Genomic DNA, 144179 nt, shown 5'->3' with positions numbered 1-144179 from the left:
CATTAACCAGTCTGCTCCAGACATAAAAAGAAATTACAGAAACAGGAAAGAAAAGGACAGATGACATTGCAAGATTTAGTCCAGGTAGCTGAGAGAGTGTACAATAACAGGGACAGTTCTGAGTAAAAGCAGTTGAAGTCAGGAAAGACTTTGAACTGGGATCTGGCAAGGGTCCTATTGGCCAAGAATGTTTCGTACCCCAGAGAAAGAAAGCACCAACTTCAGCGGATAGCCCAAGGCAAAGGACCTGAAGGACAATGCAAACCACCACTGGGTAAAAACCAGTGCACAAAATGCAAGGAGGAAGGTCATTGGGTCAGATATTGCCACAAAAAGAGACCCAGGACCCAGACTAACATCCTGGCTCTGGAGGATCAGCATTTGTGTTGAAGGTAAGTCAGAATGTAGCTAAGTTTATTGGGGCAGATTGGAAATTGCATTGTGCATATAGGCCCCAAAGTTCAGGACAGGTAGAGAGGATGAACAGAACATTAAAAGAGACATTAATGAAATTGACCTTGGAGACTGGCACTGACTGGGTGATGTTCCTCCCCTTTGCCCTTTACAGAGTTAGGAATTCCCCTTACCAGCTAGATTTAACTCCCTTTGAGATTATATATAGGATGCCAGCCCCTATAGTGCCCAGCCTTAAGACTGATGATACTGCTGAAGTAGATTAAAACAGATATTGATTATCTCCATGCCTGGTACCTGGTTGGAGTATGAGTCTCTGGAAAGACCCCTGTGTTCAAATTTTCTGGTTCTGTTGCTCTCCTTGTGGGGTTTCTGTCCTCTCCAGATCTTACTAATTCTCACTTCTTACATAAGATTCCATGCACTCTGCCCAACAGTTGGCCATAAGTCTCAGTGTCTGCTTTGATAGTCTTCAGGGCAGAGTATTTCAGAGGCCCTTTGTGGCAGGTTCCTAGGTTGTTTACTGTTTTCTTCTTTTGGGAGATAACCTAGAACCCCTGCACAGATGTAGCTCATGACAGTTTAGTGTCCAAGTGGGTTCCATAGTAATGGGAAGAGGGATTGCCTCTGACATAATCTGATTGGCCTGCTCTTTGAACATATCTCCCTGAGGGGGGGAGCAGTCTTACCAGGCCACAGAAGACAGACTACAATGCAGCCACTCCTGATGAGATCTGATAGACTAAGATCAGAAGGAACGAGAGGAGGACCTCCCCTATCAGTGCACTTGGGGAGGAGCATGTGTGAAGAAAGGGGAGGGAGGGTAGGACTGGGAGGGGAGGTGGGATGGGTTTATGGGGGGATACAAAGTGAATAAAGTGTAATTAATAAAATAAAATAAAATTTTAAAAATGCCCCCCTTAAAAAAAAAACAGAATTTGTGCAATATTTAAGGCTTCTGCGCAAGCAGACAGCTCTTAAATTGTCAACAGCAGCTTCTCAGGGAAGAAAGCTGCAAGCCTCTATGGTCATAAAATAGTATTCAACAGGGAGCAAGATGTTCCTCCATTTAAATTACAGCTAAAGGGAGGAAAAATTAGTTTTATAGTTTTGTCTGTTTGTTTTAAATAGATAAGTTTACTATGTTCTATATATATTTTGATATCTGATTATTGTTTATTAAATGTATTAAGACTTTACATAATTTTGGTCCTGTATTAAAAACCAAGTTTTTAAAAATAATAATGTTTAAAATTACATTTATATAAAATATTAAAACTGCACCTCCATGTGTTTGTATACAAGAACTTTTCTTACTGGCAGCCAACATCAAAATAATATACTTGGTATTGATTTTAAAAGTACTGAATAGTTTGCATTGATAAAATCTGGTTTTGACTTTTAAAATTATGGTTATATTTTGTGACTTCTTTTATAAAAGGGTACCTTATACTGATATTGCAAAAATGAGTTTTAAAAATTATGTTTAAGGTTATGAAATATTTTAAAGTTTTTCAGGTATTTTAGACAATGACCGTGGGTATTCTAACAGAGAACTTCAAACAATTACTCAGTCCTTTGGGGGAAGACAAAAGACTTTGGCATTTATTTTGTTAGTTTTACCAAATGAAACCAAGACATACAATTTGAGCCGATTAAGAAAATTGCAGTTTTTATAATGTATTATGTCAAAATGATAAAATAATAAAAAAGTTCTGATGAAAATTGTATATGGTCTGAAAATCAAGAAATATGTTGGTTAAATCAAAAGGACAAAATTGAGAAAAGTCTAACCTGAAGATATACAAAATGTTAGAGAAGATATAAACTGTATTTGCTTTGTGTATTTTTTTGTTGTTGTTTTGTTTTTGTTTTTACACCTGCAAGCATGATTTGAGAAAAAACTGTAAGATATGTTGCTCTTCATTTCAAAGGCTGGTGATTCTTCAATGAAATTGTTTTCTTATGCTCTTTCACCCAGGTTTATACAATGTAATATTCAAATCATTGTTAATTAGTATAAAAATGTATGCCTGTGTGCCAGTTCCTGTATAAATGATTTAATGCTGTTTCTTCCTGGCTTATAGGTTTGATATGGCCAGAATTGTCCATCCCTGCTAAGGTTGCCAGTTGTGTTTAGTTCTCGATTTAGGGCTAAATGAAACTTGTGTCCTTTGTGCTTTTTTGCTGCTCAGTCTTAATGCAGTATGATGGGATGAGCAAGATTTGCTGCCCCTTCTATATATTGTATCTGATCAAAAGTTTTGCTTTGATTCTAGTTCAGAAATATTTTTGAAGTTATGCTATAAGAATCAATTTTATCTAGTCTTTTGTTTATGTTTTTGAAGTTAAGCTTAAGATGGGTAATTATAAAGTTTGCCTATAGAGATTTACTTGAGATGAATATGGCTCTAAAACATTTATTTAAAGAATATGCCAGAATTAGAGATTATGACATTCTATTTCATAGCATGCAATCTAAAACTGATAATTAATAGAGAGATGAAGAAGAATTCAGATATCCCTGCCCACAAGCTTGTCAGAGATCTGATGAATATGGCATTTTTACATTTGTAAGATTATTCTGAGAGAGATTTCTAAAATCCTGGCAGTAGCTTCCCCAAGGTCTCCAAGAAGATTTGGACACACTGGGACTCTGTATTATGGTATGCTAACCACTGGGCCAGACTGCCACAACTGGCCCACTGCTAGGGCCCAGCCTAAACTGTGGACAAAAAACTGTGGACTCCTGGAGAATCAATGTTTCACATTGCTAAGGGCGAGGTGAGGCCATTCTATCGTCTCTAATTTTCTGGGCCTGGTTGATGGACTGCCCTGCTTATGATGCCATGAGATGACAGGACCCAGGGATAGCTGCCTAGAGTGATGGACTGACTAGGTGTCACTGTCATTTGGATTGGTACATGGATTGGTACATATTTATCCTTCTCAGGTCTCTGATTACATTGATGGCTAAGCTAAGCTAATGGTAGTCTTTGCAGCTAAAGACCAGATAGTTAGATCCAGTGTTAGTTTATTGGTTAATTTATTACTTAGTTAAAATTACCAGGTACTAGGTTTTCTATTTAAAAAAGGGTTGCCATGTCTACAGGCTCCATCTTAATTATTTATGTCTTATGATGAATGGCTGGATAGAAAGATAATGGAGTTTATGTAGGGTTTGAGGATATAGGAGTTTAGGTTTTGAGAATCTAGAGAATGTTGTTTGGTCTGGAAAAATGTTTCAGGGTTGATAAATTCAAGAAACATTGGAGGGTATAAGTAAGTGTTTTAAGGTATATGAATGTGGAGTGTAATGATTTGAGGCATATTAAAAATGGGAGATATTTCAGATTTATTTCCTCTCTCACCTATTGTTGTGCCTATGTTGTTATAAGGTTTCAGAAGTCCAGAGTTTTGGCATTGACCAATAGAGTTCTGATAAGTTGATGAAACACTGATTGCTTATTACCCAGTCACTAGCTTGAGATTTTAATTACCTTTTGGTCATCTTCTGGAGGTAGATTGAGAAGTATATTTCATCATGCTGAACACGTCTATACAATGTGTATATCTGAGCTTTTACAATGATATTTTTAATATCTGCCATTTCTGAGGTAGACTTTAATATAGGATTTAAGAATATTTTAAATCTTTTTCTTCTAGTTGCTTTATTAAGGAAAGTCCAAGCATTCAGAGTTTAATACTAAAGCCATTAATGTATTTTTGCCTAACTTTCCAATGTAACATGAAGATGGGGACTAAAAGTAAATCCTAAGAAAATTGACAAAAATAGACAAGCTCTTTGATGGCTGATTACCAACAACAGGGCCCACAGTTCAAATGTTAGAGTTTCAGGCCATGGACAACTTAACTTGTTTATAAAGGTCACAAAACAAACAGCTAAGAAAAATTGATACTCATTCCATTGGATGCAGTTTTACCTGTTACACACAAAATGTTTCAGGAAATCAAAAGGTCATGAGACCTGAATCTGACATAGCTCAAAAGACCCCAGATGAGTTTTTTCCTGGTCTTGGGATTCCTCATTTTTCCCATTTATTACACAAATTTTAACTTCTGTTTCTAGTTTGAATTTGTCTCAGCAGATTTTCACCTGGTTGGGACTGTTAGCTGAGATCCGAACTTGCTGGAAGCTGACCTGATTGCTCACTACCTCCTTGGATGGATCACCTAACCAGACATTTCTGAGGACTGCCCCACTGTGCAGCCTTTGGCTGGCATTTCAGTCTTTTTAGCCCCTGATACCAAGAGTGCTATTGTCATCATTAAAGCAGTTTCAGAAGAAGAGACCACAGGCTCAAAATCCCAACAACAGGCTGAAATGCTAGGTCAAAGGGGGCTCCTTGACATTAGTTATTATCTTGGGGACCAGTTTAGCTGGAGCAGAAATTAGTGTTGCAATACTAGATGTAGAAAGCCAGAATTATAACAGCTCAAAAGCAGAATATTTTGCTTTTGGTCATTTTTGGATTATGCTTACTTAATAAATTGTTAGGATATATTAGGCAAAGACTAGGGACTATACAGTTGATGATAATTGGAACCCAGTACTGCCAGCTTAGAGATGACCTTGAACTCTAAGAGCCCAAGATTGGCCTCTTCTGGTACCTGGCAAAGGAAAAATAAAGAGTTTAAGTTAGGCTATGTATAGTTAGCCTGAGTATTACTCCATTTAATATTAAGAGCCATCTTATCTGGAAGCTGAATTCAGGTACCAGGAAATATCACAAAATGTGCACCTGGCAGAAAACAAAGTTAACTCTCCTAGCAACAGCTTTCAGGAAATATCACAGAATAAATACTTCATAGAAAATAGAGACAATCTCCCTGGCAAAAATCAATGAGAATTGGGTGAGAATCATGTGGGAAAATTCTCCCCATGTTTCACATATAGATTAAAAGAATAGCCATTGTGATCATAAGTCTTAGGCAATTGTGCCTAAGAGAAGCATATGCCATAGGCAATTGTGATTCAGAGAAGGTCACTTCAGCCCTCTAACTTTTACCTAACCCTGTAAGTCAAGGCATGTACCCCCCATTTGCTGTCATAAAAACATGTGCTACCCTGTTTGTGCTCATGGAAACCCCCTGATCACAGACTTTCCCTTTAAAAACCCTACTCACTCAGGGCTCAAGGTCCCACTTCTCTACTGCTGCATCAGTGAGACTTGCTTCCCGAGTCTGAGTGTTCTCTTAATAAAGCTCTCTTGCTATTGCATTGTTTCGTCTCTGAGGGTCCCATTAACTTGGCATTACAATAGTGCTGGACCTGAGAGGAGGCTGAGAGCTTTTTCAAATTAAATTCTGTTGCTTTTGGGGAAGGTTATAATATAGTCCAGGCTGGCCTTACTTCACTGTAGCCAAGGCTGGCAGGCCTGAAGATTGTTCAAAGGCTGAACACAGGCTGTGATGAAACCTGGATCTCAAAGATGTGAGGGGCCACCTGGGAATGAGGAAAAACTGTGATTATTTGAATTGAAGCCAGGTGCAGAGAGCTCTTGAAGGGCGGGGTGAATTGTTCTGAGAAACAACCACCTGTAAACTATCTACAACCAGCTGTAAACTATAGAGCAGAGTGATCTGATTTTCAGGTATAAAAACCCTGTGCTTTGCATGTTCAGGGTCGTCTCCTATCTTTGAAGGGCGACCCTACCTCAATAGCAATAAAACCTCTTGCTTTGGCATCGAGCTGTGGTCTGTGAGAGTTCCTGGGAAGGGCGCCATCCTGAGATCCTGAGCAGTGAGACTCTAGGTCTTACAGGTGGACTTCTCTGCTTGCTCTGAGGACCTGAGATTAAAATCAGGACTATGGGGATTGGGAAAGGAGGAGGGAAGGACCCACATGGGGGGATACAAAATAAATAAAGTGTAATGAATAAAGAGTTTTTAAAAAGATGGGGACTAAGAGAAAACCCTCATTGTTCAAGAAAATCTGTCATGTTTTAAAATTTGAAAAATCATATTTTGACAATTTTGTTTTCATTTTTAAAATTGTATTTTACTTTAGTAGTTTTATTTATTTTTATTTTGTGTGCATGAATGCACCCCTGGTGCCTGCAGGACCAGAAACCATGAGATCCCCTTGAACTGGAGTTACTAACAGTTGTGAGCCTTCATGTAGAGGCTGGGAATTGAACTTTGGTCCTCTGCAAGGACAGCCAGTGTTCTTAACTCCTGAACCATCTCTCCATCCCCATTTTTCACTTTATTATTTCATGGAAAACATACTTCACTGCTTGGTTAGGGTAACTGAACACATTTTTATTATGGTAAAGCACTCACAACACAACTGTTTCCCATCTTTAGCATACTGCTTGGAGTTGATTACATTTTTACAATCTGCCTCCACCCAGCAAGATGCCCATGGCCTTCCCTCCTGAGGTGAGGATGGGACTCTGCTTTTGTTTCCACTCCTGAACGATTCCAAGCTCTTCCTCCTCCCAGTAGTCTACACAGAATTCACTCTGCCTAGACTCTCATTGCAGTCAGCACAGTGGCTTCATGCCAATCTGTGTGGGACCATGTGCAGAATCTCCTTCTCTTTTAAAGCTGGAGTAACAGTCCAGTGCAGAGAGGCTGAACTCTGTTTTTCTATCATCATGACTGCGTTTTATACATAGATGCTATGTCTGTCTTTGTCTCTGTCTCTCTGTGTCTCTGTCTTTGTCTTTGTTTTTGTGTCTCTGTCTCTGTCTCTGTCTCTGTCTCTGTCTCTGTCTCTCTCTCTCTGTCTCTCTCTCTGTGTGTGTGTGTGTGTTAAGGGATAAGAATATTTCTGGTTACTTGATAATTATATTAAGAAGTGTTTACAAACCTTGTTTGGCAAAACAGAGATAGCTGAGGGATTTGAATAAACGAAGACTATCATAAGCTGTCGCGTATTATAAATTGCTGTGGATAATCCAGACCCTAACAAGACAGTCACTTTATGTCTTCACAAAAGACACACTGGGAAGTACAAAAGACTTATATATCTGGCATGTGGTTTGTCTTTTATGTGTAGCATCCACACATCTCATAAGAAATAGGTTTAACAACAACAAAAAGACAACTCTATAATTTCATTTAACCTGAGGCTCATGTAAACTACATTACAATTCATAGCTCTAATGCCAGAATACTGGCTTATCTTAAGGAATCTTACCTATACCTGAGTAATATGATGTTTACCATCCTTCCATACATGGATCTAAAAATGTTAGTTATGTGCTTTTCATACTGAGAACCAAAAAAGGGCTGGCTGTGGCATAGCCATGGGCTGTGAGAATATGGAAACAAAACAAAATCAGATCATCATCTATACTTCTTAGGTAGGAGATGAAGCTGTCCAAGTTGTACATCACCATAAAGAAACTCATGAGGCACAGGATGGTCCGTGTGGTTCTTTGTTCTGCAGATGGTCTGAGGGAAAGGATGGCACTGTGGAGAAGCTGGGACTGTTTCTTATGTCTGCATAGGAAAGTCACCATGTACCCACTGTCGAGGGTCATAAGACCTACAAAGATGACATCCCTGGAGGTCAACAATATAAAAAATGTGTGATGGACAAAGTAGCTCATGGGCACAACACAGCAAGATTGACTGAGGTATGTAAAACCAGGTGAGGTCAGATTAGGCATCGCAGTTATGTATGTTATAAGGGGACTGCTAATGGATGAATAAAAGATACTCAGGAAAAGAAGGCAACCTAGCATGTGGTGTGGAGATTTACATTTGAATTTTGCTAGACGGAAACTGCTGGGACTGAGGGTGATGGCCTGGAGGATGCTGAGCAGGCTAGTGGCAAAACGAGAGAGGCTCCTAAAAGACCTGTACAAGAACATAACAAATTTGCATGTGGAATCACTCCTTCTCCTCCCTGGCATAAAAATGTCTGTAGCTACTAAACTCACGACTAGCAGCATAAGTATGTGGATTAGGGCCAAGAGACTGATGGGCAGATCAGTGATTCTAGGCCTCTGTCCACGAATGAACTTGAAGACCTGGAAGAGAAGAAGGAAGCTGTTGCCTGAGAGCCCAATCCCAGCTCCAGCATAAATGGTGTTTCTTACCTTGGTGTTACCTGACAGTTTGTTGATTTTGTTCATTTTAAGGCTGAAAGAAGCAGGTAGGAACAGTGAGGGGAGAAAAGCAAGAAGATTCCTTATCACCAATCTAGCCTTGCTCATCAGCTGCAGACAATGGCAGCTCCACTCTCCTTAGAAAGATGTTTATTTCACAGCTCTGCCTTATACCACTTAACATTGCCCTCATCTCAAAGTGCCCAGAAGCGATACCCACTCTCTCCATTGTTCTGACACTTATGTGCCCCCATCCAGATAGAAGCTTTCTATCACATTACAATTGTCATGTGTCATGAAAATATTTCTTTTCCTACTGTTTCCTATTTGAGGTTTCCTGAGGCAACAGCAATGTCTTAATTGTCTTTCATCTGCATCATGTTGATTGCCAAACACAGAGCAGCTCTGCAAGTTTTGGTGAAGTTCAATGAGGATTGCAAGAAAGTAGAAATAAGGTCCTCAGATGAAGCTGTGCCCTTGTCTTAAACAGGCCCAGAGTCATTTTATTCCAGTCTCTTTATTCTGCTCATTTACTACAGACCTAGTGCTCTTCATGTGGTTCTGCAGGGAGCATTAGGAGTGGAAACTCTGAATCCAGACTCCTTCACATCGTACCCACTACTGTCATATCCTGTGTGTAACCCTGAGCAGTCTGGAGCTGAGCTACAGCTTTAGAACATATGACATCTGTGTGCCTGTGTCAGGGAGATGTGTAAGAAGATGAAGTTTGCATACCAAGCATGGCGGTGTTCCCTGCCCAGGGCGAACTCTTTGAAAGTGTAGGCTGCTGGCTTTATTCTCATGAAGGTTCCTTATGTTTGTGACTTGGGATAGTTAATATAGTTTTAAAAACAACTGTTTGGTTTCTCCCAGCCCCAAACAGAGAAGAGTAAGTATGAACACAATAGACAACCGAAGCCATCCTTTCCAGAGCACCCTGGTAGCATTTTAGACCTTCTCTGTGAATCTCACATTGTAACTGCATCTGAAATATGTGCTGATGTCACAGCAGAACAAAAGCCTCCATGAGAAGTGTTCAGTTACCAGAAGCTGCCAGGAATGTGGTCTAAGTTTTGTCTCTTTCCACATTTGAAAGCAAAACAATTAATAAGAATTATAGTTACAATAGATTGAGGGCCATTCCCAATATAAGGTTTTAATGAAAGAAGAATTATCCAACCCATCCTAAATGATGGGCTGCACAGGTGTGTAGGATTTCATACCTCCTTGAGGAAGCAGTGATGCTTCTCAGGCTCAGGTGGCCAAAGCCTCAGATGTCCACCAGAAGATTTGATGAAGGGTCTTCTCGAAAATTCTTTCTCAAGCAATGCAATTATTTAGTTTATTTCAAGTATCATAATCCTAAGTTATGCAATAATATAAAAATGAAGTCATATAGTAAAGAAATAATTATGATTTGAATATCATGGGTGTAAGATGGTTTTATTTTATCTGTAATGTGAGATATGAGGGGAAAGCAAAAGTGCCTGAGTTACCAAACCTGATGCACCAGGTGAGTAAGTGCTCAGAGCAGGAGAAATGAGGGAGCCTCTGTGTTCAGAAGTGCTGGCCTCCAGTCATGATGAGTTACATTCTAGAATGGAAGAACCATTTCCAAAGAGTGGTCCTCTGACCCCGAGATGTGTGCTGTGACATACACACCCTACCCCATTCCACAAAATACATAAGATGAAAAGTAAATTTAAAAAATCAGAGCTAAGGTAGATGGCCAGTTAAAGACTGTAAACATGGAGTGCTTGGTGTGGAGAGAACCTGCTGCTTTGACAGAGGACCCAGGTACAGATCTCACCTCTCCCATGGCAGCTTTAACCATCTGTAACTCTAGGTCCAGGGGTTCCAAAAACTGCTGAGGTCCACAGGCAGCAGGCATGCATGCAATACAAATATATAGACACAGCAAAATCAAACAAAACAAACACCCAAAAAGTGTAACACACAAAACAAAATAACCTAAAAAATTTAAATTGAGATTTTCTAAAATAGAATGGTAAAGTATCATTAGGAAAGGTTAAACTTCTAAAGATTAATATGCTGAGTTCTATATACCAGTAGAGTTTTAAATACATTTTTCTGAGTGATTCCCATTGCATTACCATGATGTTTATATAATAGATCGGTTTGATTACCCAATGTCAATTTCAGCAGACATCAGAAACAAAACAGAATAGGCAAGAAGAGGAGGCGAAAAAGGAGAAGCAAACTTTCAGGAGTTTTGGGAAATGCCCTAAGAGGAAAACTATTCTTGTTGCCTGTGGAGAAGACAGTTCCCTGTGCTCTCAAGGTTCTCACTTTTGTTCCTCTCAAGCTCTTGGGGTTTGGATCCTGGCTCTTAGGCAACAGCAGGGGAAACTGCCATGTATCCACTGTGTATAAAATATCTAGCATTCCAGCGCCTCCTCAAGGATGTCCTCTCAGAGGACGTGTTTTACTGTGTAGTGCACCAGGAGCCAAGAGCATTTGCGTGAAATTCCTGAAACTGAGTCAGGCGATGTTCTCTACTAGATAGTGATATTCAAGGAGATTTCCTTCCAAACACACTGGAATTACTTTTAATTACTTAAAATACAGAGTGACTTACATCATAAATAGTTTTGTTTCAGTTAAGAATATAACAAAAATAAAATAATTTTAATGAAGATATGAAATTAAAAACATCAATTTTTATAATAGGTACACAAATTAAATCACTAAAATATTCTACATATAAGGATAATTCATGTAGTTCTTCACTGTGAGTTGCTTAATTAAAACAAAATGTAAATATGAAACAATGATGTTTCCAAAGAAAAAATTAACTAATTTTAGGAGTTGCAGGAAATATCCTAAGAGGAAAAGTATTCTTGTTGTCCGTGCAGAGCACAGTCCACTGTGATGAGGGGCTGTCAGAGCTCAGTGTCTCCTCTGCACATGCTGAAAACTTCCCACAGCCCAGTAGCCCAGTGCTCCTCCTCCCACAGACTGTCTGGGTCCCTACCACCTTCTGATTCTGCCCTTGAGTGCAGAGCACTTACCCAGATGGACATAGCAGGGGAGGACTGTGCACCTGAGGAGATCCTGCACAGCTTAGGCTGAGGGAGAATTTAATGCATCTCTACAGCCTGCAATTTTACTGCTTTTGGAAGGTGACAGGTTCCAGCTGGGGAGCATGGAAATGTGGCATCCCAGGGGGGATCTTCCCTGCCTGTTGATCTCACTCACTTTGTCCTGGATAACAGCCATCTGGGGAGAGCTGAGCATACACTTTGAGTCCCCTGCCAGACCTGAGAAAGGGATCAGAAATTTTATGACAACCCTAACTTGTTGCTGTTATTTTAATTGTATGGTCTAACAATGTTTATTATTACCCCTATAATTATCATGGCAGTGCACCTAACCTGCTATCATAATCAATAAAAGACACAGACACCTGATAGATTTTATAACAGTCCTATTTCACCCAGGACAGGGCAGATATTAACCCTCTAAACTACCTTCACCTCCCAGCCCCAGCCCAGGCTACCTCCCATCCATAATCTATAATGACTTGCTCATACTTTTTTTTTTTTAATTTTATTTTTCTTATTGGTTACATTTTATTAACTCAGTGTCCCAGCTGTATCCCGCTCCCTCATTCCCTCCCCAGCCCCACACTTTCTCCCTGGTCTCCTCCCTGCCCCTTTCCAAGTCCACTGATAGGGGAGGACCTCCTCCCCCTTCATTTGACCCTGTTTTATCGGCTATTTTCAGGGCTGGCTGCAAAGTCCTCCTCTGGGGCCTAACAGGACTGCTCCTTCCCTGGGGGTGTGGGGAGGTCAAAGAGCCTGCCCTTGAGATCCTGTTTGGAATAGTCCTTGTTACCCTTACTTTGGAAAACTACTTGGTTACTGAACCACAATGGGCCACATCAGAGCAGAAGTTGTAGGTTATATCCATAGATGGTCCTTAGTTGAGAGTCAGTCTCAGAAAAGACCCTGTGCCTGGATATATTTGGTCCTTGTAGAGCTCCTATCCTTTCCATATCATACTAACTCCCCTTCTTTCATATGATTCCCAGCACTCTGCCGAGGGTTTGGTTGTGAGTCTTAGTGTCTGCTTTGAAACACTGCTAGGTAGAGTCTTTCAGATGTCTTTTGCGGTAAACCCCTGTTATCTGTTCAATGCACATCCCATTTGTCTTTCTAAATGAGGATTGATCCTCTTCACCCATGTCCACTTTCTTGATTATCTTCTTTAGGTGTGTAGTTTTCCTTATGTTTATCATATCTTGTAGGTCTATATAAGCGAGTATATGCCATGTTTGTCTTTCTCCTTCTGGGATACTTCACTCAGAATGATCTTTTCTAGATCCCACCATTTGCCTGCAAATTTCATGATTTCCTCCTTTTGATTGCTGAGTAGTATTCCATTGTGTAAAAATACCACAATTTCTGTATCCATTCCTCCATTGATGGACATCTGGGTTGTTTCCCGATTCTGGCTATTAAAAACAAAGCTGCTACAAACATGGTTGAGCAAATGTCCTTATTGTGTACTTGAGCCTCTTTTGGATATATGCCTAGGAGTGGTACGGCTGGATCTTGAGGAAGTGCTATTCCTATTTGTCTGAGAAAACACCAGATGGATTTCTAGAGTGGTTGTACCAGGTTACATTCCCACCAGCAGTGGAGGAGGGTTTCCCTTTCTCTACGACTTTTCCAGCATGTGTTGTCACTTGAGTTTTTGATCTTGGCCATTCTCATGGGTGTAAGGTGAAATCTCAGGTTCGTTTCGATTTGCATTTCCCTAATGGATAATGAGGTTAAGCATTTCTTTAAGTGTTTCTCTGCCATTTGATGTTCCTCTTTCGAGAATTCTCTGTTTAGCTCCGTTCCCCACTTTTTAATTGGATTACTTGTTTTATTGCTTTTCTGCTTCTTTAGTTCTTTATATATACTGGATATTAGCCCTCTGTCAGATAAAGGGTTGGTGAAGATTCTTTCCCAATCTGTGGGCAGTCATTTTGTTTTGATGACAGTGTCTTTTGTTTTACAGAAGCTTTTCAGTTTCATGAGGTCCCATTTATTGATTGTTGCTCTTAGAGCCTGTGCTGTTGGTGTTCTGTTCAGGAAGTTTTCTCCTGTACCAATGAGTTCTAGGCTGTCCCCCACTTTTTCCCCAACTGATTTAGAGTATCTGGTTTTATGTTGAGGTCCTTGATCCACTTCAACTTTAATTTTGTGCAGGGTGATAAATATGGATCTATTTTCATTTTTCTGCATGTAGACATCCAGTTGGTCTAGCACCATTTGTTGAAGATGCTGTCTTTTCTCCATTGAATGGATTTGGCTTCTTTGTCAAATATCGAGTATTTATAGGTGTGTGGGTTTATTTCTGGGTCTTCTATGCAGTTCCATGGATCCTCCTTTCTGTTTCTATGCCAATACTATGCAGTTTTTATTACTGTTGCCCTGTAGTACAGCTTTTGATTGGGGATGGAGATACCTCCAGATGATCGGTTGTTGTACAGGATCATTTTGGAGATTCTGGGTTTTTTGTTTCTCCATATGAAGCTGAGAATCTTTTTTTTTTCAAGGTCTGTAAAGAATTGAGTTGGTATTTTGATGGGAATTGCATTGAATCTGTAGATTGCTTTTGGCAGGATGGTCATTTTCACAATGCTAATCCTACCAATCCATGAGAACGGGAGATCTTTCCATCTTCTGATATCTTCTTCGATTTCTTTCTTCAGAGACTTAAAGTTTTTCTCAAACAGGTCTTTCACTTGCTTGGTTAGAGTCACACCTAGATACTTTATGTTTTGCAGGTTTGGGTTTTACTGGAGCAGGAGCAGCATCTTACTTGGTTCTCCCCCACAACATCTTGATGGCCAGGTAATTTATAGACAGTGTTTTACTATTTTGGGTGGAGTCTGAATGAGGAGGATGTGTGAAAGAAAAAACAGACCTCCCAATAAAAGCGGTCCCATGGTTTGGGTATGCACTTATTCTATTCAGGGCTATCTTTACTCTATTGAAAATCCTAATTTCTTAGAAAATTTCTACAGAAAATATTGGGGGTTGTAATCTATGATCCAGATGTTTCTGATTCTATTCATGATTTGCTGTTTCCTCCAAGTGTGTCCTTGAATACTCTGAGGCGGGGTTCCAGTCACCTCCTCTTGAACACGTGGACAGCAGTGTACTTTTGTCACAGAGACGCTGGGTGAGCAAGAGCATGATGTTTACACACCAAACATGGGAGAGTTCCAGCACATGATCGTCTGTGTGGTTGTGGGGGCAGCTGGTTTTCTCATACAGTGCCTTATATTTGTGCTCTGGGAGAGTTCAGGCAGCTCATAATGACTGCTCAGCACTGTCGATTCCTGAAACAGAGTAGATAAAAGACAAATAAATCAGAAAACAGTAGCACATTGGTACATAGTCCTTTTAGAGAACTCTGGTGGACTATTCAGTTTTTGATCGCTGCTCTGTATCTGCATCTTGCTTGGTTCTGCTCTCAGTCCAGAGCTGCTCCAAGCAAATGGCAAAGTGGGCAAATGTCAGCAGAGACATATGCCATGTCTTTCTCCTTCAGCATGTGAATTCAGGGAGTAAATAGAACTACAGTTATAGCAGACTTGGAGCTGTCCATATTACAGAATTAATTAAAGAAAAATGGTCCAACTCAGTCTTGAAAGGCAGACTCCATAGGAGTCAACATTCCCTCTCTCCATAATGGAGCTGTACTCACCAGGTACCTGATATGCTGGCTCCAGGTTTATATTAATAAATGTGGTGTACATGCTGTTGAATTATTGTAGTTTCTTTGATTTAGACACAGACTAAATAAACCACCATGAGCAAAACCAAATGGGGTTGGGAAGCCTTTATTTCATCTTACAGCTGATAATCCCTTGTGCAGGGAAGCTGGGGAGGGACTTGAGGCAGGAACCTGGGGCAAGAACTGAGGCACGTGTCACAAAAAGACGCTGCTTACTAGCTTGGGTCTCATTGTTTTCTCAGTCTGTGTTCTTAAGTATCCAAAACCCTGAGCCCAGAGTCCACAGGCACAGTTATGTGGGCCCTCTCACACTGATCATCAATCCAGGAAATGCATCACACACTTGCCCATAGGCCAACCTAGTGGGGTCATTATCTCAACTGTGGTTCCCTTCCCAAATGAGTCTAGTGTGTTGATTCAACAAACAAAAGACAAAAACAGCTGCCACAGTTGACCCCCTATCTACCTGACAATAAATACATCTCTGTTACACTATAACTTTGTCTCTCAATTTTGCCGTTCCCAAGATATTAAACTAATGTCAACATTGCAATATAAAACTTCAATGTTTTTTTATTTTTATTTTTAAACTTCAATCTCTTAAGTCACTTTCCACATTCAAAGACTCTACAAAATACAACTCTCTAAAACCTCTAGTTTCTCTAACATTTTCAAAGTCTCTCTTAAAAACCCACAGTCTCGCTAGAACTCCAAACTTCCTGAAGTCTCCAAAATCCCTTTAAAAGTTCAAAGTCAAGAGACTTTGTGGGATCCTGTAAAATAACAATAAATAAGTATTTTCTTATTTAAAAGGAAAGAACCAGGGCACAGTCACAATCAAGTTCAACAAAGTCTAACAGCATAACTCTCAGTGCAAGGCTTCTGTGACTCACCAGTGATCTTCTGTGCTCCTCCACACTGCTGGCAAAGCCTTCCACACAGCTATCTCCTAGGTTCAAACTGGCCTCGCCCACAGCAGGTGCTGCTGGCATGTGATACTGACATCTCCAAATGGCTTGGCTCTGCACAGCAAAGGGGCCAAGGCTTCATCAGTGTCCTCTTGGCTCTCTTCAAGGACTCTAACACAGTTGTATGGAGCCAAGTCACAGCTTCACTCCATGATCCCTCCATGTTTCAGAACCAGTACCACCTGAGAAACTCTTTGTTTATTTGTTTGTTTGTTTGTTTGTTTGACACAAGGTTTGTCTGTGTATCCTTGGCTGTCCTGAACTCCCTCCATAGACCAAGTTGGCCTTCAGCACCTCAGAGACTTCTGAGCTACCAAGTTAGGCTACTAGCATGTGATGCAGCCTCAACAGTATTTAGACCACAGTGTCTGTGTGCTGAAGCTGGGAAAATACTTCAGAGGGTTTTAATTGTTTCACCAAGTCAAAGGTTTCATTTTAGTGGTTCTTTATTTTAATTAAACTTTTATATTTTTATATTACTTACAGTTTATTTAGTTTGTATCCCAGCTGTAGCCCCCTCCCTCTTTTCCTCCCAATCCCACCCTCCCTCACCTCCTCCCTGCCCTTCTGTAAGTCCACTGACAGGGGAAGTCTTCCCTCCTTTCCATCAGACCCTAGCTTATCAGATTTCTTTAGGATTGGCTGAAATGTTCTTCTCTGTGGCCTAGCAATGCTGGTCCTCCCTCAGGGGAGGAAGGAAGGTCAAAGAACCAGCCATTGAAGTCATGCCAGTGACAATCCATGTTCCCCTTACTATGGTATTCACTTGATAATGAGCTGCCATGGGCTACATCCAAGCAGGGGCTCTAGGTTATATCCATGCATGGTCTTTAGTTGGAGAAACAGTCTCAGAATAGACCTCTGTCCCCAGGACAGGAGCCTACCACAGAGTGTCTCTGAAAGACTATGCCTAGCAGTGTATCAAAGCAGATGCTGGGACTCATAACCAAACCTTGGGCAGAGTGCAGGGAATCATATGAAAGAAGGGGCAGTTAGTATGACTGGAGAGGAGAGCAGCTCGAAAAGGACCAAACAGTTTTGTGTTTCTTAACTCAAAATATGAGTGACCCTCATATAATCTTTAAGGGACTCTCAGACTTCCCTATGGAACTGCATAAAGCAAGCTTCCATCATCTGTTCTGCTCTCAGCATTACATTCTAATGTCAGGCCATATAATCCTGTGGAGTATCAGCACTCTATGTATTTTACAGCCCAACGTTTCAAAACTTTTCCACATTTATCCAAAAAGCTAAGGCCAGGTCTGTCATAGTCATACCTCACCACATAGTACCACTTTCTGTCTTCTCAGGGTTTCTGTTGCTGTGGGGAGAGGAGGGATTATTTCACCACACAGCCTGTAGTTCCCCAGCCAGGGAAGCTAGGAGAGAACTCAAGACAGGGACCTGGAGGCAGGAACTGATGGAGAGGCCATGGAGTAGTGTTGCTCACCAGCTTGCTCCTTAGAGCTTCCTCAACATGCTTTTTGTAGCACCTGGGACCAGCAGGTAGGGACGGCACTGTTCACAGTGAGCATGGCCATCCGTATGAAATCAACATCCATCAAGACTTGTACCAGGTGCTTGCCCACAGGCCGGTCTGCTGAGGATGTTTCCTCAACTGTGGTTCTCTCTTCTGAAATAATTCCAGCTTGTTTCAAGCTGCCATAAAACTTTCCAGCACAGACACCATTCATGCAGCTGATGGAATTTGGTAAACAAATTCCTGTGTTATAGTAAAAACTTATACTGACAGTCACGTGTGTAGGGTGAAATTGTTTTATACTTCTGTAAACCATGTGACATTGTCACCACATCTGGAAAATCCTACTGGCATGTGACAACCATGGGACATTGTCATGGAAGATACTAAAGACAGGCAAAGGGGATAAAATTTCACAAGTACGGGTTACCATGTCAGGAGTTAGACCTGAAGCAGATGGTTGGCGAAAACACTGAATAAAGCAGATTTTCTGAAATAAATTTTCTGTAGCAACATTAGAAAAGGTTAATCTTTTATAAGATTATGGACCATGTACTCCAGATAGCAGTAGAGTGTTGAGTAAATGAGTGGTGCTCAATTATTCTTTATAAAGCTCAGGGGTTAGTTTTCCAAATCCCAGTCACAAGACGCAGAACACAGTAGGTTGGGGGCAGTTCTGTTTACCATTGAGCAGATAAAATGGCAGTTGTATCTACTTTGAACAACTCAGACATTAGAGTTGTGCTGTGACAGCTCAGGAAAACAATGGAGAGACTGATGGGGCTCCATTGTTTCCAAGGTTTATTTACAACTTTTTAGAATTACAAACTACATTTACAAATGTCATCGGAAGCACACACTCTGAATGTCATTTTATGGTCTCTGCACTGAGAGGCAGGTGCATATTCTATACTTATTTCATGGAAGGAAAACACACCTGTAGATTTTAACTAATAGTTTGCATTGCATGTGTATCAGCACTGTCTAACTAAAAGGCAAAAGAGTTCTAAAATGCTTTTTCTCATGTCATTTCTGGAAATGCACATTTTTTTTCTTTAATTCCACTGAGCTAACAAGAAAAGAAAAAAGAAAAAGAAACTTGGTCTTTATGAGCACATCACACTATCAGACTGCTCAGGCAGTGAGCTGTCAGCTCTGCAGAGTGAGGCACAAGCTGTGCTGTTTTCACCATCTCTTCAGAAACCACAGCCCTACAAATCTAAAGCTCTTAGGAGAGTCATGCAGCTACAGAGAATGTGCATCCTCATTGATATTCCTAACATCACGGCTTCAGGGATTCCAGCTTTGAAACCACTTATATCCTGGACATGGAATACCATAGTAGCTAAAGAGAAAACATACAAGCTTGCCAGGAGTGACCTACATGTCTCTAGTCATCCAAATAGCTAAAGATGACATGCACTGACAGATATATCTAAATCTTATACAATAAGGACCAGTAAAGCATGCAGATTCCAGGCAGATTATAATTTCTATAGAAAACCTTCTGGTGAGTTTTTCTCTCTTCAGGAACAAGCCACAGAGAATCCTCTAGCCTGTCTCCACCCAGCTGACCCTTATCAGCTCATCTGTCTAGCTGAGTATGGTTTTGAAAACCAGGAGATTGGACCCACACTCTCAGACCTGCAGAATGCGTTAAGGGCCACTTCACAGGACACACACTCTCTGATATGCAAAATGGGTTAAGGGCCACCTCATCCAGCCAAGAGGAGAAGACAGGAGGGAGTAAGCTGTCACAGGACTGGTATAGCCTGTTGTAACATGTAGTATGATTGCACTTTATACAATGCAGTACATGGAACCAGAAAAAAATCACTCATTTGTGAAATAGGTCCTAGTAGAAGAGGCTATTGGAGAATAGGAAGGGAAGGCTTTTGTGCAGATTAGGAAATAAAACATGCACAGAGCAAGAAATGACCAAGCAGAACCTGAGAACTCCTCAGTTAAAGCCAATTGTGAAGGCTACAGCTGCTCGGGGGTAGGGGGAGGAATTGAACTCCCTGTACTGCAGGAATTCAAGAAGCCATGACTTTAGCCTGTGTCAGCCCACAGTTACCCAAATCATGGACAACCCAAAATCCATAGCATCAGCACATAGAGGGGGTTGGTGGAGACACTGTCCCTGCTCAATGAAAATGGCTGGAGGTTACTCAGTCAGGTTGACTAGCTTTGGCACAATCCTAACTTTAAAACTAGAAAGAAACTAGGAAGAAATGGCTGGTACTTCGGGTAAGGCAAAACCATCAGTGAGCATATGCCAGTGCTGATTCCAGAGATGCCAGAAATAAATGAACTGTGGTAATGTTATAGGCAAATCATGAAGAACCTTTGGGCTAAGGAATCCTGACTGTTTCTGAAAGCCTGGGTGAGAATTGTGTTTTTGAACTTTGAAACCTTTATACAGCATCTCTGAGCTCAGAGTATCAGTGAGGATGTCTTACAGGTTTTCCAAATCAGCCTCCAGAAAGAGCAAGATTGGATGTACCTGAGGGGCAGCATGGCACAGACTCCAGCCAGAAACACTGGACCCTGCACAGTGCTGAAGCACAACCTGCTCCCCCAGCACCCAAGGAGCCTCAGGAGAGGCTTGGCTTTGCTACTAAGAGCTGTGACCTCCCTCCCAGTGTGCTCATTGCCTCAGTGACAGGAGAGGGAGGTCAGTTCCTGTACATCTCTTCACATAGGTTCATGTAAAGATGAGGTTTGGGATAAGCCTGGAAACGAAATAAAGACAGCAGGACAGGGTGAGGGGGTTAAGTGCTCAAAGGTTCCTCAAAGAAAAAAGATTCAGGTTTTTCTCTCATAAAAAATTGCACAGAGTACATGGGGGAGAACATAGAGAAAAGACAAAACATGCAACCAGCTCTTCCCAGAATTCCTGATCTCAGTGAGGCAGGGAAGGGAATCTGCCACTGTCACTGTGCATTGATAGTTAGTGTCCTGGAAACCTCATCATCATAGCCATTTAATGACACTTCCTATCAGGCCAACAGAGGCCAAGAGCCGACAGCACTACTTTGTGATCTCTGAAATTGAGCTGAGAAGAATAGAGGCCATGAGCAAACACTAGAAGATACATTGCATTCCTGTGGGGAGCTCCCTCTGTGGAATGAGAGTTTGAATCTATAGCCTCTATTACTTACACAGAATTTGGAAGTTTTTATACCTCACAACACAGAAGATGTTACATGAAAACAGTTGTGTGCACACCAAAGTTACAGATGCACAACTCAGGAAAGTAAGCTCTCCAGACCTTTCACTTCCCTGATAATTTATCCTAGGAATAGGTAAATCAGTAAAATAAATGTAACTAAATAGCATATCCAGGTACACAGTGTGAGTTATTTAGTTCACAGAAATGAACATGAATTCTATAGTAATTTTAAAGTCTATAAATTAAGGAAATGAGTATGTTAAGAAGAAAACGTTCTTGTTACCCCTTGCAGAACACAGTCCCTTGTGGTGTTGGTCTGTCAGAGCTCAGCATCTCCTCTGTAGCTGCTGAAAACCCCTCTTTAGCCTTCTCCTCCCACAGCCTGCCTGGGTTCCTACCACCTTCTGAATTTGCTCTTGGGTGCAGAGCACTTACCCAGATTGACATGGCAGGGGAGGACTGTGCGCTTGAGGAGATCCTGTAAATCTTAGGTGAAGGGAGAATTTAAGGCCTCTCTGTGACATGTTATTTCTGTGTCTGTAGAAGGTGACATGTTCCTGATGAGGTCAGGGAGACCTGGCATCGCAGTGGAACATCTTCTCTGCCTGGTGATCTTACTCCCTGTGTCCTGATAACAGCCTCCTGGGGAGGGCTGAGAACAAACTTTATCTGAGCTGCCTTGCCACACCTGCTGGAGTGATCAGAAAGTTTGCACCAAATGGACAACCATGTCTTTTCTCACGTTGAACTTTTGATATAATTCTAATTAATTTAGCTCCCTGTGATGCCTCTGTTCTGAGATTCAGGAACTCCTATGAATTTCCTACCCACCCAAGGTTCTTCCTTCTACAGGGTGTGACCTTTCCCCAGGTCAGTCTTCCCTTGGAGCAGCTTTTTTATTAACTATTTTCTCCAGCATTTCCAAACTTGTAGTTGCAGGATTTTAGCTGTGAGTGAAATCTGAAGGTGAATTGTGAAAGAAATCAGATGCAATGCAGAGCACTCAAGGCAGAGCTGGTGAGCCAGGGTGACCACAGGCAGATGGGACACAGCTGAGGCTCAGGACAAGCTGGGCTCTGCTCCATGAGCAGCCTGAATGTTCAGGTTCATCCTTGCTGACAGAGGCAGGAACAGGGTCTGCAACTATATGCAATTGTGTTTCAGAACCAAAACAGTTCTATGAAACACATTATGAGCCCTGGTATAAAACATGACACTGTGAGCTGTAGATGAAGCCCTTAGACATCCAGCCCAGGTCATTATTTTTGCCCAGCAAGTGCTCTTTCCCACTGGTCATCTCCTCACCCACAAATGTGGAGTTTTTAAAAAACAGACAACCCTTCACTCTCAAGGCAGATGCTGGAGCCCTGAGGTAGGACTGGCAGTCTTCTGAGGCTTTGATACAGAGTGTGTTGTGACCTGAAGCCCCTGCAGAAAGTCTCTACAACACAGCATGTTAATAGTGAATCAAGGTTCTGATGCCAATTAGCCTCATCTTAGGGATTCTCACCATCATTAATAATCAAATAGTCACTGTTCTCTCACACATGGACCTTTAGACGATGATTATATCCTTTTCACTGCTGATGAACACGAAGAGACAAACAGTGGTGTAACTAAGGCTCACAAGAATCTGACACGGTAGAATATTGGATCATTTTTGAACGTATGTCTTGAGCAGAAGATAAAGCCATCTAAGATGGACATCAGCATGAAGAAGCTCATGAGCAGCAGGATGGTCCAGGTGGCCCTTTCTTTGGGGATGCTTTTGGAGAAAGGCTGGTGCTGTGAAGATGCCAGGCCTGCTCTCTGTGCCTGCACAAGAGAGCCACCACAGACCTGCCTGAGAGGGCCATGACACCAAAAAGAATGCTTCCCAGAAGATGAACAGTGTTGATATTATGTACTTCCTGGGGAAACTGAGGCATACAAAAGAGCAGTATTCAGTAATATAGAGTAGGTGGTGTGAGGTCACATTAATGGTAACAACCATGGAGACAGATGATAAGGTTGCTAGAAATGGACGAATAGAATGAAGACAGGGCAAACAACCACTATAAGTTGTAACATGTGGCCAAGCAGTTTGTCACCTTCAGTGTCTAGGATTGAGGGGGATGGCCTGCAGATCAGTCAGGAGGCAAGAGGTACAAATGGAGAGACCCCCTTAGAAATCTATTTAAGAAGAAAAGCAATTTACATATGATGTCATCCCGTCCTCTGAAACATTAAAATATCTGCCTATGAAGTTTACAACCAGCAGCAGCAGAAGGTGGATTAGGTCACGTAAGCCAATGGACAGGTCAGTGAGGTTGGGCTTGTGTCCACTATTTAATGTGAGGACGTGGAGGAGGGGAAGGGTACTGTTACATGAGCTCCTGATGCTTATGTCAGAGAAGAAGGGGTTTCTGAGGTTATTGTTAGTGGACAGTTTGCTGTTCTGATACATCTTATGAGGTCGAGAAGCATAGAGCAAACCTTGCAGGAAAACCAAAAGATTCTGTTCATGCCAGACACAGCCTTGGCCATAGATTCAACCATGCCTCACCTCAGGAAATCCTATCAGCTCAGCCCAATTCATCATTTTCCACTTAAAACCTCAACTTCAGTTCACCCCAGCCCCAGAAGGCCTCATATAAATTAACAACTGCTGTGCATCACAGAACACACTCCCTTTCTCGCTGCCTCCTGTGCAAGCATCTCTGGGAACTGTCCCTGCCTTCATCTGCTGTTCTCTTGCTGTCAGGTACACAAACAGCTAGTTTTGGTGGATTTGAAGGAGGACGATTACATTAAATTAGAAATCAAAAGACAGTATGTTTGTGGGTTTGACAAGGACAGGGCCATTTATTTCAGTTCTCTCTTCATTCTTTCACTCTACTAGCAAATATTCTTAATGAATTTCTCTTACAAAAGTTGAGATTTGTGAACTCCAAAAACAGACTTCTTCAAATTTCACCCACAACCTGACACCTTCATAGAGTGTGACTTGAGCACTCTGAGGCTGAAGTCGACTCCTGTGGACTACGTGGATGGCCTTGTGCCTGTATCTGGGACCCACCAGGAGTGACATGAGATGAAGTGTAAACACCAAACATGGAAGTGTGCCCAGCCCACGGTGGTCTCTGTGATGTGCAGCTGCCACTCTCCTCATGAGGGATGTGTGCCTGTGGCCTGGGAGAGTTAAGGCAGCTCCGTTAATGACTGCTCAGCTCTGTCCCTGTCTGAAACAAAGAAACAGACACGGGGAAAGAAAGCAAACGATGTAACCTCTGTGCAATCCTCTGCTGCGCTCCCATGGGCTTCTGTCTCTTTGAATCCTGACACACGTCTGTTCACCTCGACCATGTTTCAATACCAGAAGTCGAGGTGAACAGACACATGTGGTCAAATATTAGCAAAGCAGATTCTAACATTTCCTCTCCTTTCGCATGAGAATTCACAGTGGGTTGTGTGAATGCAAATAGAAGTGCAGTTACATGAGCTTCCAAGCCATTCCATTATATGGTTTCAATGGAAGGGAAAGTATCCAAGCCAACATGAATGGTATATGCCCTAGGATTCTGATGTCATCTCTCCATCAAGTTATTTCTCCAGACTCCAAGGTCCTGAGTCTAAACTTTACACCAGGAAGTTTGTCAAATGGTCTGCTGGCAGAATGTCTCTGAGGGAACACATGCATTAACTTTCACTGTAGGATCACACATACGGAGGAGGTGAAGTAACCAACAACAGTGCTTGTGGTGGTGGGCACTGGTCAGTATGTTTAAGAGACAGAGACAGGAGGACCCCAGCTTTGAATCTAGACAAGATATACCCATAAGGGCTTTCAAATGGGTACGTGGGTAGAAAACTTGATCTTGAGTCAATTCTCACAACCTATGTAAAGGGAGAGAGAGAGCCAACTCTACAAATCTGCCCTCTGGCACACATAAGGACATTGAAATTTTCATATTTTACAGTGAAATGTATTAAAATATTAAAAGAGTTATTTAAAAATCAAGGCTGTAAGGTGAGACTATTTTATAGTTATTTAGACCATGTGACTAACATCAGGTATTAAGGGGAAAAAATATTAAAAGTCATAAACTCAAGGTTCCATCTAAGAACTCAGGAAGAAAAGCCATCGATGTAATTCAGCATATAAACAAACAGAAAGAAAAAAATCATATGGTCATCTCATTAGATGCTGAAAAAGGCTTTGACAAAATCCAACACCCCTTAATGTTTAAAGTCTTGGAGAGGTCAGGGATACAGGGCACATAGCTAAACACAAAAGCAATATACAGCCAGCCTATAGCCAACATCAAAATAAGGGGAGAGAAACTTAAAATGATTCCACTAAAATCACCACCAAACAAACCAGGAGTCAGAGATCATAGCAGGGAGAGCTTTGTTCAAGCTTGGGAAAACAGGATAAAGAACATTACTTCACTTTCCCTAAGGAGAAGGTTTCAGTGGGTTTGTGGAGTAATAGATATTTCAGCACTTGCCATCATGCCTGGTCCCATCCTTTCCTTCCAAACCAGCTTTGAATCTCCCATCATGTGTCCTTGTTAGCACACTAACTCTAAGGAAGGGGAGAGTAAGTACCACAATTCTATCTGCTTAGAATATGAAAGAACCTCATGAAAGGATAAATGCAGACTAGACAAAATGGAGGACAACAGAGGTAGCAGGGATTCAGGCCAATAAAGAGAGGTATTTACAGGTGCTAAAGATGTCTGTTCTTATCTGAGTATTATTTTATTCTTTCGAGGATTCTTTTAAAGTTGCTATGACATGATTTTGAGTCAAAGTAGTGGGATATGAGAGGTGCATCTGATTCTATCAAAGGACTTGCGTTTCTGAACTGCTAGTAACCTGTCATCTCCATAGTTTACAAACTACCTAGACAAAAGTTATCCAAGGAACAGGAACATACTATGATCCCCTTCCTTAAGTATAAGTGTAGATGGGCATGCCAGCATCATGAACCAAAAGGAGCCTTCTGTTCCACAGGCTTTGGGAAAGTATGAAGCCTACCTCCACATACAGTCAAACAATGGGCTCTTTGCTGTGCATCCCTGAACAGCGATATCCTCCATGATGGACTGCAGACATTACTCACTTTTGCCACTGTGAATGCCTCATGTTGTTCTGTGATAAATTATTGCTGTCAGCTCCACTATGCTCTGTGGGAAGTCTTTCAAATAAAATCATCAAGTTCGTGGAGCCCTAGGAAAACCTCCGTGAGACCCTCGCTCCACAATATCCTAAAAGGATAAAAGGAAGCAAAACTAAACAATGATGTTCTCCCACCACTGCATGCAGAGTTCCATCTGGCTTTCAGTTTTGACACTGTGCACTGAAAGGAGCTGCATTTTTATATTTACAGTGTGGTTCTCACTACGAAGGATGTTTTATGGAAATACTTCTTTAAATGGCTAATGTTTCAAGTCTTTTCTGACTGCATTATTGTCTGTTGCAAGCAAGCTTAGACCCACCATCATTTTTCAAGTTGCTCCATGTACTGGTTTGCTTCCCTGTAGTGATGAAACACTGTGAGCAAAACCAACTCGTAGAGATAAGAGTTTGCTTCAATTTACAGGCTATAGGACATTAGCGAGGGAAGCTAGGGCAGGAGCTCAAGCAGGAACTTAAACAGAAACCACAGAGGAAGACTGCCCATCTGCTTTCTACCCCTGGCTTTCTTAGCTACCTTTTGATGCAGGGTATTTTATTCCATTGTGAGTCCTAAGGTGTGAACTGTAAATACCTGTATCTAATTGTGTTGTGGCTCAGTATTTGAGCCAAAAGCTTTCTGTGTATTATAAACAAGTTCTTGTGGTATGGCTCAAAACTAGAACACAGCTTTAATCCAAGACCTTTCTGTAAACTGGATTAAAGTTAACCCTAGGTCAAGAGTCAAAGCAACCAACCAGCTGACAGGGATTCAACTGACAGGAGGGACATTGAGAAGGAAGGTACGTAAGACAACATGGAGAAGGAGAACACTTTTTCCTTCTGAGACATGAGCTGAATAGGAAGAGCTTTTTCCTCTGGGACTTGAACTGAGAACAAAGGGCTTTATCCTTCTGGGATATTGTTGAAATAAAGTGAGCTGCTTCTCTGAGCTACCAGGTTTTCACCCCAGCATCTTGCTCCTGACTCTTTATTGGTAAACTCAAATGATTGGAATTTTGTTTTGTTTTTAAAATGACAACTTCTCTTATTGAGACTCACTCAGGTCAATGTATCAAGTTGACTACTGAAGATAACTAGGAGATTTTATTTGGTCCCTTCAAAGCATGTTGCAAGGTCCTTTCACATGGTATATGGAAGTGGGCTGCACTGCTACTGAATTTTTATCAAGGTGACACAAGCTAGGGTCATGTGGGAAGAAAGAACCTCAATCCTACATCAGACTGTCTTATGGGCAAATCTGCAGGATATTTTCTTAACTCATGATGGATGTGGTAAGTTACACTCAGTGTGGAAGGTGCCATCCTTGGGCAGGTGGTATGAGAGAGCAAGCAAGCAGGAGCAAGGGCAGTAAGCAGGCAGTGTTCTTCTGTAGCCTCTACCTCAGTTCCTGCCTCAAGGTTCCTGCCCTGAGTTTCTGCCCTGATTTTCTGTAGGTACAAGGTTACTGTGTTATTCAAATGCTGCCTTCTGTACCCCTCACATCTGGCTGAAATCCTTGTTCTGAGAATCACCTGTCTCGAGGTTATATAAACTGTGCTCCTCAATAGTCCCAGGTATGCCCATGAGGCTGCTGACAGCAAACTGATGAGCAGGGGAGAGAATAGGGCTCAACTGCCTGCCAGCCAGGGGAGGAGGACTTAGAGGAGGAAGTAGGGGATTTAGCCAAGGGAGAAATCTAAGAGACACCATGAGAAGCAGCTAGGCAGGAAAGCTACAAAGTGCAAGTATCTCTGGGATACGTGCTGGGAGGAAACCAGATTAGCTTAGAGAGTTAAGAATAGAGTAATAACTGCTCAGTATTTTGTTGTGAAGCTTGTTATTAAACAAATATGAGTCTCAATTGTTTTGTGGTAGTTAAGAGAGAAACTAAAAGCAAAGTTATATAAAATAACTATAAAAAAATTTCCTTGGTGATGGCCTGTAATGTGGGAAGTATATGCTGAAATAAACCATTTTCTCCCCAAGATATTTCTGTTCATGGTTTTATCACACTAGAAAGCAAAGAAGGACACCTGTGACTGCCACAGTTGTCAAGATACAGGTGTAGTAGGATTCTGTCATTCTTATTGTCCCTGTCCTCTGTCCATTTCTGTTCTGGAGATATGAGTAAGATGTGATGAGGTATTAGAAATATAATATAAGATAAACATACTAAAAGCTGTACTCCTAAAGAAGCTAAACAAGAAAGAGGACCATGGGTGAGATGCTCAATCCTCACTCAGAAAGTCAAACAAGAGAGAAATCAGAAGAGGGAGAAAACCGGGAACAGGATAGGAGCGTACCACAGGAGGCCTCTGAAAGACTCTACCCTGCAGGATATCAAAGCAGATGCTGAGACTCATAGCCAAACTTTTGGCAGAGTGCAGGGAACCTATGAAAGAAGGGGAAGATAAAAAGCCTGGGAGTGTAAAGAGCTCCACAAGGAGAGCAACAGAACCAAACAATCTGGGCCCAGGATTCTTTTCTGAGACTGATACTCGAAACAAGGACCATGCATGGAGATAACCTAGACCCCCTGCACAGATGAAGTCCAGGGCAGATCAGTCTCCACGTGGGTTTCCTGGTAATGGGAACAGGGACTGTCTCTGGCATGATTTCAGTGGCTGTTTCATTGACCATCCCTCCTGTCTGAGAGGGGATCACCCTTACCAGGCTCAGAAGAAGACCATGCAGACAGTCCTGATGAGACATGAAATGCTAGGTTCAGAGGGAAGGGGAGGAGGAACTCCCCTATCAGTGAGCTTGGGGAGGGGCATGGGTGGAGATGAAGAAGGGAGGGTGGGATTGGAATGGAATGAGGGAAGGGGTTTCAGCTGGGATACAATGTGAGCAAACTGTGATCAATAAAAAATAAATTAGGAAAAAGAATTGATGAAGTCACACAGACCCACCCAGCACCAATGCCACAGCAAAGTGGGCTTGAAGGAGATTTGGATGCCTTACTTGAGGGATTACAACCACTTTCCATCTCTGGAACTACAACCACTGCCCTATTCTGCAGGGAGAAGCCATGGTTTTCCTAAGCTGTGCTATGTGGCTAAACACCACTTACGCTGTGAGCTGACTTCATGTACTTGACTGTGCTGGGGCTCATGTTGGGGGGGGAGGGCTACTCTGTCACTCACACTTGTCAGGCACCAGTATACCAGGTTAATTCAGAGAGTGTTTCGGTTGTCTAAATGCTCTTCCAGAATGTCTGGCTCCTTTGACTAGGGACCTTCATAAATTTAATTTGGGCCTGCTACTGCAGGAGTTAAGATGGGGACCTTTCCTAGCTTGGTCCAGGGAATGTACAGTTGGTGTCAGAGAGAGCCTTGTTGGCAAAGAGGAAGACAAGACAAATTGCAGGACAGGGACTGTACAGGCTTTTTCCCCCAGTGGATCCGCTATCAGGTTTGCACAGCACTGGCATCAACATGCTATAGGAGGGGACTCTTACATTCTAGACCCTAGAGAATTCCAGGAAGGAGAAGAGAAGCATTTCACACAGGTGAGAAAATCTGAAATGCTGGGACTTGGAGGCAGGAGGAATATCCTTAACTAAGTCTATCCTGCAGGGAACTTCATACCACAAGGTTCAGCTGGGCACTCACTTGGGCCTCTGTTACCTGCAGCGTCCTGATTACCCCACTAGTCTCTCCTCATCTCAAATCTATCTACTTAATTTCTCTTCCTCTTCTGCTTTGTAAGGTGGCGACATCTCAGGAGTAAGGAGGAACCAAGAGTTAGATGCACAAGGATGGGAAATGAAGGAGTGAGCAAACCAAGGGTCCAGGGCCAGAACTCAGGAGGGGACTGAGTACAAACTACAGAAAGCAGGTAAGAAAACTCTGCCACCTTCCCCTGGGAGAGGTAATGCAACAGCTCAGGCTAGGGTTTGGGTTCTCTGGGGCAACCCAAAGATGTCATGGCTTTATTGTTCCACTCAGGGTTTCTGACCAATGGCAGCAGCAGGGATCCTGAATGTGACCAACCCAGGTGAGCCGCAAGGCATTGTGGGAGGCAGGCACCCCAATCAGGGTAAATTCCTCTGCAGCCTGTAGTAGGTGGGGGAAGCTGTCACAGCCTCACTTGTGTCCTTGGCCTTAGTCAATGGCCTTATGACAGGAAGGTGATTCTGGTTCTAGAGAGAAGGCCAGATGAGGAGAGACCACATACAACCTACAGGGAGATCCCAGGAGCAGAGGAAAAAGCTCACACTGAAAGGGGTACCTCTTTGGAGAGGTATTAGTTGGGTTAGTTAGTTAGTTAATTAGTTAGTTAATTAGTTAGTTAGTTGTTTTAGAATGAAAGTGTTTATTTTGGTAGTTTGAGGGTGCAGCCCATCATGAGGGGAATGACATTATAGCAGGAACATGAAGCTGCTGGTAAAATTTCCAGATTCAAGGAACAAAGATGAACTGTGGTGCTCAGCTGCTTCTTTTTAACCCAGCCTAGGAACCAAGCCCAGGGTTATCCACAGTCAGTGAGTCTTCCCACCAAAAGTACACTAGTCAAGAGACTTTGTCACAGACATGCCCAGAACATGCTGAGTGAGGGTCCTGTGGATTCTGGGTCCCATAAAGCTGACAGTATTCACCATCATTCCCATGACCAATACAGGGCTGCTGGGCTGTGTCAACAATGCCAAGCTCTGTCATGTTCCTTCTCTTACTGTTGTCATTCTGAACAGCATTTGTGGATCTAGAGACAAGGCACAGGAGAGGCAGGGATGTCCAGGGATCTTGAACTGCAGCATTGATATCTATAGGAAGGACGTTCTCCCTGGGTGCCTTCTGAGGAGGCAAGAGCCTGAACAGGGCTCAGAAGAGTACTCAGCGGGCTCTGGTGCCACTATCCTACAAGCCTCCGAGCTCTAAGGAGGAAATTAGTGAGACAGGTTGCTGGTCTTCAGGGTTTAGATCCTTTTCCAAGCCTAAGCACAAGAAAAGACAGCAGTGAGGAAAGTCAGTGCCTTGTGATGTTCAGTTGGGGGCTGGGAGGAACTTAGGGGGAGGAACTGAAACTGAGAGATTTTCTTGGCCCTGGAGGAATAATCCTTCATGTGGGCAGTGTGGTCTGCTATCGTACTCACGAGGTCACCATGGACCAGAATCCTTTGTTTTCATTTCAAAATCTTACTGATTCAGCTCTGCCAAGGAAGGGGAAGGGGAGTTGTGTAAACCAAATGTTGGCTTTCAGGGAGCTCTCAAGAATAAGAGCTATCTTTTTCTTGTAGAGAATGAGGGAAAATGTAAGTTTTATGCTGAGTCAGAAGCCAGAGAGCAGCAGTAACTGGTGTTGACTCCTTCCACCTTTGTCTACAGTGACAACATCCACACTCACCGACAGACATCTTTCTGAGGTGTCCACCATGGGCCAGGCAAAAGAGCTTTTCTGCAGGCTGTCTTCTGGTGAGAATACAAGAAGTCTACTCCTGGATTTCTTAGGAAGCACTTATGAAGTATTAAACACCTACTGTCTACTACTTGCTCAATTCCCCAACACCCTGAGAAGTAAACACTTCCCTCCCAGTTTGACAAACCAGTAACAAAGGCTCTCTGAGGCCAACAATCTTCTCAGTTCCATCAGGGGGTAACAGGTCCAGGCTTAACATCCATCCTGACCTACTCTGGACCTCTGGCCATTAACAAGTTCTCTGGACTAGTGGCTATATCCTAGTTTCTATGAGATCACAATGCCTGAGACCTGCTTCCCAGGATGTTATAGTTAATAGACAGAGATAGAGGCCCTCAAAAAGAAAGAGATCTCGAAAAGAGAAGCCATGGGATCATGTCAATAAGTACATAAAAGGCCTTTGTGAAAGTCTAACAAGTTTTTGTTAGACAGTGATAGATGAACATATTTCCATCTAATAATGTCTCTATTTGACATCTTTATAGTCAGTGTTATCTTAAATTGGGGAAACTCCAGATCTTACTATTTCCCACTTCTTTGATAAGATTCCATGCATTTTGCACAAAGTTTGGCCATAAGTCTCAACATCTGCTTTGATAGTCTTCAGGGCAGAGGCTTTTAGAGGCCCTCTGTGGGAGGCTCCTATTTTGTTTCCTGTTTTCTTCTTCTTCTGATGTCCATCCTCTTTACCTTTCTGGGTGGGGACTGAGCATTTTATTCAGAATCCTCCTCTAGATTACTTTCTTTAGGTGTACAGGTTTTAGTAGGTTTATCCTATATTATATGTCTATATGAGTGAGTATATACCGTATGTGTCTTTCTGCTTCTGGGATAGATCACTCAGGATGATCCTTTCCAGGTCCCACCATTTACCTGCAAATTTCATGATTTCCTTGTTTTTCATTGCTGAGTAATACTCCATTGTATAGATGTACCACAATTTCTGTATCCATTCTTCAGTTGAGGGGCATTTGGAGGTGCACAAGGAGAGCAACAGAACCAAAAATTTTGAGCACAGGGGTCTTTCCTGAGACTCATACTCCAACCAAGTACCATGCATGAAGATAACCTAGATCCCCTACACAGATGTAGCCCATGGCAGTTTAGTGTCCAAGTGGGTTCCATAGTATGGGAAGAGGGACTGCTTTGACACAATCTAATTGGACTGCTCTTTAATTACTTTGTTTATTTTATTTTATTTTTCTTTATTAATTACACTTTACTCAATTTGTATTCCCCCCGTGGTTCTCTCTTTCTCCTCCCATCCCAATCCCTCCCTTCCTCCAGGGAGACAAAGGCCACCTCCTCTGCCACATCAGCCCTGGAAGTCTTTCAGGAACCTGGATGGCAACTGGATGGCAAATGGCCTGTTCCAGAGAGTAGGACAGAAGCCAGCACACTCGGAGAAGAGGTGTGGGCTTTTCCCACCCAGCTGAGCTCTGTTGTATGCACATTAACATGTTCATGGAGCCACTGTGGCAGCATTTGGACTCCCCCCTTGGCATGAGTTGGGTATCTGATAATGGGTGCCGTTCCTTTCCTCTGAGGGTTCCACTCCCACTGGCTACCTTGTGTGGAATCTTAAACAGTAGATGTTATAGTCTTTGGGAAGTTTTTAAGCCTATATGGCTCATTTCTTATTAATTTACTTACTTACTCATGATGTGGTAATGGGACATAACCCAGAGCCTAGCACTTGGCACACAAGTACTCTACCACTGTGCAACAACCCCAGGCAGTCTTTGGGTTTTTTGTTTTGTTTTGTTTTGTTTTGTTTTGTTTTGTTTTGTTTTTTTAATATCTGCTTAGTTCCTTACGTCTCCAGTACTCTCTGGAAATAGCACAGGAATTGAGAGTAGAAGATTACTTTGGACTCATTTGGTCTGAGGGAAAATTAGCAAGAGTGGATTGACGACATTGTGACCTGATCCATCATGCAGACGTGGCAAGGAAACTTGGAGAAAAGTCTGTGCTCTCCTCGCCCCAGACAGCTGCTGATCAAGACAGTAGAGTCAGCTCCAAGGGGAAGATGCTCCCCTGGGAGGCCAGATCTCCATGCTCTCCAGCAGGAACTTGTCAGTGACAGCAGCTACAACTACAGGCTGCAGAGGTGCATTAAAAACCCCTTCACCAAAGCTGCACAGGATCTCCTCTGCACAGAGTCCATCTGGGTAATTGCTCTGCACCCAAGTGCACAGTCAGGAGGTGGCCTGGACCCAGGCAGGCTGTGGGAGGAGGAGCACTGGGAGGCAGGGAGGTTTTCAGCACCTGTGGAGGAGACCTGAGCTCTGACATGTTTTCTTCCCAGGATGTTCCAATGCTTAAGGTCCTAAAATTATAACCTTTATAGGATGTCAGGTAATTTTAACTCCTATTTACTTTGCTGAAGTAAATTACCAATTTTACTTTATGGACATTAAGTTGTTTGGTATAACATCTAGAGGTTTTCAGAATTGCTCATTTGTGCGCATCTTGTGAGGAGGTGAGGTTTTAATTTCGAATGCAGACAAATGCACTTAATTTTACTTCTGTTGCATATGTGCTATAAAAGAATCATTTTTGTTACCCTGGCTTCTGTAGTGTGACTACTTAGAGGCACTGAAAGCCTTAGGAAAAGAAATGGGCTATATGTTCAAACCTTGTCTAACAGCCACCTCCTCACTGACTTTTACCTACTAGAATTTCTTAAGAATCTTCGCATTCCTTGTTTAATTTTATGTCATCCCTTCACCTTGCTCTGCTTGTTGGAATAGTCACCTGAGGTGCTGTGATGATGATTTAGCCAGGACAATGATTGTCAACTATACAGTGAAGATGGTCCTAATGGAGATGATACCTGTGTCCATTAATCTTTTCTGTGTTCCAGTCTCTGTATAAACATTCCTTTTTCAGAATAGAAATGCCCAACTATCTCTTAGTTGCAGGAAACCTTTGAAGAATTGAGCCCCACCCTGTCCTGTTGCCTCTACTTGGTTTTCCCCAAACCTCATCTTTTGAAGAACCTATGTGAAGAGATGGACAGGAACTGACCTACTTCCCTTGTCCTTGAGACAATGAGAACACTGGAAGGAAGGTCACAGTTGCTCAGGAAGAGTCACTGGGTGGTGGGGGAAGCAGGTTGGGCTGTGGTAGGAACCAGTGTCAACAGCTGGAGTCTGTAGAGCACTCCTCTAAGTCTTCTTATTTCTTTATGTTTAAAGAGTATTTTCTTTCCACTGACTTCTACAGAGAGATTTTTAACAGTAGTTATTACGAATATTTTAACTGCGGGTGTGACCCTAAGCTGAACCTCACAATCCTATCCATGGACAAATGCAGTGGACATTTCTTAGCTGTCTTCGGAGCTAGCTGCTGGTCCTTAATTGAACCCTCCCAGATGTTGGCTCATAGCATCCCGGACTGCAGCCCATCCATGGTATCTCTGCATGCAGCGTCTACACCTGGCTGGTGGCTGTCTTGCCTTCACTGTGGTGCCAGCCATGTCTCCCCAGTGTCCCTAATTTTCCAAGCAGAACAGCACAATAGGAAGGACAGGTTCTCCATTTAACTGCAGTCCAATCCCAACCACAAACAGTACAGACACACCCCTCAGGCCTTTTGCCCAGTTTTGCTTCACCTTAGGTGGTGATGGTGTGACATGCTGCTGTCAGGCATCATGATCACGGCAAACCAAAGTCCTTTGTGGGCATGAGTCTGGACATGACGTGTAAGTGTGGGGCAACCACACTGTGCACCATCTTCTCAGTCAGAAACAGATATGTTTGAACCCGTGCTGCAGAGGAGAAGACAGATATCCTGCCCTCAAACTTCTCCCTGGATTCTGTCCACCAGAAAGGTCATAAGTGACCAAACTTGGAGCAGGGTCTGTTAGGGCTTTCTGCTCTCTGCTTCTGTCCTGACCACTGCATCAAGTCCACTGTCTATGAAATGTGTCCCTAGTTTGGGGCTGTGGGAGGTTCTATGTCTCACAGGATGGTGAAGGACTTAGCTTTTCATGGGATGCCACTCTGTGGAACTGAAGAGACTGCTCTTAGATCCCTGCATGATGGGACTTTTAGCAACACTTTGCTCTGAGGTCCAGCCTTCGCTGCTGGCTCTCACCAATGAAAGTGCAGATTTCTACTTGCTGCTTCTTTCTCTATATTGGGCATGCTTTCTAATCTGCATGCAGAGGCCCACACCTCCATCCCAGTGCACAAAATTCCCAGATGCGGGTTAGTCAGATGTGACATTTCAGAAATTCATTTTCTGTGACCGTGATGTCCTTCCCTTTCTTCAGAGCAGCAGAGGCAGAAAGAGTGTGATTTCTCCATGTGCAAAATGCACTGTTGGTGCAGGACACAGTGGCTAGGCAAGGGACACTTCAGCAATTCAGGAGGCAAACTACACTTACACATAAAGTAAAAATGAAACATTTTAAAGTCTTTTTTTCTTTTAAAGAAAACAGTGGTATATTGGCTCAGACGTCATTGTATGTCTTTCCTTTAATGAGCCATGATGTTTACATATGTGAGCCATGTTTGCCTGAGGAACGTGATTGCTGGTTTAGTTGTCTGTAATAGATAACTAATGGAATATTTTTTACAGCATTTCCTGGGGCTGCATTGAGGAAGGTGACCTGGTGCCTGGGATGCCAACAGAGTATAACTGGACTGTACTCTGGAGAAAAGGGCTACTTTTCCCATTGCTGTATCTGTGAATTTAACCTGTAGACAAAACTTTGCAGTGGCTTTAAAGTAATTATAAAGTAAACTCACAAATCATAATCATTATTGTAAGCCCACAGCACCCAGACAACCCTGTCCCTTAATATCTGTAAGGGCAGTTAGCCAAACCACACTGAAAATGACAGCATCCACCACCGTTGATTCACAAGTAATTAAAGTTTGGGATGGTATGAGGATTATATTGCTATGTCTGTAAATCTTGTGTGTTTAAAATGAGGTAAAGGAGCAGGTAGCTATATCTGAAATTACACTTATGATATTACAGTGTATAATATATACAAACAATATATTTCAATATTCCTTTTTCCCTTTTATTAAACACATGTACTAAAATACATGCATGTCACAAAGGTTGTGCTGGCTCCTAGCGATCAACTTTGACCCATTAAAGACTGAAACAGATAAATGTCTATGATTGACATCTTTGCTGAGCTTTTGATGAGAGCAAACTGTCTGTTCTCAGTCAAGATGAAAGCTGATTACACAAAATAGCTAGAAGAATGGTCAGTCAAGGCCAGAAAGAGACAGTGGAACAGGCCTGAAAGGTAGGTACAGAGCAGAGGCTGTGTGAGGTCATGGTGCTCATGCCTTAGAGCACTGCAGCATAGCTGTTGTCCACACCAAGTGCTTGCATGTTCCAAAGGAACACAAAGACCTGAAGATGTCAAACACAGAGAAATGACAGTATGTGAAAAGGTGGAAATTATCCTGACTTGGTCAGAGCAGGACACACAGATGTGCTGAACTACAATACTGTACCCCTCAACAAGTACAAATCTATGCCAATTAAAATGGAAGCGAAGTCCACTTGTCGAGATTTTTACAATTGTCTACCTCAGTTCTGAAACTTTAAATAGCATAACTTGTTCATGGGTGCTAAACACATCCCTCTTCTCTGGAACTTATGGATCCTTAAGTACACAGACACAGAATAAGCTACAGAAAGCAAGCACCTTACACACCTTAACTTTCTGATGAAATTCCTTTTCCATACGTGAGGGGACATATTTACAGCAACATTGTCTTCCCGTTTAAAAAATGTGAATGAAAACATAAACAGGCGCCTTAAATTGTGTTGTATTTACTTATTTGAAGTGTGTGTGTGTGTGTGTTATGTCTCTGTATATATCAGTGTGCTGTTTGCATGTGCAGTGCTCACAGAGGGCAGAATTTGGCATGGAAACATGTATTCTAAATGTAGGCTTAGCCACTGAGCCGACTCTCCAGGCCAAACACGTATATTACAGTAAATACTCTATCTAATGTCTTTCATCAACATTTCCTTATAATTTAACTCAAGATTTATTTAATTTTATATTTAATTATTTGTTTGCATTATATGCAGATGAGCTCAGGTGCCATAGAGACCAGATGAGGTCATCCATGCCCTATTGCTGGAGTGACAGGTGGCTGTAAGCCAGTTGACTTAGATGCTGGAACTGACCTCAAAGGCCCTGCAAGACCAGCCAGAGCTCTTAACCTTTAAGCCCTGGCTTCAGCCTCCTCTCTCTGCACTTGACTGTGGCTATGACTTGACTCTCTGCTTTGTGCTCCTGATTTCACCTCTCATTAACGATGGTCTATGACCTGAGAGTTAATCCAAATAAACCCTGTCCTCCTCTATGCCAGTTTTGATTATGGTGTTTTAGTGCAACAACGGAAACAGAAAGGGGAAATAATCAAAACTTTTGAAGCTTTTCCTATATCTGACAAGATGACAAAACAAAAACCAGGGAATGCCCCCAAAAAACTCAAAATAAGGCAGTGGTAAGGAATCATTTCTGTAATACATGATCATTTTAATACACAGGAAACTTGAAGCAGCAAGGGAGCCCACCTATAGGTACACAATCCAGGCATGACTGACAATGAGAAGGTTTGGCGCTCAGGAAAACTTGAGTACTGAGGGGTATATTGGGCTGGGCCCACCAATATTCCTAAAGGCAATAGTGTTTGGTACCAATGTTGCTGTTACTGTTTGTGATGAATAATTTCTCTTGCCTTTCTTCTCAGATATTTCTTCTATTTCCTTGTCTCATACAATGAGAAGAATCAAGACCCTTTATGGAGTTGTTGACACATTATACATTTTTCTCTGAGGTAGGCATTGGGATCTCCTTCAACATTATCCTCTTCCTCTTCCACCTTTTTGAGTTCCTTCTTGAAAGCAGGCTCCGGATCATTGACCCACTCATCAGTCTCTTGGCCCTCATCCACCTTGGGATGCTAACAGTCATTGGGTTCGCAGCTGCTGACATTCTTGCATCTCAGAATATGTAGAATGACATCAAGTGTAACTCCCTGTTACACTTGCACAGGCTTTTGAGGGGCCTCTCTCTTTGTGTCACCTGCCTGCTGAGCATCCTTCAGGCCATCATCCTCAGTCCCAGAAGCACCTGTCTGGCAAAATTCAAACCTAAATCCCCACAGCAGAGCGTGTCCCCCCTTCCTGTGCTATGGGCCTTTACATGTCCTGTGGTGCTCACTCCTCCTTCTCCTATGTTGCTGAGTACAATGTCACCTCACATGGTCTCATATTTGTCAAAGAATCTTGCATTATTTTACCTATGGAGTATAGCAGCAGACCCTTATTTTCCATACTGAGGATATTTCGAGATGTGTCTTTTCTAGGTCTCATGGCCCTCTGCAGTGGGTACATGGTGGCTCTCTTGTGCAGACACAAGAAACAGGCTCGGCGCCTTCACAGAACCAGCCTTTCTGCAAAAGTGTCCCCACTGCAAAGGGCCACCAGGACCATCCTGCTGGTCATGAACTTCTTCGTCCTGATGTACTATTTGGACTGCATCATATCTGCCTCAAGACTGATGCAGGACAGTGACCCAGTCCACCACAGTATCCACATGATGGTCTCCAATGGCTACACCACCGTCAGCCCCTTGCTGTTCATTGGCACTGAGAAACGAATTGCTTGCTTCTTACGATCCTTGGTGGGGAGGACAGCACATGCTTAACAAGTAATTGAAGGACCAGTTCACTTAAGGAGCCAACTGACAGATGCTCGCTGACAGATGGTGAATCCCAGGCTAGTGTTCATGCTCCTCCAGAAAACTGAACAAATGACTCCTGCTTTGTTAAACTGCTTCCATTGAAATGTGGGTTACAACACCTGTGGAAATTTGAGCCAAATGTCTTCATGCGCATTTCTGCTTGGTGTCAGCAGGGGCCACCTGTTACACATCACAGATTAGGATGCTCTGTGCACTTATCAATAAGCTACACTGTGTAGCACTTTTTAATAAGCCAATCACCTTAACACTTTGTATTTTACCTAATTAAATATGGATGCATTATCACAAAATCGCATATCATTCATCAACAGTTCTTTCATAGTTATGGAAAAATAATTGATTCAAAGTCTCAGATGCTTGCTTGTTTATATTAACAGCACTTAACCACAGCCACGATGGAAATAACTCTCTGTCCGTAAGCAGATGAATGTACCAACTACGTGTGGCCTTTATATATCATGGACTATTACTCAGCTTAAACAGGAAGGAAAGCCACCTGTAGGTGTAGGTCCACCACAGAGGAACACATACTTCCCGTGACATGTCAGTCACAGAATGACAAGCTTCTGTATATCTAGGGGTGGAACTGAGAATACTGTACTGTAATTTTTCAAGAAAGGAAAATGCAATGGTGTTTGCCAGGGGTTGAGGAATGGCACAGTGGAGAATTATTAATTGGTGTAGAATGACCATTCAGAACAAGAAGAAAAAACAGTAATCTTCTGAAACCCAATGAGAGGCTGAAGGGGTGGAGGGGTCTGGGCTGGGTAGGGGTGAGGTAACAGTGCTTTCTGCACAAGCATAAAGACTGAATTTGAATCTTCAACACCTATGTAAAAGCCATGCAGGGTGTGAGTTCTTGTAGCCTCCAGCACTGAGGGGAGGGGAAGGGCTGAGGTGCAGAGGTGCCCTAAAGCTTTATGTGGCACACTGATCCCTTGCTCTCTCCCCCAGCCTGCATAAACATCACAGACTGCCCTCTGGGTAGTGATTGTCCTTTACTCCCCGTTTCTTGGCAGGAAATATGATCTTTTCCACAAAGTAAAACTTCTCGTGCTTGCTTCGGCAGCACATATACTAAAATTGGAACGATACAGAGAAGATTAGCATGGCCCCTGCGCAAGGATGACATGCAAATTCGTGAAGTGTTCCATATTTAAAAAAAAAAAAAAAACTTCTCCCCATAGTGATATAGTTTCCAATCTCCCTGTCCCACCTGCCCCAATAAACCATGCTACCACACACCATCACACTAAAATTGACCAAGGAGGACACCATCATACCAGACACCCATCGTACCAAACACCATCATACCAGACACCATCATATGAGACACCATCACGACAAAAGAGATCAAGGAGGACAGCATGACTGAAGAGACCAAGGAGGAAGAGAACGAGGGAAACACCATCATACCAGACACCATCATACGAGATACCATCACAACAAAAGAAATCAAGGAGGATACCATCATAACTGAAGAGACCAAGGAGGAAGAGAACGAGGGCGACAACATCAGGCCTGGCCAGCCACAGGACGCTGGCCCAGCTCTCCCTCAAAAAGAGACCGAGGACAACATCACACTTGGCCAGCCTCAGGACACTGGCACAGCTTCCCCCCACAACCAGCGTCAACGCTGGAAGCGGGTGAAGAAGACAATCATGAACGGCCTCAGACATCTGTGCTGCTGCTGCCTGCCACCTGCTAAGACAAAGGCCGCCTCATGTAAGAACATGACTCCAATGAAAAGGGACCTTGGAGCCACCCTCAGCACCAGGTGAGTGCATTACTTCACTTCATTTTATTCACTTTTCCTTCTGTCCTTTGTAACTAATCTCTCCCTAGTGCTATAGTTTCCAGTCTGCCTGTTCTACCTGCCCCAAGATGGGTTCCCATGTTGAGAACTGAGGCCTACAAGCAGCCTGATGGGAATTCTTTAGAAAGAGCCTCCTGCCATCCTTTTGCAAGTGCCCTGCACCCACACACATGCCAAACCCATCACAGGTTACATTGCTTGAGTCCTCAGACCCAACTCAGAACAAAGCCTGGAAAACTCAGTCTTGGAGTGACTGCAGTGGTAGCTGTGCTCTCTCTTGACACCAATTCTGCCCTAGTTACTCACCTCTTGCATATCTATTCTTGTTCCTTCAAGGCGACCATTCACATTGGATCCCACACTCACCACCACATGCCACACTGTGAAGATGTGGTAGGTGTCCTAACAAGTCTAACTAGAGACTCTTGGAGGAGCAACCCACTGTGTCCCTGTGTCATGGCAGCCTCAAGCCCCTCCCTCGTGTATGTACCAGCTGGACAGATCTTAAGGCTGCTTCCATTTCTTCAAGTCTCTGCCCTTTGCATATTCTTGCACAGTTAATCAGCCTTGCACAGCCTTTGGGGAGAGTTCTGGGAAGCCTTATCTTTCCATCCTAGTATCACAGTGGTAAGACTTCATCTCTTGTGTTCTTTCTCCCTAGACTGTATAGTATAAATGATTTATAAAATCTTCATATTATAGTATAAAATGATCTTTATAAAACTTATATTATTATAAAGATTTATAAATCATTTACACTATAGTATAAAGATCATTTCAATGAACTTTATATAATTTATAATATAAAGATTTATAGATAATTTATACTATAGTATACAATAAATGATAGTATAGGATAAATTATAGTATAGTATAAGTGATTTATAAATCATTTATACTTTAGTATACTATAAAGGATAGTAAAGTATAAATGGTAGTATAGTATAAATGATGCTATATATAGTATAAATGATAGTATAGTATAAATGATACTATATATACTATAAATGATAGTATAGTATAAATGATACTACATATAGTATACATGGTATAATTTATACTATACTATCCTTTATATTATACGATCATTTAAATGATAGTATAGTACAAATGATACTATATATAGTATAAATGATAGTATAGTATAAATGATACTATATATAGTATAAATGATATAATTTATAGTATAAGTATAATATATTTATACTATAAAGTATAATATAAGTAAAGTATAAATGGTAGTATAGTATAAATGATACTAAATATAGTATAAATGATATCATTTATAGTATACTATCATTTAGAGTATACTATAGTATAAATGATTTATAAGCCTTTATAGTATAAATTATATAGGGATCATTTAAATGATCTTTATACTATAGTATAAATGATTTATAAATCTTTACAATAGTATAAGTTATATAAAGATAATTTTATGCTATAGTATAAAGATTTTATAAAACATTTATAGTATAAAGTTTTATAAATCATTTATAGCATAAAGATTTTATAAATCATTTATAGTATAAAGTTTTATAAATCATTTATAGTATAAAGATTTATAGTATAATAGGCATAGAATTGCTTCATCTTACTAGATATATATGTAGGTTCATTATCAGTCTTAATTTGTGAAGGTATCCCCAAAATTTCCACTATTTCCAATAACTGTGTAATTACACAATAAGCCTTTTCAGCACTTAAAGCAGTTGCCCGTTGAAACCCTGGGTATACACCTATGGTACGGTGTACATACCTTTGTTTTCCAAATTCTGCAGAATGAAACACATCCATCTGCCATATTTCACTTTTTTCGTATCCCTAGGCTTACTTCCAGCACGCAGTCGAGTGTGGTTATACAGAGGACATGTGGGACATTTTTTATTATTTCTTTGCTTGTTGCCCAAGTTATAGAAAAATAAATTATCTTTTACTTTTAACATCGTGTCTTTCATGAAATGTTGAGGTGTTGTAATTGATCACTTTCCTCATTTGCTTGTACCAATGGACCTGGAAAGCCTGTATGAGATCGAATCTGCGTGATATATAACGGAGGGTTTCTACTTTTGTTAAGCCTTTTGCAGTTGCATGAATAATAAAGTTAATTCTAAACCATCAGGAATAAAGTCAGCAGTTTCTATATGACAAACAACTCATTCTACATATTGAGAGCCAGCAATTATATTAAGATTCAGGGAAATCTACTAATACCATAAGGATTACATACAATTTTGAATTTTGAATCGATTTTTGAACTGAACTATATGGTCTTTTGATCACCTGGCTTTTATGTGTGTGTGTGTGTGTGTGTGTGTGTGTGTGTGTGTATTTGTGTGTGTGTGTGTGTGTGTGTCTGTGTTGTAAATCTTTAATCTCTCACTTGAGAGACACAGAAAGGTGGCTGTCTGAATTTGAGATCAGCCTGGTATACAGAGTAAACGACAGGACAGCCAGGGCTACACAGAGAAAGCCTGTCTTGAAAAACAAAAAAACAAAAAATGGTGACCATCAAAAAGCCGCAGTTTTCCATCTGTAAAATGGGGACACAGTCATTGCAGGATTCTTAGCAAGAATGCAATCCTTAAGGCTCCAATATCATCCATGGTGGTCAGCACCCTGGAGGGTTGCAAAGCCATTGCAAAGGCTTTGGGATCCATTTTCTCTCATCAGGAAAACTAAAGGAGTTCAATAGTCTTAGCCTATTGCTTCACAGCCACCACCCTCTGCCTTCGGGTGAACCAGTTTAATCCTGGGAGGTTTTCCCAACTAGTCTTAGGGCTGTGTTCACAAATCCCACACCCAACAGTGTTCAGTTGGACTTAGCAGAGCATCCGGGTTTTCCTGCCCCTACCCTGAACCCCACAAACCCCAGAGCAAAATGACACTGGCAGTAGCTGACGATGCTTTTTCCTCCCTGATTCCACTGAGACTGTGTTATTAGGATTTCACTGCTTATTCTAAAGAACAAGTTAATTTTCCCTTTTTGCATCAAATATGGAAAGGAATTACCCACTCACTGAGCTTCGCATATTTGCACATAAACTGGACTCTTACAGGAGGAAGAGGGTCACTGGCACCAAGGGAAAACTGGACAGAACTGACTGGCTGGCTCAGGTCCCTACTCCTTTAGCTACCTGCCTTTCCTGCTACCATGCCTTCCCTGTCCTTATGGGCAGAAACTGGGGGAATCAGTGTGGTTGGTGCCCAAGCATGGCTAGGTCATTCCTTGCTCTGACATCATAAAGAGTCCTTGTGAGGAATGGTGGAACCTGGCCACATAGAGAACTCACTGGGACTGGGTTTGGTCCCATCAAGTGTGGCAGCCATTGGTTGCTAGATTGAATGGTTTGAGAGTTGGTGAATCACAGCATTGGCCAGCTCCCCTAGGACAACCAGACCTGTTGACCCTCAGCAGATTGAGTTTCCCTCTAACACTGTCAGTTTTGTGGCAATCGCTTCTATTTATTCATTCATTGGTTTCAGGCATGATTATGCTTACCATTATATTCTTCATCTATCTCATGCTCACTTTGATTGTATCTCGCTATCACAGTATTTATATCAACTACACAACACGAGTGATCCATTGCCCAGTGACACTTCCGTACATGTACATGGAGAACTTTGAATACATTCCCCTGATGACACTGCCTACTGCCCACCCCTTCCAAGCCCCTCACTCTTTCCCTTTGCTGTTCAGCACCTTGCTTCCCAAGTACAAGTACGGGCCAAGTGCCGTGGACTCCTGTCCAGAGGACTGATGGACACACGGGATGGTCTCTTAAGGAAGGACACCAATGTGTCTCTGGGCTCTAGCACTAAGTCTCCTCCTAGCTGGTTATCTCAGGATCTTCCTGGCAGGTCAAGAGGCATGAGTCCAACAAAGGGGCTAGAGACAGCTCAGATCTTGTGATGGTGATTGTGGAACAGGGCAGCTGAAAAGGAATTCAGGGATAGAATAAGTGTAAGTCTAAAAGGAGCTTGCTCTTTGAGGAAGGATGGGACTTTCCTTGGTGAGACTTGCCATGCCCTGTCCCTCCAGCCTACTTCTGTCCTTCTCTCTGCCTGCAGCTGTACATTCATGGGTTATCTTCTGTTTTAAGGAGGGTGATTATGGCACCAAGCTAGGGTGTTATCAGGCACCGGAGGGGAGGGCAAAAATGATTTTGAAGCAAAGAGTCGAGTCTGTGCTCTTGAGTTCTGCTGGTCCTACAGGTCAAAGAACATATTCAGGAACAAAAACCGCCTAGTGCTGGAATTATCTGCCCAGCACTGCACAGACCCCAAGCCCCAAAATAAGCATCTGTCTTTTTGGAGAAGCAGGGGACTTTTTATTGTCAAGGGCAGTCTACCCAAATTTCCAAGTCTAGGCTTGGATAAAACTCCTTCCTCCAACCTTAATCTGTTCATGTTTGGGGAAAGGCAGTGGGTAACAGAACCTTCATGGTCCAGCAACAAAGCCCTTCAGGTTCCTTTCTGTTTTGCCAAGGTATTGGTGATGAGAGGAGGGTCTATGGTCTGTGACTTCCAAAAATCTGATATCTGATTACAGAACTGGCAAGTTGCACTTTGTTGCCCGTTGCTGAACAGTACCTGTGTCTCCCTTTCATTGTGTGATGGTTTAGTTGACTAGACTTGCTATCCAGTGCTCAAGTGAGTGATGCACGTTCTCTGAAGAGTGAACATCCTTGTTGACCTCCTGTAAACTTCCACCCAGTTTCTCTGGCGTATGTCCCGCAGCTTGGGTGCATGCTGTGAGGTCCACTTAATGTGAAAATCTGATGACTTTTGGTGGGAGGTGACAGCAGCCTAGCTTCAGGAGCATGGAAATGGCTGATCAGCCCTCCACCCTCAAGCGTTGTTGTCACAAGCACTTGTGGCTAGGCCCTGCGTGTAACAGCAACCTTGAACTTTTGAAGCAGTTGGGAACCTAGGTCATGCAGAAAACAAAAGCAGTCCTTCCTCATCTTCTCTTTGCTATTGCTTTTGTATTTGGTGAGGCAGGGTCTCCTGTAGCACAGGCTGGCCTCAGCATTCCTGTGTGGCCAAAGAGGACTTGAACTGATCCTCCTGCCTTCACTTTTCTAGCTTTTCCAACTGCCAAGTGTTTATCCTTTATGAGACTTTCCTGACTTTCACCCCAACCTCTTGTCTAAGGTCCATCAGCTGACCCTTGAAGGACTCTCAGTCAGGGCACAGCTAGTTGTGTCATGTCTAGATGTAGAGTGTGTGTGTGTGTGTGTGTGTGTGTGTGTGTGTGTCCTCCTTAAGGTTTGGGTGTCAAAAGTCCCACAAAGAATTAAGTGTTTGAACATTGTTCCAAGCAGGTGGCACCATGTGGGGCAAACTGTGGACCTTGGGCAGTGGGCCTAGCAGGAAGAGGTGGGCCTCTGGGCATCACTGTGGACAGACACTGGAGTGTAACAAGCTTCCTCAGGCTCCTACTGCCCCACTGCCCTAGACCAGCTTTCCTGTCCCTGAGGACAGAATGTGAGGGAACCATGGGGATGTGCCTAGTGACCACTTGTCCATTCTTTGCTCTGACACCACAAGGAGCCATTGTGACACCTATCCACTTAAGGCTCTGGCTAAGCCTGCTTGTTGTCTTACAGAGCAGAAGCTCTTGGTTGGAGAGCAACTGGACTTCTGTGCCCATGACAGACTATACTCACATTTTAGAAGCTGTTTTGACCACCATATAGTAAGTGCCTTCTGTTCTCTAACCTACAATATTTTATTATGTTTGTTTAATAAACATAAACTCTCCTTCTATTCCCTCCCTCACACACTCACACCATTCTCCACTCCTCTTGTCTTACAGAGCAGAATAGAGAGTAACTGGATTTCTGCACCGTGACAAGACATTCCTGGATTTTTGAAGATTTTGAACCATCATAGTAAGTTCATTCTGTTTTCTATCTGAGAACATTTTATTATGTTTATTTTATACACAGAAAGTCTCCTCCAATTCATGTAAGGGACCCTCTTTGTTTTAAAGTAAAGATTTTTGCGGATGGGGTAATCTGGAGAGCTGGCTCACCATTTCAAGAGCATGTACTCTTGGAACTAGGTTTGATGTACAGCTCTTCTGTTGGAGATCATAACTGCCTGTAGCATTATCTAGATAGACATTATCACCATGTAATTGATGTGTAGTAGCAGAGAGTGCACTTGCGTGTGGGCATGTGAACATGTGTATGGATGCCCTCAGAGGCCCATGGTGTAGGATCTCCTAGAGCTGGGTTTGGAGTAATTGTGAGCCACCTGACCTGGATCCTAAGAACCAAATTTTGGTAGGTCCTTTGCAGAGCTAGTTGTACCTGGACTCAGGGGCTGGCTGCCCCGCACGGACACCGCCGGGCTTGGGAGGTGTCTGTTGTTCTATATACTTCTCTTGCATCTAATTTTATTCGTGCCTGCTCTCTTCCAGTACAGGTGAGCTCAGGGTTAGGGGATGACCGTCCTTTCTTATCAGTGGCTCTTAGTTTCTAGAATCCTTTGGTTGGTTCTGCCAGTTTGCAGTTGATTCCTGTCAAACCAATCTGTCATATTTTGCTCTACACTGCTTTGGAACATACTTCATTCTTGTCTATCTAAGCATTTAAGTACCCAGTTAGGTGGTCTGAAATGTGTCTGACCTCTTCCTTCCTTCCTTTCCTAGTCTTTTGGATGTAGGAATTCATAGCTCTAAATACTCTCCTAGGCCTGATTTTAAGTCTGTCAACTTTCTCATTGAACTTTTTGGCTCTAGCCATATGAAGGAGGAGGGCCTGACTCTGAAGCAGGACATGGAGGCCTGCTCCTCTGTGGAGGACCCCTTCAACACCGACTATAGAATGATGAGGACTCTGGGACACGGACATTTTTCTGAAGTGAAACTCGCCTTCCATGTTCCCACTGTGACCTGTGTGGCTGTAAAACTCCTTAAAAATAAGAAGAAGTACAACTCGATTTTTAACAGTGAAATAAGCGTTATGAAATCCATGAACCACCCCAATATTATCAAACTCTTTCACGTGATCGAGACGGAAGAGATCACCTACCTGGTGATGGAGCATGCCTCAGAGGGAGAGCTGCTGTGGAGGATCCTGGAACGGGGGTCTCTACCGGAGTGCGAGGCTGAAAGGATATTTACTCAGGTGGTGCATGCAGTGAATTACTGTCATAACAATCAAGTTGTCCATAGAGATATAAAAGCCACCAACATCCTTATGGACTGCAGGGGGAATGCCAAGCTGATTGATTTTAGCCTCGCTGTGAAAGTAACTCCTGGGCAAAAGCTGCGGGGTTTCTGTGGCACTCTGCCCTATTGTGCCCCAGAACTCTTTGCACCCGGGGAATACGATGCTTACCCCATCGACATGTGGTGTTTAGGGATTCTCCTCTTTCTCATGGTGGCTGGGCACTTCCCTTTCCAAGCCAAATCTGTGGCAGGCATGAGGAACGAGGTCACCTCAGGCAACTTCACCATTCCTAAGCATGTTTCTATCGACATTTTCAATGTCATCTTGGAATTACTGATAATCAATCCCGGAAGAAGGCCCACCATCAAGGACATCATGAGGCGCCCCATGATCAGGGCCAGTGAGGCACGTTCACCACCTACTTCCACCCCTAGCCTCCCAGGCACCCTGAGCCCTAGCATTGTTGGGACCATGAGAGTCATGGGCTATAAGCCTGAAGTAATCATTGAATCCCTGAGAGACCAAAAATATGACGAGGTGATGGCAACTTATCTTATATTGCAACACCAGTCACCTGCGGGAGACTATGGCCACAACCAGGTGAATCCTGTGAAAACCAGGCAGCCAGGCACTGTCCTTCGCCTGACAGAGCCTTACACTTATCCTGGATCCCTAAGGAGAGCTGAACCTGTTCCCTATACCTTTACCTTGCCATCTAAGGGCCAGGAAAAAGAGGAGGAGCATTATTCCAGGAAACTTGCCAGATGCCATAGCATGCCTGCCACCCTATGCTGCCATCCAGACACACACCCTCTCCACCTGGGCTGTCCTATTGCTAAGTCCATCAAGGGCAGCATCCTGGAAATGAATGTTTATTTTTCACGGGTTGGATCACGTGACAGCCACACTGATAGTGACGATATATCTCTGGGTCTATACACCAACTCTTCTAGAACATCCCAGAATGAGGGTACAAGTGACTTAGAGAGCCACATGTCCTACAGTCACCAATCTGAATCCTGGAGTTTCCTGGAGGAAGAGGACAGCTCAAGCTCCTCCTCTGAGGATTTATCAGAGATGACGACAGTCATAGAGATAGAGTCTACTATAGTCGCAGAGGAAAAGACTCTAACACAGGAAGACATCGATGCTCAGGAAGCAATCATTTCCCTGAGAGTGAACATCATCAAGGAGGACACCATGCCTGAAGTGAGGGAGGAGGAAGAGACCGAGGAGGGAGAGACCCAGGAGAACAACATCACAGCTGGCCAGCCTCAGGACGCTGGCATAGCTTCCCCACAGGAAGAGACCAAGGACGACAACATCACACCTGGCCAGCCTCAGGACGCTGGCACAGCACGCCCTCAGGAAGAGACCGAGGATGACATCACACCTGGCCAGCCTCAGGACGCTGGCACAGCTCTCCCTCAGCAAGAGACCGAGGACGACATCACACCTGGCCAGCCTCAGGATGCTGGCACAGGTCTCCCTCAGGAAGAGACCAAGGATGACATCACACCTGGCCAGCCTCAGGACGCTGGCACATCTCTCCCTCAGCAAGAGACCGAGGACAATACCATACCTGGCCAGCCTCAGGATGCTGGCACAGCTCTCCCGCAGCAAGAGACCAAGGACGACATCACACCTGGCCAACCTCAGGATGCTGGCACAGGTCTCCCTCAGCATGAGACTGAGGACGACATCACACCTGGCCAGCCTCAGGACACTGGCACAGCTTCCCCCCGCAACCGGCGTCAACGCTGGAAGCGGGTGAAGAAGACAATCATGAACAGCCTCAGACATCTGTGCTGCTGCTGCCTGCCACCTGCTAAGACAAAGGCCGCCTCATGTAAGAACATGACTCCAATGAAAAGGGTCCTTGGAGCCACCCTCAGCACCAGGTGAGTGCATTACTTCACTTCATTTTATTCACTTTTCCTTCTGTCCTTTGTAACTAATCTCTCCCTCGTGCTATAGTTTCCAGTCTGCCTGTCCTACCTGCCCCAAGATGGGTTCCCAGGTTGAGAATTGAGGCCTACAAGCAGCCTGATGGGAATTCTTTAGAAAGAGCCTCCTGCCATCCTTTTGCAAGTGCCCCGCACCCACACACATGCCAAACCCTTCACAGGTTACATTGCTTGAGTCCTCAGACCCAACTCAGAACAAAGCCTGAAAAACTCAGTCTTGGAGTGACTGCAGTGGTAGCTGTGCCCTCTCTTGACACCAATTCTGCCCTAGTTACTCACCTCTTGCATATCTATTCTTGTTCCTTCAAGGCGACCATTCACATTGGATCCCACACTCACCACCACATGCCACACTGTGAGGGTGTAATAGGTGTCCTGACAAGTCTAACTAGAGACTCTTGGAGGAGCAACCCACTGTGTCCCTGTGTCATGGCAGCCTCAAGCCCCTAATTCGTGTATGTACCAGATGGACAGATCTTAAGGCTGCTTCCATTTCTTCAAGTCTCTGCCCTTTGCATATTCTTGCACAGTTAATCAGCCTTGCAACAGCCTTTGGGGAGAGTTCTGGTAAGCCTTATCTTTCCATCCTAGTATCACAGTGGTAAGACTTCATCTCTTGTGTTCTTTCTCCCTAGACTGTGGCAACAAGTATCACATCGTGAGACACACAGATGTCTGTGTGATTTACCATGTATGGTCCATCCATCCTGGCGCTTCCCGGAACTTGAATGTAGGACAAAGGTCCTTGAAGATAGCTTCTGTCTTCAACAGCATGTCCCCAATGTACTTCCACAACCGAAACACTCTTGAGCAACTCTAAGCCCATAGGATGGACATTTAATATGGCAGATGGATGTGTTTCATTCTGCACAATTTGGAAAACAAACGTATGTACACCATACCATAGGTGTATACCCAGGGTTTCAACGGGCAACTGCTTTAAGTGCTGAAAAGGCTGATTGTGTAAATTACACAGTTATTGGAAATAATGAAAATTTTGGGGATACCTTCACAAATTAAGACTGATAATGAACCTACATATATATGTAGTAAGATGAAGCAATTCTTTGCCTATTATACTATAAATCTTTATACTATAAATGATTTTATAAAACTTTATACTATAAATGATTTATAAAATCGTTATGCTATAAATGATTTATAAAACTTTATACTACAAATGATTTATAAAATCTTTATACTATAGTATAAATTGATGTTTATATAACTTATATTATTATAAAGATTTATAAATCATTTACACTACAGCATAAAGATCATTTAAATGATCTCTATATAATTTATACTATAAAGTTTTATAAATCATTTATACTATAGTATACAATAAATGGTAGTATAGTATAAATTATAGTATAGTTTAAGTGATTTATAAATCATTTATACTTTAGTATACTATAAAGGATAGTAAAGTATAAATGGTAGTACAGTATAAATGATACTATATATAGTATAAATGGTATAATTTATACTATACTATCCTTTATATTATACTATCATTTAAATGATAGTGTAGTACAAATGATACTATATATAGTATAAATGATAGTATAGTATAAATGATGCTATATATAGTATAAATGATATAATTTATACTTATACTATCCTTTATAATATACTATAGTATAAATGATTTACAAATCATTTATACTGTACTATAATTTATACTATACTATCATTTAGAGTATACTATAGTATAAATGATTTATAAATCTTTATAGTATAAATTATATAGAGATCATTTAAATGATCTTTATACTATAGTATGAATGATTTATGAATTTTTATAATATAAGTTATAAAAAGATCATTTTATACTATAGTATAAAGATTTTATAAATCATTCATAGTATAAAGTTTTATAAATCATTTATAGTATAAAGATTTATAGTATAATAGGGAAAGAATTGCTTCATCTTACTAGATATATATTTAGGATCATTATCAGTCTTAATTTGTGAAGGTATCCCCAAAATTTCCACTATTTCCAATAACTGTGTAATTACACAATAAGCCTTTTCAGCACTTAAAGCAGTTGCCCGTTGAAACCCTGGTTATACACCTATGGTACGGTGTACATACCTTTCTTTTCCAAATTCTGCAGAATGAAACACATCCATCTGCCATATTTCACTTTTTTCGTATCCCCAGGCTTACTTCCAGCACGCAGTCGAGTGTGGTTATACAGAGGACATGTGGGACATTTTTTATTATTTCCTTGCTTGATGCCCAAGTTATAGAAAAAAAAATTAACTTTTACTTTTAACATTGTGTCTTTCATGAAATGTTGAGGTGTTGTAATTGATCAGTTTCCTCATTTGCTTGTACCAATGGAGCTGGAAAGCCTGTATGAGACCGAATCCGCGTGATATGTAACGGAGGGTTTCTACTTTTGTTAAGCCTTTTGCAGTTGCATAAATAATAAAGTTAATTCTAAACCATCAGGAATAAAGTCAGCAGTATCTATATGCCAAACAACTCATTCTACATATTGAGAGCCAGCAATTATATTAAGATTCAGGGAAATCTACTAATACCATAAAGATTACATACAATTCTGATTTTTGAATCGATTTTTGAACTGAACTATATGGTCTTTTGATCACCTGGCCTTTTGTGTGTGTGTGCGTGTGTGTGTGTGTGTGTGTGTGTGTGTGTGTGGTGTAAGTCTTTAATCTCTCACTCGGGAGACAGAGAAAGGTGGCTGTCTGAGTTTGAGATCAGCCTGGTATACAGAGTAAACGACAGAACAGCCAGGGCTACACAGAGAAAGCCTGTCTTGAAAAACAAAAAAAAACAAAAAACAAAAAATGGTGACCATCAAAAAGCCACAGTTTTCCATCTGTAAAATGGGGACACAGTCATTGTAGGATTCTTAGCAAGAATGCAATCCTTAAGGCTCCAACAGCAACCATGGTTGCCAGCACCCTGGAGGGTTGCAAAGCCATTGCAAAGGCTTTGGGATCCATTTTCTCTCATCAGGAAAACCAAAGGAGTTCAATAGTCTTAGCCTATTGCTCCACAGCCACCACCCTCTGCCTTCGGCTGAACCAGTTTAATCCTGGGAGGTTTTCCCAACTAGTCTTAGGGCTGTGTTCACAAATCACACATCCAACAGTGTTCGGTCAGACTTAGCAGAGCATCCGGGTTTTTCTGCCCCTACCCTGAACTCCACAAACCCCAGAGCAAAATGACACTGGCAGTAGCTGAGCATGGGTTTTCCTCCCTGATTCTGCTGAGACTGTATTATAAGGATTTCACTGCTTATTCTAAAGAAAAAGTTAATTTTCCCTTTTTGCATCAAATATGGAAAGGAATTACCCACTCACTGAGCTTCACATATTTCACACATAAATGTCTCCTTACCCCCTCTACCACCAACTCCGTAGCCGTAAACTTGATTACTTCCATCCTTCTCCATCTATCACCTACACTATCTCCATCCCTCCACCAATTCCATCATCCCCACCACTTCTGATACTGCCATTGACCCCTCTGTTTTCAGCTCCCACATCTTCATGGCCTCCATCACCTTGACTACCTCCACCATCTGCATCAAGCCCATCACCCATACTGTCTCCATCACCTCAATAAAACCCACCAATTCTACCATATATACCCTCTCCATCATCCTAGCCAACTTTACCACCCACCATTTTGTCATCCCCACCATCTCTGTCCCTGACTACCATGTGGTCAGTCCCTACCACTGGTATCAAAACTTGACCAAATACCTCCATCTCCCTCTGGAAAAATACAGCCATCTCTATCCTGTATACATCTCCATCATTACCACTTTCCGTCACCTTGACCATTTCGTGCCTCAATTCTGCCACCTCCCCCACCTTTATTGCCTGCTCTACCTCTACTGCTTCACCACCACAGGCCCCTTCATCTCTTTTTTTTATATGTTGCCTACCCCCTCCTCACTTATTCTGCCACCCACACTGAGGACAAGTCACCCATCCTCACCACGACTTCTACAATTGTTCCTATCACCTGTGGCACTGCCACCACCGCCATGGTCTCTTCTTCTGTCTCACTGCTATGTCTTGATTCCCTTCTGGTATCATTTCTACCACCTCCATCTCCTCCACCATCGCCTCCATCACCAGCTGACCACTAGGCATGGCTCCGTCAAGCCTACCCAGAACTCTTAGTAACAAAATCCAGCCAGACATTTTCTTTGTTGTCTTTTTTCAAATCAATCATGAAAATGCCAAGTAACATATAATGGCAAACCCATCAGAATCACACCTGACTTCTCAAATGAGACTATGAAAGCCAGAAGGGCCTGGACAGATATCAATCAGGATCTAAAAGAGCACAGATGTCAGCCCAGGCTACTATAACCAGCAATACTCTCAATCCTCATAGACAGAGAAAACAAGATATTCAATGAAAAATACAACTTTCAACAATACCTACACACAAATCCAGCATTACAGAAGACACTAGAAGGAAAAATACAATTCAAGACACCTACCTATTTTCAAGAAAAGACAGGAAATAAGTAACCTCACTACAGTAAAACAAAAATCAACCAAGCACACAAACATATGACCACAGCCAACATCAACATCACAGGATCTAACAGCAACTGGTCATTAATTTCTCTCAACATCAATGGACTCAATTCTTCAATAATGAGACACTAACAGAATGGATGCGATAACAAGATTCAGCAACCTGTTGCATACAAGAAAGACACCTAAGTCACAAAGATAGTCATTACCTAAGGGTAAAGGGCTGGAAGACTGCTTTCCAAGTAAATGGACCCAAGACGCAAGCAGGAGTAGCCATTCTAATATCTGATAAAATATACTTTCTTCCAAAATTAATCAAAAGAGATGGGGAAGGACACTTCATACTCATCAAGGGGAAATTCCACCAGGAATACATCACAATCCTGAATATCTATGCCCCTAATACAAGGGTACCCATATTTGTAAAAGATACATTGATAAAACTTAAACCACACATAGATCTCCACACATTAATAGTGGGAGACTTCAACACCCCACTCTCAACAAAGGATAGGTCAAGAAAACAGAAATGAAACAAAGAAACAATGTCTCTAACAGAGGTCATGAATCAAATGGACCTAACAGACACTTACAGAACCTTAAACCAAAACACAAAATATTTACCTTCTTCTCAGCACCTCATGGAACCTTCTCCAAAATAGACCATATAGTTGGTCACAAAGCAAGGCTCAACAGATACAAGAAGAGTGAAATAATCCCTTGTATCCTATCTGATCACCATGGAATAAAGCTGGACATCAACAACAACAGAAATAGCAAAAAGCCTATATACACGTGGAAACTGAACAACTTGATACTCAATGACAGCTGGGTCAGGGAAGAAACAAAGAAAGAAATTAAAGTCTTCCTAGAATTCAATGAAAATGAAGGCACAACATATCCACACTTATGTGACACAATGAAAGGAGTGCTGAGAGGAAATTCATAGGACTAAGTGCCTTCAAGAAGAAATTCAAGACAACTCATTCAAAGAACTTAATGTCTCACCTACAAATCATAGAAAAGGAAGAAGTAGACACACCAAAAAGGAGTAGACGGCTGGAAATAATCAAACTCAGGGCTGAAATCAATCAATTAGAAACAAATAAAACAATTCAAAGAATCAATGGAACCAAGAGCTGGTTCTTTGTGAAAATCAACAAGATCGACAAACCCTTAGCCAAGCTAACTAAAAGGCAGAGAGACACCATCCAAATCAATAAAATCAGAAATGAAAAGGAGAATATAACTATAGACACTGTGGAAATCCAAACAGTCATTAGGACTTATATACTTCAAAAGTGTATATGCCAAAAAATTTGAAAATCTAAATGTAATGGATAATTTTCTTGATCAATTCCAATTACCAAAGCTGAATCAAGACCAGGTAAATCAATTAATTAGTCCCATATATACCAAGGATATAGAAGCTGTCATTGAGAGTTTCTCATCCAAAAAAATGCCCAGGACCAGATGGTTTCAGCACAGAATTCTACCAGACCTTCAAAGAAGAGTTAACTCCAGTTCTCTTCAAACTGTTCCACAAAATAGAAACAGAAAGAACACTACCCAACTCATTCTATGAAGCCACAGTCTCCTTGGTACCTAAACCTCACAAAGACCCCCCCAAAAAGAGAGAATTTCAGGCCAATCTCCATTATGAACATTGATGCAAAAATACTCAACAAGATACTTGCAAACTGAATACAAGAACACATCAAAGATATCATCCACTATGACCAAGTAGGCTTCATCCCAGGTATGCAGGGGTGGTCCAATATACGGAAATCCATCAATGTGATAGACCAAAATACAAACTGAAAGAAAAAACTCATATAACCTCCTTAGATGCTTAAAAGTCATTTGACAAAATTCAACATCCATTCATATTTAAAGTATTGGAGAGAATCAGAAATACAAGGCACATATCTAAACATAGTAAAGGCAATATACAGCAAGCCTAGAGCCAACATCAAGCTAAACAGAGAGAAACTTAAAGCATTCCCACTGAAATCAGGGACAAGGCAAGGCTGCCCACTCTCTCCATATCTCTTTAACATAGTTTTAGAAGTCCTTGATAGAGCAATAAGACAGTTGAAGGAGATCAAGGGAATACAAATTGGAAAAGAAGAACTCAAAGTATCACTATTTGCAGATGATATGATAGTATACCTGAGTGACCCCCGAAATTCTACTAGGGAACTCCTATAGCTGATAAACCCCTTCAGCAAAGTGGCCATATACAAAATTAACTCAAAAAAAATCAGTAGCCCTCTTGTATACAAAAGACAAAAGGGCTGAGAAAGAAATTATGGAAACAACACCCTTCACATTAGCCACAAATGACATAAAGTACCTTGGTGTTACCCTAACCAAGCAAGTCAAAGATCTGTATGAAAAAAATTTCATGTCTCTGAAGAAAGAATTAGAAGAAGACATCAGAAAATGGAAAGATCTCCCATGCTCATGGCTTGGCAGGATTAACATAGTAAAAATGGCCATCTTAACAAAAGCCATCTACAGATTCAATGCAATTCCCATCAAATTACCAACACAATTCTTTACAGATCTTGAAAGAAAAATTCTCAACTTCATATGGAATAACAAGGAACGCAGAACTGCTAAAACAATCCTCAACAATAAAAGATCTTCTGGAGGTATCTCCATCCCTGATGTCAATCTGTACTATAGAGCAACAGTTAGAAAAACTGCATGATACTGGCATAGAAACACAATGGTGGATCAAGGGAACAAAACTGAAGACACAGAAATAATCCCAGGCACTTATGGACAACTGTTCTTTGACAAAGATGACAAAAGCATACAATGGAAAAAAGATAGCATCTTCAACAAATGGTGCTGGTTTAAGTGGATGTTTTCATGTAGAAAAATGCAATAGATTTATACTTGTCACCCAGCACAAAATTAAAGTCCAAGTGGATCAAAGACCTCAACATGAAATGAGACACATTAAATCGGTTAGAAGAAAAAGTGGGGAAGACCCTAGAAATCATTAATAGAGGAGACAATTTCCTGAACAGCACACCAACAACACGGGCTCTAAGAGCAACAATCAATAAATGGGACATCATGAAACTGAAAAGCTTTTGGAAAGCAAAGGACACTGTCATCAAAACAAAATGACTGCCTACAGATTGGGAAAGAATCTTCACCAACTCTTTTCCTGACAGATGGCTAATATCCAGTATATATAAAGAACTAAAGAAGCTGAAAAGCAACAAACCAAGTAATCCAATTAAAGAATGGGGAACAGAGCTAAACAGAATTCTCTGTAGAGGAATATTGAATGGCAGAGAAACTCTTATAGAAATGCTCAACCTCATTACCCATCAGGAGAATGCAAATCAAAATGACCCTGAGATTTCAAATTACATCTATCAGAATGGCCATGATTAAAAACTCAAGTGAAAACACATTCTGGAGGGGTTCAGAAGAAAGGCAAACCTCCTCCACTGTTGGTGGGAATGTAGACTTGTACACACACTCTGGAAATCCATCTGGTGCTTTATCAGACAAACAGAAATAGCGCTTCCTCAGATCCAGCCATAGCACTCCTAGGCATATATCCAAAAGAGGATCAAGTACACAATAAGAACATATGTTCAATCATGTTTTTAACACCTTTATTTGTAACAGCCAGAAGCTGGAAACAACCCAGATGTCCCTCAACTGAAGAATGGATACTGAAATTGTGGTACATCTACACAATGGAATATTACTCAGCAATGAAAAATAAGGAAATTATGAAATTTGCAGTTAAATGGTGGGAAATGGAAAGGATCATCCTGAATTATCTGTCCCAGAAGCAGAAAGACACACAGGGTATATACTCATTTATATTGACATATAATATAGGATAAACCTACTAAAATCTGTACATATAAAGAAGCTAATCAGGAGGGAGGATTCTGACTAAAATGCTCAATCGCCATCCTAAAAGGCAAAGAGGATGGACATCAGAAGAAGAAGAAAACAGGAAACAAGTTAGGAGTCTGCCACAGAGGGCCTATGAAAGGCTCTGCCCTGCATACTATCAAAGCAGATGCTAAGACTTAAGGCTAACTGTTGGGCAGAGAGCATGGAATCTTATGAAAGAAGTGGAAAATAATAAGATCTGGAGAGGACAGGAGGTCCACAAGGAGAGCAACAGAACCAGAGAATTTGAACAGAGGTGTCTTTCCAGATACTCATACTCCAACCAAGTACCATGCAAGGAGATAAACTAGAACAACTGCACAGATGTAGCCCATGGCAGTTCAGTGTCCAAGTGGGTTCCATAGTAATCATTAGAGGGACTGTCTCTGACATGAACTGATTGGCCCGCTCTTTTATCACCTTCTCCTGAGCGGGAAGTAGCCTTACCAGGCCAGAGAAGATGACAATGCAGCCACTCCTGATGAGATCTGATAAACTAAGATCAGAAGGAAGGAGAGGAGGACCTCCCCTATCAGTGGATTTGAGAAGGTGCATGTATGAAGAAGGGGGTGAGAAGGTGGAATTAGGAGGGGAGGATGGTGGGGTACATGGGGGGATACAAAGTGAATAAAGTGTAATTAATAAAATTTTTTTAAAAAAGAGTGTGTACTAAGAGTGTGTCTGTATTTCAGCCAGATCGCACAGAACTAGGTCTTCGCATGTGATCTCCTGCCAGAGTAGCCAGGTTGCTAGATTAAAATTCCCCTTCAGCTGGGTGACTTTTATGTGTGATTTATACTGAGTTTCACAGGTTAACTTCATAATATACACTACCTAGAAAGTCATAGTGAAGAGTTTAAGTTAGCCTGGGTATAGTTAGCCTGAGAATAACTCCATTATAAAATAAAGAGCCATCTTGACTGGGAGCTGAATTCGGGTACCAGGAAATATCACAAAATGTGCACCTGGCAGAAAACAAAGTTAACTCTCCCAGCACCATCTCTAGGAAATATCATAGAATAAATACTTCATAGAAATTAGAGACAATCTCCCTGGCAATAATCAAGGGAAATTGGTTGATAATCTGGTGGGAAATTCTTCCCAATGTTTCAGATATAGATTAAAAGAATAGCCATTGTGATCATATGTCTTAGGCAATTGTTCCTCAGAGAGGCATATACCTTAGGTAATTGTGATTCAGAAAAGGTCACCTCACCCATCTAACTTTTACCTAATCCTGTAACATCAAGGCATATGCACCCCGTTTGCTGTCATAGAAACATGTGCTTCCCTGTTTGCTGTCATGAAAACTCCCTGATCACAGACTTTCCCTAAAAAACCTTGCTCACTCAGGGCTCCAGGTCCCACTTCTCTACTGGTGCATCAGTGAGTCTTGAGTTTGATTGCTCTCATAATAAAGCTCTCTTGCTATTGTATCGAGTTGTCTCGTGGGGGCTCTGAGGATCTCCTGAACCTGGCCTTACATTTGGGTTCTGGTCCAGGGTGCCTCAGGACCTCTAGGACTCCCGACCCAGAGAACTTAATCCCATGGGTAAATCTCTTTTGTGTTGTCTGCCTGCTTTAAGTGTTTGTTTCTGTTCATTGATCTGAAAAGCCTTGAGGTGTTGTACAGGTGGCCAAAAGTGGACAAGAGAGACCTGTTGAGGTCCAGGGCTGCAGGGGTCAAAAAGACATTTTTGGCCTTGTCAGTTTTTGCCTCCCTGGAAATCTTGGGATAGGGAAACCAGAGTGAGGATTGGTTTTCATAGAGTTTCTGGGACTTCTGTGGCAGAGAAGTACAGCAAATGCCAGGTTTTTGTTTTTACTTTGTTTCTGTGTTGGATTAATTTTCTTTTTCTTGGTGTTGTGGCAGGAGTTACTTTTGTATTTTTGTGATTAATTGCTTGTGGTCTTGCAGTTGCCTTTGAAGCCATAGCTCTTCTTGCTTTAGTGATTTTAGATATTAGCCCAGGTATAGGTTGTGTGTTGTTGCCTTTAGTTTGGTTTTTGTCTGGGATGGCTGGTTCTTTTTTGTGTATATGTGATTTACCATTTTTTGAAATTGCTCTCCTTACTTTTTTTGCGTTATCCTGAATTCTCTTGATGAAAAGACTGGCTGATGATATGGGACAGAATACTTCCAAACCCCTTGACTTGGTTCTGACACATTTTGGAGAAGTTGAGACTAGAATTCACGGTCTTTCAGTTGATGTGAGGAGAGGAAAAATCATGACATTTTGCAGCTCAGAATGGCCCACCTTTAATGTGGGCTGGCCACCAGAAGGAACTTTCCATCTTCCCACCATCCTTGCAGTGGAAAATGGTGTTTTTCAGCAAAAATGTGGGCACCCAGACCAATTGCCATATATTGTAGTATGGAAAGACCTAATGATTCATCCACCTTCATGGATTAAGCCCTTTCTGACCCCCACTAACAATCCTCCTTCCACAGACCCTACAAAACCAGAGGCCAATGCCTTGGCACCCTCACACCCCCTTTACTCTCTTTTTCAGGTTGAGACAACCATGGAAATAATTTTCCAACCCCTCCTCCTCCTACTCCTCAGCGAGCTCCAGCCCTTTATCCAGGTTCTGGATCAGCACCAAAAACCCAGAGCCCCTTGGCAGCCTCTCCCTTGGGGAACCAGATGACTGGAGAACTCAGAATCCAAGTTCTCTGACAATTCTAGGGATTTGATTGATCTCATTGAAACTGTTCTTTTCACCCAACAGCCCACCTGGGATGATTTCAGCAGCTTTTTAAAGTTTTGTCTGCCATAGAGGAGTGCGGACATATTATATCAGAAATGCACAAAAATGTCCCAGACACTACAGGAGTTGAAACCACAGATGAAGGCCATACTGATGATTACTTTCCCTACAAGAGGCTCTTAAAGTGTCCACAGCAGCTTCTCAGGTAAGAAAGTTGTAAGCCTCTATGATCATAAAATAGTATTCAACAGGGAGCAAGATGTTCCTCCCTTGAAATTAATGCTAAAGGGAGTAAAAATTAGTTTTATAGTTTTGTCTGTTTGTTTTAAATATATGTTTACTATGTTCTATGTATATTTTGATGTCTGATTATTGATTATTAAATATATTAAGACTTCATATAATTTTGGTCCTGTATTAAAAACAAGGTTAATAAAAATAATAATGTTTAAAACTAAATTTATATAAAATATTAAAACTGCACCTCCATGTGTTTGATTACAAGAACTTTTCTTACTGGCAGCCAACATCAAAATAATATACTTGGTATTGATTTTAAAAGTACTGAATTGTTTGCATTGATAAAATCTGGTTTTGACTTTTAAAATTATGGTTGTATTTTGTGACTTCATTTCTAAAAGGGTACCTTATTTTGATATTGCAAAAACGAGTTTTAAAAAGTTATGTTTCAGGTTATGAAATATTTTAAAGTTTATCAGGTATTATAGACAATGACAGTGGGCATTCTAACAGAGAACTTGAAACAATTTCTCAGTCCTTTGGGGGAAGACAAAAGACTTTGGCATTTATTTTGTTAGTTTTACCAAGTGAAACCAAGCCATATGATTTGATTAAGAATTACAATTAAGAAAATTGTAGGGGCGGCCAAGATGGCGGCGCTGGGAGGACTTTCATTCTGAACAGCAGCATAGCAGGATCGGCACAGTGACCTGCAAGCAGAACTCGCAGCCATATAAACATGTGATTGTGTTCCTCATATGAGAGGATACCCCAAGGTGGGGGGGGTTCAATCAGCTTTAACTCACCCGGGTAAACCACAGAAGAGACCCTGGTCCTGCCAGGAGCTTGGTCGCCAGCACAGAGCAAAACTACAGCATGATCTGGTCACTGTCCCAGACTGAACTGTGGGCCCACACATCACAGACTGGATTTTCCAGTTGAGAGATAACCCCACGGAGCAGGAAACAATTGGGAATGACCTTAGGTCACCCAGACATCCCCTGGAAAAGATTCAGGTTCCATGGGCTCCCTTGGAGCCAGCCAGAGCCAGAGTCAGGGACCCAGGCGCCTGCATAGAGCCCTGCCTGTGCACCTGATTCGCTGCCTCAGATAGAACTGTGGGCCCCAGGGCACCAGAGACTCAATTTCATCATTGGGTGCAAACCCACAGGGAGGGAAATGGCTGGACTGATCTCAGAGCACTCAGCTGATACCACCACCCTGAAAAGGTCTTGGGAAAATTACCCACTTTAGTTAGACACCCAGGCTCCCAAAGGCCAGAAAAGCAGAGCCACGGGCGGGCATCTGTGCTGGTGGGTTCTACTCGCCGCCACCCCAGACAGAATGGCAGTCCCCAAAGCAAAGCCTGGGTGTCCCTGGCAGGAGGAAATCCCCAGCCGGGGGGATCATCAGGTCTAACCCTCAGGACACCCAGCACCAAAAGACTTTCTGGATTTATGCAGGGTCTAGGCTCTAGCTTTCTACTGCAGGCAGGAGTGCTGTGCTCAGCCACCATTATTGAGTACCTCTAGGGCACTGGGGCACACAGATGCATCCTCAGACCTACAAAAGCCAGAGAGTCATTACAGCAGCCCTCAGATACTGTGCCAAGGATCAACCAGTTACAACTAGCTAGACTGACAAAACTGTGGGAAACCGTGGTCCTTCAAAAGAGCTGCACCCACAGTGTCCAGACCAGAGCAGTGCCTGCAGCCAACATCCCAGACAGGAACACAAAGCTTCTGGTCCAGACTGAGGCACCCAGCCTCCAGACCAAAGCGGCGCCCCCAGGCGCCAACTCAACCCAGGTGCACATTCTCCAGGCCCAGAGCAGAGCACTCAGCCTCTGGCCCAGAGACTTGCTGGGCGCCCCTCTTACTTTCCCAGACAGAACTGTGTGCCCCAGGATAACAGACTGAGTTTCCCTGTTGGGAGAAAACCCCACAGCTAGGGAATCAGCAGGTTCTTCAAGAGGACTATACCTGGAAAACTGTAACAATAGCAGCAGCTCACTAAATTTATAACGGGAAACCCAGCAGTGGGGCAGCTGTCTTGAGCACTTATATGGGTAAGAGGAGAGCCCCCCTGCCCAACAAAGACCTCAGCTACTACTCAGGGCTATATACCTGAAGTGAGCAGTGGCAATTCCTGAGAAACACTGGCCATACAGTGACCATAACCAAAAAGCAGAGGAGGACTCCTTCAGGAAAATCATCTTCAGGCCAAGGGGATTCTCCCTACATCAGGACTCCAGGAAGCACAGAAACTAACAGCCAACACCTAATACAGCCCAATGGGTAGAGGTCAGCGTAAAAGCTCAACCAACAAAAGACAGAGCAATACGGCATCTCCAGAACCCAGCCATCCAGGGGCGAGCAGCCCTGGACAACCCAGCATAATAGAAAATCAAGAAGATGACCTTACATCTATGCTGATGAAGAGGATAATAGAGGAAACAAATAAAATACGAAAAGAATTATAGGAAGATAAAACCAAACAGATCATGGCTATCCATAAAGAAAGGGAGGAAGTTAAAGACAAGAAGATTATGGCCATCCATGAAGAAATATGGGAAGATACAGCCAAACAGTTTGCAGCCTTCAGAGAAGAAATAATTAAATCACTGAAAGAAGTAAAAGAAACAGAGTTGAAGGAACTAAAAGAAAAACAGGAAAATACAATCAGACAGGTGAAGGAAGTAAACAAAACAAATCAAGACCTGAAGATAGAACTGGAAAAATTAAAGAAAACACAAATGGAGGAAATAATGGAGAGGAAGAATTTAGGGAAGAAAACAGGAACTACAGAGGTAAGCATAAACAACAGACTACAAGAGATGGAAGAAAGAATCTCAGGTGTAGAAGATAAAATGGAACAAATCGATGTATCTGTCAAAGAAAATGTTAAATCCAAAAAATTCTTGACACAAACCGCCCAAGAAATCAAAGATAATATGAAAAGACAAAACCTAAGAATAATAGGAATAGAGGAAAAAGAAGACTGCCTTCTCCAAGGACCAGAAAATATTTTCAACAAAATCATGGAAGAAAATTTCCCCAAGTTAAAGGAGAAGCCAATAAGAATACATGAGGCCTACAGAACATCGAACAAATTTGACCAGAAAAGAAAATCCTTCCAAAAGTAAGGATTGCAAGGGAAAAATAAAGAGTTTAAGTTAGCCTGGATATACTTAGCCTGAGTATAACTCCATTTTTGAAATAAAGAGCCATCTTAACCTGAAGCTTAATTTAGGTACCTGGAAATATCACAAAATGTGCATATGGCAGTAAATAAAGTTAACTCTCCTAGCAACAGCTTTCAGGAAATATCACAGAATAAATACTTCATAGAAAATAGAGACAATCTCCCTGGCAATAATCAATGAGAATTGGTTGAGAATCATGTGGGAAAATTCTCCCCATGTTTCACATATAGATTAAAAAAATAGCCATTGTGATCATAAGTCTTAGGCAATTGTGCCTAAGAGAAGCATATGCCTTAGGCAACTGTGATTCAGAGGTCACCTCAGCCCTCTAACTTTTACCTAATTCTGTAATGTCAAGGCATATGCCCCCCATTTGCTGTCATATAAACATGTGCCCCCCTGTTTGTTCTCATGGAAACCCCCTGATCACAGACTTTCCCTTTAAAAACCCTGCTCACTCAGGGCTCAAGTTTCCACTTCTCTACTGCTGCATCAGTGAGACTTGCTTCCGGAGTTTGAGTGTTCTCTTAATAAAGCTCTCTTGCTATTGCATTGTTTCGTCTCTGAGGTTCCCATGAACTTGGCATTACAATAGCACTGGAGCTGAGAGGAGGCTGAGAGCTTTTTCAAATTAAATTCTGTTGCTTTTGGGGAAGGTTATAATATAGCCCAGGCTGGCCTTACTTCACTGTAGCCAAGGCTGGCAGGCCTGAAGATTGCTCAAAGGCTGAACACAGGCTGGGATGCAACCTGGATCTCAAAGGTGTGAGGGTCCACCTGGGAATGAGAAACAACTGTGATTATTTGAATTGAAGCCATGCGCAGAGAGCTCTTGAAGGGCGGGGTGAACTGTTCTGAGAAGAAACCAGCTGTAAACTATCTACAACCATCTGTAAACTATAGAGCAGAGTGATCTGATTTTCAGGTATAAAAACCCTGTGCTATGCATGTTCAGGGTCTCCTGTCTTTGGAGGGGCGACCCTATCTCGATAGCAATAAAACCTCTTGCTTTGGCATCGAGCTGTGGTCTGTGAGAGTTCCTGGGAAGGGTGCCATCCTGAACTCCTGAGCAGTGACACTCCAGGTCTTACAGATGAACTCCTCTGCTTGCTCTGAGGACCTGAGATTAAGATGAGGACTATGGGGATTGGGAAAGGAGGAGGGAGGGACCCATGTGGGGGGGATACAAATTAAATAAAGTATAATGAAGAAAGAAGTTTTAAAAAGATGAGGACTATGAGAAAACCCTCTTTATTCAAGAAAATCTATCATGTTTTGAAACTTGAAAAATAATATTTTTACTTTTTTCATTTTTAAAATTCTGTTTTACTTTAGTTTTATTTATTTTCATTTTGTGTGCATGAATGCATGCCTGGTGCCTGCAGGATCAGAAACCATGAGATCCTCTTGAACTGGAGTTACTAACAGTTGTGAGCCTTCATCTAGAGGCTGGGAATTGAACTTTGGTCCTCTGCAAGGACAGCCAGTGTTTATAACTCCTGAACCATCTCTCCATCCCCATTGTTCACTTTATTATTTCAGGGAAAATATACTTCAGTGCTTGGTTAAGGTAACTGAACACATTGTTATTTTGGTAAAGCACACACAACACAAGAATTTCCCATCTTCAGCATACTGCTTGGCGTTGATTACATTTTTACAGTCTGCCTCCACCCAGCTAGTCGCCCATGGCCTTCCCTCCTGAGCTGAGGATGAGAGTCTGCTTTTGTTTCCACTCCTAGAAAGCTTCCAAGCTCTTCCTGCTCCCAGTAGTCCACACAGAATTCGTTCTGACTAGACTCTCATTGCAGTCAGTACAGTGGCTTCGTGCCAATCTGTGTGGGACCATGTGCAGAATCTCCTTCTCTTTTAAAGCTGGAGTAACACTCCAGTGCAGAGAAGCTGAACTCTGTTTATCCATCATCAGGACTGCGTTTTATACATAGATTCTATGTCTGTCTTTGTCTCTGTCTCTCTGTGTCTCTGTCTCTCACTCTGAGTGTGTGTTTGTGTGTGTATGTGTATGCTAAGTGATTTGAACATTTCTGGATACTTGATAATTATAATAATAACTATTTATAAACCTCATTTGGCAAAACAGAGATAGCTGCGGGATTTGAATAAATGAAGACTATGATAAGCTGTCACGTATTATAAATTGATGTGGATAATCCAGACCCTAACAAGACAGTCACTTTATGTCTCCCCAAAAGACACACTGGGAAGTACAAAAGACTTATGTATCTGGCATGTGGTTTGTCTTTTATGTGTAGCATCCACACATCTCATAAGAAATAGGTTTAACAACAGCAAAAAGACAAATCTGTAATTTCATTTAACCTGAAGCTCATGTAAACTACATTACAATTCATGGCTCTAATGCCAGAATACTGGCTTATCTTAAGGAATCTTACCTATACCTGAGTAATATGATGTTGACCATCCTTCCATACAATGGATCTAAAAATGTTACTTATGTGCTTTTCAGTACTGAGAACCAAATAACGGCTGACTGTGGCATAGCCATGGACTGTGAGAATATGGACACAAAACAAAATCAGATCATCATCTATACTTCGTAGGTAGGAGATGACGCTGTCCAAGGTGTACATCACCATAAAGAAACTCATGAGGCACAGGATGGTCCGTGTGGCTCTTTGTTCTGCAGATGGTCTGAGGGAAAGGCTGGCACTGTGGAGAAGCTGGGACTGGTTCTTATGTCTGCATAGGAAAATCACCATGTACCCACTGGAGAGGGTCATAAGACCTACAAAGATGACATCCCTGGAGGTCAACAATATAAAAAATGTGTGATGGACAGAGTAGCTCATGGGCACAACACAGCAAGATTGACTGAGGTATGTAAAACCAGATGAGGTCAGATTAGGCGTTACAGTTATGTACGTTATAAGGGGACTGCTAATGGATGAATAAAAGATACTCAGGAAAAGAAGGCAACCTAGCATGTGGTGTGGAGATTTACATTTGAATTTTGCTAGACGGGAACTTCTGAGACTGAGGGTGATGGCCTGGAGAATGCTGAGCAGGCTAGTGGCACAAAGAGAGAGGCTCCTAAAAGACCTGTACAAGAACATAACAAATTTGCATGTGGAGTCACTCCATTTCTTCCCTGGCATAAAAATGTCTGAAGCTACTAAACTCACGACTAGCAGCATCAGTATGTGGATTAGGGCCAAGAGACTGATGGGCAGATCAGTGAGTCTGGGCCTCTGCCCACGAATAAACATGAGGATGTGGAAGAGAAGAAGGAAGCTGTTGCCTGAGAGCCCAATCCCAGCTCCAGCATAAATGGTGTTTCTTACCTTGGTGTTACCTGACAGTTTGTTGATTTTGTTCATTTTAAGGCTGAAAGAAGCAGGTAGCCACTGTGAGGGGAGAACAGCAAGAAGATTCCTTATCACCAATCTAGCCTTGCTCATCAGCTGCAGACAATGGCAGCTCCACTCTCCTTAGAAAGATGTTTATTTCACAGCTCTGCCTTATACCCCTTAAGAGTGCCTTCATCTCAAAGTGCCCAGAAGGGATGCCCACTCTCTCCATTGTTCCGACTCTTATGTGCCCCATCCAGATAGAAGCTTTCTCCCACATTACAACTGTCATGTGTCAAGAAAATATTTCTTTTCCTACTGTTTCCTATTTGAGGTTTCCTGAGGCAAAAGGAATGTCTTACTTGTCTTTCATCTGCATCATGTTGATTGCCAGACACAGAGCAGCTCTGCAGGTTTTGGTGAAGTTCCATGAGGATTGCAAGAGAGTAGAAATAAGGTCCTCAGATGAAGCTGTGCCCTTGTCTTAAACAGGCCCAGAGTCATTTTATTCCAGTCTCTTTCTGCTCATTTACTACAGACCTAGTGCTCTTCATGTGATTCTGCAGGGAGCGTTAGGAGTGGAAACTCTGAATCCAGACTCCTTCACATCGTACCCACTCCTGCCATATCTTGTCTGTGACCCTGAGCAGTCTGGGGATGAGCTACAGCTTTAGAACATATGACATCTGTGTGCCTGTGTCAGGGAGATGTGTAAGAAGATGGAGTTTGCATACCAAGCATGGCGGTGTTCCCTGCACAGGGCGAACTCTTTGGAAGTGTAGGCTGCTGGCTTTATTCTCATGAAGGTTCCTTAAGTTTGTGACTTGGGATAGTTAATACAGTTTTAAAAACAACTGTTTGATTTCTCCCAGCCCCAAACAGAGAAGAGTAAGTATGAACGCAATAGACAACTGAAGCCATCCTTTCCAGAGCACCCTGGTAGCATTTTAGACCTTCTATGTGAATCTCACATTGTAACTGTATCTGAAATATGTGCTGACATCACAGCAGAACAAAAGCCTCCATGAGAAGTGTTCAGTTACCAGAAGCTGCCAGGAATGTGGTCTAAGTTTTGTCTCTTTCCACATTTGAAAGCAAAACAATAAGAACTATAGTTACAATAGATTGAGGGCCATTCCCAATATAAGGTTTTAATGAAAGAAGAATTATCCACCTCATCCTAAATGATGGGCTGCACATGTGTGTAGGATTTCATACCTCCTTGAAGAAGCAGTGATGCTTCTCAGACTCAGGTGGCCAAAGCCTCAGATGTCCACCAGAAGATTTGATGAATGGTCTTCTCGAAAATTCTTTCTCAAGCAATGCAAGTATTTAGTTTATTTCAAGTATCATAATCCTAAATTATGCAATAATATAAAAATGAAGTCATATAGTAAAGAAATAATTATGATTTGAATATCATGGGTGTAAGATGGTTTTATTTTATCTGTAATGTGAGATATGAGGGGAAAGCAAAAGTGCCTGAGTTACCAAACCTGATGCACCAGGTAAGTAAGTGCTCAGAGCAGGAGAAATGAGGGAGCCTCAGTGTTTAGAAGTGCTAGCCTCCAGTCATGATGAGTTACATTCTAGAAGAGAAGAACCAATTCCAAAGAGTGGTCCTCTGACCCCGAGATGTGTGCTGTGACATACACACCCTACCCCATCCCACAAAATACATAAGATGAAAAGTAAATTTAAAAAATCAGAGCTAAGGTGGATGGCCAGTTAAAGACTGTAAACATGGAGTACTTGGTGTGGAGAGAACCTGCTGCTTTGACAGAGGCCCCAGGTACAGATCTCACCTCTCCCTTGGCAGCTCTAACCATCTGTAACTCTAGGTCCAGGGGTTCCAAAAACTGCTGAGGTCCACAGGCAGCAGGCATGCATGCAATACAAATATATAGACACAGTAAAAACAAACAAAAGAAAACACACAAAAAGTGTAACACACATAACAAAATAACCTAAAAAATTTAAATTGAGATTTTCTAAAATAGAATTGTAAAACGTCATTAGGAAAGGTTAAACTTCTAAAGATTAATATGCTGAGTTCTATGTTCCAGCAGAGTTTTAAATACATTTTACTGAGTGATTCCATTGCATTACCAGGTTCTTTATATAATAGATCCGTTTGATTACCCAATGTCAATTTCAGCAGATGTCAGAAACAAAACAGAATAGGCAAGAAGAGGAGGAGAAAAAGGAGAAGGAAACTTTCAGGGGTTTTGGGAAATGCCCTAAGAGGAAAACTATTCTTGTTGCCTGTGGAGAAGACAGTCCCCTGTGCTCTCAAGGTTCTCACTTTTGTTCCTCTCAAGCTCTTGGGGTTTGGATCCTGGCTCTTTAGGCAACATCAGGGGAAACTGCCATGTACCCACTGTGTATAAAATATCTAGCGTTCCAGTGCCTCCTCAAGGATGTCCTCTCAGAGGACGTGTTTTACTGTGTAGTGCACCACGAGCCAAGAGCATTTGCGTGAAATTCCTGAAACTGAGTCAGGCGATGTTCTCTACTAGATAGTGATATTCAAGATTTCCTTCCAAACACACTGGAATTACTTTTAATTACTCAAAATACAGAGTGACTTACATCATAAATAGTTTTGTTTCAGTTAAGAATATAACAAAAGTAAAAGGATTTTAATGAAGATATGAAATTAAAAACATCAATTTTTATAATAGGTACACAAAATCATTTATTTAGAATAAATCACTAAAATATTCTACATATAAGGATAATTCATGTAGTTCTTCACTGTGAGTTGCTTAATTAAAACAAAATGTAAATATGAAACAATGATGTTTCCAAAGAAAAAATTAACTAATTTTAGGAGGTCCTGGAAATATCCTAAGAGGAAAAGTATTCTTGTTGTCCATGCAGAGCACAGTCCCCTGTGCTGAGGGGCTGTCAGAGCTCAGTGTCTCCTCTGCACATGCTGAAAACTTCCCACAGCCCGGTAGCCCAGTGCTCCTCCTCCCACAGAATGCCTGGGTCCCTACCACCTTCTGATTCTGCCCTGGGTGCAGAGCACTTACCCAGATGGACATAGCAGGGGAGGACTGTGGCCTGAGGAGATCCTGCATGGCTTAGGCTGAGGGAGGATTTAATGCATCTCTACAGCCTGCAATTTTACTGCTTGTGGAAGGTGACAGGTTCCTGCAGGGGAGCATGGAAATGTGGCATCCCAGTGGGTGATCTTCCCTGCCTGTTGATCTCACTCACTCTTTCCTGGATAACAGCCATCTGGGGAGAGCTGAGCACACACTTTGAGTCCCCTGCCAGACCTGAGAAAGGGATCAGAAAGTTTATGACAACCCCAACTTGTTGCTGTTATTTTAATTTTATGGTCTAACAATGTTTATTATTATCCCTACAATTATCATGGCAGTGCACCTAACCTGCTATCACAATCAATAAAAGACACAGACACCTGATAGATTTTATAACAGTCCTATTTCACCCAGGACAGGGCAGATATTAACCCTCTAAAGTACCTTCACCTCCCAGCCCCAGCCCAGGCTACCTCCCATCCATAATCCATAATGACTTGCTCATACTTTTTTTTTAATTTTATTTTCTTATTGGTTACACTTTATTAACTCAGTGTCCCAGCTGTATCCCGCTCCCTCATTCCCTCCCCAACCCCACACTCCCTCCCTGGTCTCCTCCCTGCCCCTTTCCAAGTCCACTGATAGGGGAGGACCTCCTCCCCCTTCATTTGACCCTGTTTTATTGGGTATTTTCAGGGCTGGCGCAAAGTCCTCCTCTGGGGCCTAACAGGACTGTTCCTCCCCTCGGGGTGTGGGGAGGTCAAAGAGCCTGCCCTTGAGATCCTGTTAGGAATAGTCCTTGCTACCCTTACTTTGGAAAACTACTTGGTTACTGAGCCAACACGGGCCACATCCAAGCAGAAGTTGTAGGTTATATCCATAGATGGTCCTTGGTTGAGAGTCAGTCTCAGAAAAGACCCTGTGCCTGGATATATTTGGTCCTTGTAGAGCTCCTATCCTTTCCATATCATACTAACTCCCCTTCTTTCATATGATTCCCAGCACTCTGCCGAAGGTTTGGTTGTGAGTCTTAGTGTCTGCTTTGAAACACTGCTAGGTAGAGTCTTTCAGATGCCTTTTGCGGTAAACCCCTGTTATCCGTTGAATGCACATCCCATTTGTCTTTCTAAATGAGGATTGATCATCTTCGCCCGTGTCTGCTTTCTTGATTATCTTCTTTAGGTGTGTAGTTTTCATTATGTTTATCATATCTTGTAGGTCTATATAAGCAAGTATATGCGATGTTTGTCTTTCTCCTTCTGGGATACTTCACTCAGAATGATCTTTTCTAGATCCCACCATTTGCCTGCAAATTTCATGATTTCCTCCTTTTGATTGCTGAGTAGTATTCCATTGTGTAAAAATACCACAATTTCTGTATCCATTCCTCCATTGATGGACATCTGGGTTGTTTCCAGATTCTGCCTATTACAAATAAAGCTGCTACAAACATGGTGAGCAAATGTCCTTATTGTGTACTTGAGCCTCTTTTGGATATATGCCTAGGAGTGGTACGGCTGGATCTTGAGGAAGTACTATTCCTATTTGTCTGAGAAAACACCAGATGGATTTCTAGAGTGGTTGTACCAGGTTACATTCCCACCAGCAGTGGAGGAGGGTTTCCCTTTCTCCGCGACTTTTCCAGCATATGTTGTCACTTGAGTTTTTGATCTTGGCCATTCTCATGGGTGTAAGGTGAAATCTCAGGGTCGTTTCAATTTGCATTTCCCTAATGGCTAATGAGGTTAAGCATTTCTTTAAGTGTTTCTCTGCCATTCGATGTTCCTCTTTCGAGAATTCTCTTTAGCTCCGTTCCCCATTTTTTAATTGGATTACTTGTTTTATTGCTTTTCTGCTTCTTTAGTTCTTTATATATACTGGATATTAGCCCTCTGTCAGATAAAGGGTTGGTGAAATTCTTTCCCAATCTGTAGGCAGTCGTTTTGTTTTGATGACAGTGTCTTTTGTTTTACAGAAGCTTTTCAGTTTCATGAGGTCCCATTTATTGATTGTTGCTCTTAGAGCCTGTGCTGTTGGTGTTCTGTTCAAGAAGTTGTCTCCTGTCCCAATGAGTTCTAGGCTCTTCCCCACGTTTTCCCAACTGATTTAGAGTATCTGTTTTTATGTTGAGGTCCTTGATCCACTTCAACTTTAGTTTTGTGCAGGGTGATAAATATGGATCTATTTTCATTTTTCTGCATGTAGACATCCAGTTGGTCTAGCACCATTTGTTGAAGATGCTGTCTTTTCTCCATTGAATGGATTTGGCTTCTTTGTCAAATATTGAGTATTTATAGGTGTGTGGGTTTATTTCTGGGTCTTCTATGCAGTTCCATGGATCCTCCTTTCTGTTTCTATGCCAATACCATGCAGTTTTTATTACTGTTGCCCTGCAGTACAGCTTGAGATTGGGGATGGAGATACCTCCAGATGATCTGTTGTACAGGATCATTTTGGAGATTCTGGGTTTTTTGTTTCTCCATATGAAGCTGAGAATCTTTTTTTTTTCAAGGTCTGTAAAGAATTGAGTTGGTATTTTGATGGGAATTGCATTGAATCTGTAGATTGCTTTTGGCAGGATGGTCATTTTCACAATGTTAATTCTACCAATCCATGAGCACGGGAGATCTTTCCATCTTCTGATATCTTCTTCGATTTCTTTCTTCAGAGACTTGAAGTTTTTCTCAAACAGGTCTTTCACTTGCTTGGTTAGAGTCACACCTAGATACTTTATGTTATCAGTGACTATTGTGAAGGGTGTTGTTTCCCTAATTTCTTTCTCAGCCTTTTTCTCTTTGGTATACAGGAGGGCTTCTGATTTTTTTGAGTTGATTTTGTATCCTGCCACTTTGCTGAAGGTGTTTATCAGCTGAAGGATTCTCTGGTTGAATTTTTGGGGTCACTCATGTATACTATCATATCATCTGCAAATAGTGACACTTTGACCTCTTCCTTTCGGGTTTGTATCCCCTTGATCTCCTTCAGTTGTCTTATTGCTCTGGCTATGACTTCAAGTACTATGTTGAAGAGATATGGAGAAAATGGGCAGCCTTGTCTTGTCCCTGATTTCAGTGGGATTGATTTAAGTTTCTCTCCATTGAGTTTGATGTTGGCTATAGGCTTGCTGTATATTGCCTTTACTATCCTTAGGTATGTGCCTTTTATCCCTGATCTCTTCAAGACTTTAAACATGAATGGGTGTTGGACTTTGTCAAATGATTTTTCGGAATCTAAGGAGATGATCATGTGGTTTTTCTCCGTCAGTTTGTTTATGTGGTGGATTACATTGATGCATTTCCATATGTTGAAATACCCTTGCATGCCTGGGATGAAGTCTACTTGGTCTTGGTGGATGATGTCTTTGATGTGTTCTTGGATTCAGTTTGCAAGGATTTTATTGAGTATTTTTTGCATCAATGTTCATAAGAGAGATAAGTCTGAAATTCCCTTTTTTGTTGGATCTTTGTGTGGATTAGGTATCAAGGTGACTGTGGCTTCATAGAATGAGTTTGGTAGTGTTCCTTCTGTTTCTATTTTGTGGACTAGTTTGAGGAGGATTGGTGTTAACACTTCTTTGAAGGTCTTGTAGAATTCTGCACTGAAGCCATCTGGCCCAGGGCTTTTTTTGGACAGGAGACTGTTAATGACTGCTTCAATTTCCTTGGGATATATAGGGCTATTCAGTCTTTCTACCTGATCTTGGTAGATCTAATTTTGTTAGATGGAATCTGTCAAGAAAATTATCCATTCATTTAGATTTTCAAATTTGGTGGCATATAGGCTTTTGTAGTATGACCTAATAATTGTTTGGATTTCCTCAGTGTCTGTAGTTATGTCCCCATTTTCATTTCTGATTTTGCTGATTTAGATAGTTTCTCTCTGCTTTTTAGTTAGTTTGGTTAAGGGTTTGTCTATCTTGTTGATTTTCTCAAAGAACTAGCTTCTTGTTTCATTGTTTCTTTGAATAGTTTTATTTGTTTCTAATGGATTGATTTCAGCCCTGAGTTTGATTATTTCCAGCCGTCTGCTCCTCTTGGGTGTATCTGCTTCTTTTTTTTCTAGTGTTTTCAGTTGGGCCATTAATTTGTTTGTATGTGATGTTATGAATTTCTTTTTGCAGGCACTTAGTGCTATAAATTTTCCTCTGAGCACTGCGTTCAATGTGTCCCATAAATTTGGGTATGTTGTGCCTTCATTTTCATTGAATTTTAGGACAACTTTAATTTCTTTCTTTATTTCTTCCTTAACCCAGCTCTCATTGAGTAGCAAGTTGTTCAGTTTCCATGTGCGTGTCGGCTTTTTGTTGTTTCTGTTGTTGTTGATGTCCAGCTTTAGTCCATGGTGGTCAGATAGTATACAAGGGATTATTTCAATCCTTTTGTATCTGTTGAGGCTTGCTTTGTGACCCACTATATGGTCTATTTTGGAGATGGTTCCATGAGGTGCTGAAAAGAAGGTGTACTCTTTTGAGTTTGGGTGAAAAGATCTGTAGACGTCTATTAGGCCCATTTGATTTAGGGATTCTGTGAGTGCTCTTATTACCCTATTTGGTGTCTCTCTAGTTGATCTGTCCCTTGATGAGAGTGGGGTGTTGAAGTCTCCCACTATTAAGGTATTAAGATCAATGTATGATTTAAGCTTTAATTATGTTTCATTTACGAATGTAGGTGATCTTGTATTTGGGGCATAGATATTCAAGATTGTGATGTCCTCTTGGTGGATTTTTTCTTTGATGAGAATATAATGGCCCTCCTTATCTGTTTTGATTAACTTTGGATGAAAGTCTATTTTATTAGATATTAGGATGGCTACTCCAGCTTGTTTTCTGGAACCATTTGCTTGATAAACGTTTTTCCAGCCCTTTACTCTGAGGTAGGGTTTATCTTTATTGCAGAGGTGTGTTTCTTGGATGTAAGAGAATGTTGGATCCTGTTTCCGCAACCATTCTGTTAGCCTGTGTCTTTTTATTGGCGAGTTGAGTCCATTGATATTGATAGATAATAGTGACCAATGCATGTTAGTTCCTTTTGTAATGGAGTCGGTGATCTTACCCTGTTTCATTGCTTGTTTTCTTTTCATTTTTGTTGGGATATTATTGGTATGCCCTGTTTTCTTGGGTGAAGTTGTTTTGGATGGATTGGAGTTTTCCTTCTAGTATCTTCTGTAAGGTTGGTTTGCTGTGTAGATATTGCATAAATTGAGTTTTGTCATGGAATATTTTGTTTTCTCCATCTATGTTGATTGAAAGCTTTGAGGGTATAGTAGTCTGGGTTGACATTTGTGATCTTTTAGAGTCTCCATCATACTTACTCAGGCCCTTCTGGCTTTCATAGTTTCTGATGAGAAGTACGGTGTGATTCTGATAGGTCTATCTTCATATGTTACTTGGCCTTTTTCCCTTGCTGCTTTTAATATCTTTTCTTTGTTCTGTAGATTTAGTGTTTTGACTATGATGTGACATGATGTATTTTTTTTTTCTGGTCTAGTCTATTTGGTGTTTTGTAGGCCTCTTGTATATTTATGGACATCTCTTTCTTTAAGTTGGGAAAATTTTCTTCTATGATTTTCTTGAAAATATTTTCTGGACCTTGGAGCCTGGAGTCTTCTTTTTCATCAGTTCCTATTATTCTTAGATTTTGTCTTTTCATAGCATCCTTGATTTCTTGGATATTTTGTGATTGGAACTTTTCTGATTTTACTTTTTCTTTGAGAGAAGTATCAATTTCTGCAAGTGTGTCTTCATCTCCAGAGATTCTTTCTTCCATCTCTTGTATTCTATTGGTGATGCTTACTTTTGTGGTTCCTGATCTTTTCTCCAAGTTCTCCAGCTCAAGGGTTTTCTCAGTTTGTGTTTTCTTTATTCATTCTAATTCTGTTTTCATGCCTTGTACCATTTTTTCATCTGTTTGAATTTGGATTCCTGTCTCTCTACGATGGTCTCTATTCCTTTGTTCATTTCCTTTATATATGCCACTAATTTTATCTCTACTTGTGCCTCTATTTGTTTGGCTGTTTGCCTGTGTTTCTTTAAGGATTTTGTCTATTTTTTCTTTCTTTACTTCCAATTGACTGGCCAACTCTTTGAAAGTTTCCTCATTTTGAGCCTCAAATAATTGGGTAAGCATGGCTTTAAAGTCATTATCCTGTGCTTCTGATGAATTGGAGTATCCATCAATTTTGGGGTTTGCTGGTGAAGTCATGATGTCCTGATTTATGTTGGAAGTGTTCCTTCGCCTACCCCTGGCCATTGGCTTATCTGAAACCTTCCCTGTTTGTTTTTGGATTTTGCAGATCAGACTGATACTGTCTTTCTCTGTCATCTGGAGAGTTCTTTAGGGAGCTGAGAGAGGTCCTGTGTCCTCAGCGTGTGCTGAGGACTAGCTGTACCTGTGGGAGAAAAGTACGCAGTACAAATGGGGCAAATGCAGGCGTGTGCATGCGTGCGTGCTCGTGTGTGTGTGTGTGTGTGTGTGTGTGTGTGTAAGTGTCATGGACATGTGTCTCGAGAGACAGAGTGATGGCTGATGTTGAACCCTTGAGTGTGTGGGAGGGGCTCTGCACTGTATATGTCACAGGCGCTAGTGATGATTTCTGGCATTAACTGCCTTAACTCCACAATTAGACCCACAGAGCAGGAACTTCAATGTCCCAAGTGCCCCTCTGTTTCCCAAAGTGGGTATATGAGTGAGAGGGGGTTCGATGCCTGGCTTCTGTTTTAGAAGGACCCAGGATCTGGGGATCTGCAGATTCTCAAGGGTGCACTCACTTACAGGCAGGTCACTTGGCAGAGATCAGGGTATCCGGGTTCTCTGCTCTCTGGTTTGGCCCTGCTTCTTTGATATGCACCTCCAGCTCCATGCTGCTGTCACTGCCAGTCTATGAGGTCTTGCTACAGCTGGAGATTTCAAGGTGGTCACGTCAGTAGGGATTGGGGTAACCAGGACCTCTGTTCTCTGGTTTGGCCCTGGTTAGTCTTAAACTGGAGGGCTGCTGTGCCCTGCCAGCTCAGTGCTGCTCTGCTGCCAGGAAGCTCCACTGTAACTGGAGACTGGGTTGCTAGTCCAGATGCTTTCTGGGAAGTCCTGGGGTCTCTTCACTGTGCTCTCCAAGCTTGGGAGGCCCAGCGCCTGGTGTCCCTAGCTTGTATGGGGTTTCTGTCTGGTTTTGGTGAGTATATAGCATATTCTCTGACAGTGTGGTATGGGCGGGCTGTACCATCAGTGATAGTGATCCTGCAGAGCTAGTATGGCTTCTAGCAGACTTGGGCCCTGGGAGGATGGTGCAGCCGCCCAGCACATCTGGGACTCCGAGACAGGTACTGCTGGCATTTGCTGCTAAAGGGCTTGGAGCTCTGTCTCAGCTTCTGCAGACCCCAGGTTGTTAGGTCTGCACTGAGAAAGATGAGTCCACTGTGCCTCTGTGCCGAGGAGGAGGGAGGTCTGGAGGAGGGGAGTGCTGGGAGATCAAAGGATTGTTTCTCATCTTTCTGAAACAAGTCCCTGGGTGACCGGAGACCAAAGTTTTCACCTCCTATGATGTTCCCTGTTGTTTAGAAATCCTCACCATTGTTTTCCTGGGTTAGAGGTCCTTCCACTCACCAACTCAGACATTGAGCTCTTCCACAGCTCAGATAATGTGTGTGCTAGTCGCCATCTTGGCTCTGCCCCTCTCGACTTGCTCATTCTTCATCAGGCAGCTTCCTCCATCCATGCCCGCCATGTGCTTCTTTCCACACTCACCCATGGTGGCTCTCTGCTTCCTTACTTCTCTTATTCTCCCTCTCTCTCCTCTCCTTCCCATGGTCTTCCTGTCCTCTAGAACCTAGAACCTTAGCCATGCACCCTGCCATGTGTGTCGGCTTTTTATTGTTTAAACAAGAATAATTCCTTAGGCAAGTTTTACACAAGGACTGTTGTAGATGAGAATGTGCTCTCATCTGTGCAGTAACCAGATCTTGGGAGTCAACAATTAGCATCAGAGTACACAGCTCCAGACCAACCCCCCAACACTAACTTTTCTCACTTCGCTCATTAGACTTATTTCAAAAAGGTTTTATTCACTGTGATACTTCTATTCTGGGTTGAGGACTCCTGGGCCTCCCCTGACTTCCCATGGTTCTGAGTGTGCTTTTCCTACACTCTGTGAAATGCAACCAACCCTTTTCCTGAGACACCCCACTCCCATGGAGCATGTCATTTCCATTTAGTGTTGATTCTGTATTTCCTGGTTTCCAAAATCTGAATTCAAGATGTTAGTAAATTTTAAAAGTGAATAAAAAAGAAATGAAATGAAAACCAGAGAAGTAGAGGCAAAGCTCAGAGCTGAGGAGGTCACAGGCAGGTGGAACATAGCTGAGGCTGGGGCCATGTCTGACTGTATCCCAGTATCTGAATGGACGGAATGGACACCGCATTCTCATTGAAGACTTCAGGAAGAGGCTGTGCTTTGCCTGAGTGCAACTATATGCTCTGTGTTTCAGTCTCCCCAGCAGGCATGGTGCACACACCTGCACCCAGGACTGAGGAGAGGAGGAAGGAGCATACTTAGTTCAAGAGCAGCCTGGGCAACTCACAGAGCCCTTGTCAAGAAGGGCAGTCATTTTATGGAGACTCTCATATAGCCAGGTACTAGAAAAAAATACCAATGCACCCAAGACAACTCCCCACTTTCTCTCTGTCAGGTTCCGTGTATCTGGTTTTCTTTTGAGGTCTTGATCCACTTGGATATGAATTTTATGTAGGCTTATTGAATGGGTCTATTTACCAGTAAGACCAGCACAATTGGTTGAAGATGCCTTTTTCCTCATTGTATGTACATCTGCGGGTTCTTTGTGAAAAATCAGGTGTCCATAGGTGTGTGGATTTACATCTGGGTCTTTGATTTAATTCCTTTGATCAACCTGTTTTTATTTTTTTAATGTCAATACTATGTGGTTTTTATTACTATAGCTCTGTAGTAGAGCTTGAAATCAGGCAATCAGGGATGGTGATACTGCCAGAAGTTTTTTGGTTTGTTTTTTTTGTTTTTGTTTTTGTTTTTGTTTTGTACAGGATTGTTTTAGGTATACTGTATTTTTTGTTTTTCAGTTTTAATTTGAGTATTTTTTCTTTCCATGTCTGTAAAATATTGTGTTAGAATTTTGGTGAGGAATTGCATTGAATCTGTAGATTGCTTTTGGTAAGATGGCTAGTTTTACTATGTTGATGCTACTGACCAATTAACATGGAAGATCTTTCCATCTTCTGATATCTTCCTTATTTTTTTTCAAAGACGTTAAATTATTGTCATTCAGCTCATCACTTGCTTAGTTAGAGTTACCCCAAGATATTGCATATTATTTGTGGCTATTCTGAAGGATGATGTTTCCCTGATTTCTTTCTCAGCTCACATGTCATTTGTATAAAGAAGGGCTACTGATTATTTTTTTTAGTTAATTTTGTATCCAGCCACTTTACTGAGGTGTTTATCAGCTGTAGGATTTCCCTTGTAGAATTTTTTGAGTGGCTTATGTATAGTATCATATCATCTGTAAATAATGATATTTTGACTTCTTCCTTTCCTATTTGTATCCCCATGATCTCTTTTAGTTGTCTTATTGCTCTAGCTAGAACTTCAAGTACTATATTGAATGGATATGAAGAAAGTGGACAGCCTTGTATTGTTCCAGATTTTCGTGGAACTGCTGTGAGTTTTTATTTAATTTGATGTTGGCTATCAGCTTGCTATATATTGCTGTTTTTATGTTGAATTATGTAACTGTATTCCTGATCCCATCAAGATTTTTATCATGAGGGTATGTTGAATTTCCTCAAAGGCTTTTTCAGCATCCAATAAAATGATCATATGTTTTTTCTTCTTTCAGTTCGCTTATGTGTTGGGTTACATTGACTGATTTTTGTATTTTAAACCATTTATGCATCCCTTGGATGATCCCTGGTATGATTGTCATGATAGATGATCTTTTTAATGTGTTATTGGATTTGGTTTTCAAATATTTTATTGAGTATTTTTGAATCAATGATCATAAGGGAAATTGGTCTATAATTTTCTTTTTGGTTGTTGTTGAGTTGGCCTGGTTTGGGTGTCAGGGTGATTATGGCCTCACAAAATAAATCTGACAATGTTCCTCCCGTTTCTAATTTGTGGAATAATTTGAGGAGTATTGCTATTAGCTCTTCTTTCAAAATACAGAAAATTCGGTACTAAAACCATAGGACCCTGGGCTTTTTTTTTTCCTTTGGTTGGGAGACAATTAATGACATCTTCTATTTACCTAGAAGCTAGAATTCTATTTAAGTTGTTTATCTGATTCATCTTTGGTAAGTGGTATCTATCAAGAAATTCGTCCATTTCTTTTAGATTATCCATATTTGTAGAGCAGATGTTTTTGAAATATGACCCAATGATTTTTTTTATTTCCTTGGTATCTGTTTTTATGTCATCCTTTTTTATTTTTTCTTTTGTTAATTTGGATACTTTGTCTATGCCTTTTGGTTAGTTTGGACAAGGGTTTGTCTATCTTGTTTATATTCTCTAATAACAAATTCTTTGTTTCACTGATTTTTTTTTTGTATTGGTCTTTTTGTTTCTATTTTATTGATTTCAGTCCTGAGTTGGATTATTTCCTTTCCTCTACTCCTCTTGGATGCATTTGCTTCCTTTTCATTCTAGAGTTTTCAGGGGTGCTACTAGGTTGCTAGTATGAAGTCTGAACGTTCCTCTGACTGCCATTTTTATTGTGTTTCATAAGTTCAGTTATGCTGTGCATTCATTTTCCTTGAATTCTAGGAAGTCTTTAACCTCTTTATTTCTGCCTTGACCCAGTGGTCACTGAGAGGAGAGTTATTCAGTTTCCAAGAGTTTGTGAGCTTTATGTTATTTCTTTTGTTGTTGAATTATAGCTTTAATCAGTGATAGTATGATAGGCTTCAGGTGGTTATTTCAATTTTCTGATACCTGTTGAGACTCACTTTGTGACTGAGTATGTAGCCAATTTTGGAGAAAGTTCTGTGAGATCCTGAGAAGAGGGTATGTTCTTTTCTGTTTGGGTGAAATATTCTCTAGACTTCTGTTTGGTCCACTGGACTCACAATGGCTTTTAGCTCCATTATTTCTCTGCTTAGTTTTTGTCTGGATGACCTGTCTATTGATGAGAGTAGTGTATTGAAGTCCCCCACTTTTAATGTATGAGGTTAAAACTTTAGGAATGTTACTTTTACAAATGTGGGTGCCCTTGAATTTGGGGCATAGTAGTTCAGAATTAACATTTTTTTGGGGGGGTGAATTTTCCTTTTGATGAGTATGAAGAGTCCTTTCCCATCTCTTTTTATTAATTTTGGTAAGAAGTCTTCTTGTTTTTAAGATATTAGAATGGCAACTCCAGCTTCTTGGGTCCTTTTGCTTGGAAAAAAAATTTCCTACCCTTTAACATTTCGTGTTTTGTCTATGTTCAACTGACACAGAAAACAACCAAGAGATGTGACAATCAGGCTGAAGCCAGGAAGCATTTCATTGGATGGGAACAATAGGCCCATGGGACATCAGTCCAAAAGCTGAGTCCCAAATTAACTTAAACAAGGCTTTTCATGCCCCCTGTGTTGCCATGTCCCCTGCATAGTAATCTAGATGACATATGTTAGTTTGGCTTATTGAACCACCTTATTAGAGTTTGATAAACTGCCTCATGAGTATAAATGTTTCCCCAAGCAACAGACTTTATCCCAATCAATTTATAGCAGAGATGAAAGGATGAAGAATTTGGTTTTGAAAGAAATGTAGTGTAGAGTGTTGAACCTCTAGGGAGCTGGCCAGTGGTGTGGGTCTTTCCTGTTTCCAGGGCACCTTGGTGCCCAGTGCTGGAATTAATTGCCTTCAACCATAAAACTGAAGGAGGTCCTATGCCGTGCAGAGGCTGTGTTTGGGTCAAAAGTTCTGATAACTCTGAGAATTTTAAATCCAGCTGTTGTTCGCATTGCTGTATACATCACATGTGCTTCTTGCAAAGAATTCTGTTCTGAATGTTCTTTGAATAATTCCTTTCTTTCTGGAGTGTATAACTATTTATGGCAAGAAATGCCTCCTTATTTAATTTGTCACAATAGCTATAACACAGGAAATTGAATTATTGAAATGTGTTAGACATGGTTACATCCTTCAAAATACTTTGAGCTGTCCACGGCCATGATGCATGAGAGCCACCTCATAGGACTCCCTTAAAGACTCATTGAGGAATAAGATAAAATAAGATAAGATAAAATAAAATGAAACAAAAATGCCCTGGTTTTATCACAAAAGGGATGTGGTTTAATTTTCTGCTACATTTTGTGACCACACAAGTTAGTAAATAATTTTAACAGAAAAAAAATTATATTTTCATGTACGCCAAGCATGTGAACACTGACTGACAGTTCTGATGTCAGTGTATTGGGTCCTCTTATAAAGAAATGTGCCCATCAATGATCAATGAATATTCAAACATTTATGTCCTCCCACACATAGACCTGAAAAAGTTAACAACTTGTTTTTCAGTGCTCAAGAACATAAAAAGACTGACTGTGGCATAGATGTGGCCCACAAAGGGTTGGATATAGTAAGATGTTGAATCATTTAGGAACATGGTTCTTGAGTAGGAGATAAAGCCATCCAAGACAGACATCAACACGAAGAAGCTCATAAGCAGAAGGAAGGTCCTGTTAGCTCTTTGCTCTGAGGATGCTTTTGGAGAAAGCCTGGTGCTGTGAAGATGCCAGGCCTGCTTGCTGTGCCTACATAAGAGAGCCACCATGTACCAAGTCGAGATGACCATAACACTAATAAGAAAGGCTTCCCTGAGGGCCAGCAGTTTAGAAAATGGTGCTTTTCATGAGGTTACTCATGGGTAGGATGGAACATGACCTAGTAACATACATGAAGTTATTCCTAGTCAAATTAGGAGTGGCAATAATCGATACTAAGAGGGGACTACTAATGAGCATATAGAGGACACTCAGAAAAAGAAGGGCACATGAGATGTAATAGTAAGATTTGTGCTTGATCCTGGCTAAACAGGAGCTTCTGGGACTGAGGATGATGGCCTGGAGGACAATCAGCAGGCTGGTGGTACAAAGTGAGAGACCTCTAAAAATTCTGTACAGGTAGACAATGAGTTTACATATGATGTCATCCCATCCCCTCAAAGAAATAAAAATGTCCATGGCTATGAATGCTATGAACATTAGCATCAGTAGGCAGATTATGGCCAGCATACCAATTAGCACATCAGTGGGTCTGGGCTTGGGCCCACGAATGAACTTGAAGATGTAGAAGAGAATAAGGAAGCTGTTGGCTGAGATTCCAATGCCAATTTCAGACAAAAAGGTGTTCCTTATGTCAGAAGAGTGTGAAGTCACCTTATGTGGAAACAAAGAGTGGCTCAGGAGAAAAGTAAAACAATGACTCACCATGAGGAAGACCTCAGACACCACTACAGACCAGGCTTCTGGCCTCAGGAAAACATGCAGATGCTCCTGAATGCTTATTCCACTGAAGACCTCAATTCTAACTCCTACCCCAAAGACCATCCTCCTGCTCCCACTTGTCATAAGCTGAGCCATGGCTGGACCCTGTGTCCTATGGTGGCTTCACCAATGTGTGAGCTCCCTCAACATTAAAAACAGCAGGAATTATGTGCTTTCATGTTTTGCAGGTTTGGGTTTTACTGGAGCAGGAGCACCATCTTACTTGGTTCTCCCGAACAACATCTTGATGGCCAGGTAATATATAGACAGAGTTTTACTATTTTGGGTGGAGTCTGAATGAGGAGGATGTGTGAAAGAAAAAAAAAAGACCTCCCAATAAAAGCGGTCCCATGGATTGGGTATGCACTTATTCTATTCAGGGCTATCTTTACTCTATTGAAAATCCTAATTTCTTAGAAAATTTCTACAGAAAATATTAGGGGTTGTAATCTATGATCCAGATGTTTCTGATTCTATTCATGATCTGCTGTTTCCTCCAAGTGTATCCTTCAATACTCTGAGGTGGGGTTCCAGTCACCTCCTCTTGAACACGAGGACATCAGTGTACTTTTGTCATAGAGACACTGGGTGAGCAAGAACATGATGTTTACACACCAAACATGGGAGAGTTCCAGCACATGATCATTTGTGTGGATGTGTTGGCAGCTTGTTTTCTCATACAGTGCCTTATGTTTGTTCTCTGGGAGAGTTCAGGCAGCTCATAATGAGTGTTCAGCACTGTCCCTTCCCGAAACAGAGTAGATAAAAGACAAATAAATCAGAAAACAGTAGCACGTTGGCACATAGTCCTTTTAGAGAACTCTGGTGGACTATTCTGTCTTTGATCGCTGCTCTGTATCTGCATCTTGCTTGGTTCTGATCTCAGTCCAGAGCTGCTCCAAGCGAATGGCAGAGTAGGCAAATGTCAGAAGGGACATATGCCATGTCTTTCTCCTTCAGCATGTGAATTCAGGGAGTAAATAGAACTACAGTTATAACAGACTTGGAGCTGTCCCATATTACAGAATTAATTAAAGAAAATGGTCCAACGCAGTCTTGAAAGGCAGACTCCATAGGAGTCAACATTCCCTCTCTCCATAATGGAGCGGTACTTACCAGGTACCTGATATGCTGGCTCCAGGTTTAAATTAATAAATGTGGTGTACATGGTGTTGAATTATTGTAGTTTCTTTGATTTAGACACAGACTAAATAAACCACCATGACCAAAACCAAATTGGCTTGGGAAGCCTTTATTTCATCTTACAGCTGATAATCCCTTGTGCAGGGAAGCTGGGGGGGACTTAAGTCAGGAACCTGGGGCAAGAACTGAGGTATGTGTCACAGAAGGATGCTGCTTACTACCTTGGGTCTCATGGTTTTCTCAGTATGTGTTCTCTAGTATCCAGAACCCTGAGCTCAGAGTCCACAGGCACAATGATGTGGGCCCTCTCACATTGATCATCAATCAAGAAAATGCATCACACACTTGCCCATAGGCCAACCTAGTGGGGTCATTTTCTCAAATGAGGTTCCCTTCCCAAATGAGTCTAGCTTGTGTTGATTTAACAAACAAAAGACAAAAACAGCTGCCACAGTTGACCCCCTATCTACCTGACACTAAACACATCTCTGTTACACTATAACGTTGTCTCTCAATTTTGTTTTTCCCAAGATATTAAACTAATGTCAACATTGCAATATAAAACTTCAATGTTTTTTTTTTTTTTATTTTTAAACTTCATTCTCTTAAGTCACTTTCAACATTCAAAGATTCTACAAAATGCAACTCTCTAAAACCTCTAGTTTCTCTAACATTTTCAAAGTCTCTCTTAAAAACCCACGGTCTCTCTAGAACTCCAAACTCCCTGAAGTCTCAAAAATCCCTTTAAAAGTTCAAAGTCAAGAGACTTTGTGGGCTCCTGTGAAATAACAATAAATAATTATTTTCTTATTTAAAACGAAAGAACCAGGGCACAGTCACAATCAAGTTCAACAAAGTCTAAAAGCATAACTCTCAGTACTAGGCTTCTAGGACTCACCAATGATCTTCTGAGCTCCTCCAAAGTGCTGGAAAAACCTTCCACACAGCTGTCTCCTAGGTTCAAACTGGCTCACCCCACAGCAGCTGCTGCTGGAATATGATACTTACATCTCCAAATGGCTTGGCTCTGCACAGCAAAGGGGCCGAGGCTTCATCAGTGTCCTCTTGGCTGTCTTCAGGGACTCTAACACAGTTGTATGGAGCCAAGTCACAGCTTCACTCCATGATCCCTGCATGTTTCAGAACCAGTACCTCCTGAGAACCTCTTTGTTCATTTGTTTGTTTGTTTGACACAAGGTTCATCTTTGTATTCTTGGCTGTCCTGAACTCCCTCCCTGGACCAAGTTGGCCTTCAACACCTCAGAGACTCCTGAGCTACCAAGTTAGGCTACTAGCATGTGATGCAGCCTCAACAGTATTTAGACCACAGTGTCTGTGTGCTGAAGCTGAGAAAATACTTCAGAGGGTTTTAATTGTTTCACCAAGTCAAAGGTTTCATTTTAGTGGTTCTTTATTTTAATTAAACTTTTATATTTTTATATTACTTACAGTTTATTTAGTTTGTATCCCAGCTGTAGCCCCCTCCCTCATTTCCTCCCAATCCCACCCTCCCTCCCTTACCTCCTCCCTGCCCCTCTCTAAGTCCACTGACAAGGGAAGTCTTCCCTCCTTTCCATCTGACCCTAGCTGATCAGATTTCTTTAGGATTGGCTGAAATGTCCTTCTCTGTGGCCTAGCAATGCTGCTCCTCCCTCAGGGGAGGAAGGAAGGTCAAAGAGCCAGCCATTGAAGTCGTGCCAGAGACAATCCACGTTCCCCTTACTAGGGTACTCACTTGGATAATGAGCTGCCATGGGCTACATCCAAGCAGGGGCTCTAGGTTATATCCATGCATGGTCTTTAGTTGGAGAAACAGTCTCAGAATAGACCTCTGTGCCCAGGACAGTAGCCTACCACACAGTGTCTCTGAAAGACTCTGCCTAGCAGTGTATCAAAGCAGATGCTGAGACTCATAACCAAACCTTGGGCAGAGTGCAGGGAATCATATGAAAGAAGGGGAAGTTAGTATGACTGGAGAGGACAGGAGCTCGACAAGGACCAAACATTTTAGTTTTTCTTAATTCACAATATGAGTGACCCTCAGAATCTTTAAGGGACTCTCAAGCTTCCCTACGGAACTACATAAAACAAGCCTCCATCATCTGCTCTGCTCTCAGCATTACATTCTAATATCACACCAAATAATCCACTAAAGTATCAGCACTCTATGTATTTTACAGTCCAAAGTTTCAAAACCTTTCCACAGTTCTCCAAAAACCCAAGGTCAGGTCTGTCATAGTCATACCTCATGGCCTAGTACCACTTTCTGTCTTCTCAGGGTTTCTGTTGCTGTGGGGAGAGGAGGGATTATTTCACCACACAGCCTGTAGTTCCCCAGTCAGGGAAGCTAGGAGAGAACTCAAGACAGGGACCTGGAGGCAGGAACTGATGGAGAGGCCATGGAGTATTGCTGCTCACCAGCTTGTTCCTTAGAGCTTGCTCAACCTACTTTTTGTAGCACCTGGGACCAGCAGGCAGGGACGGCACTGTTCACAGTGAGCATGGCCATCCATATGAAACCAACATCCATCAAGACTTGTACCAGGTGCTTGCCCACAGGCTGGTCTGCTGAGGATGTTTCCTCAACTGCGGTGCCCTCTTCTGAAATAATTCCAGCTTGTTTCAAGCTGCCATAAAACTTTCCAGCACAGACACCATGCATGCAGGAGATGTAATTCGGTAAACAACTTCCTGTTCATAGGAAAATCTTATCACTGAAAGTCAAGTGTGTAGGGTGAAATTGTTTTGTACTTATTTAAACCATGTGACATTGTCACCACAACTGACAAATCCTACCATGTGTGACAACCATGAGACATTGTCATGGAACATACTAAGGACAGGCAACTGGGATAAAATTTCACAAGTACAGGGTACCATGTCAGGAGTTAGACCCAAAGCAGATAGTTGGTGAAACATTGAATAAAGCAGATTTTCTAAAATAAATGTTCTGTAGCATCATTAGAAAATGTTAATCCTTTATGGATTATGGACCATGCACTTCAGGTAGCAGAAGAGTGTTGATTAAATGAGTGGTGCTTAATTATTCTTTATAAAGCTTATGGGTTTGTTTTCCAAATCCCAGTCACAAGAAGCAGAACACAGTAGGTTGGGGGCAGCTCTGTTTTCCAATGAGCCGGTAAAATGGCAGTTGTCTCTACTTTGAACAACTTAGACATTAGAGTTGTGCTGTGACAGCCCAGGAAAACAATGGAGAGACTGATGGGGCTCCATTGTTTCCAAGCTCTATTTACAGCTTTTTAAAATTACAAAGGACATTTACAAATGTCATCGGAAGCACACACTCTGAATGCCATTTTATGGTCTCTGCACTGAGTGGCAGGTGCATGTTCTATACTTATTTCATGGAAGGAAAACACACCTGTAGATTTTAACTAATAGTTTGCATTGCATGTATATCAGCACTGGCTAACTAAGAAGTAAAAGAGTTCTAAAATGCTTTTTCTTATGTTGTTTCTGATTGCACTTTATACAATGTAACAAAATAGGCTGCTTCCTAGAGGCATGAAACTCTGTACATGGCACCAGGAAACCTCACCGATCTGTGATATATGTACCTTCAGAAAAGGCTATATTGGAGAATAGGAAGGGAAGACATTTGGGCAGATTAGGAAAATAAATCATGCACAGAGCAAGAAATGACAAAGGGGAACATGAGAGCTCCTCAGATAGAGTCTGTTGTGAAGGCTACAGCTGCTCTGGGAGTGGAGGGAGGAATTGAACTCCGTATCCTGCCTGAATTCAAGTGACAACTTTAGCCTGTGTCAGGCCACAGTTACCCAAATCATGAACAACCACAATCCATAGCATCAGCACGTAGAGGGTATTGGTGGAGACACTGTCTCTGCTCAATGAAAATTGCTGGAGGATACTTAATCAGGATGTCTACCTTTGGCACAATCCTAACTTTAAAACTAGGAAGACTCTGGCGAGAAATGGCTGGTACTCCAGGCAAGGCAAAACCATCACTGAGCATATGCCAGCACTGTTTCCAGAGATACCAGAAATAAATGAATTGTGGTATCATTATAGACAAATGATGAAGAGCCTTTTGGCTAAAGAATCATGACTGTTTCTGAAAGCCTGGGTGAGAATTGTGTTTTTAAACTTTGAAGCTTTTGTACAGCATCTCTGAGCTCAGAGTGTCAGTGAGGATGTCTTACAGGGTTTCCAAATCAGCCTCCAGAAACAGCAAGAGTGGATGTCCCTGAGGGGCAGCATGGCACAGACTCCAGGCAGAAACACTGGACCCTGCACAGTGCTGCAGCACAACCTGCTCCCCAGCACCCAAGGAGCCTCAGGAGAGGCTTGGCTTTGCTGCTAAGAGCTGTGACCTCCCTCCCAGTGCATTCATTGCCTCAGTGACAGGAGAGGGGGGTCAGTTCCTGTCCATCTCTTCAGATAAATTCATGAAAAATTGAGCTTTGGGATAAGCCTGGAAATGAAATAAAGACAGCAAGACAGGGTGATGGGGTTCAGTTCTCTAAAGTTTCCTCAAAGAAAAAGATTCAGGTTTTTCTCTCATAAAAAAATTGCACAGAGTATATGGGGGAGAACATAGAGAAAAGACAAAACATGCAACCAGCTCTTCTCAGGATTCCTGATCTCGGTGAGACTGGGAAGGGAATCTGCCACTGTCACTGTGCATTAATAGTTAGTGTCCTGGAAACCTCATCATCATAGCCATTTTCTGACACCTCCTACCAGGCCAGCAGAGGCTAAGGGCCGACACCACTAATTTGTGATCTCTGAAATTGAGCTGAGAAGAATAGAGGCCATGAGCAAACACTAGAAGGCACATTGCAGTCCTGTGGTGCCTTCCTCTGTGGAATGAGATTTTGAATCTGCAGCCTCTATTACTTACACAGACATTGGAAGTTTTTATACTTCACAGCACAGAAGATGTTACATCAAAATAGTTCTGTGCACACCAAAGTTACAGATACACAAGTGAGGAAAGTGAGCTCTCCGGACCTTTCACTTCCCTGATAATTTATCCTAGGAATAGGTAAATCAGTAAAAGAAATGTAACTAAACAGCTTATCCAGGTATACAGTGTGAGTTACTTAGTTCACAAGAATGAACATGAATTCTATAGTAATTTGAAAGTCTATAAATTAAGGAAATGAGTATGTTGGGAAGAAAATGTTCTTGTTGCCCATGCAGAACACAGTCCCTTTTGGTGTTGGTCTGTCAGAGCTCAGCATCTCCTCTGTAGCTGCTGAAAACCCCTTTTTAGCCTCCTCCTCCCACAGCCTGCCTGGGTTCCTACCACCTTCTGAATTTGCTCTTGGATGCAGAGCACTTACCCAGATTGACATGGCAGGGGAGGACTGTTCGCCTGAGGAGATCCTGCACAGCTTAGGTGAAGGGAGAATTTAAGGCCTCTTTGTGAAATGTTATTTCTGTGTCTGTAGAAGTTATCACGTTCCTGCTGGGGTAATGGAAACCTGGCATCCCAGTGAAGCATCTTCTCTGCCTGTTGATCTTACTTCCTGTGTCCTGATAACAGCCATCTGGGGAGGGCTGAGAACAAACTTTATCTGTGCTCCCTTCCCACACCTGGGGGAGTGATCAGAAAGTTTGCACCAAATTGACAACAGTATCTTTTCTCACTTTACGCTTTAGGCTTAATTTTGAGCAGTTTCTCCATTGTACTGCCTCTCTTTTGAGATGCAGAATTCTTGGTCCTCTAATGATTTGCATGCCCACTTGAGGGTCCTCCTTCTACAGTGTGTGACTACAGCCTCTTCCCAGGTCAGTCTTCCCATGGAGCACCTGTTTTGTTGATGTATTTTCTAGTCTATCCAAACTCCTAGTTGCAGGATTTTAGCTGTGAGTGAAATCTGAAGGTGAATTATGAAAGAAATCATATGCAATGTAGAGAGCTCAAGGCAGAGCTGGAGAGCCAGAGTGACCACAGGCAGATGGGACCCAGCTGAGGCCAGAACAAGCTGAGCTCTAAAGTCTGAATAAAGGGATGACTCCAGAGGTGGAGCCAGGAGGATTCATGGCTACCCTGGCTACAATGATGTTCTCATTTACAAAAAGGAAACAAGTATAAGGTTCTCAGGTAGGTGATTTAGATTTAGGACATTAGAATTAGAAGAGCAGCCTTTAAAAATACAAACCTCCTGTCTTATGTCAACAATTGAATATAAATATAGATGGAAACAAGATTCTAGCGAAAACTGGAAATTCAGAGATATTGAATGTCCTTTTATTTTAGTCAGGGTCTCCCAATGTAGCCGTGGTTGGCCTGAAACTCATTATATACACCAGGCTTGCCTTGAACTCACAGAGCTCTGCTGACTTCTGCCCCTGCCCACAAACTAAGTGCTGGCACTAAAGGCATGTGCCCACACATTTGGACCTGTTCATGGGTTCACAAGTTTGTTTTAACTATTAATTTCTCCCCATTTTCTCCATCTTTATGTATCTGTAAATATTCCCTCCCTTAGAGTCATTCACAACATTCAATTTTGCTAGCATATAGCCTGTCATCCGCATTTCTGACCAACCCAGTATGTATAAAGGACAAGTGATCTTTTCCTCCATCTGCCCTGCCTACATTACCTAGTTCTTAAGTCATTTCTTTAAATGATCCTAAAGGCTAACTTATGAGATCTACACATGGACAGTGACATCACTGCTCATGGGTATGAGTGTGCTTTGATATGTAACATCTCCCCAAATTGCTCTTTTCAGTTACTGAATAACAAATGAAACTGTAATTAGTATAGAAAAGCCCACCTGAGTTAGAGGCTTGCATTTGATTTCACTTTATAAGTAATCAGGATACTGCAAGCTCCCACTTTTGATGGCATTAATTGAGGTCCAAGCTGTGTTATGTTGCATGTCTTATTCTGCATTTAAATTTAGGAGGTTTTGTCTACCTCTGTCTCGGTGTCTCTGCCTGTCTCTCTGTTTACTGTCAGTCTGCTGTCTGTCTGTCTCTCTCTGGTGTGTGTGTGTGTGTATTCATGATATCCAAAACAAAGAGGCCAGCACCCAATTGTAAATTTACTTTTAAATATAATAACCCAGGCCAAGCATTCACACATGGCCTCCTAGCACTGCCACAGGTTCCCCTTCAATGGAAAAAATTGTGAAGGAAAAATTGGAAAGATGGAGTACACGGTAGAAAGATGAAAGAGAAAGTGAAGTGGATTGGTATACACACTGTAGAAAAGGGTGGAAATGGAGACTTAATGGCAGTGAGGAACAGACATCCATGAGGAGGCCAAGGTGAGGTCCTGCTGAAACTGGGGTCTTTTTCTATGTCTGTAGCTTAAGTTACCAACAAAGGCCAAGTGGATGACATGGTTAGGGCTGCCACTGAAGACCATGAGATTGTCTGAAGGATGTGCTGCTGAGGAAGAGATAATGATGTACAAATTTTAGTGGGTATATCCTATATTATATGTCTATATATACCCTGAGTGAGTATATGCCCTGTGTGTCTTTCTGCTTCTGGGACAGCTCATTCAGGATGATCCTTTCCAGGTCCCAAATTTACCTGCAAATTTCATGATTTCCTTATTTTTCATTGCTGAATATTATTCCATTGTGTAGATGTACCACAATTTCTGTATCCATTCTTCCGTTGAGGGACATCTGGGTTGTTTCCAGCTTCTGGCTATTACAAATAAAGCTGCTACAAACATGGTTGAGCAAATGTCCTTATTGTGTGCTTGAGCCTCTTTTGGATATATGCCTAGGAGTGGTATGGCTGGATCTTGAGGAAGTGCTATTCCTAGTTGTCTGAGAAAGCACCACATGGATTTCTAGAGTGGTTGTACAAGGTTACATTCCCACCAGCAGTGAAGGAGGGTTTCCCTTTCTCCACAACTCTTCCAGCATGTGTTGTCACTTGAGTTTTTGATCTTGGCCATTTTAATGAGTGAAAGGTGAAATTTCAGGGTCATTTTGACTTGCATCTCCCTGATGGCTAAGGAGGTTTTGCATTTCTGTAAGTGTTTCTCTGCCATTCAATATTCCTCCATAGAGAATTCTCTGTTTAGCTCTGTTCCCCATTTTTCAATTGGATTACTTGGTTTGTTGCTTTTCAGCTTCTTTAGTTCTTTATATATACTGGATATTAGCCCTCTGACAGATAAAGGGTTGGGGAAGATTCTTTTCCTATCTGTAGGTATTCATTTTGTTTTGATGACAGTGTCCTTTGCTTTACAGAAGCTTTTCAGTTTCATGAGGTCCCATGTATTGATTGTTGCTCTTAGAGCCTGTGCTGTTAGTGTTCTGTTAAGGAAGTTTTCTCCTGTACCAATGAAGTCTAGGCTCTTCCCAACTTTTTCTTCTAACTGATTTAATGGTTTTATGTTGGGCTCTTTATTCCACTTGGACTTTAATTTTGTGCAGGGTGATAAGTATGGATGTATTTGCATTTTTATACATGTAGACATCCAGTTAGACCAGCAACATTTGTTGAAGATGCTATCTTTTTTCCATTGTATGGTTTTGGCATCTTTGTCAAAGATCAGGTGTCTATAAGTGTGTGGGATTATTTCTGGGTCCTCTGTTCAGTTCCATTGATCCACCATTCTGTTTCTATGCCAATAACACACAGTTGTATTATTACTGTTGCTCTAATGTACAGCTTAAGATCAGGGATGCAGATACCTCCAGATGATCTTTTATTGTAGAGGATTGTTTTAGCAATTCTGGGTTTCTTGACATTCCATATGAATTTGAGAATTTTTATTTCAAGGTCTATAAAGAATTGTGTTGGTAATTTGATGGGAATTGCATTAAATCTGTAGATTGCTTCTGGTAAGATGGCCATTTTTACTATGTTATTCCTGCCAAGCCATGAGCATGGGAGATCTTTCTATCTTCTGATATCTTCTTCTAATTCTTTCTTCAGAGGCTGGATTTTTTTTCAAACAAGTCTTTGACTTGCTTGGTTAAGTACAAGTTCCCTTTTGTCATTTGTGGCTGTTGTAAAGGGTGTTGTTTCCCTAATTTCTTTCTCAGCCCTTTTGTCTTTTGTATACAGTAAGGCTTCTGATTTTTTTGAGTTGATTTTGTATCTGGCCACATTGCTGAAGGTGTTTATCAGCTGTAGAAGTTCTCTGGTAGAATTTTTGGGGTTACTCAGGTATATTATCATATCATCTGCAAAAAGTGATAATTTGACATATTCCCTTCCAATTTGAATCCCCTTGATCTCCTTCAACTGTTTTATTGCTCTCGCAAGGACATGCAGCACTATGTTGAATTGATATGGAGAGAGTGAGCAGACTTGCCCTGTCCCTGATTTCAGTGAGATTGCTTTAAGTTTCTCTCCGTTCAGTTTGATGTTGGCTATAGGCTTCCTGTATATTGACTTTACTATGTTTAGGTATGTGCCTTGTATCCCTGATCTCTCCAATACTTTAAACATGAATGGATATTGGATTTTGTCAAATGCTTTTGCAGCATCTAAGGAGATTATCATGTGGTCTTTTTCTTTCAGTTTGTTAATATGGTGGATCACATTGAGGGATTTCTATATACTGAATCACCCCTGCATACCTGGGATGAAGCCTACTTGGTCATAGTGGATAATATCTTTGATGTGTTCTTGTATTCAATTTGCAAGTATTTTTTTTAATATTTTGCATCAATGTCTATAACCAAGATTGCCCTGAAATTCTGTCTTTGTTGGGTCTTTGCAGGGTTTAGGTACCAAGGTGACTGCGGCTTCATAGAATGAGTTGGGTAGTGTTCCTTCTGTTTCTATTTTGTGGAATAGTTTGAGAGGATTTGGTGTTAACTCTTCTTTGAATGTTTGGTAGAATTCTGTGCTGAAACTACCTGGTCCTGGGCTTTTTTTGAATGGGAGATTCTTGATGACTGCTTCTATTTCCTTAGGGGATGTAGGACTATTTATCTGATTTATCTGGTCTTGATTCAGCTTTGGTAAGTGGAACGATCAAGAAAATTGTCCATTTCATTTAAATTTTCAAATTTTGTGGCATATACACTTTTGAGGCAAGTCCTAATAATTGTTTGGATTTCCTCAGTGTCTCTAGTTATGTCCTCCTTTTCATTTCTGATTTTGTTGATTTGGATGGTGTCTCTCTGCCTTTTAGTTAGCTTGACTAATGGTTTGTCTATCTTGTTGATTTTCTCAAAGAACCAGCTTTTGGTTTTATTGATTCTTTGAATTGTATTATGTGTTTATAATTGATTGATTTCAGCCCTGAGTTTGATTATTTCCAGCCATCTACTCCCTTTTGGTGTGTCTGCTTCTTCTTTTTCTAGGGCTTTTAGGTGAGCCATTAAGTGGCTTGAATGAGCTGTCTCAATTTTCTTCTTGAAAGCACTTAGTGCTATGAACTTTCCTCTTAGCACTGCTTTCATTGTGTCCTACAAGTTTGGGTATGTTGTGGCTTCATATTCTTTTAATTCTAGGAAGACTTTAATTTCTTTATTTCTTCCCTGACCCAGCTGTCATTTAGTAGCAACTTGTCCAGTTTCCGTGTGTGTGTAGGCTTTTTGCTATTTCTGTTGTTGTTGAGGTCCAGCTGTATTCTATAGTGATCAGAGAGGATACAAGGAATTATTTCAATCTTCTTGTATATGTTGAGTCTTGCTTTGTGGCCAACCGTATGGTCTATATTGGAGAAGGTTCCATGGGGTGCTGAGAAGAAGGTAAATTCTTTTGTGTTTGGGTGTAAGGCTCTGTAACAGTCTGTTAGGTCCATTTGATTCATGACATCTGTTAGAGTTATTGTTTCTTTGTTTAATTTCTGTTTTGTTGACCTGTCCTTTGTTGAGAGTGGGGTGTTAAAGTCTTCCATGATTAATGTGTGGGGATCTTTTTGTGGTTTAAGTTTTATCGTTCTTTCTTTTACAAATGTGGGTGCTGTTGTATTTGCGGCATAGAAGTTCAGGATTGTGATGTCTTCTTGGTGGAATTTTCCACTGATGAGCAGGAAGTGTCCTTCTTCATCTCTTTTTATTAATTTTGGTTGAAAGCCTATTTTATCAGACATTTGAATGGCTACTCCTGCTTGCTTCTTGGGTCCATTTGCTTGGAAAGCCGTCTTCCACCCCATTACCCTCAGGTAATGTCTATCTTTCTGACTTAGGTGTGTTTCTTGTTAGCAACAGATTGCTGGGTCTTGTTTACACATCCATTCTTTTAGTGTGTGTTTTTTATTGGAGAATTGAGTCCGTTGATGTTGAGAGAGATTAATGACCAATCGCTGTTAGATCCTTTGATTTTGATGTTGACTGTGGTCAGAAGTTTATGTGCTTGGTGGCTTTTTGTTTTACTGTAATGAGGTTAATTATTTCCTTGAAATAATTCTTTTTGAAAAATTTTTCTTGAGAGTAGCTAGTTTTCTTGGGTTGAATTTTTTCTTCTAGTGTCTTCTGTAATGCTGGATTTGTGTGTAGGCATTGTTGAAATTTGTTTTTGCCATTGAATATCTTGTTTTCTCCCTCTATTAGGACTGAGCGTTTTGCTAGGTATAGTAGACTGGGCTGACATCTGTGTTCTCTTAGGGCCTGCATGATATTCATCCAGGCCCTTCTGGCTTCCATAGTCTCTTGAGAAGTCAGGTGTAATTCTGATGGGCTTGCCATTATATGTTACTTGGCCTTTTTCACTTGCAGCTTTTAGTATTTTTTTCTTTGTTCTGTATACTTACTGTTTTGACTATTATGTGGAGGGAGGATTTTCTTTTCTGGTCTAATTTATTGGGTGTTCTGTAGGCCTCTTGTATTCTTATTGGCCTCTCCTTTAAGTTGGGGAAATTTTCTTCAGTGATTTTGTTTAAAATATTCTCTGGGCCTTGGAAGAGGAAATCTTTTTTTTTTTTTCCTCTATTCTTATTATTCTTAGGTTTAGTGTTTTTATGTTGTCTTGAATTTCTTGGACGGTGTGTGTCAGGAATTTTTAAATTTAACATTTTCTTTGACAGATACATCGATTTCTTCCATTGTATCGTCCACACCTGAGATTCTTTCTTCCATCTCTTGTAGTCTATTGGTTATGCTTACCTCTGTAGTTCCTGTTTACTTCCCTAAGTTCTTTCTCTCCACAATTTCCTCCATTTGTGTTTTCTTTAATTTTTCCTATTCTATCTTCCGATCTTGAGCCATTTTGTGGATTTCCTTCACCTGTCTGACTTTGTATTTCCTGTTTTTCCTTCAATTCCTTCAGCTCTTTGTTTGAATAATCCTCTTTTATTAGTTTCAGTGATTTAAGTATTTCCTCTCTAAAGGCCACAAACTGTTTCCCTGCAACTTCCTGTATTTCTTTACGGATGGCCATAATCTGTTTGGTTTTTTTCTTTATCTTCCTCTATTTTTTTACAGATGGCCGTAAGCTTTTTGAATTTATCTTTCTCTAGGTCTTTACGCATTTTATTTGTTTCCTCTGTTATCCTCTTTTTGAGAATAGATGTTAGGTCATTTTCTTGAATTTCAATTATGCTTGGGAGTCCAGGGTTACTTGCCCCTCGATAACTGGTTTCTGGAGATGTCATATTGCTCTGGCTTTTGTTGGTTAAGCTTTTATACTGGCCTCTACCCATTATGTTAGGTATTGGGTGTTAGTTTCTGATGGTTCCTGGAATCCTGTAGTGCAGAAATTTCCCTTGGCAGAAAGATGGTTTTTCCTGAAGGAAGCCTCCTCAGCTTTTTGGGTATGGTCACTGTATGGCCGATGCTTTTCAGGAGTTGCCACAGCTCACCTCAGACACACAGAACTGAGTGGTTAGTGTAGTCCTTGTTAGTCCAGAGGGCTCTCCTCTCACCCAGTGAAGTCCTGGAGACAGCTTCCCTGCTTCTGGGTTTCTTGCTGTAAATTTAGTGAGCTGCTGCTGTAACTGGGTGTCCAGTGGTTTGGTCAATTTTGTTCTGGATAGATGGTTGCCCCTTGGAGCATCTGGGGGTTGATCTCGAAGATCCCAGGATTCTGTAGGTCTAAGGTTGGAGCTTTGTGCCCCAGTACCCAAACTGTAATCTGTGGCAGATAAGTACTGCTCTCCTGAGAGCAGCAGGCTAGCTGGTACACAGCAGGTCCCTGGGTTGGGCCAGTCTGCAGGACCTTTTCCAGGGATATATTTGGTGGCCTAGGTCTGCCCCCTTTGCTTGCTTCCCTGTGGGAGATTTCTCCCCACAGGGACTCCAAGTCTCTGGTGCCCTGGAGTGCACAGTTCTGTCTGTGATTAATAGCTGGCACACAGCAGGATTTTGGGCTGGCGGCACACAGGTCGGCTGGTCTGTGGGACCTTTTCCAGGGATATACTGGGTGGCCTAAGTCTATCCCTGTTTGCTTTCTTCCCTGTGGGGTTTTCTCCTGAAAGAGACTCCCAGTCTCTGGTGCCCTGAGGCGCTCAACTCTGTCTGTTTTGGAGAGCTGGGTGCGCAGCAGTCTCTGTGGTCTCTGCTACAGCCCAGCTCAATGATGGTGGCTCGGATACACCATTCTGCAAGACCTTTTCCAGGAAAAGACTGGGTGACCCAAGGCCAATCCCGTTTCCTTCCTTCCCTGTGGGTTTTTCTCCCGACTGGGACTCCCAGACTCTGGTGTTTTTGTGATAGTTACCCATTTTAAATTTAACCTTAAGAATAAACAACCTAAACAAAGTGACTAGATAAAACTCAATCTTGAACTCAACTATAATCTTTAGCATAACTTTAAATCTGCACTTTTTAAACTAAAATCAAAGCAAAACTTTTTATTAAACATATTTTTAAAGGAGCTAGCAAATCTTATTAATCCTATCACATTGTATTAAAACTTAACAGCAAAAAATTAAAGGACAAAAGTTTTATTTAGCATTAAACAGAGAACTAAACTTAGCCTGCAGGCCTCAGCAAAAAAGGCCTATTCTGGCCATACCAAATCTATAGGCTAAAAAGAAACAGCATTTAATCATTTATTTAGTTACTGGCAGTCAGGCATAAATTTTATATAATGGTTAACAATGATCTGAATATAACCCTGCTTAACCCTGGGCTAACATGGAACTGTTGTCCTTTTTGTCCTGTAAAAGAGCATAAGCAAACATTTTGCATTGAAGAATCTCCAGCCTTTTTAAATGAAGAACAACTTATTTTATAGGGTTTTTTGACATGATATATTGTAATTGCAGTTTTTGTTTAATTGGCTTAAACAGCATGGCTTGGTTTTACTTTGCAAAATTAATAAAATAAACACCAAGGTCTTTTGACCTCCCCCAAAGGGATGAGAAACTTTTTTAAGTTTTTTTGTTAGACTGTCCAAGGATTATTATTTTAAAATACCCGATAAATTTTAAAATGTTTTATAGAATTTAAGTCTGATGGTCCAGGACGAAACTCAGAGGTGTTTAAACTGTCTCATGTCAAAAAATATTAATATCGTCAGTCAGTTTTTAAAATATCGTCAGTTTAAGTCCGCAGATAAACATATACACATATACATTCCAGAAGGAGTAGGGTCCACATGACCTTCACTTCACACAGAATAACGTCCCAGCGACCCTCTCTCCTGGTCCTAAAAGGAGTAGAGCCATTACAGGGCCTTTCCCAGGGAACTGGGACGTCCCCCAGATTCCCTTGACCAGATTGGAAACTCTCCCACAACTTGCAAGCAAACTGAAACCAGAAACCAAAACAGACAGCTGGCAAACAAACAAACAAACAAACAAACAAAAAACACAGAGACAAAGACAATAACAACTGCGGTACCTACTTTTTAAACATTTAAATATTTTCTTTAAAACTTGTTTTTGTAATATTAAAACAAAACATCCTCTTTAAGAGTGAATTTATAGAGCATAACATAACCATGATTTCAAAAGTCAGAACTAGATTTAAAACTCAGAATTTATCAGTGCACACAACTTAATCTTTAAAACTAGAAGTGGCTCCATCCCTCCGGCCACTGTCTGAGAGTCAACACTGACTGAAGCCCATGGGAGAAGAGATGAGAGGAGGAAGGTGTCAGGGTGAAGTGCAGCTCATCTCTGCAGCTGGTGGAGGCTGGTCTTCGGCTGATTCTGAGAGTGTGAGCCTTCCCATCCACCTAGTTCTCTGCAAGCCATCCAAGCCTAGCAACTGGTAGGGGAGAGGGAAGGAGATTTGTAGTGTCCCTGTTTTTCCTGCTCACTGAGCAACAGCCCTGTATTCTGTTCCTGACAGACTGGAGGCCTTTTTTCTTTGTTAGGGCTAGGGGGAGGTGGGCACAGGAGGCCAGTCTGAAGTATGAGAATTGGCAGCTTTATTTTTTCCCTTCTGACTCTGTTTTATACTCATTATCTAGAGCTTGTCTCCTAAATTATTTTCTGCTCTCAAATTACACAAATCTGTTTGAGCTCCTTTATGAACATTTGAAATAACCTTAGAAGTACTTTTTTCTGCCTGTTTGGCTGCTATAATGTTTTAAGTAACTCTTTAGCTTGTGAGATTCCTTTTTGTTTACCCTTACTCCTCCTGTCTTGAAGGACTCCTTGAGATCCTGTAAGAATAAGTCATGCTGACTCAATTTTTGTCCTATAATTCGTCATTCTGACTTAAATGGATCAGACCCACAGATGGGCAGTCCTGTGGAGATCTCAATGCATTACCTTCAATCACTTCCCATGTGGAAGCACGAGATCTTATGTAGGGGTGTGGGCACACAAAGAAAGACATTCAATTTGATTCCCATGCCTCAACCCCATGTTGGGTGCCAAGTGTGTTCTGTCCAGCAGGAGTTCAATGTGTTCCTAAGGAGGGGCGAAAAGAATGGGTTGGGAAAGAGATAAAAGAGGGAGAGCAAGTCTATAATCTGATCCAACTCTCTTATATTTGAAAAATTTCACACAACTTTATAGGGAGAAGGCAGGAAGGAAAAATGTCTCAGCAAAATAGTTTACAAAACATAACTGGGTGATTAATGATGATGCAGAATACCACAAGAATGTTTACTAAAAGAGGTACTACAAGAATGTCAGCTAAGATATCTCAAATTGTCTAGCCTGACAAACAGATGTCTCATAAGTTCCAGAAACATAAATCTCTCACCCACAACCTTGTTGCAGCGGTCTGTGACTTTCTACTAGCTGGCATTGGCTCCCAGCACCCAAATTTTTACCAGAGAACTCCTCCACATGATAAACATGTTCAGCAAAGTGGCTGTATACTCGATGAACTCAAAACAATAGTAGCCCCTGCTTTACACAAACAATAAACGGGCTGACAAGGAAGGTAGGAAAACAACACTTCACAATAGCCATAAACAGTACAAACTATCTTGGTGTAACTCTAACCAAACTAGTGAAAGACCTGTGTGACAAGAACTTCAAGTCTCTGAATAAAGAAATTGAAGAATATATCAGAAGATGGAAAAGATCTCCCATGCTCATGGATCTGTGGATAAGAGCACCGTTTGAGTAAGCACAAGGTAAGAATTTGGATCTTCAACACCACATTTTGAAAAATACTGTTCTGGGAGCTGGGGAGAAGGCTCAGCAATTAAGAACACTTACTGCTCTTGCTGAGATACCAGGATGATTCCCTGGTATCTACATGCAGCAGTTTACAACTGCTGCCTCCAGCTCCTATTTTCACCTCTGTAGACAGCTGAACACAGGACTGAACACACACATGTAATTAAAAATAAAATAAAAATCTATACACAAACTAATCTGAAACACATATTTTAACCCTGGTATATAGCATGTTATTCTTGTGGAATACTTATTTTTTTAAACATTTTAGTTCATCAAAAGAAAAAGGAAAGTAACAGAAGACACACACACAGAGAGAGAGAGAGAGAACCTTGATCCTTACATGTATTTCCTTGTCAAGCTCCCATGCACTGTATTTCATCACCTGTAAAGGGAGGTGTTGTTGGCATACTTTTTTAGTCTATTTTATTTATTGGGGTTTCTTACATCTCTTTCTTCCCTCTCCACCCCAATCCCTTCTAACACCCTGACCTCAGGTAGGAGAGAAAGAAGGCTAGAGGAGAGAGGAGACATAGTTCCCTTTACCTACTTCCTACTGGTTAGGGTAACTGGGTGCCTTAGGGCAAGTCCAATCTTCATTTCAGGATATCTCCAACTTGTTGTCAAACTGCATCAACAGCAAACAGGAGAAGCAGGAGAAAGCAGCAACAGATTTCTTCTTCCTTGGAGCCTCATACACACACACAACTATTTCTCTCCTGTGCCTGGCATTTACTCTCTCTTCAGAGTCTTCAACATTAAAATATTTGTAACTGGCAAAGATCATGCTCCTCTCAGAGCCTGCATGAGGCAAATAGTCTGTTGCTTGGACAATGTAGAGCAGCCCAACATTCCACACCTGGGATTAAAACAAAACTCTGCTTACATAACATAACTGAGTTTCTTCTTTGCAGCCCACTTTCTCTGTCCTTCCAAAGACTTCAGCTTAGCAGGGCAACAGGGTTAGAGGCCCCTGTTCTGCACAGAGCAAGGAAGCCATGACTGTAGACACCGTGTCATCCTTCAGTTGCCTGAATTGTGGATAGCCTGAGATCCATAGGACTCAAACTCATGACCAGTGATCAGCACAACAGGGATGTGAACTTGTGACCTGGAGGGAAATAAAGAGTGCAATGGAAAGAAGCAAACCTTTTGCAGACCTAGTGCATGCTGGGTGACTGTGGCACTGAGGGTGCACTACATCCAGGGAGGAGAAAAAGTTTCCTCCTCTACAACATGGACTCAGCCTTCCCATTTCCTAATGCTGAGAAAATGTGTGCAGAGCATGGTTTATGTCAGGGCTGAGCAGCACCTGTCCACCCTGTGCTTATGAATCCATGGGCTTGATTTCGCCACCATCACACAGCACAGCTTTACCATGGGATCATCAGTCTTGCCCCATGCTGTGAGGCACTGCAAAATGCACAGGGTGGCTCAGGAGGGGAACTGCTCCTGTCTCTTGCAATTGGTGTAGAATGAGGTGGAATTTAACAGTGTGGCCTGTGTGTTGCACAGCTCTTCCTGGAAAGCCAGAGGTATACTAGAGAGATGGATGGTGTCTCAGGAAAGGATACTATATCCAAGCAGATGCTAGCTTTGAATCCAGAAATGCCATGAAGTAAATGAACTGCAAAAATATTATGGGCAAAATCATGTCCAATGTTTGAACTAAGGAATGGCAGATATTTCTAGAAAATGAGCTGGAATTATCCCTCTTGGGTTTGTTTGTTTGTTCTGTAATTGAAATTATTTTAGCCTTGCCAGGGCTCAAATCTGCAGCCTCGATGTTTATATACACCTTCAGAAGCAGAAATAGATCAGCATTCTTTTAAAATGAAGAGAAAAAGCTGGGAGAGCTTGGTCATAGACATAGCAGCTGTCCTTGCTGGGAAACTCAGGAGGGCTGCAGAAGTACCTGCCTTTCTGCCCCTTTCCATGATGCAGTCACAGCTGAGACTGACTTTCTTCCTAACTGGCTTTATCCTCGTGATACCATACCCTATAAGCTACAAGAGCAAAAGAGGAAGGTTCGAGCTGATTTGACTGTAAAAAGATGCCAGGGCTTTTTGTGGAAAAATATATGAAAACCAAGCACAGAGCAAAGGACAGGAACAAAGGCTCCTCTGAAGGAAGAGAGACCATGAACTCCCATTAGCAGAGAAATTGATGGGGATATTTATTTCAATTAACAGAACACAAAGAGCTCTGGAACTTATCAGGTCCTGGTGCCTCAAGGTCCAGGGAGGACATCACATTCACTGTTCAATGGTTGGTGGCCTGCAGCCTCATCTCCATGGACCCTCTGCTGACATGACTTAACTTATAAAGTGTGGGGCAGGACAAACAGCACAGTTTGTAATTTCTGAAGCCAAATTAGGAGACAAAGATGCAGTGAGAAAATTCTGGTAGATACTTTGTAGCAATGTGAAGGTATCCTCTAGGAGATGAAATTGGGGGTGGGTCTCTCTTCTGAAGATCCTGAAATTATTTTGATTTCTCAAACTACAGAAGTCCCTTATAACACTTGCATTTGCCATATGTCAACCACAGATGCAAACACTATTTATGATTAAAAATTGAAATGAAAACATCAGTTCTCTCATGGTACATTTGTAAAAGCACCTCGGTAACATGAATGCCAACACAGCTGGTCAACAGGAGTCATCAAATTCAAAAAAAGAAATTAAGGTGTAAAGTTGATGCTATGTAACCTGGAGGTTCTAAGTCAAAGAAACAAGTTTTCTAAGATGAAATCCCCTCATTTTTCAGAACACAGTCCCCTGTGCTGAGGGGATGCCAGGGCTCAGGTCTCCTCTGCAGATGCTGAAACCCCCTGTATCATTCGCGCTCCTCCTCCCACAGTCTGCCTGGGACCCGACCACCTTCTGACTCTGAACTTGGGTACAGAGCTCTTACCCAGATGGACGTGACAGGGCAAGACTCTATACCGGTAGAGACCTGCACACTCTTGGTGCCTTTAATGCATCTCTGCAGTCTGTAATTTTAATGCCTGTCTACAACAAGAGGCCCCTTGGGAACCACACACATGGCATCCCTGGTGAAAATCTTTGCCTCCCTCTTGGTTTTATTGTGTTGCATTCTAGGTAACTGCACACCAGAGGGGGGGGGGCGAGGAGAGCTGGGCTCAAACTTTTCTCATAAATTCCCATCACTCATCTGCCAGAAGAATGAAAGGGTCACATCATACAAGCAACCCAACTTTGCTTATTCTTAATGTCAGCTTTAATTGGTCTCTACCTGTTTCATCATTTTTCAAATCTCTCGGCATGAAGATGAGGGGCTGTGGGTGTATTCCCACAAGGTGCCTGTGGCTGAGGGTACTCTGTCCAGTGCTGTGGGTGAGAAATGTCCATATCTTTCCCCCAAGCTCAAAATGTTTGCCACTCCCTCAGACAGTCAGTGAGGGTGGTGTTCTGATGTGCAGTTACACATTTCATTGGAGCATTTATGCTCTTAACCCAGAATCAAGAAGTAAGATTAATCCTTTCCCGTGTATATTTTCCTTCTGTTTATTTTGGGATTTTTTTTCTGAGTCAGGGTTTCTCTGCATAGCCCTGGCTGGCCTGGAACCTGATCTGTAGACTAGGCTGGCCTTGAACTCAGAGATTCCCCTGCCTCTGCCATCTGAGTGCTAGGATTAAATGCATACACCTCCACCACTCATCTTATTTTGGATTTAAAAAAAAATAATATGTTATTCTTATACTTATTTTTTGCTTTGTGACTGTTGTGTGCTAGTCTGGACTCACTCCTGTAGCTCAGGTGGACCTTGAACTCACTATCCTGTTTCGACTTCAGGGTTACAGACTTGAGCCACCAGGCAAACCTCTGCTCGTGGGTTTATACAACTTACAGTTGTGTGGTTTCTTTCTCCTCCTCCAAGTCATTGATGTGTGAAATATTCTCTCATTTCACTTGTTAAATTCCCTTCCTTTTTGTTAATGTTCTGAAGAGTTTAAGTTAGCCTGGGTGACTCCATTTTGAAATAAGGATCCATCATGACTGGGAGCTGATCTTAGGTACCAAGAAATGTCACATAATATGCACCCGGCAGAAACAAGGTTATCTCTCTAAGCAATGGCAACCAGGAAATATCACAGAATAAATGTTTAGTAAAAAAATAAAGACAAATTCCCTGGCATTTGTGATTATGTAAACGATCACCTCTCCTCTGTGGCTTTTACCCAATTCTGTAAAGTCAAGGCATGAATCCTCCTGCTTTCTATCATGGAAACATGAACCCCCTGTTTGCTGTCATGGAAACCCCCTTCTTACAGTCTTTTCCATTAAAAACTCACTCAGGGCTTAGGGTCCCACTTCTCTACTGCTGTGTCAGTGAGACTTGGGTCCCAGTCTAGACTTGAGTTGGATTGCTCTCGTCATAAAGCTCTCATGCTCTTGCATCAAGTTGTCTCTTGGAGGTATCTGAGGATCCTGTGATCCTTGCATTACAATACAGCCTGTTTGAGGTTCTAGGCCTTACTCAAAGTGTAGACAGAACATGGAATAGATCTTCTTTGATATTTCTCTTTCCAGCAACCAGGTTCCAGTTATTTTTTTTTAGATTTTATGTAAGTGTCAACACTGAAATTACTGAATTCCAGGTCAGGTGGGGTTCATGTTTGTGACATTCCCTTGCTTTGAGTGACAGATAACAGTTTTCCTGTGTGAAGTACGCCTCTAAGTGTGTGTTCTTCTCTGTAATGTATGCCCCTGGGTGTGTTCAGCTGTGTAAATTTTTCGTTGTATGTACCGTTGTGTGAAGTGTTTCTTTCTGATTGTGTTCAGCAGTGTTCATTGTGCCTCTGAGAGTGTTCAGCAGTGTGAATTATGCCGCTGATTGTGTTTGGTTGTGTGAAGTCTTCCTGTGAGTGTGCTCAGCTGTGTGACATGTGTGACTGAGTCTGTGTTCCATCACATGAAGGGTGCTCTGAGGAGGTATCTGATTAGTCTCCAATAAGCAGGCACGCTGCAAGCCCTCAGTTCCCTGGAGTAGATCAATAGTACAGCTGAGTAACTATCTGTGACTAGTTTACTATTTACATTTGGCTATGATATTTTGAGCACAGATAAAGCACTTTGTTTATGGTCTCTATTCCTTTGACAACCCTAAGCTTCGTCTTTCATAAGTAACTCATCAAGTTTGTGGAGTGTGTCTGACTGGAATGGCAGACATTCGTGATGGTCTTCATGTTCTCACTAGCATTTCTTGGCACAGGGAGGCCATGACCTGATTCCACATCCTGACACCCCTAGATTAGACAGTGGCTGCTCCTACCTTTGACTTTTTTAAATTTGGCCATAGGAGCACGATTATGCAAATGACATTATGGTTCTCTGCATATCATTTTAGCTCTGTGTATTTGTGTGTGTGTTCTGCATCCTGTGATAATTTATTCTCAAAACAATGTTTCCTTGTGTATTTTTCCAAATATAAACAATTGAGGCATTCATTTATTGAAAATGCCATAGTTGCCACATATTTAAAGTAATGGTTGTGCCAGAGAGTTGGCTCAGCACATAAGTAAACTGTTTTCTAGAAGACTCAAGTTCAATTACCAACACTCACACTTGGCTGGCCCACAACTGCCTATAAGTCTAGCTCTAACAGTAATTGACACATCTGGGCTCCAAGAGCATCTGCACTCAAGTGCACACACACACACACACACACACACAGTTAAAACTTAAATCATTGTTCAAAAAATTAAAAATAAACTATGCATGGTGACACACACCTTTGTTCCCAGCACTCAGGGAGGCAGAGGCAGGTGGATCTCTGTGAGTTTGAGGTCAGCCTGATCTACAAAGAAAGCCCAGAAGAGCCAGGGCCACACAGAGAAACTGTGCTTCAAATTCCTAAATAAATAAATAAATAAATAATAAAAAGTAATGTGCTAATGAAGGTCAGATGAAAGACATCTCACAGATCTTTGTGGAAAACCAATTGATAAAGATAAACCTCATGTGATATCTGAGTGGAAATGCAGTTTAATCTTCTTTTACATACTTGCCATCCATAAACAGAGTAAACAGATGTAATGGGAAAAGGATGTTTTCACATATCAGTTTAAACCTTGGAATGTTCCTACTATGTCATGATCATAGCTCTGATGACAACATATTGGACTGTATTAAGGGATCATACCCATTCCTGAATAATCACATATTTACTTTCCTGTCCCACACTGACCTCAAAAATTTAATTATATGCTTTTCAGTGCAAATAAACACAAGGGGACTGACTGTGGCATAGCTATGGGACACAAGAATATGAATAAAGTAGAATAGTAAGCCATCTTTGAACTTCATTCTTGATTGCAAGATAACAGTCTCCAAAATGCAGAGAAACACAAAGAAGCTCATGAGCAGCAGGATGGTCCAGGTGGCCCTTTGCTCTAGAGATGCTTTTGGAGACAGGCTGGTGCTGTGAAGATGCCAGGCCTGCTTCATGTGTCTGTACAAGAGAGCCACCATGTACCCACTGGAGAGGACCATGAGACTGATAAGAAAGGCTTCCCTGAAGAAAAACAATGTGGAAAATGTGCTTTGTCTGGAGTAACTCAGGGGTAGAAGTGAGCAAGACTGAGTAACATACATAAAATTATCTGAGGTTGAATTCGAGACGGCGCTATTTGATACCAAGAGGTAACTGCTAAAAGACATGTAGAGAACACAAAGAAAAAGGGCACAGGAGATGTGATGGAGAGATTTATGTTTAAACTTGTGTAAACAGCAGCTTCTAGGGCTGAGGATGATGGTCCAGAGGACATTCAGCAGACAGGCAGCACAAAGGGAGAGGCCCCTCGAGAACCTGTGCACATAGATAAGGGATTGGCATGTGGTGGGGTCCCACCTCCCCTGAGACATAAACATGTCTGCAGCTATGAGTCCCATAGTTAGCAGCATCAGTAGTTGGGTCAGGGTCAAGAAACCAATGGCGAGATCAATGGGTTTAGGCCTGTGCGCACCAATGAGCATGCAGAGATGGAAGACGAAAAGGATGCTGTTGGCTGAGATCCCAACACTCATTTCAGAGAACAAGGTGATTTTAATGTTTGTGTTAGTGTGGAGTATGCTGGCCTTATTCATTGTGTGTGTATTTGCAAGTATCAAAAGTCTGAGGAGAAAAGAGAAAACTCTTCATTACAATTACTGCTAATGAAGCATTACCCACCAACACTGAGCTGGCAACAAGATGTCAATTCATCCCAATTATAACTTGTCTAATTGGAACTCAGCACCAGCTCACAACTCCTTGAGACGATCCCCATAGTCCTCACTGTCCCCACTGTCCTGATGCTTCTCAAACAAAACTGAACTCTGCAGACCATAGTGGGGCTGTCTCAGAATACAAACTTTCTGGTACATTAAACATTTTCAGAAGTTATAAAAAAATTTCCTCTCCTGGTCCACATGTTTGGTTTATTAAGGGGTAATAGCTGCATCTCACTTGATTGTCAGACACACATGCACAGGATCGTTTATCTCAGTGCCCTCTTCCCTGCTGGTCAAGTATTCATTCACCTTCTTTTTCATTCATTCATTATTCATTTATTTTATTTGTTTCTTTCTCTTCTTCTCTCTCCCCTTTGTCCCCCTTACCTCTGAGTCCTCCTCCTCCTATTCTCTCTCTCTTTCTCTCTCTGTCTCTTTGTCTCTCTGTCTCTCTCTCTCTTTTCAGTTTTTCTCAGGGTTTCTCTATGTAGTCCTGGTTGTCCTGGAACTCACTCTGTAAACAAAGCTGGCCTAGTACTCGGAGATCCTCCTGCCTTTGCCTCCTGAGTGCTGGGATTCAAAGCATGCACCACCACTGCCCAGCCAAATGTTCTTAATAAATCTCCAGAACAAATAATTACCAGTTTGGACCCTGAATTGAATCCTACTGACTATCTGCCATTCATCGACGTGTGACCATAAGCACTCAGAAGATGAGCTCCAGTCAGCAACTCTGGAGCATATGCACAGTCATGGAGACCCTAGGTGTGAAGATGCTACATACACACCAAGAATGGAACTGTTTCTAGCACAGAGTGATCTCTGTACAGGTCACCTGCTGGTTTTCTCATGCAGTGGCCTGGGAGACAGAATGCAGCTCTGTGAATGACTGATCAGCTCCTTCCCTGCATGAAACAGAAAAGAAAAAAATTACCCGAAAATCTAGAATGATGGAGACAAGTTCACTTTCCAGAGAGTTTGAAATCTTGGTCTTTCTCTGAACTCTGGTAAGTGACTCTGCCTCCAACCTATGAATTTAATCTCCAGCCATGAGATCCAGTATGGTCTGAGTTCAGGGTGAGCATACTCCTTTTTTTCCCCTCTTTTGACAGGTAAAATCAGGGTAGTAAACAAAACTACAATTACAATAGACTTAGGGCCATCTCATTCTAAGGTCATAAGTAAATGAAAAGTGTTCACCCAGTCTTGAGGGATGGGCTCAACAAGAGTCGTAAGTCTCCATTGCCTTCAAGTTGTAGGGGACTTGGCCAGACTTCAGGGATGTAGGAAATTCAGTGGGCATTTTATGTAGAGCTCATCATTTCCTTTAATGACGATTAAATACACACAAAGTATATAATATTGTAAAAAGTTTCCCAAATAAACATTAATGAATTATCAACTGAAAATCAAGGGTGTGAGATGAAATAACTTTATAGCTTTTCAGAACATATTGCACTGTAATACAGTATACTGACAAGAAGCAAAAATGTTTTCAATGATCTAAGTATTTGTTCTTATATCCACAGATGAGTGTAACCCCCACTTCTCAAAAACAAAACTTCTCTTTGCAGCAGAATGAGATCAGTACAGAAAACCACAGCTGATCAAGATGTAGAGTTGTGGATCCTAGTCTTGGTGGACCCATCTACCAAAGAACTCCTGTAAGCAAGGCTCAGAGAACATTGCTTCTGAAGATGGCATGGAGAGATTGAAAGCAGGGGTTAGGGAATTCACTGTGAGATTGTGTCTCTCAGTATAGTTAAGGAGCTACAGCAATAACCTTACCCACATGAGTGCCTAAACACGAGCTAAACATGGACAACAACACTTAGACATGCCAAGTTACAGGAAAACCACTGCTCAGCCCTTCTCAAAGAACTACAGGAAACTAAGGAATGCCAAGAGCAGGAGCAACAGTCTTCTCCAGGGAAGAGCACACCAACTGGTAGTCCAAAATGAAATTATCAGCCCTGAAAACATGCAAACACGTCACATTATACAGACTGAGCAGGTCACAGTTATGCATCTGAGACTACATATGTATATAATAACAATTAAAGAAAAGAGGCCGTGAACATGAAGGACAGCACAGGGAAGATTTTTGGATGTGTTTTGAGAGAGGAATGGGAAAGGACATATTATATATTTACATAATAAGCTTAAAAATCAATGAAATACTTATAAAATGAGGGAATAAGGAAAATGTTAAAATTCATAATTGCTTGATAAGAATGAATAATTCAGAGCTGAAATTGATACTTGATAAAAACAATAATTTGAGTTTCCTCACATAAAAATTCTATAACAGCAACACAAAATGCTAGTTCTTCAAAAGATTGGTGGCCACCAGGCACAGAGAGTCATGATTAAGCTCTTCAGATTTTTCTTTCTGTGAATCTGTGGAGTTCCTCATAATGCCCTTGCTCCTCCCTGACCTCAGTCTCAATGAAGAGAAGTCAGCGGTGATGACAAGGAAGGAACAGGAAAGAAAAGAAAGAGGAGGAGGAAATTCAGTTCCATCAAGAGGTGACATAAAATAACAGTTTAAGGCACACAGCCAATATGGTTGTGTCTGTGCCATGATAACCCCAGAAAAATAAACAGTAATCAAGCCTTCAGGACAAAGAGTAGCTGTGCACACTGGTGCTCAACCTGAACGTCAGCTTGTGACCTGTGTGCACCCATAATGGTAGCCATGGGTTTAATACACACATTTCGTGGAGGAGAAAGTACACATTGGTAAGATTTCAAAAGTTTAAAAAACTTGAAATGTATGCATTCACTAACAGCTACTAACAAAATAATCCTAATATATGTTTATCTCTTACCATTTTTATGAAAGGAAAGGTTTTTATGTTCCAATAAATACAAAAACACATAAATACATACACACACAAACATGAGAGAATGAGAGGAGAAGAGAGAGGGGAAGATGGAGGAGGAGAGGGAGAAGGAAAGGGTGAGGAATTGAGTCTTACAAAGATATCACATTGTCAACCCAGGGAGAGGGTTGTCAACCTCTGTAGAGTTCGGTGCAGGCTGTGCTATTTTTAGGGTGACTTCAGTAACTACAGCCCTGAAAAACATAAATCACTTAGGGAAGCCAGGCCTTCTCAGGAGCCAGGAATCTTCAGCCATATTCATGGCATCATGGCTTCAGGAGATCATTGCTTTGAAGGCACTGCAGAACCATGTTAGTGTGGAGGAGAAAGTTCACAGTTGCTTCCTCTCTGCAGAAAAAGCTGAGTAGAATGACTCAATGTCATGTGTCACTGTGAGCACCAGCTTGTCTGGAGTGAGACAAACAACAGCCTTAAGCCACCTGCCAGCTCCTGTCTTTGCAGCCCCCTCAACTGTGCCTATGTGAAGGTCTGTAGGAAATTCTGGGCTAATGCATCATTTGTATACAAAACATTATGGTGACTAAAAGCCCTTCGTAGAAAAATTGCTGTCTTCCCAGATGGTAGTCCTCACATGAATGCCTACTAGCCCATCACAGGAGATCAGAGAACATGACAGCCACTTCCTGCCATCAGAAAAGTTATGTAAGAGAAAGCCTTTTGCTCAACAGCTCAGGCTTCAACAGCCGCCTGTGTCCTTGAGATTCAATTGCACTGTGCCCTAAAATTACCTTTTTTAGCATGGTCTATCACATTTCCTGCAGAAAGAATTGGTGTTCTGTACACAGAGAAAGGACCCGGATTGGTGAAATAAATTCCCTGTGAAGAGGCCACATTGGGGACAAGAAAGGAAAGGCTTAGAGGGTAGAACAGGAGAACATAATACACCTGGAGCAAGAAATATCCACAAGAATCCTGAACATTCCCTGTTAAAGCAGCTGTGAGGGCTTCAGCTTCTCAGGGCAACAAGGTTAGAGACCCTGTTCTGCATGGAGTCAGGAAGCCACAACTGTAAACACTGTGTCATCCCTCAGTTACCTGAATCATGGACAGCCTGAGATCCATGACATCATCAAACAGGCCTCAGACAGGTGACCAGTGTTCAGCACAGCAGTGGCCTGAGCTTGTGACCTGGAGTGAAATAGAAAGTGGAAAGGAGAAAGGAAGCCCTTCTGCAGAGGTCACTGCATGCTGAGTGCTTATGGCCCTGTGGGTGCACTGTAGCCAGGGAGGAGAAAGGAAGGGAATGATGTCTGTGTCCTCCTCTACAACTTGGGTACGGCCTGCCCATTCCCGGAAGCTGAGAGGCTGGGTAAAGAGCATGTCTATGTCTGGGCTGAGCAGAACCTGTCCACCCTCATGTTTTTGAAGCTGTGTGTTCGTGTTTGTCGCCATCACATGGCTCACCTGTACAGTGTCACATCACTCTCCTCCCCTGCTCTGCCTCCCCATGCAGTGAACAGAGGGGTTTGGAAGGTGGGACTAGCTCTGCTTCATCAAAGTGGGCTGTGTTTATAACGGAGTTACACTGGGCAGTATCCTCCAACAATTCTACTTGGAAAGCTCAGAAAACAGTGGGGAAAAGCCACCAGGGACCTAGAAAAGGAAAACTGTCACTAAGCAGGTATCAGAGCTGTGTCCAGAGAGGCCATGAAACAAAGGAGCTGTGGGGGTGTGATGGGGAAAACATGAAAAACAGTTGGGCTAAGGAATGGCTGAAACCCTTTTTATTGTCCTCAGAGCTCACCCTTCCAGCTAGACTGGTGCAGTACAGCAAAACGAAGGAATGAAGTCCCAGAGAAGCCTCCTCACCGACCTAAGTTTTGTCACAGATGCCTGCTGTTACTACAGGGATCCAATTGTCCTACAGGAGAAACTTTTCCTGACAGAACCTGTGATCTGATGGACTCTGTGATGGAACAAGGGATAACATCCTTCTTGCCCAGCAACTTTGATGCTCATGATCGTCACACGTGATCGTCACACGTGATCGTCACGCCAGCAAGAATGCACGCGGACACAAGAGTCCTTCTGCAACAGGCTTTTTATTACAGTCAAGCGATGAAAGGAGGAGGAAAGCCTCGGGACCAACCCCACGACGCTCGGGGCGGCAGCGCGCCACCTCACAGGCCCGACTACCTCACGGCCGCGAGCAACGCTCACATTGGACAACGGGCCGCAGCCGGGGCGGGCAACCCCTGGGCCGGGAGAGAGGGAGGAGAGCGCCAGGGCCCCGAAGTGGTGCTGTTTATATAAGCCCTGGTCGCACCTAAGTGACGTGTCATACCCTGATTGGCTGCTCACTCTTTACCCCTGGGCAGTGGCTTGGCGTGCTTACGCAACCCGCACATGCGTTCTGGAGGTTCTTTACAGTTTTGAGGGCAGATGTCAGTGCCAGTAGATGGCATCTGAGTCTCAGCTCTCCACATCTCCCCCTTTTGTTTTAATAAATGAAAACTGCCTTAAAGCCTTATAAGCGCGGCACAAGAGAGCCCTAAGCTCGATCAAGGGAACTCCTTCTTTGGGGAGTAAGCAATCAAGAGCTTTAGATTACTCCCTTTCCCGACCAGGTGCAATGGAGACAAGTCCTCTGGGTGCAGGGGCTAAGGGAGAAGATTAAAAATGGAGGTGACACCCATTCCCGTGCAATGGAATAAAATTCCAGGGAGTGCAAGGGCTGTCATCCTCCTATCTAGGTACCATAGCCACTTAGGCAAAGGCAAGATTGTGACTTGGATCACTCATCGACTCAGTGCAATGGGTAAAACCCCTGAGGTGCATCGACTGAGTGTCACAGTCTGTTTTAATTTTTTAACATGGATAACCAAATTTTGGGAGATGGTCTTTGTTCCAAGGCCACAAGTGCTTGCGCGATCACAACCTTGTCACGTTTGTGTTGCGTATTGAGTTTGCAGAACAACCAGAGTAAAAACACTAAGCCACAACATAGTGCTGCACCAAACATTCCAACCCCCACCCAATCTTAGAGTAAGAAAAGGCGGAAGAAACCCAGGATAATAAGCCATCCGTGAGCAATGATTCCACTCGAGTAGAATTAGTGGTCACCATGGCCGCCCTTAATTCTTCAAGTAGTAGCAGGTGTATTTGTTGAAAGATCATCTTCAGCTGTCAGGAGCTTTCGCGTGAGTTGCTCCAGTACCCAGAATGGATTGTTTTCTTCCTGTGGGAAAACACAGACAGCTCCCCTGGATCTTATTAAGATAGGATCCAGGCCTTTCCATTGACCAGTCAAAACATCCTTCCATTTGTTCATTTCCTTAGGCCTATCAGGCCCTAAGCAGTGACGATCAGCCGCCGAATGGCCCTGACTGTCCAAATTTTAAAAATTGAGAGGAAAGAGTGCCAAGGAAACAGTCACTTGTGGCACTGAGGGCAGAGCCTCCTCGACTCCCCCTTTTTGTTTTATTAAGTAGGATTTTAGAGTGCTATGAGCACGTTCAATAATACCCTGCCCTTGAGGGTTATATGGCAGACCCGTTAGGTGAGTCACTTCCATTTGATGACAAAACTGTCCAAATTTTTGAGAAGTATAGGCTGGCCCATTGTCAGTTTTTAGAATTTTGGGCTTTCCCCAGGCACTCCATGCCTCCAGGCAATGTTGAATAACATGGGCTGCCTTTTCTCCAGTCAGGAGAGAAGCAAACATAACTCCAGAGCAAGTATCAACGGAAACATGCAAATATTGAATTTTACCAAAAAATGAAATGTGGGTAACATCCATCTGCCACACTTGTAGTGGACGGATTCCTCTGGGATTAATCCCAACATGAGGCATAGGTAAGAACTGACAACAATTTTGACATTGGGTAACAATATCTCTAGCTTCTTTTCTAGTTATGTAAAATCGATGATGCAATGTCTCAGCTGTAACATGAAACTTTTTATGAAACTCCTTAGCCAATTCTAAATTTGAAAGGAGGGCAAATGCAATCATCTTTGTGGCTCGATCTGCCAGGTCATTTTCATGGGACGTGGGCCCCGGTAGACCGGAATGAGCCCTAATATGTGTAATAAAAACAGGGAATTTTTTGGTAATTAAGGCAAACTGAATCCTTTGAAAAAATTTTGCAAGCTTGCTAGATGCTTTAATCAATCCAGCAGCCTCTAAGATTTTGGTTGCATTTACCACATAACTAGAATCAGAAAAAATATTTAAAGGACCTGGAAATTTTTTCAAAACTTTTAGCACTACTAAACATTCCACAATTTGAGGCGAAGTCTCATGATATTGCTTAGAAACAACTTTATTATTAACCACATAAGTTTCCACTCCTGTTTTTGACCCATCTGTATAAACCACCAGTCCATCCCAAAGTGGTTCCTGGGACGAGAAAGGAACCTACTTCTGAAATTTGGACCTTTTTAGTGGCAATATGCAATCCCCATTGCTGCAGGGTTTTTTGCAACAAAGGATACGGCATTAAAATTGAACAGTACCTGAACAAAATGGTGGCAAACTCATAGCTCCACCCTCTTTATCTCCGGCCCAGTATGGCGGCTGGCCACGTGCAACTGAACTCAGCTGGAAACCCTAAACAAACATGGCAGCCAAACTACAGCTTACATGCTTTTTATTGTTGAACCATCATGGCGGCAGGCCATGTGCTAGCATTAGCAGGCGGTGACTGACAACACCAAGTACAGCCACTAGGTGTTGCTGATACAGTAAACACTGTGGAGCATCTATAATCCCCCACAACCAAAAGTTTTTAGTGATTAAACAAGCTTTATAATTAACTGCTTAATGGAACAATTTTAAACTGTAAGAATTATTTTAGCCATACCAAACCTATCAGCTAGAATTTTTTCCTTAAAAGAGCATAAAAAACATTTTGTAATGAACAATCACCAGCCCTTTAAATGAATTATAACATATTTAAAATACAGTTGTTTTTTTTTTAGAATTATATTAACTGTAAAAGCAAGTTACATTACTATAAAGAGGAGTTTTGAAACTGCCTAACTTTTTAAAATAACCTCCCTGTAGCAGGTAACAAACATACTCTAAGGAACTTGGTGAAACTTCCCCCCCCCCCTTTTTTTTGTCTCAAGGTAAAGAGCAGGGCGTAAACATGTTTTTTATAAACAAAACAGCTTATCAAACAAACAGCTCTCCACAAGATACATTTTAAAAACTGTAATTTTTTAGTTAGCACAAACAATACGGCAGGGTTTTATTTAGTAAATTGATAAGATACCCAAGAGCATAAACCCAGTGAAAAAATTATGAGGGCATTTAAATAGAAGCGGCTTGGGAAAGGGGCTGGGTTATTGTGGGGGAGAGGGAGGCACACGGGAGGCAGGGCCTCTTTGCCCGAATTAAAGATGGCACCGGCCACGTGGGGCAGGGCGTCCTTGCCCGAACTAAAGATGGCGCTGGCCACATGGAAACCGCTGATATACCCAAGGTCCCGCCCATTTTTCCCAAAGCCAAGATGGCTGTGCCCAGTTACCAGCCACGTGGAAGCCTCTGATGAAAGCCAAGATGGCTGCGCCCAGGCATTTAGCGGGAATTTTAATCTTATTGGATAAAGAGCCTTTTTTATTGGTTTTTTTCTTCTCCTTTTACCTTTCTCTCCCAGGGCGTTTTTTCCCTTATCTCTCACTTCTGTGGCTTTAACATCCACAGAAGGGCCTTTCTTCTTAGAGACGTCTCTATTTCTATCCATTGGGGCCCCAATCTTTTGTCACGTCCTGTTTCTGACATGCGGTCTCGCATCTCCCTTAACACTCCCTTAGTGTCTACTCTTACCCTTTGGTTAATCTCTTTCCTTCTGAGGCCGCCCTCAAGTTTGCACAAAACCAAAAGAAAGAGGGCTATGGCAGCGATCACAACAGGGAAGGCGATAAGGGCTTCTGCTGAAATGAAATGAAAAATGAGATGAATCAAGATTGAACATGCCTCTCAGGACAAACCTCGATGTTGCAGTTCTGAATCCTCCCCGCAAACGAGGGCTCTCCTTGGCAGCACCGGCAGTGGGAGCCTCCCTGCTTCCCGGGTGGTTTGGTCCCCGGTTTCAGCACCAGATGTTGAAAGCCGCGTGATGGTCTCGCCAGCAAGAATGCACGCGGACACAAGAATCCTTCTGCAACAGGCTTTTTATTACAGTCAAGCCTTGAAAGGAGGAGGAGAGCCGCGGGACCAGCCTCACGACGCTTGGGGCGGCAGCGCGCCACTGCACAGGCCCGGCTACCGCGGCCGTGGGCAGCGTTCACATTGGCCTACAGCGCCGCAGAGGGGGCGGGCAACCCCCCGGCGGGGAGAGAGGGAGGAGAGTGCCAGGGCCCCAAAGTGGTGCTGTTTATATAAGCCCTGGTCGCACCTAAGTGGCGTGTCATACCCTGATTGGCTGCTCACTCTTTACCCCTGGGCAGTGGCTTGGCGTGCTTACGCAACATGCACATGCGTTCTGGAGGTTCCTTACAGTTTCGAGGGCAGATGTCAGCGCCAGTAGATGGCGTCTGAGTCTCAGCTCTCCATAGATGCATTATCACAAAATCGCATATCATTCATCAACAGTTCTTTCATAGTTAAGGAAAAATAATTGATTCAAAGTCTCAGATGCTTGCTTGTTTATAGTAACAGCACTTAACCACAGCCACGATGGAAATAACTCTCTGTCCATAAGCAGATGAATGTACCAACCACATCTGGCCTTTATATATCATGGACTATTACTCAGCTTAAACAGGAAGGAAAGCCACATGTAGGTATAGGTCCACCACAGATGAATACATACTTCCAGTGACCTGTCAGTCACAGAATGACAAGCTTCTGTATATCTAGGGGTGGAACTGAGAGTACTGTACTGTAATTTTTAAAGAAAGGAAAATGCAATGGTGTTTGCCAGGGATTGAGGAATGGCACAGTGGAGAATTTTTAATTGGTATAGAATGACCATTCAGAACAAGAAGAAAAAACAGTAATCTTCTGAAACCAAATGAAAGGCTGGAGGGGTGGAGGGGGACTGGGCTGGGTAGGGGTGAGGTAACAGTGCTTTCTGCACAAGCATAAAGACTGAATTTGAATCTTCAACAGCTATATAAAAGCCATGCTGTGTGTGAGTTCCTGTAGCCCCCAGCACTGAGGGGGCAGAGACAAGTAAGACCCTAGAGCTCATTGACCAGATACCCAAGCCAGACTGATAAGATTCAGATTGATTAGGTTCATTTGCCATGCAATCATGAGGACCTTAGCTAGAGTGCAGAGAAGCCACATAAAGCCAGACAGGGTAGTACCTGTCTGTATTCAGTGCTCCTATGTTGAGATGGAAGCAGAGATAGGAGAATTCCTAGAAGCTTGCAGGTCAACTAACCTGAAGTACACAGCAGAGAACAACAAAAGAAACTTTCATTGCTTATTAGATCAAGATTGCTTACTATGGCTTCAAGGAATTAAACCAGGCTCGTAGGAGGGATCGCAGCAAGGTTGAGGCTGTGACAATTTTATGGAGAACAATCAGACCTTTTATACCTTTGTCAAAAACAGATATAATGGCCATTGCCAGGATCAACACAGTGGTCGTTGCCAGGATACATTGATGTTTGCAAGCACTGGAGGGTACACAAGGTTATGTCTAAGAGTAATTGTCCTGTCGAGTTTCCATGTTTCCTTGACTACTAAAGAAACATACAGAGAAATGTTGTTGTTATTAAAAACAAAATCCCAAGCGTTCAATTATTACCTATTAGGATCCAGATGCTGGGGTGAAAGCTTGCTAGCTCAGAGAGGCAGAGAAAGACCTTCCTGCTCAGCTGATCTTCCTACTCAGCTCACGTCCCAGAAGGAAGCACCTTCTTCTCCACACTGTCTTAAATTCCCTTCACCTCAAGCCCCTCTTTCCTGTTAACTTCCTGTCAGCTGGTTTTTTACTCCACCTCTTGACCTGGGGTTAACTTTACTTAATCCTGTGTACAGAAAGCTCTTAGATTAAAGGTGTGTTTGAGGGCTGAGCCACACCAAACAAGAAACTTTTTGCACTCTCACAATAGGATCAAATATCCTGCATCAGAGAAACACAAAACTGCCTAACACTTCAACTGCCTGCAGGAGTGTGTCAGTCTCTCAGGAACTGAAGGTGCTTAGTGTCCCAGGAGCCATGAACCCTAACTTAAGAAAACCTATGCCGCTCAAGGCAGCCAGGCCAGGCCAACTAAATGGTTCCCTGCAAAGATCCTGTCCCACAGAGAGTGAAATGTACGATCTGAGCTTAACCTCTTACCTCCACATATATGTCCTTACACACACTCACACACACACACAGAGATGATGAAATGTATAAATAAGGTGGGTGATGACAGAGGAAGACAGTTAACAATCATTTCTGGCCTCCACATATACACACTTGCACATGTACATACATACATATGTACTAACCCACACAAATGTGTAAGTATGCCACACTCATCACACTCAAAGAAAATTTAAATGCCAGTATAAGGAGCCTAACTCTTTGCAGAACTCTCTGATTCAGGGAACTGAAAAGATAGATATATAGGAACCTGGCTGTCTTTTACCAGGAAGGAAGTACCCCAGATAACACAGGGGCAACCAAGGGCTGGAGAGTGAGGATGAGGGACCCCTAAAGAGCCAGTGCTGGAGAGTGAGCATCAACAGCAGGCTGAACTGGCAGTAAAGAATGAACATGTCACTCCACAGGGACAGACAGAATGACCGAACACAGTAAGTGAGGGAGAAGAGGAAATCTTCCTGAGGAAGAATTTAATTATTGTGCATAGGTGATTCCTCTCAGGGGCATGAAGCTTGAAAGCTTGGGCCTTCCGTTTATGGTGTTGGGCAGGCATGGTGACTGGCTTCCAAAAAACAAAGCAGGAAGAGGTAGAATGTGCAACCATGGAGGATGAACCAGGCAAGGCAACCTTGACCAAGGGATGACCACAAAGATGGCATGTGACCCTCACATATTCTCTCCTTAGACCACTTGGGGTGGGGTGGAAAGACTTCCTCTGTGCATCCCACAGGTGGTCTGTGCACTGGAGTCAGCATAGCAGGAGCCCAAATGAGTGTGCAAGGTCACTGTAGCCACAGTTCCCCCTTCCTCCCTTCTGCCCACACCAAAACACACCTCAGCTCAGGCTCTCAGGTTCCCTGCAGTGGGATGCTGGAATAGGGAGAAAATTCATCAGCTTGGGCTGATCAAGAGAACTGGGGAGAGTGAAGGCCTGGCCCCCTTTCACTGTGGCACTGGGCTTTGAGCTATTAAAAATCACTGCTTTTGACAAGTTTTACAGTTCTCAGCTCTTGTGAATTCTTGAAGGAGGCTGGGAAAGGGCGAAGAGCATTCCTTCATAGTACTTACTGGACTCTGCCTGGATGTTCTGAGCAGAAGGTAACTCAGTCAAACAACCTGTGCAGACACCAGCTATAACATGTCTGTGTACATTGTGCACGTGCGTGTATGAACTTACTGGGTGTCCTGTACAGCTACTAACTTCCAGGCTGAGAGTTCTGAGAGGGAAACAGAATCTGATCCACCCTAAGATCCAGACCCTCCTGAGATCAGACTGACTGCAGACTTAAGGCTGGCAGATTGGTGCTAGGCCAGGCTAGTCTCCCATTTGCAACTTCTGTATGGGTCCAGGGAGGGGCATTTCCCACCTCCCTCCCTGCTCCCCCACTATGACCAAGTGAGTGTTACATCTTCAAGCAAACCAAGCTATCAACACCTCAGGACTATGCTTGGCTTGGTGCTTTTTCGCCACCTGCAGGAAGCAGAAGAGAAGGCCACCTCAGTCCCAGGGCAGCATTAACAGTCCCAGGGCAGCAATAGCCACGCCCCCAAACTCCCCTGGGCTCACTGGACCCCGCCCCCTGGGTCTCAATCAGGGCTCCAACATCGATTATCTCTGTGGTCTTAGCAAAGTTATTCGCTCTATTCTCCTGCTCAAACCTGAAGGACATGGCTCTAACTTCCTTAGGTGGCTGTGAAGGCTGAGGTGCTGTCTCTTGCTGCCACATTAAGGCCGCCTGTGCCTCTGCAAAGTGAGGTTGTGAGATCCACTGCTGCCTCATGGGGCAATCCTTATGTACAAAATCCTGTTCAAGGCTCTTCTTGTTGTCAGGTCCCCTTGATAGGCTGTCATTTCCCACTTGTATTTGGTGGTGGGTGTGATTGTAGGAAAACACATATTGGGGGGGATTTTCCTGAAATACCTAGAGCTGCTGGGAGCCCTGAGTTGGATAAATGAATGGGTGAAGAAGAGATACATTACCCCACGGTGCAGTGTCAGGGAAATCACAGGAGGTGATTAAGTCTTTTCTGGAAGTTGCCTTCTGCACTTCCCTTTCAGGTGCTCAGGTGATCTCACTTGTATGCTGCTCTCTGGTGTCACTGTGTGGTATGAGTAGGAATCGGCACAAGGACCTGACAGGCTTCATTGCTTAGGATTAAAGGTGTATACTAAGAGTGTGTCTGTATTCCAGCCAGATGGATTAAGTGTGTACTGGGAAGAACAAGATGGCGGTGCCAGGAGAACACTACATCTGAGGAGTAGGACAATATTTTCTGTACAGCAACCAAGAGACTGAACTCTGGGCCCTAAAACAACAGTGATTGTGTTTCCCAGGTAAGAGGAAACCCCCATAATATGTGAATCATTCGGGTCCACTCTCAGGTCACCCAGCCAGAACCCTACAGAGATCCCAGGTCACACAAGCACTAGATCGCCGGACCAGAGCCAGCATGTCCTGATCACCTTCCCAGGCTGAATGGGTGTACAATAACATCAGAGACTGAGAGTCCCAGTCTAGAGAAAAACCCATGGGGAAGGAGGAAACAGGGATGGCCACGGGCCACCCACTCTCTCCCTGGAAAAGTTCTTGCAGAATGGCGGGTGTGCCCCCAGCACTGAACTGGGCTCCAGCCACCAGCACAGAGACTGGCTGCCCACCCAGCTCTGTGTCACAGACAGACAGAACTGTGTGACACAGGGCAACAGGGACTGGCAGTCCCTGTCGGGAAAAATCCTCACAGGGAACGAAGCAAATGGGGTCAGACTTAGTATATCCATGGAAAAGGTCCCACAGACCAGCCCAAACCACAGACCTGCTGTGCACCAGCTAGCCTGCTGCTACCAGGAGAGCTGTACTCACCTGCCACAGATTACCACTTGCATACTGGGACAAACAGCCTCAACCTCAGATCTATAGAAGCCTGGGATCTCCGAGATCAACCCCCAGATACTGCTCCAAGGGGCAACCAGTTATCCCTCACATAAGTGACCAAACCACAGGACACCCAGGTTACAGCAGCAGCTCACTAAATTTACAGCAGGAAACGCAGAAGCAGGGCAGCTGTCTCCTCTCTGGGTGAGAGGAGAGCCCCCTCGACTAACAAAAACCACAGTTAATACTCAGGTCTCTACATCTGAGGTGAGCTATGGCAACTCCCGAAAAACACTAGCCATACAGTGACCATACCCAAAGTGCTGAGGAGGCTTCCTTCAGGAAAATCCATCTTCCTGCCAAGGGGATTCTGTAAACCACAGGATTACAGGAACCACCAGATTCTCACACCCAACAGCTAAGATAGCCCAATGGGTAGAGGCCAGCATTAAAGCTCAACCAACTTAAGACAGAGCAATATGGCATCTCCAGAACCCAGTTATCCAGGAGCAAGTAGCCCTGGACACCCCAGTTTTATTGAAATTCAAGAAGATGACCTAACATCTATGCTCATGAAGAGGATAATAGAAGAAAAAAAAATAAAATGTGTAAAGACCTGGAGGAAGATAAACTGAAACAGATTATGGCCAGGAGTAAGAAATACAGGAATTTGCAGCCAAACAGTTTGTGGACTTTAGAGAGGAAAGACTTAAATCACTGAAAGAAATAAAAGAAACAGAGGAATGTTCAAACAACTGAAGGAATTGAAGGAAAAACAGGAAAATACACAGTCAGATAGGTGAAGGAAATCAACAAAATGGCTCAAGATTTGAAGATAGAATTGGAAAAATTAAAGAAAACACAAATGGAGGAAATTGTGGAAAGAAAGAACTTAGGGAAGAAAACAGGAACCACAGAGGTTAGCATAAACAATAGAATACAAGAGATGGAAGAAAGAATCTCAGGTGGGGATGATACAATGGAAGAAATCAATATATCTGTCAAAGAAAATGTTAAATCTAAAAAATTCCTTACACACACAGTCCAAGAAATTCAAGACAGCATAAAAAGACAAAGCCTAAGAATAATAGCTGTAGAGGAAAAAGAAGATTTCCTGCTCCAAGGACCAGAAAATATTTTCAACAAAATCATTGAAGAAAGTTTTCCCAACTTAAAGGAGAGGCCAATAAGAATACAAGAGCCCTACAGAACACCCAATCAATTAGACCAGAAAAGAAAATATTCCCACCACATAATAATCAAAACAATAAGGATACAGAACTAAGAAAAAATACTAAAAGCTGCAAGGGAAAAAGGCCAAGTAACATATAATGGCAAACCCATTAGAATCACACCTGACTTCTCAACAGAAACTATGGAAGGCAGAAGCGCCTGGACTGATATCATGCACACCCTAAGAGAACATAGATGTCAGCCCAGGCTACTATACCCAGCAAAACTCTCAGTCCTCATAGATGAAGAAAACAAGATATTCAATGACAAAAACAAATTTCAACAATACCTACACACAAATGCAGCATTAAAGAAGACACTACAAGAAAAAATACAACTCAAGAAACCTACCTATTTTCAAGAAAACACAGGAAATAATTAACCTCACTACAGTAAAACAGAAAGCAACCAAGTACACAAACCTATGACCACAGCCACCATCAAAATAAAAAGATCTAACAGCCACTGATCATTAATCTCTCTCAACATCAGTGGACTCAATTCTCCAATAAAAAGACACAGACTAATAGAATGGATACGTAAACAAAACCCAGGAAGCTGTTGCATACAAGAAACACACCTAAGTCACAATGATAGACCTGAGGGTAAAGTGCTGGAAGACTGCTTTCCAAGCAAATGGACACAAGAAGCAAGCTGGAGTAGCCATTCAAATGTCTGATAAAATAGGCTTTCAACCAACATCAATAAAAAGAGATGGGGAAGGACACTTCATACTCATCAAGGGAAAATTCCACCAGAAAGACATCACAATCCTGAACTTCTATGCCCCTAATACAAGGGCACCCACATTTGCAAAAGATACATTGATAAAACTTAAATGACATAAAGATCCCCACACATTATTATTGGGAGACTTCAACACCACACTCTCAACAAAGGACAGATCAACAAAACAGAAATTAAACAAAGAAACAATGTCTCTAACAGAGGACATGAATCAAATGGACCTAACAGACACTTACAGAACCTTACACCCAAACACAAAAGAATTTACCTCCTTCTCAGCACCTCATGGAACCTTCTCAAAAATAGACCATATGGTTGGTCACAAAGCAAGCCTCAACAGATACAAGAAGATGGAAATAATTCTTTGTATCTTATCTGATCACCATGGAATAAACCTGGACCTCAACAACAACAGAAATAGCAAAAATCCTACACACACATGGAAACTGAGCAACTTGCTACTCAATGAGAGCTGGGTAAGGGAAGAAATAAAGAAAGAAATTAATGTCTTCCTAGACTTCAATGAAAATGAAGCCACAACATATCCAAACTTATGGGACACAATGAAAGCAGTGCTAAGAGGAAAGTTCATAGAACTAAGAGCCTTCAAGAAGAAATTTGAGACAACTCATTCAAGCAACTTAATGTCTCACCTACAAATCCTAGAAAAAAAAGCAGACACATCAAAAAGGACTAGATGGCTGGAAATAATCAAAGTCAGGGCAGAAATAAATCAATTAGAAACAAATAAAACTATTCAAAAAATCGATGGAACCAAGAGCTGGTTCTTTGAGAAAATCAACAAGATAGACAAACCCTTAGCCAAGCTAACTAAAAGGCAGAGAGACACCATCCAAATCAACAAAATCAGAAATGAAAAGCTATAGACACTGTGGAAATCCAAACAGCCATTAGGACTTAATAGACTTCAAAAGTGGATATGCCACAAAATTTGAAAATCAAAATGAAATGGAAAATTTTCTTGATCAATTCCACTTAACAAAGCTGAATCAAGAGTAGGTAAATCAACTAAATAGTCCTATATCTCCCAAGGAAATAGAAGTTGTCATCAAGAGTATCTCATCCAAAAAAAGCCCAGGACCAGATGGTTTCAGGGCAGAATTTTACCAGACCTTCAAAGAAGAGTTAACTCCAATTCTCTTCAAACTATTCCACAAAATAGAAACAGAAAAACACTACCAAACTCATTCTATGAAGTCACAGTCACCTTGGTACCTAAACCTTACAAAGACCCCCCCCCAAAAAAAAAGAGAATTTTCAGGCCAATCTCCCTTATGAACACTGATGCAAAAATACTCAACAAGATACTTGCAAACTGAATACAAGAACATATCAAAGATATCATCTACTATGACAAAGTGGGCTTCATCACAGGTATGCAGGGGTGGTCCAATACATGGAAATCCTTCAATGTGATCCACCAAAATAACAAACTGAAAGAAAAAAACCACATATAACCTCCTTACATGTTTAAAAGTCATTTGACAAAATCCAGCATCCATTCATGTTTAAAGTATTGGAGAGATCAGAGATAAAAGGCACATACCTAAACATGGTAAAGGCAATATACAGCAAGCTTAGAGCCAACAACAAGCTAAATGGAGAGAAACTTAAAGCCATTCCACTGAAATCAGGGACAAGGCAAGGCTGCCCACTCTCTCCATATCTCTTCAACATAGTTCTGGATGTCCTTGCTAGAGCAATAAGACAGTTGAAGGAGATAAAGGGGAAACAATTTGGAAAGGAAGAAGGAGAATTATCACTATTTGCAGATGATATGATAGTATACTTGAGTGACCCCTAAAATTCTACCAGGGAACTCTTACAGCTGATAAACACCTTCATCAACGTGGCCAGATACAAAATTAACTCACACACAAAAAAAAAGAGTAGCCCTTCTGTATACAAAAGATAAAAGGGCTGAGAAAAAAAAATTAGGGAAACAACACCCTTCACAATAGCCACAAATTACATAAAGTACCGTGGTGTAACCCTAAACAAGCAAGTCATAACTTGTTTAAAAAAAAATAAGTCTCTGATGAAAGAATTAGAAGAAGATATCAGAAGATGGAAATATCTCCCATGCTCATGGCTTGGCAGGAATAACATAGTAAAAATGGCCATCTTACCAAAAGCAATCTACAGATTCAATGCAATTCCCATCAAATTACCAACACAATTCTTTACAGACCTGGAAAGAAAAATTCTCAACTTCATATGGAATAACAAGAAACCCAGAATTGCTAAAGCAATCCTCTACAATAAAAGATCTTCTGGAGGTATCTCCATCCCTGATATTAAGCTGTACTATAGAGCAACAGTAATAAAAACTGCATGGTACTGGCATAGAAACAGAATGGTGGATCAATGGATACAAACTGAAGACCCAGAAAAAAACCCAGACACTTATGAACAACTCATCTTTGAAAAAGATGCCAAAACCATACAATGGAAAAAAGGTAGCATCTTCAACAAATGGTGCTGGTCTAACTGGATGTTTACATGTAGAAAAATGCACATAGATTTATACTCATCACCAAGCACAAAATTAAATTCCAAGTGGATCAAAGACCTCAACATAAAACCAGACACATTAAATCGGTTAGAAGAAAAAGTGGGGAAGACCCTAGAAGTCATTAATAGAGGACACAATTTCCTGAACAGAACAACAACAACACGGGCTCTAAGAGCAACAATCAATAAATGGGACCTCATGAAACTGAAAAGCTTCTGTAAAGCAAAGGACACCATCACCAAAACAAAATTAATTCCTACAGATTGGGAGAGAATCTTCACTAACCTTTTTTTTTTTTTCTGACAGAGGACTAATATCCAATATTAGTATATAAAGAACTAAAAAAGCTGAAAAGCAACAAACTAAGTAATCCAATTAAAAACTGGGGAACAGAGCTAAACAGAATTCTCTGTAGAGGAATATTGAATGGCAGAAAAACAAAGAAATGCTCAACCTCATTACCCATAAAGGAAATGCAAATCAAAACGATGCTGAGATTTCACCTTACACACATCAGAATGGCCAAGATCAAAAACTCAAGTGACATCACATTCTGGAGAGTTTGAGGAGCAAGGGGAACCCTCCTCCACTGCTCATGGGAATGTAAATTTGTACAACAACTCTGGAAATCAATCTGGCGCTTTCTCAGACAAATAGGAATAGCATTCCTCAGATCTAGCCATAGCACTCCTAGACATATTTGCAAAAGAGGCTCAAGTACACAATAAGGACATTTGCTCAACCATGTTTGTAGCAGCTTTATTTGTAATAGCCAGAACCTGGAAACAATCCAGATGTCCCTCAACTGAAGAATGGATACAGAAATTGTGGTACGTCTATACAATGGAATATTACTCAGCAATGAAAAATAAGGAAATCCTGAAATTTGCAGGTAAATGGTGGCAACTGGAAAGGATCATCCTGAGTGATCTGTCCCAGAAGCGGAAAGACACACAGGGTATATACTCACTCGTATAGACATATAATATAGGACAATCCTACTAAAATCTGTACATATAAAGAAGTCCGTACAAAAGCGTGGACTCTGACTAAAATGCTCAATCCCCATCCTAAAAGGCAAAGAGGATGGACATCAGAAGAAAAAGAAAACAGGAAACAAGTTAGGAGCCTGCCACAGAGGGCCTATGAAAGGCTCTGCCCTGCAGACTAGCAAAGCAGGTGCTAAGACTTATGGCTAACTGTTGGGCAGAGAGCATGGAATCTTATGAAAGAAGTGGGAAATAGTAAGACCTGGAGAGGACAGGAGCTCCACAAGGAGAGCAACAGAACCAGAAACTTTGAACAGAGGTGTCTTTCCAGATACTCCTACTCCAACCAAGTACCATGCATGGAGATAACCTAGAACAACTGCACAGATATAGTTCAGTGTCCAAATGGGTTCCATAGTAATCAGAAGAAGGACTGTCTCTGACATGAACTGATTGACCTGCTCTTTGATCACCTTCTCCTGAGGAGGGAGCAGCCTTACCAGGCCACAGAAGATGACAATGCAGCCACTCCTGATGAGATCTGATAGACTAAGATCAGAAGGAAGGAGAGGGGGACCTCGCCTATCAGTGGATTTGAGGAGGTGCATCCATGAAGAAGGGGGAGGGAAGGTGGGATTAGGAGGGGAGGAGGGTGGAGTTCATGGGGGGATACAAAGTGAATAAAGTGTAATTAATAAAACTTAAAAAAAAGAGTGTGTACTAAGAGTGTGTCTGAATTTCAGCCAGATCACACAGACCTAGGTCTTCGGATGTGATCTCTTGCCAGAGTAGCCATTTTGCTAGATTAAAATTAACCTTCAACTGGGTGACTTTTATGTGTGATTTATACTTAGTTTCACAGTTTAACTTCATAAGAAACACCATCTAGAAAGTCTTGGTGAAGAGTTTAAATTAGTCTGGGTATTGTTAGCCTAAGTATAACTCCATTATAAAATAAAGAGCCATCTTGACTGGGAGCTGAATTCAGGTACCAGGAAATATCACAAAATGTGCGCCTGTCAGAAAACAAAGTTAACTCTCCCAGCACCATCTCTAGGAAATATCACAGAATAAACACTTCATAGAAAATAGAGACAATCTCCCTTGCAATAATCAATGGGAATCGGTTGAGAATCTGGTGGGAAAATTCTCCCCAATGTTTCAGATATAGATTAAATGAATTGCCATTGTAATCATATGTCTTAGGCAATTGTTCCTCAGAGAGGCATATACCTTAGGTAATTGTGATTCAAAAAAGGTCACCTCACCCATCTAACTTTTACCTAATCCTGTAACATCAAGGCATATGCCCTGTTTGCTGTCATAGAAACATGTGCTTCCCTGTTTGCTGTCATGAAAACTCCCTGATCAAAGACTTTCCCTAAAAACCCTTGCTCACTCAGGGTTCCAGGTCACACTTCTCTGCTGCTGCATCAGTGAGACTCAGTTCCAAGTTTGATTGCTCTCATAATAAAGCTCTCTTGCTATTGTACCGAGTTGTCTCCTGGGGGCTCTGGGGATCCCCTGAACCTGGCATTACATTTGGGGTCTGGTCCAGGGTGCCTCAGGACCTCTAGGACTCCTGACCCAGAGAACTTAATCCCATGGGTAAATGTCTTTTGTGTTGTCTGCCTGCTTAAAGTGTTTGTTTCTGTTCATTGATCTGAAAAGCCTCGATGTGTTGTAGAGGCAGCCAAAAGTGGAGAAGAGAGACCTGTTGAGGTCCAGGGCGGCAGGGGTCAAAAAGACATTTTGGGCCTTGTAAGTTTCTGCCTCCCTGGAAGTCTTGGGATAGGGAAATGAGAGTGAGGATTGGTTTTCATAAACTTTCTGGCACTTCTGTGGCAGAGAAGTACAGGAAATGACAGGTTTTTGGTTTCATTTGTTTCTGTGTAGGATTAATTTTCTTTTTCTTGTTGTTGTGCCAGGAGTTACTTTTGTATTTTTGTGATTGATTGCTTGTGGTCTTGCATTTGCCTTTGAAGCCATAGCTCTTCTTGCTTTAGTGATTTTAGATATTAGCCCAGGTATAGGTTGTGAGTTGTTGCCTTTAGTTTGGTTTTTATCTGGGATGGCTGGTTCTTTTTTGTGTATGTGTGATTTACTATTTGTTGAAATTGCTCTCCTTACTTCTTTTGTGTTATCCTGAATTCTTTTTATGTAAAGACTGGCTGATGATATGGGACAGAATATTTCCAAACCCCTTGACTTGGTTCTGACACATTTTTAGAGAAGTTAAGACTAGAGCTCATGGTCTTACAGTTGATGTGAGGAGAGGAAAAATGATGACTTTTTGTAGCTCAATATGGCCCACCTTTAATGTGGGCTGGCCAGCAGAATGAACTTTCCACCCTTACCACCATCCTTGCAGTGGAAAATGGGGTTTTTCAGAAAACATGTGGGTACCCAGACCAATTGCCATACATTGTAGTCTGGAAAGACCTAATGATTCATCCACCTCCATGAATTAAGCCCTTTCTGACCCCCACTAACAATCCTCCTTCCACAGCCTCTCCAAAACCAGAGGCCACTGCCCTGGCTCCCTCATATCCCCTTTACTCTATTTTTCAGGATGAGACTCCCATGGATATGATTTTCCAACCCCTCCTCCTCACATTCCTCAGACAGCTCCAGCCCTTTATCCAGGTTGGAACCACCATCTGTCCCAGCACCAAAAACCCAGAGCCTCTTGGCAGCCTCTCCCTCTGGGGAACCAGATAACTGGAGAACTCAGAATGCCAAGTTCTCTGACAATTCTAAGGATTTGATTGATCTCTTTGAAACTGTTCTTTTCACCCACCAGCCAACCTGGGATGATTTCAGCAGCTTTTAAAAGTTTTGTCTGCCATAGAGGAGTGCGGACATATTATTTCAGAAATCCAAAAAATGTCCCAGATACTACAGGAGTTGAAACCACACATGAAGGCCACATTGATGATTACTTTCCCTACAAGAGGCTCAATTGGGATTACAACACTGCTGCAGATAAGGAACATCTCCTAGTCTATTGTCAGGCCCTGTTGTCAGGTCTCAAGCCTGCCACAAGGCAGCCCGATAATTTGGCCAAGGTATATGATGTCAGACAGGGAATGGATGAAAATCCAGCTTCCTTCCTGGAAAGAAGTAATGACATCTTTCGCAGATATACACATGGAGATCCAGAAAAATCTGAACATACAGGCACGGTTGCTTTGGCTTTCATTAACCAGTCTGCTCCAGACATAAAAAGAAATTGCAGAAACAGGAAAGAATAGGACAGACGACATTGCAAGATTTAGTCCAGGTAGCTGAGAGAGTGTACAATAACAGGGACAGTTCTGAGAAAAAGCAGTTGAAGTCAGGAAAGACTTTGAACTGGGATCTGGCAAGTATCCTATTGGCCAACAATGTTTCATACCGCAGAGAAAGAAAGCACCAACTTCAGTGGCTAGCCCAAGGCAAAGGACCTGAAGGACAATGCAAACCACCACTGTAAAAACCAGTGCACATAATGCAAGGAGGAAGGTCATTGGGTCAGATATTGCCACAAAAAGGGACCCAGGAATCAGAATAAGTTCCTGGCTCTGGAGGATCAGCATTTGTGTTGAAGGTAAGTCAGAATGTAGCTAAGTTTATTGGGGCAGATTGGAAATTGCATTGTGCATATAGGCCCCAAAGTTCAGGACAGGTAGAGAGGATGAACAGAACATTAAAAGAGACTTTAATGAAATTGACCTTGGAGACTGGCACTGAGTGGGTGATGTTCCTCCCCTTTGCCCTTTACAGGGTTAGGAATTCCCCTTACCAGCTAAGTTTAACTCCCTTTGAGATTATATATGGATGCCAGCCCCTATAGTGCCCAGCCTTAAGACTGATGATACTGCTAAAGTAGATTAAAACAGATATTGATTATCTCCATGCCTGGTACCTGGTTGGAGTATGAGTCTCTGGAAAGACCCCTGTGTTCAAATTTTCTGGTTCTGTTGCTCTCCTTGTGGGGTTTCTGTCCTCTCCAGATCTTACTAATTCTCACTTCTTACATAAGATTCCATGCACTCTGTCCAACAGTTGGCCATAAGTGTCAGTGTTTCTTTTGATAGTCTGCAGGGCAGAGCCTTTCAGAGGCCCTCTGTGGCAGGTTCCTAGGTTGTTTACTGTTTTCTTCTTCTAGGAGATAACCTAGAACCCCTGCACAGATGTACCCCCTGACAGTTTAGTGTCCAAGAGGGTTCCATAGTAATGGGAAGAGGCATTGACTCTGACATAATCTGTTTGGCCTCCTCTTTGAACACATCTCCCTGAGGGGGGAGTAGTCTTTCCAGGCCACAAAAGATGATAATGCAGCCACTCCTGTTGAGATCTGATAGAATAAGATCAGAAGGAAGGAGAGGAGGACCTCCCCTATCAGTGGACTTGGAGAGGAGCATTCGTGAAGAAAGGGGAGGGAGGGTTGGACTGGGAGGAGAGGTGGGAGGGACTTATGGGGGGATACAAAGTGAATAAAGTGTAATTAATAAAATAAAATTTTAAAAATGCTAAAAAAACAGGTTTTGAGAAATATTTAAGGCTTCTGTGCAAGCAGACAGCTCTTAAAGTGTCAACAGCAGCTTCTCAGGGAAGAAAGCTGCAAGCCTCTATGGTCATAAAATAGTATTCAACCGGGAGCAAGATGTTCCTCCCTTGAAATTACAGCTAAAGGGAGTAAAAAATTAGTTTTATAACTTTGTGTGTTTGTTTTAAATATGTAAGTTTGCTATATTCTATGTATATTTTGATGTCTGATTATTGATTATTAAATGTACTAAGACTTTACATAATTTTGGTCCTGTATTAAAAACCAGGTTTATACAAATAATAGTGTTTAAAACTACATTTATATAAAATATTAAAACTGCATCTCCGTGTGTTTCTATACAAGAACTTTTCTTACTGGCAGCCAACATAAAAATAATATACTTGGTATTGATTTTAAAAGTACTGAATAGTTTGCATTGATAAAATCTGGTTTTGACTTTTAAAATTATGGTTGTATTTTGTGACTTCATTTCTAAAAAGGATACCTTATTTTGATATTGCAAAAACGGATGTTAAAAAAAATATGTTCAAGGTTATGAAATATTTTAAAGTTTATCAGGTATTTTAGACAATGGCCGTGGGCATTCTAACAGAGAACTTGAAACAATTACTCAGTCATTTGGGGGAAGACAAAAGACTTTGGTATTTATTTTGTTAGTTTTACCAAATGAAACCAAGCCATATGATTTGAGCCAATTAAGAAAATTGCAGTTTTAATAATGTATTATGTCAAAATGATAAAATAATAAAAAAGTTCTGATGAAAATTTTATATGGTCTGAAAATCAAGAAATATGTCGGTTGAATCAAAAAACAAAGCTGAGAAAAGTCTAACTTGAAGATACACAGAATGTTAGAGAAGATATAAACTGTATTTGCTTTGTGTTTTTTTGTTGGTGTTTGTTTTTGTTTTTACACCTGCAAGCATGATTTGAGAAAGAACTGTAAGATATGTTGCTCTTCATTTCAAAGGCTGGTGATTCTTCAATGAAATTGTTTTCTTATGCTCTTTCACCCAGGTTTATACAATGTAATATTCAAATCATTGTTAATTAGTATAAAAATGTATGCCTGGTTGCCAGTTCCTGTATAAATGATTTAATGCTGTTTCTTCCTGGCTGATAGGTTTGATATGGAGAGATTGTCCATCCCTGCTAAGGTTGCCAGTTGTGTTTAGTTCTCGACTTAGTGCTAAATGAAACTTGTGTCCTTTTTGCTTTTTTGCTGCTCAGTCTTAATGCAGTATGATGGCATGAGCAAGATTTGCTGCCCCTTCTATATATTGTATCTGATCAAAAGTTTTGCTTTGATTCTAGTTCAGAAAGATTTTTGAAGTTATGCTATAAGAATCAGTTTTATCTAGTCTTCTGTTTATGTTTTTGAAGTTAAGCTTAGGATGGGTAATTATAAAGTTTGCCTATATAGAATTACTTGAGATGAATATGGTTCTAAAACATTTATTTAAAGAATATGCCAGAATTAGAGATTATGACATTCTATTTCATAGCATGCAATTTAAAATTGATAATGAAAAGAGAAGAGAAGAAGAATTCAGATATCCCAGCCCGCAAGCTTGACAAGGATCTGATGAATATGGCATTTTAACATTTGTAAGCTTATTATGACAAAGAGTTCTAAAATCCTGGCAGTATCCTGACCTCCCCCAAGGTCTCCAAAAAGATTTGGGCACAATGCGACTCTGTATTATGGTATGCTAACCAAAGGACCAGACTGCCCCAACTGGCCCACTGCTAGGGCCCAGCCTAAACTGTGGACAAAATTGTGGACACCTGAAAAATCAATGTTTCATATTGCTAAGAGTGAGGTGAGGCCATTCTATCATCTCTCATTTTCTGGGCCTGGTTCCTGGACTGCCCTGCTCACAATGCCATGAGACCACAGGACCCAGGGACAACTGCCTAGAGTGATGGACTGACTAGCTGTCACTGTCATTTGGATTAGTACATGGATTGGTACATATTTATCCTTCTCAGGTCTCTGATTACATTGATGGCTAAGCTAAGCTAATGGTAGTCTTTGCAGCTAAAGACCAGATAGTTACATCCAGTATTAATTTCTTGGTTAATTTATTACTTAGTTAAAATTACCAGGTACTAGGCTTTCTATTTAAAAAAGGCAAGCAGGGTTGCCTTGCCTACAGGCTCCATCTTCATTATTTATGTCTTATGATGAATGGCTGGATAGAAAGATAATGGAGTTTATGTAGGGTTTGAGGATATAGGAGTTTAGATTTTGAGAATCTAGAGAATGTTGTTTGTTCTGGAAAAATGTTTCAGTGTTCATAAATGCAAGAAAGATTGGAAGGTGTAAGTAAGTGTTTTAATGTATATGAATGTGGAGTGTAATGATATGTGGCATATTAAAAATGGGAGGTATTTCAGATTTCTCGCCTCTCTCTGCTATTGCTGTGCCTATGTTGTTATAAGGTTTCAGAAGTCCAGAGTTTTGGCATTGACCAATAGAGTTCTGATAAGTTGATGAAACACTGATTGCTTATTAACCAGTTACAAGCTTGAGATTTTAATTACCTTTTGGTTGTCTTCTGGAGGTAGATTTAGAAGTGTATTTCATCATGCTGAACACGTCTATACAATGTGTATATCTGAGCTTTTACAATGATATTTTTAATAAATGCCATTTCTGAGGTAGACTTTAATATAGGATTTAAGAATACTTTAAATATGGTTCTTCTAGTTGCTTTGTTAAGGAAAGTCCAAGCATTCAGAGTTTAATACTAAAGCCATTAATGTATTTCTGCCTAACTTTCCAATGTAACATGGAGATGGGGACTAAAAGTAAATGCTAAGAAACTCTGACAAAAAATAGCCAAGCTCTCTGATGGCTGATTACCAACAACAGGGCCCACAGTTAAAATGTTAGAGTTTCAGACCATGGACACACTTAACTTGTTTATAAAGGTCACAAAACAAACAGCTAAGAAAAATTGACACTCATTCCATTGGATGCAGTTTTACCTGTTACACACAAAATGTTTCAGGAAATCAAAAGGTCATGAGACCTGAATCTGACATAGCTCAAACAGACCCCAGGTGAGCTTTTCCCTGGTCTTGGGATTCCTCATTTTTCCCATTTTTTACACAAATTTTAACTTCTGTTTCTAGTTTGAATTTGTCTCAGCAGATTTTCACCTGGTTGAGACTGCAAGCTGAGATCTGCACTTGCTGGAAGCTGACATGATTGCTCACTGCCTCCTTGGATGGATCACCTACCCAGACGTTTCTGAGGACTGCCCCACTGCGCAGCCTTTGGCTGGCATTTGAGTCTTCCTAGCCCCTGATGCCAACAGTGCTATTGTCATCATTAAAGCAGTTTCAGAAGAAGAGACCACCGGCCCCAAATCCCACCAACAGGCTGAAATGCTAGGTCAAAGGGGACTCCTTGACATTAGCTATTATCTTGGGGACAGGTTTTGCTGGAGCATAAATTAGTGTTCCAATACTTGATGTACAAAGCGAGAATTATAACAGCTCAAAAGCAGAATCTTTTCTATTGGTCATTTTTGGATTATGCTTACTTAATAAGTTGTTAGGATATATTAGGCAAAGACTGGAGACTATACAGTTGATGATAATTGGAACCCAGTACTGCCAGCTTGGAGATGACCTTGAACTCTAAGAGCCCATATTGGCCTCTTCAGGTACATGGAAAAGGAAAAATAAAGAGTTTAAGTTAGCCTGGGCATAGGTAGCCTGAGTATAACTCCATTTTTAAAATAAAGAGCCATCTTGACTGGGAGCTGAATTCAGGTACCAGGTAATATCACAAAATGTGCACCTGGCAGAAAACAAAGTTAACTCTCCTAGCAACAGCTTTCAGGAAATATCACAGAATAAATACTTCATAGAAAATAGAGACAATCTCCCTGGCAATAATCAATGAAAATTGGTTGAGAATCATGTGGGAAAATTCTCCCCATGTTTCAGATATAGATTAAAAGAATAGCCATTGTGATCATAAGTCTTAGGCAATTGTGCCTAAGCCAAGCATATGCCTTAGGCAATTGTGATTCAGAGGTCTCCTCAGCCCTCTAACTTTTACATAATCCTGTAATGTCAAGGCATAGGACCCCATTTGCTGTCATAGAAACATGTGCCCCCTCTTTGTTGTCATGGAAACACCCTGATCACAGACTTTCCCTTTAAAAACCCTGCTCACTCAGGGCTCAAGGTTCCACTTCTCTACTGCTGCATCAGTGAGACTTGCTTCCCGAGTTTGAGTATTCTCTTAATAAAGCTCTCTTGCTATTGCATTGTTTTGTCTCTGAGGTTCCCATGAACTTGGCATTACAATAGCACTGGAGCTGAGAGGAGGCTGAGAGCTTTTTAAAATTAAATTCTGTTGCTTTTGGGGAAGGTTATAATATAGCCCAGGCTGGCCTTACTTCACTGTAGCCAAGGCTGGCAGGCCTGAAGATTGCTCAAAGGCTGAACACAGGCTGGGATGCAACCTGGATCTCAAAGGTGTGAGGGGCCACCTGGGAATGAGAAACAACTGTGATTATTTGAATTGAAGCCAGGTGCAGAGAGCTCTTGAAGGGCGGGGTGAACTGTTCTGAGAAGCAACCAGCTGTAAACTATCTACAACCATCTGTAAACTATAGAGCAGAGTGATCTGATTTTCAGGTATAAAAACCCTGTGCTCTGCATGTTCAGGGTCATCTCCTGTCTTTGGAAAGGCAACCCTATCTCAACAGCAATAAAACCTCTTGCTTTGGCATTGAGCTGTGGTCTGTGAGAGTTCCTGGGAAGGGCGAAATACTGAGCTCCTGAACAGTGAGACTCCAGGTCTTACAGATGAACTCCTCTGCTTTCTCTGAGGACCTGAGATTAAGATGAGGACTATGGGGATTGGGAAAGGTGGAGGGAGGGACCCACATGGAGGATACAAATTAAATAAAGTATAATGAATAAAGAATTTTTAAAAAGATGAGGACTCTGAGAAAACCCTCATTGTTCAAGAAAATCTGTCATGTTTTAAAACTTGAAAAATCATATTTTGACAATTTTGTTTTCATTTTTAAAATTGTATTTTACTTTAGTAGTTTTATTTATTTTTATTTTGTGTGCATGAATGCAAGCCTGGTGCCTGCAGGACCAGAAACCATGAGATCCTCTTGAACTGGAGTTACTAACAGTTGTGAGCTTTCATATAGAGGCTGGGAATTGAACTTTGGTCCTCTGCAAGGGCAGCCAGTGGTCTTAACTCCTGAACCATCTCTCCATCCCCATTGTTCACTTTATTATTTCAGGGAAAATAGACTTCACTGCTTGGTTAAGGTAACTGAACACATTGTTATTTTGGTAAAGCACACACAACACAAGAATTTCCCATCCTCAGCATACTGCTTGGCATTGATTACATTTTTGCAATTTGCCTCCACCCAGCAAGATGCCCATGGCCTTCCCTCCTGAGCTGAGGATGGGACTCTGCTTTTGTTTCCACTCCTAGAAAGTTTCCAAGCTCTTCCTGCTCCCAGTAGTCCACACAGAATTCATTCTGCCTAGACTCTCATTGCAGCCAGTACAGTGGATTCATGCCAATCTGTGTGGGACCATGTGCAGAATCTCCTTCTCTTTTAAAGCTGGAGTAACACTCCAGTGCAGAGAAGCTGAACTCTGTTTATCCATCATCAGGGCTGTGTTTTATACATAGATTTTATGTCTGTCTTTGTCTCTGTCTCTCTGTGTCTCTGTCTCTCACTCGGAGTGTGTGTGTGTGTGTGTGTGTGTGTGTGTGTGTGTGTATGCTAAGTGATTTGAATATTTCTGGATACTTGATAATTATAATAATAACTATTTACAAACCTCGCTTGGCAAAACAGAGATAGCTGAGGGATTTGAATAAATGAAGACTATCATAAGCTGTCACGTATTATAAATTGATGTGGATAATCCAGACCCTAACAAGACAGTCACTTTATGTCTCCCCAAAAGACACACTTGGAAGTACAAAAGACTTATGTATCTGGCATGTGGTTTGTCTTTTATGTGTAGCATCCACACATCTCATAAGAAATAGGTTTAACAACAACAAAAAGACAACTCTATAATTTCATTTAACCTGAAGCTCATGTAAACTACATTACAATTCATTGCTCTAATGCCACTGTACTGGCTCATCTTAAGGAATCTTACCTATACCCAAGTGATATGATGTTTACCATCCTTCCATACATGGATCTAAAAATGTTAATTATGTGTTTTTCAGTACTGAGAACCAAAAATGGCTGAATGTGGCATAGTCATGGACTGTGAGAATATGGACACAAAATAAAATCAGATCATCATCTATACTTCTTAGGTAGGAGATGACGCTGTCCAAGGTGTACATCACCATAAAGAAACTCATGAGGCAAAGGATGGTCTGTGTGGCTCTTTGTTCTGCAGATGGTCTGAGGGAAAGGCTGGCACTGTGGAGAAGCTGGGACTGGTTCTTATGTCTTATAGGAAAGTCACCATGTACCCACTGGAGAGGCTCATAAAACCTACAAAGATGACATCCATGGAGGTCAACAATATAAAAAATGTGTGATGGACAGAGTAGCTCATGGGCACAATACAGCAAGACTGACTGAGGTACATAAAGCCAGGTGAGGTCAGATTAGGCGTCGAAGTTATATATGTTATAAGGGGACTGCTAATGGATGAATAAAAGATACTCAGGAAAAGAAGGCAACCTAGCATGTGGTGTGGAGATTTACATTTGAATTTTGCTAGACGGGAACTTGTGGAACTGAGGGTGATGGCCTGGAGGATGCTGAGCAGGCTAGTGGCACAAAGAGAGAGGCTCCTAAAAGACCTGTACAAGAACATAACAAATTTGCATGTGGAGTCACTCCATCTCTTCCCTGGCATAAAAATGTCTGAAGCTACTAAACTCACGACGACTACCAGCATCAGTATGTGGATTAGGGCCAAGAGACTGATGGGCAGATCAGTGAGTCTGGGCCTCTGCCCAGGAATAAACATGAGGATGTGGAAGAGAAGAAGGAAGCTGTTCCCTGAGAGCCCAATCCCAGCTCCACCATAAATGGTGTTTCTTACCTTGGTGTTACCTGACTGTTTGTTGATTTTGTTCATTTTAAGGCTGAAAGAACCAGGTAACAACTGTGAGGGGAGAACAGCAAGAAGATTCCTTATCACCAATATAGCCTTGCTCATAGCTGCAGACAATGGCAGCTCCACTCTCCTTAGAAAGATGTTTATTTCACAGCTCTGCCTTACACCGCTTAAAATTGCCTTCATCTCAAAGTGCCCAGAAGGGATGCCCACTCTCTCCATTGTTCCGACACTTATGTGCCCCATCCAGATAGAAGCTTTCTCCCACATTACAATTGTCATGTGTCAAGAAAATATTTCTTTTCCAACTGTTTCCTATTTGAGGTTTCCTGAGGCAAAAGTGATGTCTTACTTGTCTTTCTTCTGCATCATGTTGATTGCCAGACACAGAGCAGCTCTGCAGGTTTTGGTGAAGTTCCATGAGGATTGCAAGAAAGTAGAAATAAGATCCTCAGATGAAGCTGTGCCCTTGTCTTAAACAGGCCCAGAGTCATTTTATTCCAGTCTCTTTGTATGTTCATTTGCTTCAGACCTTGTGCTCTTCATGTGGATCTGCAGGGAGCATTAGGAGTGGAAACTCTGAATCCAGACTTCTTTACATCATACTCACTCCTGCCATATTCTGTGTGTGACCCTGAGCAGTCTGGGGCTGAGTTACAGGGTTAGAACATATAACATCTGTGTGACTGTGTCAGGGAGATGTGTAAGGAGATGAAGTCTACATACCAAGCATGGTGTTCCCTGCATAGGGCGAACTCTTTGGAAGTGTAGGCTGCTGGATTTATTCTCATGAAGGTTCCTTATGTTTGTGCCTTGGGATAGTTAATACAGTTTTAAAAACAACTGTTTGGTTTCTCCCAGCCCCAAACAGAGAAGAGTAAGTATGAACACAATAGACTACTCAAGCAATCCTTTCCAGAGCATCCTGGTAGCATTTTAGGTCTTCTCTGTGAATCTCACATTGTAACTGCATCTGAAATATGTTCTGATGTCACAGCAGAACAAAAGCCTACATGAGAAGTGTTCAGTTACCAGAAGCTGCCAGGAATGTGGTCTAAGTTTTGTCTCTTTCCACATTTGAAAGCAAACAATTTTTAAGAATTATAATTACAATAGATTGAGGGTCCTTCCCATTATAAGGTTTTAATGAAGGAAGAATTATCCAACTCATCCTAAATGATGGGCTGCACAGGTGTGTAGGATTTCATACCTCCTTGAGGAAGCAGTGATGCTTCTCAGACTCAGGTGACCAAAGCCTCAGATATACATCAGAAGATTTGATGAAGGTTCTTCTTGAAAGTTCTTTCTCATGCAATGCAAGTATTTAATTTAATGCAAGGATCATAATCCTAAGTTATGCAATAGTATAAAAATGAAGTCAAATAGTAAAGAAATAATTATCATTTGAATATCCAGGGTGTAAGATGGTTTAATTTTATATGTAATGTGAGATATGAGGGGAAAGCAAAAGTGCCTGAGTTACCAAACCTGATGCACCAGGTAAGTAAGTGCTCAGAGCAGGAGAAATGAGGGAGCCTCAGTGTTGAGAAGTGCTGGCCTCCAGTCATGATGAGTTACATTCTAGAAGGGAAGAACCAATTCCAAAGAGTGGTCCTCTGACCCCGAGATGTGTGCTGTGACATACACACCCTACCCCATCCCACAAAATACATAAGATGAAAAGTAAATTTAAAAAATCAGAGCTAAGGTGAATATCCAGTTAAAGACTGTAAACACAGGGTGCTTGGTGTGGAGAGAACCTGCTGCTTTGACAGAGGACCCAGGTACAGTTCTCACCTCTCCCATGGCAGCTCAAAACCATCTGTAACTCTAGGTCCAGGGGTTCCAAAAACTCCTGAGGTCCTCAGGCAGCAGGCATGCATGCAATACAAATATATAGACACAGCAAAATCAAACAAAACAAACACCCAAAAAGTGTAACACACAAAACAAAATAACCTAAAAAATTTAAATTGAGATTTTCTAAAATAGAATGGCAAAGAGCCATTAGGAAAGGTGAAACTTCTACAAGATTAATATGCTGAGTTCTATGTACCAGCAGAGCTGTAAATACATTTTACTGAGTGATTCCCATTGCATTACCATGCTCTTTATATAATAGATCCGTTTGATTACCTAATGTCAATTTCAGCAGATGTCAGAAACAAAACAGAATAGGCAGGAAGAGGAGGAGAAAAAGGAGAAGCCAACTTTCAGGAGTTTTAGGAAACATCCTAAGAGGAAAACTCTTCTTGTTGCCCATGCAGAACACAGTCCCCTGTGCTCTCAGGCTTTTCACTTTTCTACCTCTCAAGCTCTTGGGATTTGGATCCTGGCTCTTTAGGCAACAGCAGGAGAAACTGCCATGTATCCACTGTGTATAAAATATCTAGCATTCCAGTGCCTCCTCAAGGATGTCCTCTCAGAGCACGTGTTTTACTGTATAGTGCACCACGAGCCAAGAGCATTTGCGTGAAATTCCTGAAACTGAGTCAGGCGAAGTTCTCTACTAGATAGTGATATTCAAGGAGATTTCCTTCCATCAATTTTTATAATAGGTACACAAATTAAATCACTCAAATATTCTACATATAAGGATAATTCATGTAGTTCTTAACTGTGAGTTGCTTAATTAAAACAAAATGTAAATATGAAACAACGATGTTTCCAAAGAAAAAATTAACTAATTTTAGGAGTTGCAGGAAATATCCTAAGAGGAAAAGTATTCTTGTTGTCCGTGCAGAGCACAGTCCCCTGTGCTGAGGGGTGTCAGAGCTCAGTGTCTCCTCTGCACATGCTGAAAACTTCCCACAGCCCAGTAGCCCAGTGCTCCTCCTCCCACAGACTGCCTGGGTCCCTACCACCTTCTGATTCTGCCCTTGGGTGCAGAGCACTTACCCAGATGGACATAGCAGGGGAGGACTGTGCGCCTGAGGAGATCCTGCACAGCTTAGGCTGAGGGAGAATTTAATGCATCTCTACAGCCTGCAATTTTGCTGCTTGTGGAAGGTGACAGGTTCCTGCTGGGGAGCATGGAAATGTGGCTTCCCAGGGAGGGATCTTCCCTGCCTGTTGATCTCACTCACTCTGTCCTGGATAACAGCCATCTGGGGAGGGCTGAGCACACACTTTGAGTCCCCTTGCCAGACCTGAGAAAGGAATCAGAAAGTTTATGACAACCCTAAGTTGTTGCTGTTATTTTAATTGTACCGTCTAACAATGTTTATTATTGGCCCTATAATTATCACGGCAGTACACCTAACCTGCTATTACAATCAATAAAAGACACAGACACCTGATAGATTTCATAACAGTCCTATTTTACTCGGGACAGGGCAGATATTAACCCTCTAAACTACCTTTACCTCCCAGCCCCAGCCCAGGCTGCCTCCCATCCACAATCCATAATGACTTGCTCATTCTTCATCAGGCAG

The 144179-nt window shown here is 41.8% G+C and overlaps 2 protein-coding genes, 1 non-coding gene and 1 pseudogene across 3 annotated transcripts; 2 read left to right on the top strand and 2 right to left on the bottom strand.

The window, feature by feature from the left end:
- The first annotated feature begins 40270 nt into the window (after window positions 1–40270).
- LOC132654466 (U6 spliceosomal RNA) lies at window positions 40271–40377 on the top strand. The gene has a single exon (XR_009592107.1). It is a non-coding gene; the product is annotated as a U6 spliceosomal RNA (small nuclear RNA).
- Window positions 40378–47791: 7414 nt separating this feature from the next.
- Window positions 47792–48695, top strand: LOC132653980 (sperm motility kinase-like; annotated as a pseudogene).
- Window positions 48696–67238: 18543 nt separating this feature from the next.
- LOC132653979 (vomeronasal type-1 receptor 54-like) lies at window positions 67239–68183 on the bottom strand. The gene has a single exon (XM_060383298.1). The coding sequence runs from the start codon at window positions 68181–68183 to the stop codon at window positions 67239–67241; it is 945 nt and encodes a 314-aa protein (XP_060239281.1).
- A 40299-nt stretch (window positions 68184–108482) lies between these two features.
- Window positions 108483–109412, bottom strand: LOC132653978 (vomeronasal type-1 receptor 44-like). Its single transcript, XM_060383297.1, has one exon. It carries the CDS (start codon window positions 109410–109412, stop codon window positions 108483–108485), a length of 930 nt encoding a protein of 309 aa, XP_060239280.1.
- Window positions 109413–144179: the final 34767 nt, after the last annotated feature.

This window comes from Meriones unguiculatus, chromosome 5 (genome assembly GCF_030254825.1).
Source record: "Meriones unguiculatus strain TT.TT164.6M chromosome 5, Bangor_MerUng_6.1, whole genome shotgun sequence".
Taxonomy (NCBI): domain Eukaryota; kingdom Metazoa; phylum Chordata; class Mammalia; order Rodentia; family Muridae; genus Meriones; species Meriones unguiculatus.
The sequence above is the reverse complement of the archived record's forward strand: the minus strand, read 5'-3'. Positions and strand labels throughout refer to the sequence as shown.

Excerpts from the sequence above, each read along its gene's own strand:
- LOC132653979 (XM_060383298.1), bottom strand. The coding sequence starts at position 68,183 with ATGAACAAAATCAACAAACTGTCAGGTAACACCAAGGTAAGAAACACC.
- LOC132653978 (XM_060383297.1), bottom strand. The coding sequence starts at position 109,412 with ATGAATAAGGCCAGCATACTCCACACTAACACAAACATTAAAATCACC.